This window comes from Lytechinus pictus, chromosome 14 (genome assembly GCF_037042905.1).
Source record: "Lytechinus pictus isolate F3 Inbred chromosome 14, Lp3.0, whole genome shotgun sequence".
Taxonomy (NCBI): Eukaryota; Metazoa; Echinodermata; class Echinoidea; order Temnopleuroida; family Toxopneustidae; genus Lytechinus; species Lytechinus pictus.
This window is the reverse complement of record NC_087258.1, coordinates 2811952-2956130: the sequence shown is the minus strand read 5'-3', so window position 1 is coordinate 2956130 and position 144179 is coordinate 2811952. Positions and strand designations below refer to the sequence as shown.

General features: G+C 37.3%; 7 protein-coding genes across 10 annotated transcripts in view; 3 read left to right on the top strand and 4 right to left on the bottom strand.

The window, feature by feature from the left end:
- Positions 1–14247: 14247 nt before the first annotated feature.
- Positions 14248–19848, bottom strand: LOC129282918 (uncharacterized). The gene has a single exon (XM_054918773.2). It carries the CDS (start codon positions 19846–19848, stop codon positions 14248–14250), a length of 5601 nt encoding a protein of 1866 aa, XP_054774748.2.
- An 8891-nt stretch (positions 19849–28739) lies between these two features.
- On the top strand, positions 28740–45056 carry LOC129276778 (arylsulfatase B-like). 2 transcript variants are annotated; one of them, XM_054913184.2, is made up of 7 exons: positions 28740–29082; positions 32442–32628; positions 34474–34658; positions 35807–36014; positions 36756–37005; positions 38439–38662; positions 41414–45056. In XM_054913184.2, the coding sequence occupies exons 1-7, from the start codon at positions 28828–28830 to the stop codon at positions 41677–41679; spliced, it is 1575 nt and encodes a 524-aa protein (XP_054769159.2). In that variant the 5' UTR covers positions 28740–28827; the 3' UTR covers positions 41680–45056. The 2 variants fall into 2 exon arrangements, with proteins under 2 accessions (XP_054769159.2, XP_063965198.1); XM_064109128.1 differs by lacking the exon at positions 38439–38662 and adding an exon at positions 40180–40337 and having other exon boundaries at positions 28764–29082.
- Positions 45057–46412: 1356 nt separating this feature from the next.
- On the top strand, positions 46413–59674 carry LOC129276353 (C4b-binding protein alpha chain-like). Its single transcript, XM_054912734.2, has 8 exons — positions 46413–47044; positions 47753–47932; positions 50470–50646; positions 52921–53088; positions 53550–53729; positions 55313–55519; positions 56244–56405; positions 58873–59674. Exons 1-8 carry the CDS (start codon positions 46927–46929, stop codon positions 58887–58889), a joined length of 1209 nt encoding a protein of 402 aa, XP_054768709.2. The 5' UTR covers positions 46413–46926; the 3' UTR covers positions 58890–59674.
- On the bottom strand, positions 59082–67602 carry LOC129276352 (toll-like receptor Tollo). The gene is made up of 2 exons (XM_054912733.2): positions 67336–67602; positions 59082–63233 (listed from the first exon to the last, which is right to left on the bottom strand). Exon 2 carries the CDS (start codon positions 63190–63192, stop codon positions 60328–60330), a length of 2865 nt encoding a protein of 954 aa, XP_054768708.2. The 5' UTR covers positions 63193–63233; positions 67336–67602; the 3' UTR covers positions 59082–60327.
- A 4758-nt stretch (positions 67603–72360) lies between these two features.
- Positions 72361–90846, bottom strand: LOC129276350 (COP9 signalosome complex subunit 7b-like). The gene is made up of 8 exons (XM_054912732.2): positions 90562–90846; positions 84368–84580; positions 83020–83095; positions 81467–81615; positions 80711–80853; positions 79780–79885; positions 77593–77726; positions 72361–76270 (listed from the first exon to the last, which is right to left on the bottom strand). Exons 1-8 carry the CDS (start codon positions 90625–90627, stop codon positions 76231–76233), a joined length of 927 nt encoding a protein of 308 aa, XP_054768707.2. The 5' UTR covers positions 90628–90846; the 3' UTR covers positions 72361–76230.
- An 816-nt stretch (positions 90847–91662) lies between these two features.
- On the bottom strand, positions 91663–112202 carry LOC129276772 (uncharacterized). 3 transcript variants are annotated; one of them, XR_010295699.1, is made up of 12 exons: positions 112160–112202; positions 111836–111992; positions 108599–108968; positions 107429–107579; positions 105952–106073; positions 105144–105323; positions 104182–104270; positions 103344–103560; positions 102342–102464; positions 100414–100576; positions 94016–95342; positions 91663–92933 (listed from the first exon to the last, which is right to left on the bottom strand). XR_010295699.1 is itself a non-coding variant. In XM_064109492.1 (10 exons), exons 1-10 carry the CDS (start codon positions 111950–111952, stop codon positions 95129–95131), a joined length of 1746 nt encoding a protein of 581 aa, XP_063965562.1. In that variant the 5' UTR covers positions 111953–112052; the 3' UTR covers positions 91663–95128. The 3 variants fall into 3 exon arrangements, 1 of the variants encoding a protein (XP_063965562.1); XR_010295698.1 differs by lacking the exon at positions 112160–112202 and having other exon boundaries at positions 111836–112052; XM_064109492.1 differs by lacking the exon at positions 112160–112202 and having other exon boundaries at positions 91663–95342; positions 111836–112052.
- Positions 112203–120101: 7899 nt separating this feature from the next.
- Positions 120102–144179, top strand: part of LOC129276773 (uncharacterized) — a 25840-nt gene continuing 1762 nt past the window's right edge. Inside the window, exons 1-13 of the mRNA XM_064109267.1 lie at positions 120102–120459; positions 123134–123243; positions 131863–132051; positions 132608–132670; positions 133404–133603; positions 133928–134231; positions 134825–134956; positions 136967–137040; positions 138060–138143; positions 139424–139556; positions 140075–140197; positions 142270–142400; positions 143404–144179. The exon at positions 143404–144179 is cut by the window's right edge and continues 1762 nt beyond it. Of these exons, the coding sequence (XP_063965337.1) occupies positions 123150–123243; positions 131863–132051; positions 132608–132670; positions 133404–133603; positions 133928–134231; positions 134825–134956; positions 136967–137040; positions 138060–138143; positions 139424–139556; positions 140075–140197; positions 142270–142400; positions 143404–143535 (1659 nt within the window). The 5' untranslated portion in view covers positions 120102–120459; positions 123134–123149 and the 3' untranslated portion in view covers positions 143536–144179. The remainder of the gene's footprint in view (positions 120460–123133; positions 123244–131862; positions 132052–132607; positions 132671–133403; positions 133604–133927; positions 134232–134824; positions 134957–136966; positions 137041–138059; positions 138144–139423; positions 139557–140074; positions 140198–142269; positions 142401–143403) is intronic.

Genomic DNA, 144179 nt, shown 5'->3' with positions numbered 1-144179 from the left:
GGGTTTATTCTCACTTTGTAGCTCACCCATCCCACACCTCCCGGTCCGAATAGGCTCCTAGAAAGGGTTTTGCCTTTGCATGGTAAATTGCAGATTGGTCTACACCCACTTATACTTTTCGTGAGGTCTCATGGTCAAGTACTTCGTCTATACAAGATGCGCTAGTGTCCTTTGGTAAGACATTTATCCTAATTACCATGTCCCTCGGAGAGGACTTTAAGCCGTCGGTCCTCTGGTTGTTTGCTTACAAGCATTCGTGCTTTCTTAGCAATCAGGTAAAACAAAAATCACCACCATTAATTCGTCTAGGCCTACTCATCGTTCGGTCTTCATCTGATTTCCATGAAGCCGAATATGGATATTTTTTCTAATTTGCAGGCATTACATATTTGTCTTATATATACATGTTGTGCCAAAAGCGGGTCCTTTTTACACGTTTTCCGGTCGTGGGTGGTACTGGTAGCAGGACACGTGGAGAGCAACCCCCGGGGAGAGGCGGAGGGGGGGTTGAAAGAAACATTTTAAACGTCATAATCTGCTTAGTGCACAACCGATCTTGATGAAACATTTTATTGTTATGCTGTGAACTTTTTCGTGTTTATTCAAAGAATCTGAATTCGAGCACATTTTGGCGAAATCTATAGATGCGAAGAGAGTTACTCTTGAATTCTTCTTCCTGCAATATACGCCGGTAAAAGCCCGGGGTTACACCATCCGTCTCGTTTCGAGGTAAAGGTGTTTCTTCATCAGGTCCCTGCATGGGAACGATTTATTTCAGTAGGGGTGCTGACTTGGGCTGAAATCTCTCCTAAAAGGTGGTGGGGGACACAATTGAGTTTTCCATTGTTCTTTTAAACACAGACACATGCAAGGACACCCACATATATATATATACAGTCACTTCTTATCTTTATTCTTATAAAAGAACATCGATATTAAATAGTGCGAGCGCGAATTTTTGGAAATTTCATCTATTTTGTCCTGAAATTGAACATTTTGAGCAACGTTTGAGATCCTGAACAAGATGCGTATGTAACAAATAATTACTGCTATATAGCAAGATCAGCGCGGGCAGATATTTTTAACGTTCTGGCCCGATCGAAAAGGGGTCTGTTATAAGGAATGTTTGCAGTGACCCATGAAGACTACACATATTAAAAATCAAATCAAATAATACGAGCGCAAAGCGCGAGCTGAAAATTTTGACATTTCTTCCTAAAAATTTGACATTCTAAGCTGCACTTAAGTTCATAAGTTCATTTTATTTGTCTTCCAACTTTAAGTTTGATACATGAAACAGAGTATGCAGAAAACATTGTTTTTAAATACATTATACAGCTTAAGACAAAAAAGAAATAATTTTAAAGGAAGACGAGGAGACCTAAGTGAAGCAATGCTTGTAAATTAAGGTTCCTCATCACGAATTCAAAGAACATTGGATAAACAACAAAGAAATGGCAATATAATGTAATATGATAACTAAAGAGAGAGGCGGGGAGAGAAGAGTGACACATTTATGTACAAAAGGGACAAAAAAAGGGGACATGAGGACAGAGACCAGCCAGGCCCGGGAAAGGGGGGATGAAACGTATTGATAATTTAGCATTAACTGATAAATAACACACGAAAATAGGCTTTACGAATCACTTCCATAGTTACTCAGTAAATAAGATTTCAATTATCGTTTAAACACTGTAGAACTGACAGCATGTGTAATGTCAGGGTCAAGTGCATTCCAAAACCTGGGTCCAGTGCAAACTAGAGTGCCCAAAGTGAACTTTGTTCTTCCACGAGATATATGGAGAGTGGAAGATTGTCTAGTATTGTAATTGTGTACTTTTCGTAATCATGAACAGGATAGGTATTATACAATTAATGCGAGCGCAAATTATATTCCGATCAGAACAAAGTGTGAATTTAAGCACTGTGTAGGAACATTCTGAAGGGGGGGTCCTACAAAACTTCGTCCATTTTCATTACATTTCTGTCTTTCGTTTTCTACCAGATTTCCAGGGGGTGCTGCCTATGGGAAATAACACACGCAGCACCCACAAGGACCAGGGCCATGTTCTTCAGTGAGCTTGACCTATTAAATTTGATTCTCTGTTCAAAATTGGGGGAGGGGGTCACGCTCATGCGCTAGCAGATTCGAGAGTGTCCTTTGTAAACATACTCCAAATATTAAAATGAATTTGTTTTGGAAGAGTTGACTTGTGCTGTGGTATATTGATGACAGGTATATTGCTTGGAAAGGGCGATCATTTCCTACACACCGAGGCGGGCAGTGGTACACCCTACCCTTCAACCTGGAAATGGGAGGGGCTCGATTTCAGGGACGGTCTACAATCAACAAATGCCTATTCAGGGATCTACTCAACACATGTAATCTCGAAACGGGTAGAACATATCATCGAAAACCACGAAAAGGACAAGGTAAAAGAAAATATATAAATAAACCGGTAGAGTTAATAGGAATCGTTATCCGAAGGTGGACTAGCAAGTTTAATTGCAATATATACTTTCATTCATTATCGCGATTACTCTTCCCTGCATGTAGCACGTTCTCCACTCCCCGACAAACTGCCCAATCTCTTGGATACATAATGATTGGAAACAACCCCCACACCTCCTCTCCTTTCTATTTCAATTGTAATTGCAATTATTAGTCCTTTTATTTGATTGCCTTGATTACCAGTCAAATCTATTGACACTCTCCACCCCCTGGGGAAATTTCACAGATCCTGTAGAAGATGGAGTTGGCTGTGACGACTCCCCATCCAACCACTTCTCCCTCCCATTGCTTTCAGTGATAATAGCATAAACCTTGGGGGCGTTTTATCAACATTTTCATCCGACAAGTTGTCGGATCTGACAACTTTCCTTGATTCTGATTGGCTTAGAAGCACTGTTACTATGATAACTGCTGGATAAAACATGACTTGTCTGATAAAACGTCCGACAAGTCCTTTCATGAAACACTCCACTGGTCATTGATTTTGATTCACTCAGTATTTCACTGCGTATGCATGCACATTCTCCGCTCCCCGAGGAAAACAACATGATTGTTAAAGCTCCCGTTACTTAATCCAATCACATCCGACATGCCTGACCCCTTTGACCCCAAGGGGGAGGGGGGCTCCAAATACATTTACACACTACTATAATTATTGTCTTTCGTTTTCCAATTTCTAATTTCGGGGGACAGGGTTTAAATCCAACCCCATGGACCTTTGATACCTTTATTGATTGGCCTGAATTACCCTTTCCAGCCCCCCCCCCCCCCACCCCCCTCCTTAAAGGGATGGTCCGGGCTGAAAATAATTATGCCGAAAATTTCATCAAAATCGGATAACAAATAATAAAGTTATTGAAGTTTAAAGTTAAGCAATATTTTGTGAAAACAGTCGTCATGAATATTCATGAGGTGGGCTGATGATGTCACATGCCCACTTTCCGTTTTCTTATGTTATTACATAAAATCATAACTTTTTCATTATTTCATACTTGTGTGAATAATATGTCTCCCTTATAATGAAATAAGTTGCAGCACTAAATATCTAATGCACTAAATGAGTTGTCAATCCAATTTTTCTAGTTCTTGGAGGAAAAAATTTAATAATAATTTCATATAATAAAATACAAAAGAACAAGTAGGGATGTGACACCATCAGCCCACCTAATGAATATTCATGACGACTGTTTTCACAAAATTTTGCTGAAGTTTAAAATTCAATAACTTTGTTATTTGTTATCCGATTTTGATGAAACTTTCGGCATTTTGCTTAGTGAATTCTACTCTATTTATTAAGTTATAAATACTTTCAGCCCGGACCATCCCTATAAGGTTGGGTGGGGGGGGGGGGCTGGGTTTCGCAAATCATCTCAGTTCTTCTTACGATTAGAGAAATTACAATGTATTTTTTCTCTATTGTAAAGCGCATAGAGAAACATTCTGTTTATTATGTATTATAAAAGTGATGTATTATTATTTATTATAATAATTATATTAAAGACCTACACCTGATTTTTTTCAAATAATTGATGTACACTCAATGTTCTGACTATGCACTTCCCGAATGTTTACAAATAATTATATTGTGATTTGATTGCCTCTCTCTCTCTCTCTATTTATACAGCCATTGTTCTTGTACGTGTCGTTTCAAGCAGTGCACACCCCTCTTCAGGTTCCCGAAAGCTACCTCAAACCATTTGAGTCATCAATCGAGAATGAAGAAAGACGAATTTACGCTGGAATGACGTACTGCATGGATGAAGCCGTTGGGAATATCACAGAGGCGCTGAAGAACCATGGATTGTGGGATGATACCGTATTAGTATTTTCATCTGGTAAGCCATGCCTTACTTTCCTAGAATAAATATGGAATAGATGGCACCTTAAAGTTTCAGTATTTTTCAAACTCTTTATGTTTTATTTTCTTCAGATAATGGGGGACGGATTGATAAAGGAGCCAGCAACTGGCCACTCCGGGGTTCCAAGACCACGCTATGGGAAGGAGGTGTCCGTGCCGTAGGCTTTGTCACCAGTCCACTTCTCTCCGACAAAATGAAAGGGACAATCAGTCGAGAACTGATCGATATAAGCGACTGGTACCCTACTCTAATAGAAGGTGTAGCTGGAGAGACGCTCAATGGATCAGAATTGGATGGATTCAACATTTGGGAAACCTTGAGGTAAACAGCCCTTTAAATAAATTACGGATGAATTCTCGAATTTCCAATATAAGTATTTGCACAGAGACCACCACCCAGTTCCTCTATCCCCTTTTGAAATAATGAAGCCATCAAATATTAAGCCAAAGAAGGAGAGATCTTCCAGACTTCTGATATATCAATGTATTTGCCCTAGTAAGAACCTATCCCTCAATTTACATAAAGAACCATACCAGGGTATCTGCGTGTTGCTTTCCTGAAATTCTTTTCTGATTAGTTACATCATTGTCATCAAAATACTTTCATTCTTCTTTCAACAGCAATGGAAAACCGTCCCCCAGAGTTGAACTATTACATAACATCGACCCCCTCATCATGCCACCTTCAACTTGGCCCAAGGAAACTATCGCTGATCCTGAGAACACATTCTCTACCAGAACATATGCTGCACTGCGATACAAAGATTGGAAGATTATCACTGGATATCAAAGTAAACTCATATCATAATTGTTCCATTTAAACACCTATCCCGACTTGATTTAAAAATGAAAACTGAAGTTCGTTTCTCACGAAAGGACATGACGTCTCTATTGCCGCAGATAAGTCACCAATTACGTCCCCCCCCCCCTACAATAATAAAGAAGTCGTTGAGACGTCTCCCATATTGGAAGCGGTGTCTGGAGAAGCATATCCAAATTTTGAAAATCCACTTACAGGTCCATTAGTTTTTACCATAGATTCTGACAAGTTTTATTTAGCGATTGTAGCTATTCCTGTTTGGGGTTTCACTTAAATTTGTTTAAGTTCAAATTTTGAATCGATCGATTTGTTCTGTAAGTATTTTTCTTATTATTATAGTATTTGGGTTTTTTTTATTACAGAAGTCAACAACGGATGGTACTCACCGGCCGAATCGAGCGAGCCATACATCGCTTCTGAGATCAAACCAGGAAAATCAGTCTGGTTGTTCAACATCACCAACGATCCTAGAGAGATCCATGACCTGTCGGACCAAGAACCAAAGACAGTGAACTTTCTTGTAGAGAGGTTAAAGTCATATCAATCTGGAGCAAGCCCGGTGCGGTATCCGGATATTGATATGAAGGCGAACCCTGCCCGACATGGCGGCGTCTGGGACAGTTGGGAATGAAACCACATCAGGCCAGGGTCCTACAAAAAATAGATGTAATCAATATGTACAATCAGTGGCTGCAATTTCATAAAAACTGTTTCAAAATAATGAAATGAATATCTTGATATTCTTAAGATATTTAAAGTAGGTTTTTTATTATTTGTATTTTGCAAAGTTTATATTTTGTTTTGGTATGTGGAGCTTTATGATCTATTTGTTCTGAATATTCTCTTTGAAAGAGAGGGTTGTGGGTTCGACTCCCAGGTGACGTAAATGGGTACCCGGTAGCCTACATCAAGCATCTTTTAGCAGCTGGAGCTAAAGCGGTGATTATTAATAATTATCGGTGCCTCATAATGTTAACATTATTCCCTGCATAAAATTTTCAACATACAAATTCATGATTTTAGCAAAATGCACAAAAATACATTATACGTCATATGCCTTAAGTCGGCCTGACGGCCTATGTTTGATTTTGTCTTTTTTTTGGGGGGGGGGTGGTTGGCAGGGGTGCATATTCAAAGTAAAGTGTTGCTTCTTCTTTGTGCATATACAATATATTTTGTTAATCCGTATACCTGGAATATTATGTGACTGAATATGGCTCTGTATTAAAAGCCAATAAATCTTGAAAACCTTGCCTTTCACTCAATATGATCAAACTGTGCAATAAATAACTGAATAAACAATTGTTATCATAAAAATATACAATGGAGAAATTGTTTTCACATTTATTTCATAATTGTGACTTCAAAGTAGTGTTGGCACATCGGGTATACAGGCCTGTATAACATAATCTTGTCATGGAATTACAAAAAGATGTTCCTTCAGTTTGCTTGAATCGGCCTTTCTATTCACATAATGAGAGAGAATGAACTAGAGAAGTAAGTAGGTGATGATAGAGAGAAAGGTTGGGGAAGAGAGAGGAGGGGCATTGGCGGCGCCAAGGGGAATGGGGGCATTTGCCCCCCCCCCCCGTCCGTTCCCCTATCAATTTTTGAAACGTGAAGAAAAATGAATAGTAAATTGTCGATAGAAGGTAAATGCGGAGTACAGCATATTCCAACCTATATTCTATCATGTCTATATCCGACTGATTAGTATGAGCCTAATAGCGACCAGGGCCTGCTGGGAGAACAGTTTTCGGATCTGAAGTGGCTACCCTGGGTAAATATACCGTTATTATAATTATTATCATTATTATTATCATCATTATTATTATCATTATAACCGTGAGGTGCTCTTATATGATTATAATTATAATCCTCCCAAGCTGAATATTTCCTCACTAGTAGGTTGTTATCAACTCCTCACATTGGCCTATATACTACCTATATCAATATATACTGTATATCACAAAATGTGCATTCCCATTCTTTAAAGGTCAAGTCCACCCTAGAAAAACTGCTTTGAATAAACAGAGAAAAATCAAACAACATAACGCTGAAAATTTCATCAAAATCGGATGTAAAATAAGAAAGTTATGGTAATTTAAATTTTCGCTTATTTTTTTTCAAAAAACAGTGATATGCACAACTCAGTGACATGCAAATGAGTCAGTCGATGATGTGCATCACTCACTATTTCTTTTGTTTTTTTTATTATTTGAATTGTACAATATTTCATGTTTTACAGATTTTACAATATGCACCAACTTGATTGAAACATGTAGTATCAAACAATGCTAATTCCACATGTTCAGGGAGGAATTGATTATTATTTCACTTGACAATGAGGAGAAATTTAGAATATTTCGTATTTCAAAAGAAATAGTGAGTAGATGATGTCATCAGTCTCCTCATTTGCATATATACCGACCCCCAGGATGTGCATATAACTGTTTTGTGAAATTAAGCGAAGCTTTAAAATGTCATAACTTAATTTACATCCGATTTTGATGAAATTTTCACTGTTATGTTTGTTGGAGTTTTCTCTTTTTATTCAAATAAACTTTTTGTTGGGGTGGACTTGTCCTTTAATGTAATGTTGACTTCCGGTATCTAGCTTGGATGTAGAGAATCTAAATTCCTCATGGGCCTATTCATGCTCTAATGGAGGTGTGTGCCCATGACGGATACAAAAAGCTTTCTTCGAATGTCTAAAGTTGGTTTATATTCATACCCCGTCGTAAAAAAGACGTTATATTGAGAGATGAAATTATAATGATGAGATGACGTATAGGGGCAGTTCCATAAAATTGTCATCCTCTTTGTACATCCAAGCCCCATTTTTCTCAAGTCTTACTTCACTTCTTAAACTGACCAAGTCATGGTCCTTTGAGAACATTATAGACTGTCAAAAGAACAAGAAATCAGAGACAGAAAATTTTATGAAGGTCACACATATAGGGGGTCGGACGTACATATTTTATGGAATTTTCCATAGGGGTCCATCCGCTATATAGTCATAGGGACCACTAGTCATAATACCCGCTAGTCATAAGGACAACTAGTCAATATAGTCATAATGTCTATGTTCATAGAGGTCGCTAGTCATAATCAAAGAAGTGGTTTGCTAGTCATAATCAAGCAAGAGGGTCGCTAGTCTTAAAGTATACATCCGAAGAATCAAAAGTATTTTATAATGACTTTATGTGGTCATCATTGTAAAGGGGAAGTATTACTAATCAGATATATAACTTCACTTTTCAAAATAGTGATCAGAGTTTGCAGAAATCAGCTCTCAAAAATGATTTATTTTCATGCCATATTTCTGCCTTCCACCGGTCCTCTTGCGAGCTCCAGCTGAGTGACGTCACACAATGAGCAGTGAGCAGCTGATCTGACAGCAGCCCATTGGAGACGATCTTTCCAATCAGCGTTTTTTGCTCTTGAAATTGTTTATTGCTCTTAATATTGGTCTTGTTATATAGATAAAAGTTTGAATTTACTGAACAGTGAAAAAAAGTGCACATTTAACGTATTTTGGTAACCGATATTTAGCTTGGATTTTTTTTTTCAAAAAATATATGTGAATAAACAAAGCATATTTTCACGTAGAAATCACACTTGCGTCACATTAATATTATAATCAATATAAAGCATAGACATTCTTCTTTATGACTGAACAAAAATTATGAAATTTCATTAAGTAGCAAAGTCAGGAACCACAAAAAAAAAACACGGCAATATCCATCGAGAAATGAGAAAAGGGGTTCATTAATCGTAAGGTTCGCCATGTGAGTAAAAAAAATAATTGACACCTCACAAATCATCATTTTAATGAAAAATATGTCATGAACTCAAATCATTATATATGACTGGAAAGAGTATATCTTCTCCAAATCAATTTGATACCATATTTATATGTGTTATGTGTTAACGCTTGGATGATCAGGAGGTATTCTTTGCAGTGATGTAAATTTTGACTTGTGCCAAATGTCAGAGTCCTAAATGAGCCTTAGCAAACATATGTTTGCAAATCAATTTCAATGAAGTTAACTTCAGAATTGATACTCAAGAGTATTTATTAAACAATTATAATGTAAATTATTGAAAAAGGTAACGGTGTTTTGAAATGGATGTTAATGTAACCGTTGTAGGATTATGACATCATTGATATCTGGCAGGGGCGGATCCAGGATTTTCCAAAGGGGGGCACATTTTCCACGAGGAAAAATTTGACAAGCAAAAACAAAAAGGTATTCACTTTCAAAAGGGGAAGGGGGCACACTTCTGTTTTAATGGGATTTTTATATTATATTTTGCCTCTCAAAGGGGGGGGGGGCACGGGCCGCCTTTGCCCCCCCCCCCCTTCTGGATCCGCCGATGACATCTGGATTCATTCACTGCAGTCATGCCTTACTTTGGCGCAAATCAAAATTTACATCACTGCACAGGGGCGGATCCAGCTTTCGCCAATAGGGGGGGCCGAAAAATATTTTCATCAACATTTTTCTCGATTGGCTGCTATAATCTGATTTTTTTTGTTGGTTTTTCAGGGGGTAGTCCTAACAAAAACTGAAGTTTTAAGTATATGTTAGTTTTTATTGTTATAAACAAATAAGGTATCTCATGTGGTCTTAATATATAATGCGAGCGCGAGCTAAAATTCTTTGAGATTTTATGTCCTTAGAACTGCAGATTCTGAGCGTTTTTTATAATCATAAACAAAGATAAGTATCCAACTAAACAATGCGAGCGCGAAGCGCGAGCCGAAATTTTATTATAGTAACGTGAAAAGGGACTCAACTAGGACTGTTTTTAGTGATTAATGAAGAGGATACAAGTTTCACCAATTAAATAATGAGAGTGCGAAGTGCGAGCTCAAATTTTTTGATATTCCGACCTGAAAACTGGACAGTCTAAGCGCGTTTTTTTTTAAATAAAGAACAAGCTGTGTGTCTCAAACAATTTTATGCGAGCGCGAAGCACGAGCTTAATTTTCTGATATACTGACATGATAAAGGAGCATTTTGACAAATTTTGGAAAGAATTTCCAAAGAGGATATCTCACAAATCAAACAATGCGAGCGCGCAGGGCGAGCTGAAAATTTGTATATAACAATTTGTGCAAATCAAACAAAATGATAATGAATTAAAGCTTGATGTGCGAGCTAAAATATTGTGTGCAAATTGATTTCAGAACTGGATATATTAAGTGTCATTATTTTAATCCTCTTGAGTGGGATTCATTACACAGGCAATGCGAGCGCGAAGCGCGAGCGAAAATTTTTATATAAAGTCTAGCTATTTTCCAATTCTTAATTCCCCTTACCTTTTTCTTGTTTCCTTTCGGGGTCGGGCCGGCCGTTACGAGGCTATAAATTACACATCATGGGTATAATAACTCTCTCTTACTTTTCATTCTGTTTTTCGTAGTTTCTATCAAGTTAAAGAGTACACTTTTTTCTGCAGGTTGTCAAAAAATAGGGGGGGCGGGGCCGGCTCGGCCCCCTCCTGGATCCGCACCTGCTGCAGATAAGAGAAAAACCTGATCATCCAAGCGTTAGCACCTCCCACATAAATATAGTATCAAACTATTTCAGAGAACATACAGTAGTAGAAAAGGGTCGCCAGTCATAATAGTAGAAGAGGACAACAGTCCGCGTCTCACAAGAGTGTTTTCTTCTAAATCCATGTTGGCGGGAGACTAAATGGAGTGAGAGTCAAGGTGCTTCATCACTGACGACACAACTATGTGCTCAAGTGTCTTGGAGATCATACTGGTATGGTATGGACGGTAGGCCTAATTTTCAGCTAACGTCTAATTGTCGCCCTTCTTGAAGACTATATAAATTTATATATGCGCTAAGTTGGAAGAACTCCAGATTTCAATGATTGGTTAGATGAAGGTGAGAATATGACTTCTTTAAGTATCACTGATCACATGGGGCCCCATGGTTAGTCAATCTTGTTATCATGTTGTTTTTTTAAACATTACACAATTTTCTTGAATTTTAAACTATTTTTTTCAAATATCGAACTATTATAGTGCCCAGTGAGCGTAAACAATAGTTATCACCTGACGTACAGAGATCGACGCACGTGATCAGAATTTAACTTTAGATAAAGGCGCATCCCCAACCTAAATCCATTTTTCAAGGTTAAAAAGTTAACAATTTTCAATAAATTGCCAAAAAAGTACAGAATTAAATTAAAAATTAAATAAAACTTCCTTTTAATAAAAAAATAGTAAAAATTATCTCATTCTTACTCATAAGATTCAAATATATTAATTACTTTGCTTAAAAGAAGTCTAACACTTACCGATCATGTGATCATGTGACGGGGGCTCGCTGACGGTAGGCACTTATGAACCAAGTTTGAAAGGAGACTCGTAAAATGACGTCACTCTCGCCGATGAATATTCATTAGATCGTGGTCGTGCGTGTTCAATACACACTGCGTGCAGGCATGCAGATACAGGATAGTTATATGCGAGGAACTTTGGCTCCAGAGACAAGTTGTCAAATAACGTGTGTGTGTGTGTGTACCATCGGCTGGTAGTATTCCATGCTGTCTACGACTTTAAACCGCTTCGGAGAGAGTGCAATTCGGTAAAACGAAGTTTCCGATATAAAGAGATAATAACACTATAATGTCAGATCAGGGGAGGCAGGAGTACAATCAGGTTTTTTTTTTAAGGGAAGAATAGTGTAGAATAAAAGGTATTATATATAGCCAATTGATCTAGTAGAGTGAAGTGAACAATTATGTTTTTTTTTAAAGAATGAATATACCTTACTTGAATATTATGGTGAAGCCAATTTAAAAGGAGGTGAGACAAGTTTCAATGGAGGTTTTTAAAAAGAATAAACTGCATTATGGTGAAGCCAATTTAAAAGGAGGTGAGGCAAGTTTCAATGGAGGTTTTTAAAAGAATAAACTGCATTATGGTGAAGCCAATTTAAAAGGAGGTGAGACAAGTTTCAATGGAGGTTTTTTTTAAAGAATAAACTGTACTACAAATTTAAATGGAGGTGAGGCATTAAGTTTCAATGGAGGTTTTTAAAAAGAATAAACTGTACTACAAATTATGGTGAAGCGAATTTAAAAGGAGGTGAGGCAAGTTTCAATGGAGGGTTTTTTTTTAAGAATAAACTGTACTACAAATTATGGTGAAGCGAATTTAAAAGGAGGTGAGGCAAGTTTCAATGGAGGGTTTTTTTTTAAGAATAAACTGTACTACAAATTAAAAAAGAGGTGAGACAAGTTTCAATGGAGGTTTTTAAAAAGAATAGACTGCATTATGGTGAAGCCAATACAACAAATTTAAATGGAGCGAGGTGAGGCAAGTTTCAATGGAGGTTTATTCTAAAAAGAATAAACTGTACTACAAATTATGGTGAAGCGAATTTAAAAGGAGGTGAGGCAAGTTTCAATGGAGGTTTTTTTTTTAAAGAATAAACTGTACTACAAATTTAAAAGGAGGTGAGGCAAGTTTCAATGGAGGTTTTTTAAAAGAATAAACAGTCTTTGTAAATGTTTGTGCAAAACTTGATAAGAATGCATGCCGTTATCACACAGTACTTGCCAACTTTTAGTATCTTTTATCATGATCCTAGGCCTGCCAGTACTGAAAATAAACGTATTTTAAGCTGTATTATAGCGTCTATTTTTATTTACTCAAACTGCAGTTGCTTTCCATGATCATGTCCTGGTTTTATAATACTTGCTATATGTGTCCAGCCACCCCAATACCAACAATAAATACTGTGGCTGCCTCTATACAAGAGGAGTTTCCAATAATATACGACGAATGACAGGACGAGTTTCATATACGATTTACAAAAAACTCTTTAATAATAGATGATTGTCGATTTTGATCAGAAGAATTATTTTGTAGATTAAGCGTTGCAGATAACATTCTGAAAATTATAGAACAGATATACAAGAATCATAAATACACAGACATATTATCTTCTCGTTTACACATTAGATTCATATTTACATAATTTAGTTAATCATCATCATTCACATTAAAACAACATCGATTCATCATTATTCTCATAATAAATATTTGGTAATAACAGAGTGCAATTAATAATCCAATAAAAGTAATCGAACTTACCAAATATGGCTTTCTGTTTCTTTCTGTATACTTGACACAGCCTTTTTCCTTTTAACGTTAATACTGAAACCATGACAAATATTAATAACACGCGCGCAACTATTATGATTATTATTATTATTATGCGCAAATATACATGGCAACCATGACGCAGCAATCAAGATTAAAATGACACTGATTACGTAACAATTAATGCGCGCATTGCGTCGCAGCAACATGGCTCCTTTAACTGATTATCCAAAACAGTTACTTATATATATATATATACTTATAAACTTCAATTAGAAATATCTATAGCGCTTGCATAAAAATAACAATACTATAAACCACTTTTAAAAATATCAATAAACAATAAAGTATTCATGCTTTAGTATTATGCTTGCATGCTCTCATCACACTTTGATAAGTGAATAATTCTAATAGTTCGAAGTTTCAAACGTTCGAAAGCACATTCAGGTCAAAACTATACGATAAAATCATAAAATGATAAATAAAAGAATGCATAATACAATATTTTGAACGATATCTCAAAATATAGCAAGCCTTTTTTTTCTTTTCAAATGCATTTCCTTGATCCAATTTGATTCTTGAAACATCAAGAATATAATATATTAAATGTGTATATGTATCATGCCAAATAATGCACGTTGCAATATAAGCAATGTTTCGCTTATTTGGTTGAACAAACCAAAATGAAATATCACATATTCAAAAAGCACAGAAACAATTTTCCAAGCTATCAATAACTTTGCATATCAATCTGCTAATTGCCTATTGATATAAAAATAAACGATAATAATATAACAGTATAATTGTTCTTGTGTTTGGCTCCTTGCGGGGGAATCCCTAAATGTCTTTCGCGTAGATTATACTAGCCCATGTAAAAAGCAGTCTCTTTCTGTTATAGTGTCAGTATCACATTAAGAACAAATCTAGTCATCTGCCAGGATCAAAACGAGCTTATGTATGGGTCTTTCCAAAAATCTAGGCTCATGCTTACGTTTACCGTCTTTTCGAAGATCGCGATCAGCCATGATCAGTTTCACTTTACGAACTCGACCGTCATCACATTTGTAGGCTTCTGTCACTCTTCCTAGTGGCCACTGACTTCGAGTATCGCTGCAGTCTTTTACAATGACGATGTCGCCTATCGCGAGGTCACGCTTTGGATGGACCCACTTCTGTCTTGTTTGGATGTCTTGGAGATATTCACGCTTCCATCTACTCCAGAATTCGTTCGCTAGATACTGCACACGACGCCACCACTTCCGAGCATATACGTCTTCTCGCTGAAACTTGCCTGGGGGAGGCATCACAACTTTTGCCTTCATGGTTAGCAGATGGTTCGGGGTCAACGGTTCAGGGGCATCTCCTGCACATAGATAAGCTGTAGACAGTGGTCTGGAATTGACAACTGACTCTACTTCAGTAAGGAACGTCTGGAAGGATTCATCATCTAGTTGTGACCCTGAACTAATGAGGAGGGGTTCAAGGACTCTGCGTACTGTACCAATCTGGCGCTCCCAAACTCCTCCCATGTGAGATGCACTCGGCGTGTTCATCTGGAAGGGTATCCAATCAACTCCATTCTCAAGTAGATACGTCTGGATAGATTCCTGGTCCAACTCTCTCATTGCTTCCCGCAACTCGTTTCTAGCGCCAACGAAAGCCGTCCCTCTATCAGATCTGATCTGTCTGACTGGTCCACGACGAGTGAGGAACCGCCGGAGGCAGTTGATGAAGCTACTGCTTGTGAGACTATTTGCTGCTTCTAGATGAATGGCTCTTGATGCCATACAAGTGAAAAGTACTCCATATCTTTTCACAATACTTCTTTTTTCTTTGATGTTGAAAGGTCCAAAGTAGTCCACAGCACAGTATGTGAATGGGGGTGCCGGTTCTAGGCGATCTTTTGGCAGATCTGCCATCTTCTGTTGCTGCAATGGTCCTCTCATTTTTCTGCACAAGACACACTTTGATATGATACTGGAAACTGCAGAAGAACCACCAATCACCCAGTATCCATTTTGTCTCAGTTGATTATGTGTGATTCCTCTTCCCATGTGGTTAACCTGCTCATGCTTGTGTCTTATGAGCAATGTTGTCATATGAGAATTTCTCGGCATGATGACGGGATGCTTGATTTCGTCAGGTACGGCAGCTTTGTCGATTCGTCCACCAACTCGCATGATACCATCACTGCCAATATATGGATCTAGACGATATAGAGAACTGATTGGCTTGATTTCACTGTTTCTCTTCCTTGCTGTCTGTCTGTCCTTTTGCTCACCAGAGCCTAAGTTGCGAAGTACCATCAATTCGTCACGAAAATGTTCTATCTGCAAGTTTTGGATTATTTCAGTTTCTGCTGCATCGACTTCTGCAACCGTCATGATTACACGTTTGAGTGGACGGTTCAATTTAGGGCTTGTCTTCCTCTTCACTTCTCTCTTTCGTAGTTTACTTTTGAACATCATACATAGTGCTACCACTCTCTTGGCACGTTGCCAGCTTGAGATATGCTGGAGGCGACTAATCTCGAAGTGGTTGGCTCTAGCAGTCAATGTAGACAAAGTCGACACATGTCTAACTTCTGGGTCATCTTTCTCACAGCTGGCTTTATACTGCTCTATAGGAATCTTGAATTCTCCTTTCTCATGAAGAAACTTCGGTCCAACCAGCCAGCGGCTACTTTCAACGAGCTCCTTTGCTGTCATCCCTCGAGACGCCTCATCAGCAGGGTTGTCTTCTGTGTTCACATAGAACCATCTTTTGGGGTTTGATTCGTCATGTATCTGTTGCACCCTATTTGCCACGAAGACATGGAATCTCCTTGCTTCGTTACGAATGTAACCCAAGACCACTTGACTATCTGTCCAGAAGAATTCTTGAGGTTTAGCCACTGTCAATTCTTTCCTTATAAATGTACTCATCTTTGCTGATACAGTGGCAGCCGTCAGTTCGAGTCTAGGAATAGTCATTTGTCTGAGTGGGGTTACTCTTGATTTGGCTGTCACAAGAGAGCAACACACTTTGTCCTCTTCATTCACCAGGCGAAGATAAGAGCACTGTCCGTAACCATCAAAACTTGCATCTGAAAAGTGATGTAACTCTGTACACTTTACCTTGCCGAAGTTTGGAGGCTTGTAACATCTTGGGACGTTAAGTTTCTCGAGTTCACTTATTTCAGATCTCCATTTCTCCCACTGTGGTCTGACGTCATCGGGTAAGGGGCTGTCCCAATCAAGTTTCCTTCTGCAGAGGTCCTGGAGAATCTGCTTTCCTCTCAGAGTCACTGGACTTGCAAGGCCGATAGGGTCATAAATTGAGCCAACAGTAGATAGAACTCCCCGTCTAGTAAGAGGGCGATCTTTAAGCTCAATTCGGAACTGCAATGTATCACTTTCCACGCACCAGAATACACCTAATGCTCTCTCTATTGGTAGTGGATCAACTTCTAGGTCCAAGTCAGCAATACCCTTAGCTCTGTCTTCGATGGGAAAACTCTGCAGAACCTCCTTATTGTTAGACATTATCTTGTGTAATCTCAGTCCAGCTTTACTGCAGATTGCTTGGCTTGCTTTCATGACACTCACGGCTTCATCTGGCGTTGCAACTGACTTAAGTCCGTCGTCGACATAGAAGTCATCTCGAATATATGAAGCTGCATCAGACCCAAACTCAGCTTCGCCATCATCTGCTGCTTTCTTGAAACCATAGTTAGCACATCCAGGTGAGCTAGTAGCGCCGAATAGGTGAACCTTCATCCTGTATTCGATCACGTCTTTGTTTGGGTCACCATCTTCCCACCACAAGAAACGGAGAAGGTCCCGATCTTCCTCCGATACGAAGAATTGGTGAAACATTCCTTTGATGTCTCCAACGACAGCAACTTCTTCTTGGCGGAACCTGCACAGTACTCCAAGTAAGCCATTGGTCAAGTCTGGTCCTTGTAGGAGGTTGTCATTGAGTGAGATTCCTTCACACTTTGCTGAGCAATCAAAGACCACACGTATTTTCCCTGGCTTTTTGGGGTGATAGACACCAGTATGTGGTACATAGTTTACCTTTCCTTGTTTGTAGTTAGAGGGAGCCCTTTCAGCACATGTTTCAAGCACATCTTTCATGAATTCTATGTAGTCTTCCATAAACTTTGGGTTCCTTCTAAACCTGGCATTTAGTTGTTTCCATCGGTTCTCTGCTACTTTGCGATTGTATGGTAGCGATGTGTTAGGCGTCTTGAGAGGGAGGGGCATCTCATAATGTCCGTCTGGTCGTTTCCTTATTCCTTTCTCCATGATTCGCAGGAACTTCTTGTCCTCCATTGAGATAGACTGCCCTCCCATGTTTTCATCAGCAAAGTCCTTCTCAAGAATCGCAATGACTTTCTGCGGGCAGAGGATTTCTTTCGCTGTTGACGGGACTGCAAACTTCACGCTCTCACAACTTGTAGCTTTGTTGCAAACAACAGCACCTGAACTTTCAGATGTCAGGCAGACTTTTCCAATAATTCCCCAACCTAGGAGAGATTTTTGAGCATAGGGATCATCCTCCCCTCCAGTGATTACTTGTCGAGGCCGGATAGCTCTTGGGCAATCGTTTCCGATCAAGAGTGACACATCAATGTTTCTATCATAGGGTATCATTTCATCCGCAACTTGACGAAGATGAGGCCAGTGATTTACCACCTCCTTCTTGGGTATTTGTGACCTGCTGGCTGGTATTTCCTGTCTTGCAAAGGCCACTGGTAGTTGAATTACATGCTCCTTATTATAGTCTTGTATCTCCAGACCCTTGATTTTCTTACTTTCGATGTTAGAACTTCCATGCATTGTTGTCAGCTGCAGATTTGTTGAAGCTCCCTTTACGCCGAGTTTGTCACGCAGTTTCTCTGACATGAAGCTTACATTTGACTGATCATCAAGCACTGCATACACAAGACACTCTTTACTTGGATTTTCTTGATGTCTCACCCAGACTGGTACAATCATACTATGATCTCTGCCGTTTTGATCCTGGATTGAGCATACTGTAGTACAGTTGGCAAACCCTGCATGCTCAGTCTTCTTGGTAGCATAGTGTAGACAGGACAGATGGCTACCCCCACATTCCTTGCACGATCGTCGATCTTGGCACTCCTTGATACGATGACTATCTGTCATCCCACATCCCATGCACAGTCTCCGCTTGAAGAAAAATGCCTTCCGGTCATACATAGGCTTGGTGACGAAATCATCACATTCATCTAGGGTATGGTCTTCCTTACACCAAGGACATTTTGCATAGCTTCCATTTTTCGACCATTCCGATTTTACCCTCCTTCCATCTGTAGCGAAGGTTCTTGCTTTAGGACCCAATGCTCCAAGACTTCTCGAGGTTTCTCTGAGGCCTGCAAGTTCAGGGATGTTGGCCTTGTTAGCTGCCCTTCTCACAAACTCTTCAAACTTTGAGAATGATGGATATTCTTGTTGGTCGATGTTTTCTCTCTGACGGTCAATCTCATCTCTCCATCTTCCTTCGAGATATACAGGCAATTTCTCTAGAAGTTTGGCATTCTCCTGTGGATAATCTAAGATTCCAAGAGATTTTACTGATTGCTTTGCTGCCTTTACTTTTCCTAGGAAATCTGCGAACTCCATCAAACCGTTGCAATCCTTCGGTCCTATCTTTGGCCAGGCGGCAAGTTTATTCATGTAGGCTGTGCTAACGATGCTTGGATTTCCATATCTCTCACTTATGAGACTCATCGCTCTTTCATAGCCATCTTCACTTCCTATCAGCATGAAATGCTGGACGACATCCTTTGGTTTTCCTGTTACATAATTATTCAGGTACATCAACTTGGTGGTAGATCCCATTGGCTTGCTATCTATCATACTTATGAATGCATGCTTCCACATTGGGTAGGTCATGGGGTCTCCATTAAAGATGGGAATGTCTATCTTAGGTAGCTGAAGAGATGCCGACATTTCCTGATTAGCGGCACATTGTTGGAGACTTACGTTGCCGAGCTGAGTAACACATCTTTCCAGTGATTTGGCAATCTGCTCCCATCCTGACTGTTGGGTAGAAGGTACTTGGAAATTCTGCGGCGACTGCCCCGCTACAAGAATTGGAGGAGGCGTTACATCTGCCTCGGATGACTTCAGAAATCTCTCCATATCAGCTTCTTTATTGACACCAAGTCCTTCCAATAGGGATGATTTCTCCAATCCATTCTCCTTTCCAAATTCTTCCAGCACTTCTAACTTAGCTTCGTTTTCTGCGAGTTCTATCTCGCAGACTAATGCATCTTGCATCTCTTCGTATGCTTCTTGTGCCATCTTGGCTTTTCTTTCCATTTCCTTTACTTTCTTTTCCTTTTCTTTGAAAGACAATTTTGCTTGCATGGCGGCGGCCTTCTTTTTTAACTCCAACATTTCCAGCTCTACAGAGACCGCTAGACTTACTCCGGTCCTCGTGGAACTGCACTTTGACTTGAGAGATCCGCATTCTTCCTTATCATGCTTATCTTTTCTCTCCATCATGTCCATTGTCAGCTTTTTGAATGTTATTCAGCTTGATGCTTAATTTGAATGTTATTGTGGCTGCCTCTATACAAGAGGAGTTTCCAATAATATACGACGAATGACAGGACGAGTTTCATATACGATTTACAAAAAACTCTTTAATAATAGATGATTGTCGATTTTGATCAGAAGAATTATTTTGTAGATTAAGCGTTGCAGATAACATTCTGAAAATTATAGAACAGATATACAAGAATCATAAATACACAGACATATTATCTTCTCGTTTACACATTAGATTCATATTTACATAATTTAGTTAATCATCATCATTCACATTAAAACAACATCGATTCATCATTATTCTCATAATAAATATTTGGTAATAACAGAGTGCAATTAATAATCCAATAAAAGTAATCGAACTTACCAAATATGGCTTTCTGTTTCTTTCTGTATACTTGACACAGCCTTTTTCCTTTTAACGTTAATACTGAAACCATGACAAATATTAATAACACGCGCGCAACTATTATGATTATTATTATTATTATGCGCAAATATACATGGCAACCATGACGCAGCAATCAAGATTAAAATGACACTGATTACGTAACAATTAATGCGCGCATTGCGTCGCAGCAACAAATACATTGATTTAAAGATTCTCATTGATCTTGAACAATCACATCCTAAGCTGTAAAATGATTTATCTTGTTAATATTGATTAATAATATCCCTCGCTAGTACTTGATTGAATGCGAATAAGTTTGGTGAGAGCTTCAACAAATAAGAGAACAAGATTTGGGGTTCACTTACGCATGCGATGTGTAATATGTAGTTCAACTACTTAGCAGTGAGCAAAACACGGATATCAAAGTCTTGTATTTTGTCTTCAACTTTTACAACCTCACATTTTGACAATATGAAGAATTTTTTTTCTTCGGATAAACCAATATTTAAATATGCGTTTGGAAAACTGAATTACTATTTTGGTTATTTTCTACGAACCTTCCCTGGCAACTTATTGTTGATATTTGGGTGGCTGGCCACATTTTGTTTTGTTGAGAAAAAATATCAAAGAGTATATGAAAAAAATATTTATGTAAAAAAGCTTGCCTAGCTGTTGGTATTTTCTTCTGTTGTACTTTGTCATGTAACTCTGATAGATTTAATTTCGTTACACAAAATGGGGTTCAGTATTCAGAAAAACCATTAACCTTGCCTCAACCACAACAGTACTTGCCAAACTGGATAAATCAACATTATATTAAGCTGTGTAGAAGAACTTAATGATCATGTAGATACCATTAAGTGCATACATATATAATGTATTTCAAGCTGTATGACATAGATATTCTTTTCCATCCAACATCAGCTTCTACTATTTTTAAGGTTAGTATTTATTGTCATGTTGGCAAATTGTGAAATAGTTCATGTTGAAATATGTTGTATATTACCTGTAATGCATTTCTAATGTTATTTGTTTAGAATATAATCTGTCATCATTTTCAGTACATAAAAGTTTATTCAATGTATGCCTTTACCAAAGTTGGCCATAAGCACAGTGGGTACCAACTATCACTGAAGACCATGGGTGTCGATCACGGGGGGGATGGGGGGGATATATCCCCCCCAATATTTCAAGTGGGGGGGATGGCCTGTATTATCATCCCCCCCAATAATTTAGGGTAGAAAAATTATAATAATGATGATGAAAAAATTAAAAGTTTGATCATGATAATTATAGTGATGATTATGTCATCAATCAGTTTGTTTCCTTCGCAATTTGTGTATATTGTTATTAATTAAAAACATTCTTTTTCAGGACTATTAAACAGATGGGTGGAGGTTCAGGATGAAAAAAAGTGAAATGTTTTTGTATATGATATTTTTAACACATGACATAAAAGGACCCCAACGAAAAACAACTTTTGTTGATAGGGTGTTCCATCCCACCAGTGGTGAAAAAAATAATGTTAATACATCAATTAATTCAAAAGGGTGGACAATAAACGGGAGTAAAAGGGTGGCAAGATAAATCGTCTAAGGAATGAACATATAGCTATTACATACAGTAATAGCTCTATGGAATGACGGTAAGCCCGATGGCGCACGACAAGCCACATAGTTTGTAATTTGTGCTAGTCTTAATTGGTCCGAATCTGCATGTTATCATCATGCATTAAGAAAAAAGATATTGCCAGTCGGGTTAGATTTAAGAGAGACATTGTATACACAGAGGCGTCGATTCGGGGGGGGGGGGCGATCACCCCACCAATGAAAATATTTGGGGGGAACATATCGTTTTGCCACCTCCCAATAATTCCGCATGTGCAACTAAAAAATAAGATTGTATTGCTACACTGAAACCAGCAAGCGAGATTGAGATACCAACTCGATTTTGATTTAAAATCGTGCTCAAAATGTATGCTTTTCAGATTGGAATATAAAAATTTTCAGCTCGCGCTTCGCGCTTGCATCATTTCTGTACCAAAACCCCATACTTTTCATGATTAAATAGGTGAATAGAATGTCCCGCTTTTAGTTCTATACCTCAAAAGAATTCCCGCTTCGATTTGCAATAATCTTTTGATGGATATATATATCTTGTTCTTTATTAAAAGCGTCCATTAAACTCTTTTTTTTTCCAGATCGAAATATCAAAATTTTCAGCTGGCGCTTTGCGCTCGCATCTATTGTTCTTTTAGATACCCATCTTAATCATTGGTACCAAAAATGCTTAGAATATCAAGCTTTCACGTCAGAATATAAAGAAATTTTTAGCTCGCTCTCTAGTGAGATTCATGTATTTATGCTCCTCATGAGTTACTACAAACAAACCTAAACAGGTACATTTTTCCTGTTTTCGTGTCATACTAAAAAAATTCAGCTCGCGCTTCGCGCTCGCATTGTTGGTGAGGGTAAGATATGTGTGTATTTCTCATGAGTCATATATATATGTATGCATATATATATATAATATAGGCCTAGTGTGTGGGTGAGTTTGTTCGTTTTGTATGATCGAGCGCCTTTGGAACGTTGATTCATGATTCCCCCCCCCCCCCAATCTGAAAAATGGATCGACGCCCCTGTGTATACATCATGCTCAGTAAACAGATCACTATGCACATGGTCCAGACAATTTTTGTCATTTTTTTCTTTCGTATGAGTTTAGAATAGGCTTACTTGTAACACGAATTGAATTTTCAAAAAAAATTATATAAGTACAGTTCACTACAACAATGAAGGAGTTTCCAAGAACACCATGCATATCAATTACTCCAAAATGTCCTAACTTGTGATTTTAGTGGGGGTAATGTTGAAAGATCCCCATCCACAAGAACTTTTGTGTGAATCATCCCCCCCAACCAAGAATACCGATCGACACCCATGCTGAAGACAACACGACAATTACTCAAAATATATGTATAGCCTTATAAATGTACAAGTCAATAAAATCTACTATGACTACATAGCTGTTCTTTGTGCAACACAGTCATATTTCATTTGGATCAATTCAAAATTGAGTGGTGTTTTGGGGGTAATGCTATGGTAACTGCAGTTATGTTGTCCTCAGACAGTTGGTGTTGTAATGATGTGATTGGCAGTGTGTGGACGTCATGTTATAAGAGAAAAAAAGAAAGTTAAAGTGAGAGTGTTGGCTTTGAAATGGACTCAACCTATGAAAGTTAATGCTGCAGAAACTGGTGTGGTAGTGGGATGATAATGATGATAAGGAACAGGGCCGGTATTCAATGCTACTCTTAAAGCCACAATTTTAAGTATATTTTACTCAGTATTTTGCAAAAGTAAAATACTTATCCATCTTTGGTATTCAATTGCTTTTTTTTTTTGCTAAATATTTTGCTTAAATGTAAGTCAGCCATTTACTAGACTTAAGTCTACATATACAAAATTGAAGGCACAGAAATACATTCACACATTTGGCACTATTTGGCTCAAAATTTATAACATCACAATGGGTATTAGTATTTACTTCAATTTGGATAAGGTAAATTCTGAGATCTGATCTGCATCAAGTTTAAGCATTTTGTTAAGCCAGCCAAATTGCTAAGTAAAATACTTACAAAATGAAAACTTAGAATTTAATAGGCGGCCGAGTTTTTTTTTTTTCCAGAGGACATGTTCAGATTTCTTGTTGACAAAGGATGACGTGATGATTATTTTGCATAACCTGGCTTATCAAAAAATATATTATGTATATTCCATTTCAGTGATAATTGCATTTTTGGGGAGGGGATATTACATATTTGGGGAATGGAAAAGTTCAAAATCAATGCATACTTAACCTAATTACGCAGGGGGGGGGGGGGGGGGCTCTGAGCTCCGTGATTAAAAAAAAAGTCTTTTGCATGTTTTGAGACCAGTTTTGCGAAGCCCGGGTACTGGGTACTGAAAATTACCAAACAATTTGAATGTGCATATCAGACAAAAATGGCTCAAAATTGTGATATTTGTGTACCACGTCAATGGAATATGCGTTTTCAACCAAAATTCATAAATGCCTAATTGTTTTTAGTTTTATTGAACTAAACTGATTTATTTTATGCTGTTACGAGAGTCCCAGCAAAGTTCGTTGAAAAAAAAAAGCAATACAAAGGTAGAACACCACAAAGAGTTTCTAAACCAAAAATTAGAACATTTGGAGCTTTATTTGGGGAGTTAGAGGAATAGGTATAGTATACTAATTATGCACAAATTAGCATAATCAATTAATAGCAATTTGCATGAAATAAATAACTACACAATTTTGTGGATTATTACAAGCAATTGCAATCTATTTCTTCACTATTCATTGTTTTTAGAAACCTCATTGTAGACTTGCCTCATGCACCTCCTCTCAAGTTGGCTTCATCATTTGAATTATATTCTACACTTATCATTCTTTAAAAAAAATAATTGTAGACTTGCCTCACCTCCTCTCAAGTTGGCTTCACCATAATATTAATTCTTTGTTAAAACATCATTTTACACTTGCCTCACCTCCCCTCAAGTTGGCTTCACAATACCTTTTTCGTTAAAACATCATTGTACGTTTGCCTCACCTCCTTTCAAGTTTGCTTCTACATATATAATATCCATTCTTTGTTAAAACATCATTTTCATTTTACACTTGCCTCACCTCTCAAGTTGGCTTCACCATAATTTGTACTACAGTTTATTCTTTTTAAAAACCTCCATTGAGCCTCCTTTTAAATTTGTAGTACAGTTTATTCTTTAAAAAAACCTCCATTGAAACTTGCCTCACCTCCTTTTAAATTCGCTTCACCGTAATTTGTAGTACAGTTTATTATTTTTAAAAACCTCCATTGAAACTTGCCTCACCTCCATTTAAATTTGTAGTACAGTTTATTCTTTTTAAAAACCTCCATTGAAACTTGCCTCACCTCCTTTTAAATTCGCTTCACCGTAATTTGTAGTACAGTTTATTCTTTTAAAAAACCTCAATTGAAACTTGCCTCACCTCCTTTTAAATTGGCTTCACCATAATGCAGTCTATTCTTTTTAAAAAACCTCCATTGAAACTTGTTTCACCTCCTTTTAAATTTGTAGTACAGTTTATTCTTTTTAAAAACATCCATTGAAACTTGCCTCACCTCCTTTTAAATTCGCTTCACCATAATTTGTAGTACAGTTTATTCTTTTTAAAAACCTCCATTGAAACTTGCCTCACCTCCTTTTAAATTTGTAGTACAGTTTATTCTTTTAAAAAACCTCCATTGAAACTTGCCTCACCCCCTTTTAAATTGGCTTCACCATAATGCAGTCTATATTCTTTTTAAAAACCTCCATTGAAACTTGTCTCACCTCCTTTTAAATTTGTAGTACAGTTTATTCTTTAAAAAAACCTCAATTGAAACTTGCCTCACCTCCTTTTAAATTCGCTTCACCATAATTTGTAGTACAGTTTATTCTTTTTAAAAACCTCCATTGAAACTTGCCTCACCTCCTTTTAAATTGGCTTCACCATAATGCAGTCTATTCTTTTTAAAAACCTCCATTGAAACTTGTCTCACCTCCTTTTAAATTTGTAGTACAGTTTATTCTCTTTAAAAACCTCCATTGAAACTTGCCTCACCTCCTTTTAAATTCGCTTCACCATAATTTGTAGTACAGTTTATTCTTTTTAAAAACCTCCATTGAAACTTGTTTCACCTCCTTTTAAATTTGTAGTACAGTTTATTCTTTTAAAAAACCTCCATGGAAACTTGCCTCACCTCCTTTTAATTTGGTTCACCATAGTGCAGTATATTCTTTTCAAAAACCTCCATTGAAACTTGCCTCACCTCCTTTTGAATTGGCTTCACCATAATTTGTAGTACAGTTTATTCTTTTTTTAAAACCTCCATTGAAACTAATTGCCTCACCTCCTTTTGAATTGGCTTCACCATAATTTGTAGTACAGTTTATTCTTTTTTAAAAACCTCCATTGAAACTTGCCTCACCTCCTTTTAAAATGGCTTCACCATAATTTGTAGTACAGTTTATTCTTTTTAAAAACCTCCATTGAAACTTGCCTCACCTCCTTTTAAATGGGCTTCACCATAATACAGTTTATTCTTTTTTAAAACCTCCATTGAAACTTGTCTCACCCCTCCTTTTAAATTGGCTTCACCATAATATTCAGGTAACCCAGGACCAAAATCCAATTGAAACCAGTTGGATTTCCAACTGGTTTCAATTGGTTTCAATTGGTTTCAACTGGTTTCAATTGGTTTTAACTGGAATTTAACAATTTCCAGTTGAAACCAATTGAAACCAGTTGGGCAACTGGAAATCCTAACTGGAACCAGTTGGGTAACTGGAAATGACTTCCAATTGGGAATGATTTCTAACTGGAACCAGTTGAGTAACTGGAAATCCCAACTGGAACCAGTTGGGCAACTGGAAATCCTAACTGGAACCAGTTGGGTAACTGCATGGAAATGACTTCCAATTGGAAATGATTTCTTACTGCTGGAACCAGTTGAGTAACTGGAAATCCCAACTGGAACCAGTTGGGCAACTGGAAATCCTAACTGGAACCAGTTGGGTAACTGGAAATGACTTCCAATTGGAAATGATTTCTAACTGGAACCAGTTGGGCAACTGGAAATCATAACTGGAACCAGTTGGGTAACTGGAAATGACTTCCAACTGGAAATGATTTCTAACTGGAACCAGTTGAGTAACTGGAAATCCCAACTGGAACCAGTTGGGCAACTGGAAATCCTAACTGGAACCAGTTGGGTAACTGGAAATGACTTCCAATTGGAAATGATTTCTTACTGGAACCAGTTGAGTAACTGGAAATCCCAACTGGAACCAGTTGGGCAACTAGAAATCCTAACTGGAACCAGTTGGGTAACTGGAAATGACTTCCAATTGGAAATGATTTCTAACTGGAACCAGTTGGGCAACTGGAAATCCTAACTGAAACCAGTTGGGTAACTGGAAATGACTTCCAACTGGAAATGATTTCTAACTGGAACCAGTTGGGTAACTGGAAATCCTAACTTGAACCATGCATTCAGTTGTGTAACTGGAAATCCTAACTGGTACCAATTGGGTAACTGAGATGACTTCTAACTGGAAAGATGGGTAACTGGAAATGAATTCTAATTGGAACCAGTTGGGTAACTGGAAATTATTTCCAATTGGTTTCCAATTGGAAATTTTCCAGTTACCCAACTGGATCCAATTGAAACCAGTTAATTTGCATATTATTTGCCAGTGTGCACAGATTAATGTTTTATGAGATTAATCATCATTAACAATGTATCTATTTAATTCTTTACAATTTCAAGTACCACACTTTTTAAAGATTAGTATTTAGAATACTTAGCAGTGAAAACCATGTTCATAAATGTTATAGATTATAATTAAAACAGATTAAAGGATAATTAGTACACCACTAACTGTTACCAAATTACATCAAATAAAAGTACATATATTTGAAGATCTTCCATATAAATATATATACATGGAAGTCTGTATTTTATCAATGCCCTTTACATTGGTATTAATAGACATATAACACTGCTTCTGTGTTGGCATGATAAATAGTTACTGCAAATGCTAATTAATTTGTAACTAATTAAGTTCGTTCCAACTGGAAGTTCCAATTGGATCCAGTTGGAAACCAATTGGTTTCAACTGGTTCCAGTTGAAACCAGTTGCCTCCAATTGGTTTCAACTGGAACCAATTGAAACCAGTTGCCTCCAATTGGATTCAATTGGTTTTAATAGGGAAATTGGAACAACTGGAACCAATTGACAACAATTGCCAACTGGTTCCAGTTGCCCAATTGGTTTTAACTGGAACCAATTGGCAACTGGTTTTCAATTGGTTTTTAACTGGAACCAATTGGCAACTGGTTTTCAATTGGAACCAGTTGTTCCAATTTCCCTATTGAAACCAGTTGGCCAACTGGTTTCAATTGGTTTTGCCCTAATTGGTTTTAACTGGATTTTGGTCCTGGGAAGGTATATTCATTCTTTTTTTACAAACATCATTGTTCACTTCCCTCACCTAGATCATTTGGCTATATATAATACCTTTTATTCTACACTATTCTTCCCTTTAAAAACCTGATTGTACTCCTGCCTCCCCTGATCTGACATTTGCCTCTCAACGTACTGTACATAGTGTTATTTTATTATCTCTTTATATCGGAAACTTCGTTTTACCGAATTGCCTGCACTCTCTCCGACGCGTTTGAAGTCTTAGACAGCATGGAATACTACCAGCCGATGGTGCACACACGCACACACACACACACGTTATTTGACAACCTGTCTCTGAAGCCAAAGTTCCTCGCATATAACTTTCTGCATGCCAGCTGTACTCAGTGTGTATTGAACACGCACGACCACGATCTAATGAATATTCATCGGTGAGAGTGACGTCATTTTACGAGTCTCCTTTCAAACTTGGTTCATAAGTGCCTACCCTCGCTGACGGGAATTGCTACTTGTCGTTTGCCTTGTTGATGAAGAATGGATTCTCTTCTGTTTATCGCGATTTTTCTTCTTATATTTTCAAACTTTTCCATATTGAATGCATTGCCTCCAAATATTGTATTTATATTGGCGGATGACTACGGATATCATGACGTAGGCTATCACAACAACAACGTAATAAAAACGCCAAATTTGGACGCGCTCGCAAGTGCTGGCGTCAAGCTTGAAAATTATTATGTTCAACCGATATGCACGCCAACAAGAAGCCAACTTCTGAGTGGTAAATATCAGGTAAGACTGAAGAAAACTTACCAATACAATCCTCCTTTTCACTTTCCTTCTTTTTTACTTTCCTTTCCTTTCCATCATTTCCACGGCCATGGGCAAATCCAGAAGCCACACCACCACCAGTTCTGATTAGATTACATTGACATGTGACTCGTGCAGCTGTCGTGGTTATATAAACTTAAATTTAATATCAGGTGTGGTCTGTGGACAAGAAATGTTTAAAAATTGAAATCAAGTAGACCTCTAAAGATCTAATATAACGTTAGGACAGGCCTTATTTTTAAACAATCAAGAAAAAGACATTATTATTGAAGCATTATCCTGGTTTAAGACAAGTCTCCAGTCCATTCTCTGCCGTTTAATTTTGTCAGACGGCAGCGCTGGTGACTTCTTTCCACTCCCATAGACTTTGTACACAACGAGTGCATGGATACACTAACCCAGGGAGCTCCGGCCTGCTTTGCGGGCCAGAGCCCAGGACTTGTCCATGTAAATTTAGGCAGAGGGTACTCTCCAAAATAGGGTAGAATGGGGTCACAATAGCACCCCAAATAAAAGGGGATTAAAATAAATAATGCACTTTACCTGGATTTTTTTTTTATTGATGAAGGTCTATCGTGACACAGAATCCTGACATCGAGGCACAAAGTGGACCCTCAGAAAAATAAAAAGTTTTGTCACATTCGTTCACCTTCTTTCAAAATTGAAAACACAATGGCCGATCGATACCAAGAACGAATGCGACATGGCCTGGAGGTCTACATGTAACTTTTCCCTTTTTTGAGGGTCCAGTTGGTGCCTCAATGTCAGGTTTCTGTGTAGACCAAAAGCTTCAGTCTCTGTATTTTGGTTGTTCCGCTGAACTACGTTGGCTCCACTCACCATACATAGACTGAAGGGGATGGGGCCCCGTACCTACAGCCAACGTATAGTGAACTAGCGTTTTATAGATCGCGATTTAAAACTGTTTTTTAAGCAAAATTGAAAGTTTCATGGTTTCCATTATCAGGGAAATATAAATAACTTAAGTAATTGCATACCTTGGGCCGGAGTTATTGAAAAAAATCCTCTGGATGATTGAGAAATCTGTCATCTAAGACATTTTCACCTGACCTGACGGTTTTTCTTGCAAGTTGCCATCTTGAATGACGTCATTATCGTTATTATCTCGAATCGATATATCGCGATTACAACTAGTACTAGTACTAGTATAACTAGTATCGTTTATCTTCGGTTTCGTTCGCATATGGAGCAGATCGTATAATATCGAAAGCAATATCGATATCACATTCGTGATTGTTGACGTTCGTTTGTAAATATTTTATAGTTTGGCTGCCATTTTGACCATTTTTATCGTGTTCAACCCAATTAAACATCGGTAAAGTATATTTTTCATGCCTTTTTCATCTATATCGTTTAAAGTATTTAAATATTGGAATATCAATTTTTAAAAGTTTGTTGTTTATACATCCTTAGATTGTAAATTCGATGTGTAAAATTACATCAAACTTTGGACTGTGAATTGACAAAAGGGAGGGAATGAGAACACATGCGAGCCCACACGTACACCCTACCGTCGGTAAATGGGATTACAGTAAAATGTCAGAAATTGTTGAATAAATCCCCAGAAACGACGGTTATTCCTGTCTAGTTTCTGTGTCACCATAGACCTTCATCAATATAAAAATTATAATCGAGGTACGGTAAGTGTATAATTTATTTTTTCCCCTTTTATTTGGAGTGCTATTGCGACCCCATTCTACCCTATTTTGGAGAGTACCCATGTCTGCCTAGTATTACACGGACAAGTCCTGGGCTCAGGCTCGCTTTGCGGGCCGGAGCTCCCAGGGTTAGCACACACGCGAGAAGAGAGGTGACTAATTTCACAATAAGGCAATTATTGATTATGAGTGTAAATTGTGCAGACACTCAGATACACATACTGTATAGACTCTACATCAGTACATGTCTCCTAGCAACGTTTTTAAAGGAGAATGAAACCATTGAAACCAGCTGAATCCATATCAAAGAGAAAAATCAAAGAAACATATTGTTGAAAGTTTGAGGAATATTGAATGAATAATAAGAAAGTTATGAGCATTTGAATATTGAGATCACTAATGTCATGTAGATCCTCCCATTGGCAATGCGACCAAGATCTGTGATGTCACACACGTACAACTCCCTCATTACTTTAGTACTTATTTCACTTATATTCTCACTTTTATAGAGTCTATCACAAGGTGAGGTGTTCTCTTTATGAGAGGACAAGTATAGAGGTTTCACAACATTATATCATTGATGAATCGTTTGTCATATGATTAGAATGAGCAAAAAGAGATGTTTTGGGGTATACATGTATTTTCAGTGTCCAAAAGGGGAGAGTTGTTCATCTGTGACATCATAGATCTTGGTCGCATTGCCAATGGGAGGATCTCCATAGCATTAGTGATCTCGACATTCAAATGCTCATAACTCTTCTATTGCTAGTCCTATTTTACTCAAACTTTTGTTGATCTTATTCTTTGATTTTTCTGCTTTCACAAAAGCTAACTTGCTCCAAGAGTTTCATTCTCCTTTAATATTTGCATCCTTTGATTTAGGTCGTCAACTTGCACTTCTACTAACAATGCTATATGCTTTTCCATAATTGCTTCTTAATGATTTAGTGACAAGACTATGGGCCTTGGTGCTATCCACTCAGGTGCTAAATGGATATTCTGCGTTAGGATTCAAAAGAATCTACATTCATGTACATGTATGTGCCTTGCAATTGAGTGTGAAAACTCTTGTCAAGTGTTGGAATGCTCCCAAGGGAGCAGAGAAAGTGCATACACTTGAATCATGTGCTTGCATCTGATGACTGGGGTGATGATTCAGTTCATATCAATTTAATTATCTGCATAAAGATGTAGTCAAGATGTTATACAGTTGAGGCAGATTATAAAGGTGAGAGGAGATAGTGTATGCATTGTGTGCAGACAAGTCAGGATCTGATATCACTGACAGAGGTGATATCAGGAACATACATTTATTTTAAAGATACATTTTCTGATGTATTAAACTCTATCTATATAGAGGATTCTTATTACAGGGCGTGACATTAGCGCTGGCCCGGGGCAACCTAAATTGGGAGTCGGGCCACCAAAATTCTGAAAAAGCTCACACTTGGTGGCCTGGATTGGCTACCAAAGTTTTGCTACATGTAAGTTTTAATGTTTTCTATTGTTTAAGGGCCACCACAGTTGCTTTGGGGGCCACCAAATATATGATATGATTTTGGTGGACCAATTGGGCCAACAAGAAAAAAGTAATTGTTTGGAGCCTTGATTATTATTATTATTTCTTTACCTCTCTTGCAGATTCACACCGGTCTCCAACACGGCATCATCTGGCCTGATCAACCTAACTGCCTTCCTCTCGATGACCCAACCGTGGCCGACAAACTCACCGAGGCAGGCTACGAATCTCACATCACTGGGAAATGGCATCTTGGTTTCTATAAGAAAGCTTGCTGGCCGACAAACAGAGGTTTCAAATCCTTCTTAGGTCTGTCAATTCATCTGGCTCCCGTCTTACAAAGAGTTACGATTGATATGATCCATCTCAACTTCATGTGGAAATCTATTTTTGTCATAATATTTTCTACAAGAAATTGGCACATGTCCTTTGTAAACAAAGAGAAGCACACTGAATTTTCAAGAAAACAATAAGGGAGGTGTTCCTCTTGCGACAGCCACCCAAAATGGAAAATAAAAATATGGAGAAGGTGCAAAATAATATATTTCGCCCTAATATAGAACATATATGATGAGAGAGTGGAAATACGTACCAAAATATGGCTTTATTCCGTCAAATTTTCGAGCAGAATCGAGTGCGTGTAATTGTCCATAGACATTGGTATATTTAGTCAGTAAATGGTCTGAAAGCCTAGTCAAAGTATCGGCTTATGATCGCTATAAAACCCTTTTCGGTATCAGCGCTTCTCGCTAGCATAGCGCGGGAAGAATCTTGACTGCAGTTACAACTACGTGAGTTCGAGTCCCAGCTATTGTAAGAAATACTAAAAAAATATATATATATATCTAGAGAAACAGGAAGTGAATGAATCAGAAGTTCCAACAACCTTTTGTTATTTTGGGTGGCTGTCGCAAGAGGAATTCTTTCCAACAATAAATGTATGAATATACATCACAGCTAGAAAATGTTTTAAACAAAAGTGCATAATATAGATGTTGACGTTGCTGGCTTTCCAAAGTTGTGGTTGATTGGAACAATCGCAACTCTTTGTAAGACGGGGCCCTGAAGTAAGATCAGGGCTCCGTAACAAAAAGATTAGCGATCAATCGCTAAATGAACTGACCAATCAAGATCAATATTACATGCGCATTTGGCGCAAAATACCGACCAGGAACCAATCAGAAGTGTTCTTTCATATTTGCTATTCATCGCTAAGCTTTGTGTTACACAAAGCTCGGCAATCGATCAGAGGACTCAATTTTGACAATGGATCAAATTTATTATTATTTGCAATTGATTGTCCTTGTGTGATCGATTGCTAAGATTTGTGTCACAGAAAATTTCAACTTGTACTCATTATCACGGTGTTAATTAGAACTTTTTACATTCCCCTTATATGATTATTAAGTTGTTACATATCTTAAAAGATGTGTATTGTAATAAGTCCACTCTGAGACACAGCCTTGGCAATTTCAATGTTCACTTCACTTAGAATGTTAAGTCAGTGACCTTCTTTATGTTTGTATTGTATTTTTTGGGGGTCTTTAATTATGGACAGTGCTGTGGTCAGTCGCATTATACTTTGTTTTATGTGTCACTTTGTATTACTTTGAGGTGTCAGATTACCGTATACTGGGTCTTTAATTTGACAACCAAAGCTGTAATTTAATTTGTTGGGAAAGGTTTTAGGACATCATAATAATCGGTCAATGGAAAAAATATCAACTGATTACTTTTTTTAAGGGTTCCTAAAATGCTGGTCAGTCGCATTTTTTTAACCTTCCTGCAAAAGTGCAATTCTTATTAGTATATTTGCATATTTACTTTTGATTATAACATGATGGCCTTTGTATTATCCAATTCAAAACTTGACAAATCAAACAGTAGTTGTCAAATTGGAAGAAAGTGGGGAAAATATATGAGTTCCCATTTTAAGTACATGTACATTGCTGATTTTCCTATACAGAGATGCTTGAGGCAGATTATGTGGGACTGATTCCCATGAATAGATTAATAGATTTCCATTATAAATCAAATCAGGTTTTGACAAATTTTCAGCGTTTTGCTTGTTGGATTTTACTCTATTTATTCAGATATGTTTATTTTAAGCCTAGAGTACCCCTTTAATAACCCACCCTTAATCCGACTGTACAGGTTACCTGACGGGATCAGAGGATTACTATAATCACACCCGTGGATATCCGTTCTCGGGTCAGCATTGGTTTGGTCTTGACTTTAGAGATAATCTTGATCCTGCTTCCAACTATACCGCTACCTATTCAACTCATGTCTTCGCTCAGCGAGCCCAGCAGATCATACAGCAGCATGATAAACAGAAGGTATGTTCTTCTAAAACCTTCCACGTAATGAACACACCACCCCCCCCCCCCCCCCCGACCCAAATTTGTACACTTTTCATCACACTTATTGTATGTGAGCGATCTCCCGTTCACTCCTTCCTTCCTTTGTAACCCCAATTTGTACATTTTTTTATCCCCTTATGTGATATGCACCCCTTTTTGAAGAGGGAAATGCAGATGAATTTGCTCTTCTGGGAATGGGGATTCTTTTTTTTTTACATGCTTGTCAGATTTTTGTAAATTTTCTTTTCTGATTTAGCAGGGGCCGCGGAAGCGGAGGGGCTGGGGGGCTTCAGCCCCCCCCCACTTTTTTCCAAAACCATGTACAAAAATGTAAAAATTACCATATGATTGTGATTTTTTGTATGGTCAGCCCCCCCCCCCCCCATTGAAAACCGTTCCGCGGCCCCTGTTTCAATCAATTTATCCATGATCCAGCTCTCCAAATTTTTAACTTGGATGTTAACTATTAAGATGATTTTTTTTCTTCAAAATCTAAATACATACATGTAAATGTTTACTACTGATTTTACAATACTTCTCGGAGTGGTTTATCATGCTTAACATCCAGCTTAAAATAATTGTGAATAAGTCGGCAATCAGCATCTTCTCTTCAATTTTGCAATTTCTATTTCAATTTCCTGATATTTGTACCTATTTCAAGAAAAAAGAGTCATACAGATGTTGATTGAAGCTGTGCATTTCATGACAGTGAAATTGCATGAGACCAGTTATGATGACTTCATAACACAGACATTTGAAGGAGTGTAGCTAATCCTTTGCAAATAGATATTCACCTTGATCTACAGAACCCTTGAAATAGCAAAGTAGCATCTATGCAGTAATGACCAATGCCAAAAGTGCAATGAGGAAAGCCAGATCTAAAGAAAAGGGGCCTGCTGCATAAAACTTTTTACTTGAGAAAACTCAGGTATTTTTTTACCTGAGTTTTTGCCCTGTGTTAAAGTCAATAGCAAAAATCAGACTAACCTTAGATTTCAGTTTTTACTGGAGTTTTCTCAGGTAAAAGTTTTATGCAACAGGTTGAAGGTGTCTTTGTTATCCCCTCAAAGTTAATGAAAATTAATGAATTGGACAAAGAGTTAAAGGTAACCATTTTATTTCAGCCTCTGTTCCTATACATACCCTTCCAAGCGGTTCATGGTCCTCTTCAAGTCCCGGACAGCTACGTGGAGCCATACAAATTCATCAAAAATGGAAATCGTCGGAATTATGCTGGAATGACGACGTGCATGGATGAAGCGGTAGGAAATATCACCGCCACTTTGAAGACAGAAGGCCTGTGGAATAACACGATCCTCATTTTTTCCACTGGTAATTAAAGTTTGTCTAACGTCACCCTTCATACAAAATTGATTACAAAAAAGCAGAATCTGTTTTTAATAGAATTATTTTAATATAATTCTAAACCAATGGAAAATCCCCATAACATACCTACATATTTAGGGCTCAGCTAATTATTGTGCTTCACAGAATCAATCTCAAACATTCTTTTGGTTAGTTTTGCTAGTTTAGAAACTCTAGGGCCTAAGATGGGATGATAGTGACTTTACTAGACAAGATGGCCATGAAAACAATGTACTCAGTTATGAAATTCTGAATGTGGATCTTATCTGAATGATTGACTAACATCTATCAATAATGACCATTTCTTGGGCTAAGCCAGATTCTCAATGGATTATATCCCATTTTTTTTAGCTGAAATTTATCCTTTGGTTTTATTTTCTTTGTTAACATTAAAATAATAAGCACCATTCCAATGCAAAGTTTGTTATTTTTTAAGATTCGATTTGAAATTATTATGTTAAAGCTTGGGGAATTGGGGTATCTCATTTAGAACAAGAAAGAGTCACCAGCCATGGGTGAAACCCACCGGTCTGAATGCTCACCCATATTAAAGAAAAATGGTACTGAATGTAAAATTGTCTATCATTTAATTAGAATGATAAATCACCTAATCTAATTCATTCTTGGGAAACCCAACAGTAACACTGGTAAGTGAAAATATTTGTTTCGATGGTTTCTGTCTAATTTTTCTTCCTCTTCTCCATTCAGATAACGGTGGTCAGGTTTATGCCGGTGGTAACAACTGGCCCCTGCGTGGATGGAAGGCATCACTGTGGGAAGGAGGTATGCATGGTGTAGGCTTTGTATCCAGTCCTTTGTTGCCTGAAGAAGTTAAAGGCACTGTCAATAGGGAGCTCATTCATGTGAGTGACTGGTACCCAACTCTAGTCGAAGGAATTGCTGGCTGGAACCTTGAAGGAACTAAGCTGGACGGATTCAATGTGTGGAAAACCATCAGGTAATAATTATGATAATAGGTATTTACATAGCATCCTCTATCCGAAGTACACACGAAAAATACAAAGAATAAGAGAGTTTATATATATATGTATATATATATAAACTAGTTATTAACTAGTTATTACGTAACTTACGTCATTAATGATCTATTACCCAAAAGCGCGCACTATACATTCATAACAGCATTTTGCGCACCTAGCAGTGGTTACCCTAGTCTTTAATAAAAACAACTGTCATTCAAACTTGTCACAATTCACGAATCTTCCCTGAAGAAGGTAGATGTCTACCGAAAATTTGGAGAGTGAATAAAAGAACTTAATTGTTGGCACTGCAAAAACTGCATTCCTCGTGAATTTGTTTCTGATGTCTTATTATCATTGCCAATATGTGGAAAACCAAGATGTTTGTATATATATATATATAAAATATAACTCCTCAAATAAAGTTTGGATATTTGAGTTTGGCCATTAAGCTCCCTCAACTCCCAATTTGTGCAATGCATGTTTGATATCATTCAAAAGACCATTTAATTGTCTTTATAATGATACCCTACATGATATGATTATGGTTCATATGGTGCAGGGCCTTGAAATGTGGGGCAAGGTAAAAATTCAAAAGTTGCAAAATGACACAATATTGAAAGTCACTGTTCTTTGTTTTTTGTGGTGATGAGTGAGTTTCTCAGCAGTTTCTTTTGTTTTCATGCCCGTTAACATCGACACACCTCTGCACAAGCAAACACATAACAAACAAACATGCATGGGTATTTCCATGGATCCTACTAGAACTAGTATCCATGGTATTTCAAACCACGACTCAAATCATGTTATCACACAGATCTCCATGTTAATGTTGTTGGTTTAGCAATCAAGAGACCTGCTATTCTAGGAATCGGGATTGTTGGAAACTGGAACTGCGATGATCCTAAGTAAATAACCATCATGAATTAGGTAAAATTCGTGTTGTCTGAACTTTTATCGCATTAGTCCGACGGGCGCTCATGACGGACGGATTATATTATGCAAGTCAATTGGCCTTTTGCAAATTTTGTATTGATTCAATTTCCCCATGATTTGTCAGTGGCTGGGCCCTTTAACTTGGAGTTGCTGAAAATCATTCACACCCTTGGTGATTTATTTAGTTTCTTGATCTGTTGATATACATGTAATCTAGAACTTAAATATTGACTTAGAACTTGTTGGCCAGAGACTTGTTGGCCTAGGACTTGTTGGACTAGGAGTTGTTGGTTTTAGGCTTGTACATGTAAGTAACGTTTGTAACACATTACCTACATTGTCTCATCTGGCTTGTTGAGACCAAGACAAGTCATGAGACATACAATCAATGTCTCAAGCTGTCTCAAGAAACCCAACACTGCATAATTTGTTTCATTACAAGAAAGATAATCCCTCCCTTTGAATTTTCAAACAGTGAGTTAGACAGCCCTTCACCAAGAGTTGAGCTCCTCCACAACATTGACCCTATGGGACCAGGCGATATCCCTCCCATTATGGATAATCCTTATCCTCCCATGCTGGATAATCCTAACCCCAAACCTATCCCTGACTGTAACTTCACATTCCCAACGCAGTTCAATGTTTCCATACGGGCAGCCATACGATATAAGGATTGGAAACTTATCACCGGCAATCCTGGTAAGTATTATTCTGTATGTTAGTATTTTATTTACTGATTGGCATGATTTGAGTGGGGCATTAGCTTTTACTATTGCCCTGCCAAAAAAGCAGCAATTCAGTATATAATTATAAAACAAATATTGACTGCAATTTTATTTAGGCAATAGTAAAAACCATTACCCCAAAATAATAATCTTGAGACAATGGACCTACTATTTTTCCCCAACCTTCAGTCTCAGGAACAATAGTATGCCTATAGTCAAAAGATTAATTCAGGGCAATAGTTTTTTATATTGTCCTCATGAGCAATCAATAATTGTATATGCCTTAGCAACAAAATATTTTGTGTGATTATTTTTAGTTTCCAATTCTTATATCATATGCTTCCAATATGAAAATATTGAGCTGTCCATCAAAGCTTCAAAAGATCGATGTTGTGGGGATATCCATGGGTAGCCCATCTCACTCTTTGAAGATTAAGGGGAGAAGATTAACTTTTATTTGTAAAAATAAGAATTATGCAGAATGATGGATGAAAGATGAGGTAAGTTTGTATCTATAGATATCAAAATGAAATAGTAAAGAAAGCTGGACTTATATACTGCTCTCAAGGAATCAGTCGTACCAGGTAATCATTCACCTCAAAATGGTCCACCGCAGCACAATGTGGAATAATTTTGTTTTGAAGGAATTCATGCCATGGTTGGGATTTGAACCCACGGCCCTCTGTTGGAAAGATGAAAGTCAGAACCTCTCTATCACCATGCACCCATATCTGCCAAATGATTCTTGTAGAAATATTATGGTAGGCCTAAATTAGCAAAATAAGCATCATTGCTTTCCTCTTGGTTGGCAGGTATTTTTCCAAGCAAAGCTGGTGCACAGTCCCACACATAGGGGGTCTTCAGTGTCCTCAAGTATCAGCTAAGATTCCATGATTCATGGGATTTCAAAGTTAGGTTTGAACGTGAGCATCCTACATCTGGATATACTTTGATATGGTGACAGTTGACCATGATTTTTAAGAGTTTCCCATGAAATTATTGTTGCAACTATCATGTGTAATTGTAGATTTGCAGGGGATTAATAACGAAAAGTCTACTAGATTCCAAGTACATCAATGAAAATTGTGTATCTTCATGGGCATGTCGTGGTCTAGTGGTTCCCACTCATGTTTTTGAAACAGAGGGTCATGGGTTCAAATCCCATCCATGGTGTGTTTTCCTTCAGCAAGAACCTTATCCATGTTATGCTACACTTGACACAGGTGAAGTGAATGGGTACCTGGTACGATTGATTCCTTGAATGCTCTGAGCACTGCTGAGAAAGTGGTAGCTCGAGCTAAAGCGAGGGTGATAATAGTTGCACTTCGTATCTACTCACAAAAGTCGCAATATAAATCCAGCTACTGTTTTTATTCCCATGAAGCAAAAAAAAGGGACAAAGTTAACTCATCTTTCATCCAGAAAAATCTGCATGATTTTCATTTTGACAAATACAAGAGAACCCCTCCCTCCCCTCTCATCTCCAAACAGTGAGATTGGGTCCCCTTCACCACGATTCGAGCTTCTCCACAACATAGACCCTATGAGACAGATCCCTGACTGTAACTTCACATTCCAAACACAGTTCAATGTGTCAATACGGGCGGCCATACGATATAAGGATTGGAAACTTATCACCGGCAATCCTGGTAAGTGTCATTCTATTTGTTATTGGGATTTCTGACCCACCACCCCAAAAGTAACAATCGGTCACATCAATTAGACCCCTGTTACACCGGATTTCCTACATAGTCTTGGGGCGCCCCAAGACCAGTTTCGGGCAGGTTTCTAATCCGGTGTCAACGCGCAAACCTACCCGAGACCCCTTCTGAGCTATCTCAGACCACCTCGAGATGTGTTCCGAGATCGCTCTCGGGGCGCCGCGAGACTGCTTTCAGTGTAAACGCAAACCTTCCCAAGACTGGTCCGAGACAGCTTCGCTTGATGCGCTACACGTGGAATGATTATCCAAACAACAAACACAGCTCACGCTTGGCGCCCTGCCAAACCTACCTCGGACAGCTTTGGTAATCCGGTGTAAATGCACAGCAAGCTGTCTCGGGGCGCCCCGAGTCTTGTTACGATTCCGGTGTAATAGCTAGGGGGTCAAAAATTTAGGTCAACTTTTCGGGGAACCCCAAGACTGGTCTCAGGAAGGAAATCATGTGTAACGGGGAAGGGTTTTATTTTAAATAGCCAAAATATTACCCTTAGCTTCAAAGAGTAAAAATGAAAATCAGCATATTGCAAGAATAATTCTTCTTCATACTGTCAAAATTTGAAGTAATAAAAGAGCCTGCTCTAAATAAAAGAGGGGATACAATATATTCCCTGATGCCGCTTTTTTCTGTACTGCTTAGAAATTTTTTTATCAGAATCCCAAGGATTGCTGCACAAAAAGTTTTCCATTCAAAGACAGTCAAATATTAATTTCATAAATAAATCTGCTTAATTAATAAGAAATAAGTTTATTATTAGTATTATTGTTATTATTGTTACTTTTCATTTATTATTTTTTTTGTTTATTATCATTATAATTTTTATGAGTATTGTTATTATTGTTGTTATTATTTTTGTTGTTGATATTATTGTTGTCATCATCATTCATATTATTGTCATATTTATTGCTATTATTGTTATTATTATTATTATCATCATCATAATCATTATTAACATCGTAATTATTTCTATTATATTTTTGTTATAATAATACTAATACTTATAGGACCTGGTAACTGGATACCCCCTCCCGAGTCAGGATTATCCCCCGTTGTACCGATTGTACCCGAAGGCAAGTGCGTTTGGCTCTTTAACATCAAAGATGACCCTAACGAGGTGCAAGACCGCTCCGACGAGGAAGGCGTTGTCCTCCAATTCCTTCTGAACCGACTGTACGAACTACAGCAAGGTGCGCTTCCGGTGAACTACCCCAAGCCAGATGCCCGCTCCAACCCGGCTCTTCACAACAACACGTGGGACAGTTGGGAGTAGCGGGTCAAGTCGACTTTCAGTTGACTCAATAAGCGCGAGTGAGTCATCAAGGGATAAATTCCTCTAGAGTACTATGTCAAGGTTAGAGCAGCGTCTTTTGTGTGGGAATCCCGCAGGTGGTCTTTCTTTACCAACTATCACACTTTATCATTGACAAAACAATGGGAAAATGCAGGAAGGGCGCTTTGAAAAGAAACACAGTCCCTTCATAACAGAATTCCTTCTCAAAGGCTTGGCACAGACTTATCACAATGTACATTAACAATCTCCAATTTCTATCATTGTGCTATGACCTTCCCCATGTACCTCTTATATTTTTCTCTGATGAACAGTATAAAAACTAGTGGTAGTTATGGACTATTGGGGCTTTGAAGGGGAGGGGGTGGTTCCAAAATTCAGATTATTTATCGTCCTTTGCTTGGTTGGAACTATAAGTACATTTCAAACTTTTTAGAAAGGTTTGATATTGTGTGCCTTGCCATGTTTCTCTTTAAGAGCATTATTATGCATTTTAGGCTGAAAATAAAGCACAAAAGATGTACATTTATATGTTTGAAGTTTGAAGTAGAATCAATCATGATATAAATATATATTTTCTAGAACATTGTATTTATGAATAAGAAAGATTTTGAGAAAATTGGATTATGAATGTGCAATTCTTGGATATGCCAGTTATTGGCATATCCCATACTGCATGTTTGCTATGTTTAGTTCATGTAAGGTGTAAATTGATTTAATGGTTATGAACAACTTTACAAGCAAAAATTAGAAAGAAACGTGGGTTTTTTCAGTCATATTTTAATGACATACATGTACATGTAGTCATGCTGCAACTGTCCCCACTGGCGTACAGATTGGGGAGGGGGGCTTGGGGGTCTCTTGCCCCCTCAAATTTTTCACGACCAAGGAAAAAAAAAGAGAAATAGAAAGAAATGGAAAGGGATAAGGGTGAAATATGATATTATTTTCTGCATATTATGTCAAATTCTATCACAAACTTGGATTTTGTAATAAATGTGTCAAAATTTTTGCTCGCTCACTCTGTTCGCTGACAACCTTTTTATTAATTTTACGAGATACACCACTTTGAGCCCCCTAAAAATCTTTGACTCACTATTCCACTGAATGCCCCTATGGGCTATTCCACGGTTACCCACGTTACATTTGGAGACACCTTGACTCATACTTGGAGCTGTAACTCCATTATTATTGATAGGAACTAAACATCTCTTTATCACAACATAGTACGCAGTCTGACTATCCTTTGTATATAACAAAACTTGGGAAATTTCATTATGCTCCTGGCAAATCTTTGAAATGTGTCGGTTACTCATCTTACATGATTTGGACATGCATAAAATGAAAAGTGGACATAAGTGAAAAGTGTCCTCATATAAGGCTTTTATGAAAGTTGATTATATCCATTTCAAAGAAGTATATTAGGGAGACAAATTTGTATATAAATAAAGAACACATGGTTTTTACTAGGGGTGCGGATAAAGTGGTTACTCACGTTACGGATCAGATGGGCTATATGTACAAAGACACATTGAGCTCATGTCCACCAACCTATGGAATTGCCCCTATGATTTTTCTACAAGAGTAGAGGAGTTATAAGGAGAAAGAAGAGAGAAGTGTAATGGCATGTGAGGATTAGGGTTGTACATCAGAATTTGCCAATTTATTTTTTAAAACGTGTCATGAACACAAAACAATTTTGAATTTCATGAAAGAGTATCGTCTCCAAAATGATTTGATACCAATTTTATTTGGTGTATGTTTATGTGTGCATAATCAGGTGGTATCGTTTGTCATGTAAAATTTGATTTTTGCCAAAATAATACATGACTGTGGTCATTGATAAAGTCATGATCCTTCATGAGTTAGTACACGTAAATCACATTGCAAAATGCCTTCATATTTGAATGTACCTGAATATGACAATATATTGTTTTTATCAAACAATTGTAATGTTATTTTTAAGGGTGCATGTATCTTACTACTAATTTTACGGTAACTCCTGTCAGGGTTGGGCTCAATTACTTTCTTCAATTAAAATTACAATAACATAATTGAAGAAATTTTCAATTACAGTTACTTTTCAATTAAATTAAATTTTTTCAATTACAATTACTAATTACTTTTGTCAATTACAATTACTTTCTAGAAAAGTCATAGATGAAATCAATTTGTATTCCGTACACAGTACCGGCCACCTATTTCAACATAATTCTAAGTTCCACAGATACTGAGAAGAAGAAGGTTTAGGTTAAAAAGCATGGATTCTGCCTGTTACTCTCTTTGATGCTGAAGCATTTGAAATGAAAAAGGTTCAATGAATTAAATCATACATTCAGTAAGTTTATTGTAATGTAATTGAATTTAATAAAAAAAAGTAAAATTGAGAGTAATTGAAGTCACTTATTTTTTTTTCAATTACAATTCCTTTCCCTTTCAAAACTTCAATTACAATTACAATTATATTTACTCAAAACAATGTTATTTAAATACTTAATTGATCAATTACCTTGTAATTGAGCCCAAGCCTGACAATTAAATACAAATTAATATAAAACATACAGAAAGAGTAAACAACAAATAACAACATTGAGATACAAAGCAAAACCCAATAATATAGAGGAAATAAACAAACAAGAAATAATAATTATTAATTCATAGTGACCTACAGTGTGCTATTGGCAAGATTGTCATACTAAGAGAAAATTTCGCCTTTAAAAATTGTTTAAATTTATTTAGAGTTTTACTTTGTTTAATATCATTATTCAAATCATTCAATAGGTTGATTCCTCTACAGTGTAAAGAATTTGGGTAATTTTGGTGTTTAGAAGATATTGGTGAAGATCTGACGCGTGAAGTATGAATGGTAAGAGGCATTAGTGTTGAAAAGATTATTAAAAATATTTGTCAAAAGATTTGAATGGTAATTGTACATAAATATATAAGTATACATAAGAACCGAACCACAGATTTTCAAATTTTACGATCGAGAAATAACTTGCTTGCGTGACTCATAAAATGTGCATTGCAAATTGTTCTTATTAGCCGTTATTTAATCAGAAATATTCATGTCTTTCAATTGTATTAAATGAAGATTTCATTAATGAATCTCATTATTAAAAAACCCAGATCTGAAATCATACTTGTATCTCTTTTTTACTGTTAGTGGATGTCCAAAGTAGGTAACATTAGCAACTACAAATAAATTGATAATGTATTTTGTTTGTTTAAGGCAAGTGATCGATTTTGCCTAGTGTTTAATTATGTAGTAGTGGTTATGTGTTTATACAATTGTGACTTGTACTTTATTCTATTATTTTTGTATCATTATCAGAAAAATAAAATATTCCACAATTCTATTATAACTTAAACTTCCGTCTTTTGTCATTGTTTGATTGTGATTTTTGTTGCTAGTGGAAAATAATGTTAGCCATATGCACAGTGAGTATAAAGTTTTAGAAACTTTTTGTTTTATTGCGCCTTGGTGTAAGAGGTATGAAAGGTTCTAAGTAGTAAATATAATATATGTAATATAACAAGCAGCTAAAAAATAATGAAATAACATTATTGTTAACTTTTAAATTTTCTATTATAATTTTCTATTTCTTTTGTGAGACATTTGTATGCATGTCCTTGAGAATGCATTGGGGTGTGCTGATGATTGTCATTTCCTCATTTTCTTGTCTTTATTTTTATTTTTCTTTATTGTAACATCTCCAAAATTATATTTGTACAGTGCGTCAAAAAATATAAAGGGGATTATGAATGTTTTGTATTAGTATAACCCTAAAATACATGTTTTGATTTTTTTTAATGATGCATATTTGTAACGCTTATGTCATCCCCTTTCATTCAGAATCACATATTAATAATTCAAGAATGAGGAAATGGAATCAAAAGGTACCAAAAGGCCGTTTGGCGGGCGATATTTAAACTTCAATGGCAAAACTGAATTTATAGAAAGTTCATTTGCCAACTGAATGCATTTCCACATTCATTTTCACTGTCTGCCTGCTGTAGCATCGACATCAGGGGCCTGAGAACGATTTATAAGACGGGGTGCTGATGTTTTGTTAACCCCCCCCCCCCCCCCCCCCGAAAAAAAAAATATCTCGCTCCAAATGTAGGGAATTTTGGTCAGAAAAAAAGGACAAGCAAAAAAGACAAAAAAAAGTTTCACCTAATTTCCAGCAACCCCGATTCCCAGGGCCATGATCGACATTAAGTTGACCAAAGGCTTGATGCATGGATCGTCAACAGATTGGTGATGCTGATGGTGGTGCATGGTGGTGGTGGTGATGGTAGTTTTGGAGGTGGTGGTGGTGGTGGAGGTGGTGATGATAGTGATGTTGACTGATGATCGTAATGGAGAACATGATCATGATGATAATGAAAATGATTATCATTATGGGACACAAAGAAAATGTTGACTTAACGCATTTTTCTTTTAGAAAATCCATCATTAAGATTATGATGACACCTACCTAAAAAATGAAATTCCCAAGTGGTGATTAAGCAAATATGAAATAACTATGAAGGGTAACTAGATATTATGTGAGAGTCGAATATCGGCACGGTCGCGCAGATGGCGGCCGAGACAAGAAGAGGATCCGGCATGGCACCCAGTTTCTGCAAATTAGCCCAATCCTTTTAGGATTTATACATATAGCCCCCCACCCCCCGCGCCCTTCCCGAAGCCCACCTATGTTACGTGTAACATGTGTAATGCAAAAGGAAGAAGTGGCACGGCATAATCTGTTTGGATTTACAAGCTAATAATTGACCAATCTTTATACACATCACCATCATTGTGGTAGGCCTATACACAATGAAACAAATCGTGATTTAAGAAGTGATAAAGATCTTGCAATATAAATACGGACATTCCCGTTTAGGCAAACAAGAATCTTCGCTCTGCATCTCACAAATGGTTCAATTCACTATAACAGAATGTGCCTTTTAAATGATACGATAATTATAGGTTAGACGGATTAAAATCGGTCTTATTTTTCATTGTGCCACAGGAAATTTAAAAAAACGATCGTCTGCAATTCCAGGATCCACAATGAACTAAGGAGAATTGTATTAATTCGTCAATATTCAGAATGGTCTTGAATATTAATTCTGCATGGAATGTTTGAAAATGAGAGACATGTCCTCTGGATGCATATAATTACTGAGGAATATTAATGAGAAGTACATGTTTTTTCCGGATGTTTTAGTATTTAAATGAATGGAGGCTTGAATAGGAAGTCAACTTTCAAAAATCGTTTCCGAATCAAGATGAGGGAAAGCTTGGCTTTCACCTTTTTGCTGGCACTGACATCATTGCCAGGAACTTTTCAAGGTAAGTTTTAAAAATATATATTTTTCCAATTTATAATCATGTTACCGATATAATTATGATTTGGCTGGATAGGCCTATGGTTTATCAAATGTGTATAACTTCTTCATTTCTTCTTCATCTTCTCCTTCTTCTTCTGTCAGTTTTTTAATATCATTGTTTTTCAAAATACTAATCAACCTCGTACAGTACCACCAATCAAATGTTTCCCTTTTCCTCTAGTTATATCTTTGCAAGGTTGGATGGAGTTCGCCTTTTTTTTTGTTGTTTATATTAATTAATCCTATATATATATATATATATATTCTATTTTGTATATTTTCTATACTGTTCTCTCAAATTCATATGTGAATCTTTTCTTACCGTGTACAAACATTTGTAATTCAGCCATTGGCTGCCAAGAATGTTTTGATGCTTAATAAAGACCATCATTATTATTGTGATTTTATGCAAGTTCGGCGCCCCTCTCCTTTCGAAATTGTTCCTATGCCCCCTGTCTGGGCAGTCGCAGCCCCTTTTCCCTCTAGCACTGCCCTTTTGAATAGTATTTTAACTGCAATTTTTTTTGTTCTCCTTTCAATTTAAATTCTTCTTTGAATATTTTTAATCACTTTTCATCTAGCTATACATTCAATATAATCATATAATAACTTCACGAGATTATGGGCCTAAATTCGTCTATAATTTTTTTCTTTTTCTTAATATAACCAGCTTGCACGAGGCCAACAACAGGCGATAATGTGGTATTAAGCGCCGAGTTGAGCAGTTACTATGATTACTATTACCTTCAGATATCATGTGAAGATGGTTACACGCAATCAGGGACCACGTATAGTTACTGCTACCCCGGAACCGGATGGGATCCTGACCCGAGTAATGTCGAATGTCAACGTAAGACCGTGAAACCTTTAGTTACATCTGGGTCCCGTAACACAGAAATTAGCGATTGAAAATACGCTTGATTTTCACGATTGATTGTACATTGTAGTCAATGGAATCAATCGTAGAAAAATGTTCTACGATCATTGCCAAGTTTTGTGTTACGGGCCCCAGATAAGATACACTGAAGTACAGGGGCGGGGTGGGTCTTGGGAGCCATGGACCACCCCCTCTCCCGAAATGTCATAACTGGTTGATTGATTGGTTGATTGATTGATTGATTGGTTGATTGATTGATTGATTGATTGATTGATTGATTGATTGATTGATTGATTGATTGATTGATTGATTGATTGATTGATTGATTGATTGATTGATTGATTGATTGATTGATTCGATTTATTGGTTAATAGATGGAAGTTCGATGTTAGGCAATAATTATAATGCCAACTATAATATATATCTAATGATAAACATTAATGTTAGTTAGACCAGAGCAGATACACTGAAGTACAGGGGGTGGGTCTTGGGAGCCATGGACCACCCCCTCCCCCGAAATTTCATAACTGGTTGATTGATTGATTGGTTGGTTGGTTGGTTGATTGATTCGATTTATTGGTTAATAGATGGAAGTTCGATGTTAGACAATATAATGCCAACTAATATATTTTTAATGATAATCATCAATGTTAATTAGACCAGATCAGATACACTGAAGCAGTGGCGTACCGTGGGTCACAGCATTTGGGGGGGCACCAGCAAAAATTTTAAGTCACTTAGTGAGCGCGCGAAGCGCGCTCAGATGTCAGGTATACTGATAGAGACATTTTAAGGAAGCACTTGTAGTCATTTGTAATCATGAATAAAAAAAAAAATACGCATCTCATCAATCAAATAATGCGAGCGCGAGCTGAAAATTTTTGATATTCAGACCTAAAAAGGGACATTATAATCGACTTTGTAATAACGATACGTACCTGTCTCGCTAAACAATGCGAGCGCGAAGCGCGAGCCGAAATTTTTGTATACATTGACCCCAAACAGGGAGATCTTAAGGACTATATTATAGGAATAATCCCTTAATAGTATACATATCTCACCGTGGTCATCTAATACCAATACCAAGTGCTTGCTGAATTTGATAGAATTACATTTAAACACTTATGAAGCACTTGTACTCATTGTAATCATGAATAACATACGCATCTCACTAATCAAATATTGCGAGCGCGAGCTGAAAATTTAGGAAATTTAGACCTGAAGAGGGGCATTCTATAGCTTGTTTGTAGGAATTCACTAAGACCATACGTATTTAACTAACCAAATGATGCGAGCGCGAAGCGCGAGCTGAAAAATTTTGATATTCAGATCAGAAAAAGGGACATTTTAAGGACTGATTTTAGGAATTCACGGAGAGCAGACATATCTCACCAATCCACTGATGCGAACGTAATCACGGACAGGAAATATTTTATATTAAGACCTTAACATGGGGCAATCACTTTAAGTAGTCATGAAAAAGAAGCATATGTCACTGCATAAAACAATAATATATTTGGTTTATATTGACTTGAAACGGGAGTTTTTCGTACAACAGGTTTATATATCTCTTTAAACAGACAATGCGAGCACCAGGAACAATGACATCATAGGCCCTGAGCAAATAAAGTTTCATAAAGTTAGGATAATTTTTTTTTCTATGTAACATAACATGATTATAATATCATATACCATTATAATGAATAATAATTTCTTCTTTCCCACTACGTTCCTCTTCCTTTCTCCCTCTGTTTCTCCTTTTCCCCGTTTTTTTTTTTTTTTTTTTTTTTTTTTTTTTGTCAGCCGATTGGGGGGGCACGTGCCCCCATGCCCCCCCCCCAGTAGCGTACCGTGACTCGGAGGAGACAAAGCACTGGGGGGGCAAAGCATTGTTCACAGACAATGCACTGCCCCCCCCCCCCAGTGCTTTGTCTCTTGCGGTTCACGGTACGCTACTGCCCCCCCCCCCCCCCGTAGTTACGCCACTGCACTGAAGTACAGGGGGTGGGTCTTGGGAGCCATGGACCACCCCCTTCCCCGAAATTTCATAACTGGTTGATTGATTGGATGGTTGGTTGGTTGGTTGATTGATTCGATTTATTGGTTAATAGATGGAAGTTCGATGTTAGACAATATGATGCCAACTAATATATTTTTAATGATAATCATCAATGTTAGTTAGACCAGATCAGATACACTGAAGTACAGGGGGTGGGTCTTGGGAGCCATGGACCACCCCCTCCCCCGAAATTTCATGACTAGTTGATTGATTGATTGATTGATTGTTTGATTGATTCGATTTATTGCTTAATAGAAGAAACATCGATGTTAGACAATGTAATGCCAACTAATAACTATCTATCATTAATGTTCCGTAAAGGGTTTTATATATCCTAGGTTTATTTCTCAATATCTTTCCAAAAGTGATTATCGATCTAATAAATAAAGAGATCAATCACGAAAAAAAATTGACAAAAATCATTATTATGACTAAATCACTGGACCCACAGAACCCTGCTCGTTGCCTAACATCGACTCTGATGTCACAGTGGAACCGGAACAAACAACCTACACGATCGGTGAGAAGGTGACTTTCTCGTGTACCTCCGGAACCTTGGTCGGTTCAGAAGACGGGACCTGCGGCAGCAATGCAACATGGAGTATTGGAACCAAACCATCGTGTCTAGGTGAGGTTGGGTCGGTGGAGGTGAGGGTGAATGGGGGGGGGGGATTCACAGTAGAGGCTCCCCGTTCCTAGATGCTAGCTCTTGTAGGTCTATACGCTCATAGGCCTCTTCATATAAAATTGGCCCCTGTCCTCCATATTTTCACTTCATTACTTGCACCCTTCTCTCTAGATATCTCCACGCGCGTAACGGGGGGGGGTTACCACCCCCCCCCCCCTCCGCCTTGGTATGCTAAGCAGCAGCAGCAAGCGGATGGAAAGAGAGAAAATGGGAAAGGAGTGAAACGGAAAAAAGGGAAAAGTAAGAAAAAGGTAATACAAAGGGATGGATGAAAAACGTAAATATACAGATAAGATAGAGTATGGAAGAAAATGGTGGCATAGGGACGCCAAGCTTATTTCAAATTATAGGGAGCTCAAGATGTTTAGTGTGCAACTAAGGGGGTTCCAAAAGTGTACATGGGGGCGCCAAATTTTAGACTAAGGGGCGTCACATGCCATGTTGGCCAAAGAGTAAGAGGGCCCCCAAATAGGTGTTTTCGTTGACTGTTTTATGATTGCAAACAAGTCTAAGTTCCGTTTTCAAGTATAAACGCATATTTTCAAACTTATTTTTCTTTTTAATCGGAAATGAAATTTAATGTAAATTCTTAATCTTATTATTTTATCAGGAGTGGGGTATTACTACTTAATTCAATTCAATTCAATTCATTTATTTTCTCTTTCAATCTTTTTACATTTACAATGATAGTTCAATATACATATTTACAAAATATAACATTTAAATAATTTTTTATAATACAATAATACCATGAAATCGAAAGGGAAGGAGACCAACTAAAAAGCAGAGCTTGTAGGGTGAAGGCCCTTTTATAAGTAAAATTTTATGAATAAAAAAATAAGATAAAATAAAGAAATAAACAATATTTATATATATATATATATATATATATATATATATATATATATATATATATATATATATATAGTATAGTAATAGGGTGGAGCGAGTTGCTTAGATTTCAGTTGTACAGACTGTTTCCCCCTGAGGGTTCATCAGCAACTAAATCAAATTTAATGTTGAACTAAAGTACAGTTAAAGAGAACAATAACTCTAGTGCAGTCAAGCAAACAAACAAAAGACACAATGTAAGGGGGATAAATGACTACAGTGAACAGGTAATAGCTATTCTTTAAACTGAGTAAGGAAAATTGGGGTAATGTTGGGGTGGAGTGGGTTTGACACATAAGGGGGGGGGGGTGTTCTATGGTTAACCATAACCTGAAAGTAAAAATTTCTTCTTGTGTTTACAAGTTGAAATGAGTTCTGTTCTTGAGTTTATCATTGCTGCTTTCTTGGCCGTGATTATGTGGTACTTCTCCCACAGACACAGGTTGCATCTCTTTGTTTTGGGTGAGTAGGGCTGCGCATGTCTCACGATTCTCCATTTGACTGAGTAGGGCGTTCCTTCATCCTTCAGTCTCCATATGTACTCGCTGAGCTTAGTTTGGTGCCGTTTCCCCCGATTGGTGATGCTTGCTTTGTGGTTAGCGTACCTTGTCTTGAATGGAGTTGATGTGAGCCCGATGTACACTTTCCTGTCCCTAGATGTCACTACCTCGGCTTCATAGATGACATTGGTGGCCATGCATTTTCCAGGGATCGGACAGTCTTCTTTCTTTCTGCAGATTCGTATAGTCATTATATATATATATATATATATAATGAATAAAAAATAAACAAATAAAAATAAATAAATAATAATAAAAATAAATGATTCAGTATACACTGTTTACAGAAATCATAAAACGATTAGACATATATACAAAGAGAAATTAATAAACACATTTACATATTAAGTTCTGAATTACATTACTTTGGGAAAAAACGATAATCTAATATGAATTCAGAAGATATTTTTTAAGTTTTCCTTTGAAATTTTGTATTGAATTACATTGTATAATATCCTTTGAAAAAGAATTCCATAATTTTGGACCAGTAAAAACAAATGTCTTCTGTGCAAACGATGTTCTATTCAGAGGTAAATGAAAGGAACTCGCCTGGCGAGTTAAGTGCTTATGAATTGTATCATTTTTTTACAAACATATTATTGAAAGGTAACGGTAATTGTTTATTGATAAACTTGTACATTAACTGTCCGAGTTGAAAATAATATAAATCTTTATTTAATGAATAAAAAAGAATTGGAACATAAAATATTAAGCTCTCAACAGAGTAATTACATCAAGATATCCATTTTATCCTTATTTTCAGATGGTTGCACGGCTCCTCAGAATTCAAACGGAACGGGTTCATATGAACACACAAGCACAGAAACTTTCATGTGTGATACGGGATATCAGCTTTCCATCGGTGACGTCACAATAGAAACAACCTGTGACGATGGTTCGTGGAGCCCAAATGTCGAATGCTCAAGCAGTGGTATGAATAAAATACCATTTGATTTAATTGATTTTTATAAAATACACCTGCATCATGGCAAATATATGTCTAGAAATACAAAAGTGACGTTCTTCACTCTTTGGTTCATGAATTTTAATCAGCCTTATAATAAAAATATCATTACTATTAGAATGTTAGTCTCACTGTAACAGGTTCTACATTATTTTAATTATTGGTCATAGCAATACATTTATCTTTAGATATACGTACTTTAACAATCAATAAGTTCTCGGCCAGTTTGGATTGATCATATACAACATTATAAAGACCAAGTCCTTTCTAATCGCATTTGATGCCATTAGGACTTTTGTTCTCTCTTATATCCTTTTCCATGATTTTTTTTACATACATTTGGGCTTTTACCCCTGTTTTCAATTTTTCCAGTAAATTATGTTTATTTCTTAGACGTTGATGCGAATTTCTCCTCCTGTTCCCCTTAGGATGTATATCTCCCACCGTGCCCACCAATGTGACGTATTCACCGGATGAAACGACATATGACGTAAACTCCAGAATTTCATTGTCATGTGATGGGGAGACCACGCCCTTCGGACCCGAGTTCTCTTACTGTAATTCGTCAATTGAATGGGAGCCCAGCCCCCTGTTACTACGTTGCTATGGTAAGTCTAAAGCATAGTTTTGTTTTATCATTAGATAATAGTACGCATGTACAGTTGTTGTAAACATGTTCGCTTCATGATTTTTCTGTAAATTGAATTGCTTTCGTGTTTGATTTTGAATAAAATCTTTCTTTGAAAGAAGAAGAAAAAGGCTAAAGCAAAGGTGTTTTGACTCCTTTTAAGAAGTGAGGTGTGGCAATAGAATAGCTGACAAAAAGTTGCCGTTAATTAGCCCTCATGGTGATGAATGTGCCCCTTAGCTTGTATGAAATTAAAGATGAAAAAAATGAGTTAATTTGATCGTGACAATAACACCATTTATAATGCTTATTTCTTGCCCCCCCCCCCCCTCTCTTTTCCCCTCTCCCGTCCTCTCTCTCTCTCTTCCTCCCTCCCTCTGGGTCCCCCTCCCCATCCCGTCTCATGATCATGATCACAGTGGCGTAGCTAGGATTTTTTTCCTGGGGGGGCACTGGGGGGTCCTTGCTTTTTCAGGGGGGGCAGCATTTTTTCCGGTGTGTGTGTATGTGTCACAAGGGCGGATCCCACTTTCGCCAATAGGGGACGGGGCCCGAAATTATCTTCACCTATATTTTCCCCGATCAGTCACTTCTTAGTTTTATTCTTATAAAACAACATAAACATGAAATAATCTCATAAGCCTTATAAAAAGTGCGAGCGCGAAGCGCGAGCGATTTTTTTTTTATACTTTCATTTTTTTTGTCCTGAAAATGTAATATTCTGGGCAATGTTATGTGTGATCCTGAACAAGATTCGTATGTAACTAGATGGTAACTGCGAACGCCAAGCGCGAGCAGAAATTTTTATTAACTGTTCTAGCATTATCAAAAAGGGACCTGTTAAGGACTGCTTACAGTTACCCACGAAGACGGTATATATTTCAATAATGCGAGCGCGAAGCGCGAGCAATTTTTTTTGACATTCCGACCTAAAAAATTGTCATTCTAAGCACCTTTTGTATCAATAAATGGGATAGGTATGTAACTAAACAATTGATGCAAGCGCGAAGCGCGAGGGGAAGAAAATTGAGATTTTAGACCTAAAAGCGGGACACTCTATTCATATTTTGTAAATCATAAATAGGACATAGTTAATTGGGTATCATTAATAATGCGATCGTGAAGCGTGAGCAGACAATTATTGATATTATGATGTGAAACTGGATAATCTAATTACATTTTAAATAAAGAACATGCAGGCTATCGCGCATGTTTTAGATTTAGACCTGGGCATTCTGAATACATTTGTTTAATGGAACATTATGGAATACACGTAGACAATATGAACTTGGCAAATCAAACAATGTGACCAAGCAGCGTGAGCTTAAAATGCTGATAATATGTAGACCATAAAACGGACATTTGTAAATGAAAAAAAAATAATGAAAGCTCGATGTCCGAACGAAAATATGTTTGTATATTGACTTCAAAACTAGCTCCATATCAGCCTATTGGGCAAGATATGAATCTCATCGAACGTGCCCCCCCATGCCCCCCCCCCCCCCGTAGCTACGCCGATCACTCACTCTCTCTTTCTCTTTCTCTCTCTCCCCCTCTCTGAAGATAAATGCAAGGTGCCGACGTTCTCCGACTCGAACTTGATCGTGACCTCTGACCTCTCCGGTTTATCTGGCGAGTCCTACTACGACCACGCGGACACTGTAAGCTTTTCTTGTACAGGAGGTCTCTACGTGGATGGTCCGTGGAAGACCAGCTGTAACAAAGGGGCGTGGTCCATCAGCATAGGAGGGGATTCCCCAACGTGCAGGGGTGAGGACGTCGATGTATATTTCTTTTGTTTTGTTCATTCGTTTTTCTCTGTTTCATGATTTTCTTTGTTTGTTTGTTTTACCTTTACGTTTATTTGTTTCCTTGTTGGTTCAGACATCGTCCATTTCAAAGATTGGCTATCCTCTTTCGTTCTCTTTCTCCTTATTTTTCCAAATTTTTAGACAAAAAACCCTCAATATCTAATTATATAAATTGTTGAATGACCCGAAGCGCCTTTCCCCTTCGTCTGTGTCAGTTTCATCTTATCACAAAGGGCTCATGAAACTTCAGGGGATTTTTCATTATTTAGAAGCTGTCATCAGGGTTTCATTATTTTGGGGCACAAAAAAATACAAAAACGATTATCATTCATAATAAGTAATACTTGCTCTTCTATTTCTCTCTCTAAAATAAAGGTCTTAACCCCAAGGGACACGAGACGGGGCACTAAATCGCATAGATTTCTTTTTGTTGTTTGTGTATATCTTAGGAACAACCGCCCGAGGATCCGTGCCTGATTTCCATATAAAAAGAGAGAAATAACGACATAAACCATGATATGGACCTATTACAAATAGGTCCATGCTTAAACTTAATCTTATACTAGAAATTGAACTGAACGCCACAAACCGCTTCCGTTGTCTTTGATAGATGATGACAATTGCTTAACATATGAATAGTTTATGTTAGTATAATGCAAAGTTATTTTTGTATAATATTTCAGCTAACTGCACAGCCCCGTCGAATACGTTGATTGAGGGTCAAACGTTTAACCATGGCCATTCTGAAATGATCGCATGCGTTGATGAACCGGGTATGGTCAGGCTCGGTGGACCGAAGACTTTCTGCAATGACGGGTCGTGGAAACCAAATGTACTCTGTAAATGTAAGTAGTCTTATATGGTCATGTTTAAAATAATAATTTGGATATTAAAATTACTTATTTTCAAAGTTTTGTCAGATGAGATTAATTAGTGTATCACCATTCATATGCTGTGCTTTATGAGAGATTTATAAAAGTCAGCTTTCAGTTAGAAAGTATATATTTCAATATTTTTGGCTGTAATATTTTCATGCATTTGCTAAATTACAGTTTTCCTTCAGCATAATGTGAATTCATTTTCAGTTTGGTACTTTAAAATCTGTTCAGATTAGTCATAGCTTACTTGTTAAGCAAATACCGTCGAAAGTATTGTTACGGTATTATTTTTTTTATTATGCTACGGAAATTATTGCCAGCTACTATGAACGCACAAGAAAAATATACATCGAAGCAAATCAATTTTTAAAAGTTGAGAGCCCGATTTTTTTTTCAATGTGTATTATTTATTTATTTTTTTCATCGGAAATAATAAAGTGCAAAATTTAGTATGCAATCGTCGCACATATCTTTCCGATATTCCAGGGGCGGCGGAACCGGGGAACAGGGGGCACTTGCCCCCAAAAATTACAGTAGGAAAATGTGTATTTTTTTCAAAATGGAAAATGCCCTATTTTTCCAAGTGAAATGTGCCCTTTTTCAAAATATAATGCACTTTTTAAAGTAAAACATAATACAATTTAGTTTAAAAAATCACAAAATTTTTGGCTCACGCACGCACCAATCGTTTAGTAAGGTACTCATTCTGTTTTTTGTTACAAAAAGTGCTTAGAATGTCTAGTTTTCTGGTTTGAATATTACAAATTTACAGCTCGCACTTCGCACCCTTATTATTTGATTGGTGAGATAATTATGTTTCCTATTCATCAGTTACTAAATGCAGTCCTTATGAGATTCCTTTTCTGGTCAGTATATTAAAAATTTCAGCTCAGGCCTCGAGCTCGCGTCAATTGTTTAGTTAGATACACGTTTACATGATAACAAAACCTGCTCGGGATGTTTAATTTTCAGGTCTTATTACATGAAATGTCCAGACGTTTGAGCTCGCGATTTGTGCTCGCAACATCTCTCGAGGATGCGCTTTTAACAGTAATTTGCGCCATAATTGACAAAAAAGCGAATTTCACAACTTCAGATTTGAATTTTTTTCAAAGCGCTCGCTCGCTACGCCTCCTCGCGGAAAAATAAAGCCTAAATGTATATTTTATCAATCAGAAATCACTTAAAAAAGGTTTTGTTCTACTTAATTACTACAAAACACACAACTACTTTACGCAGACGATTTTCCCGTGGTGAAAATATCCGTTTGCACCAAATGCCCCCATTTGACATAATAAGTGCCCTTTTTGGCTTTGCCCCCCAAAACGAAGTACGTTCCGCCGCCCCTGCGATATGCAATGACAAATTTTAAATTACTATTAGAAGTGCCTTTCTTTAGCAAAAGCACAAAACAAAAACAAACTGCCGGCTTTGAACGTTTCATTTCTCTGAAAAAAAAAATATTTTGTCAAAATGTACCACTGAATATTTTTTTTCAAAATCATCTATCTAACGTACCAGTATATGTTATTTTGATAAATGAATTATACTTGCTTTCTCCTCCTTCTCTTTTTATATTTTTTTCCGACCCCTAACCCCCCCCCCCCCCCTCGGCATTTCCAAATTTTTATCTATTAGGTACTATTATTCTTCCTTTCAAATTTGTATGCATGTCTCGACTTTGCTCTCTTTCTCTTTCCCATGCACTCACACACACCTCCCCCTCTCTTACTCCCATTCACTCCCTCAAGCTCACACACACGAACCCACCTCTCTCCCTCAATTACTCAACGCGCGCGCGCACACACACCTCTCCCCCCGCCGGGCTAGCTGCATGCACCTTCCATAGGGATGCATACGCACTCACACGCAGGCGACCCGTTCCAAGGACCCCCGTTTTCACAAACATTTGTAGTTCCAAAGCCCGTTCCGAGGACCCTCCTTTTTACAATAAGCCCGCTCCAAGGCCCCCGTTTTTTTGTCTCGCCCGCGGCACATACCTACTACTTTTTTGGTCGAGTACCCCCCCCCCCGGGACCTCTCCCTCCCATTCACGCATCTCCCCTCTCTCACCTCCACACGTATACACATGCACACACACAAACTCCCCTTCTCTCTCTCACACACACGCACCAACAAACACCTCCCTGTTATCGCATGCACCCCACACACACCTCATCTCTCTCTCTATCCCGGCCCACTCACACACACGCACGCTCCCACACACACACCTCCCCTCTGATCTCCCCACTCACTCACATGCATACCCCACACACACACCTCTCCCCTCTCTCCCCACTCACTCGCATGCATACCCCACACGCACACCTCCCCTCTCTCTCCCACTCACACGCACACCCCCTCTTTCTCTTTATTTCACCCCTCCCCATATATCACTTTATTTTATTATTTTGTTTCATTTTTTTGCCAACAGATAAAACTGAACTCTAATGGCGATGATAAGAAGATTTCCTGCCAATCAAGGTGAACTTCTAATCAGGAACTCTACCATGCGAAAAAGGAAGGACATACAATTTAATCATAAAGCATTATTCGCAAGGTGATCGACGATACGCAGGGCCTATTGAAGCCGGTGCCACGTTCTGTGACAAAATTATATGACGCCATGAGTGTCAAGTATTATAAAACTGTATTATTTGTATGACTTTGTGTAAACAAATGTATTTAATGGTGAAAAGCAATTGCAGTTATCATTTCAAAAGAATTCTCATTTCGAAACAATTATCAATAAATGCCAATTAATTGCGTTGATACATTTGATTTGACCTCTGCTCTCAGATACAAATGCCAAATTCAGTTTTTCATAGTTAACCAAAACTTATTTCACAGTTTAAGACAAGAGTCTTAAATTTGGGATAAGAATACAGCTCCTCTGAAACCTAATTCTGAATTCTTCTTTAGAGATTCGAAATGCGGGCCATGGAAACTATTTATTCATTATTCGCAGACAGCTAATCATGTTAATTGAAGTTTCAACTTTGCTGACCAAACCTCTTCTGGTAATTATTGTGTCTTATTTTATATTTACTATTGAAAGTTATACCATATCTTTAACATATATCTTAATTGAACCTTACTTTAGATTACGTGCTACTGGAAGAAGAGAATCATAAAATATTCTTGGGTGCCCAAATATGGGAAATGTACATGTGACTTTGAACGCCTAAAACTGATCCACTACAATGTGAAATAAAGAATCTAATGTCTTCTGTAAATTTTGTCTCGGTCTTATAGTTTCGTTATTATTGTCTTCTCTATCTATGTATTATAGACAATGACCTTTGTTTGCCAAGACCAACATGAGTACAACCTTAACAATCTCCTGCAAATTAGAAAAAAACGAAGAAAATTAAAAACACTTCTGTTTTTCATTTTCAGTTGAAAATGCATCGATAGGTTTAAAGGCATAAGAGCAAGAATTGGTATTACTCTATATTCATCATTACTTAAAATCCTGAAATGCATATTGCTGTCCCAACAACGAAACCGACTCTACTGACCGATGGATGGTCATGGGTCGGCTTCTTTGTTATGACCACAACATTGTTTTCTATTAACAAAAGTTTTTTTTTATTGCTGTTGTGATTAAGCAGTGTTGCACTCTTTAAAAATGATAAGTTAGCATAACACATTTGTTGATAGATATGTGTCTGTAGACAAATACTGGTAAATTATTACAGATTGGATGGTCATTAACACGTATCGCAATTTTGAACATTTGAGAGTCAGTCGAACACATCCACCAAAACATTGACTTAATCCTTATCATTTTAGAGTGTACATATTATAATATACACCAGATATATAAGTAATACAAGTAGTAGTGGCAATCATCAATGATCTGCTATACGCTGACATTGGTCAAGTTCTACCTCTGGTGATCTCCATCACAATGAATTTCGGCCAGAGGATGTCTTGGCATCTCGTACAGGAGGTTTTCACGAAACAAACGATTCGTGGTCGACAAATACGCATTGGCTGTGACGTAATACCTCATGTCTTCGTCCATCTCATCCCTGTCCAAGTCTTCGAGGAATACGAGGATGAGGTTCTTGTTTCGCTTATCCTGAAGGACACGCTGGTGAGCCGTCTTGAACTCGAGGAGACGCCATTCATCCTGCAGGAAACTTCTGCTTATGACGATGATGCTACGTCGGCTGGCCTCAAGACTTGTAACAATGGTCGTGGCGATGCATCCGCCGGGCGGGAAGTCCCGATGGCGTATGCACAGCTTGTAAGGCAGGTTGACATCTTCTTCCAAGATTGGTATGATGTTCTTGAGCACATACTCGATGTTTTCATCGCTGTAAGCAATATAAGCATCGTACTCCCACCTGACGTTGTCCAAGACGACATCATCGTCGTCGTCATCGTGCAGGACGTGGAATCCGTATCTGGTGTAGAGGATGACGCGTATGGCTCTTCTATGCCGAAACGTCACTGCCATAACCATCAGGAACACCAAGGTTAATGTTGATGTAGCAATGACGGCGTTGTACTCCTGGATGGTCAAGACATCTGGAGATGAGCATCCGAAGTCCTGGTCAGCCACCTGAATGATCGGGTACATTGTATTGTCCGAGGAATTGACATAACACTCGACATCATAGAGCCGAGGAACAACGTCAATGTGTGACTGGAGCCACTGCTTTAACCAAAAGAGAGAACAGTTGCAAATGAAAGGGTTGTCGTGTAAGGTCAGATCCTTCAGATGCGACGTAGAGTTGAAGATGCCGTCTTCGAGGGACTGGAGATCGTTGCTATGGATGTAAATAGTCGTGAGATTGGGATTTCTGTCGAATGTACGGGAACTGAGAGAATTTACTCCGTTCCTAGACAGGTCTATTTCTCGCAGGTCGGTTAGATCGGTAAGAATATTATCGTCGAACCTGTTTAAAACATTATTTGACAGATTCAGCTGTTGTAGATTGGGAAATCCTAGCAAAGCATCTGATAAAATTGTTTCGAGACCAATATCACGCAGAGCAAGAACAGCAAGTTTAGCACTTGTTTGAAAATCTTCTGCACGCAATGTATTGTGGTCGTCAATCAGACATCCATTGCAGTCGAAGATGAGTGTTTCTGCAGGGATGTTTGGCAAGGAGTGTAGCGAGTTATTTGGACAGAAGAATATATTTGCTCGATCAATGTCACGCCTGTAGCATTCGCACGACCCCTGCTTACATGTGTTGTTTTCGTATGGACACCAAAAATCCTCAAGGGGTAATGTCATCATAGACTTGGCAGCTACGGGTGATGGAGCATTACAAGTCCAACTCGAGTTGTCAGGAAGATGGAAAAACGGATAGGTATACTCAAAATCACCTCTACGTATGAACAACATCACTGGACACCCACAAGTAAAGCTATTACCTCGAAGGAGTGTATCTATCGGTATATGTGGCGGTTGGATATCGAAAGGCCAAACCAAATTGTCGGGAAAGAGGACAAAGTCGTTGTATCTGAGGTCAATCATAGTCAGGCTATCAAGGTTGACTATTCCAAAGACTTCTATGGTCTGAAGCCGATTGAATGAAAGATCTATCGTCTGGAGAGAAGGGAGGCTGCTGAATGTCCCCATCCTAATGACACGAAGATGATTGTGAGAGATATTGATTAATCTTATATTTGGGGTTGACTTGAAAGCAAAGGCTGGGAACTCTCGGAGATCATTACCGCTCATGTTAATATATTTTAACTCATTTAGTCCATGAAACGCGTTGGGGTGGACATATTGTAAAGCATTGTTTGACAAGTCAATGAAAGTTACATTTGGCATGTAAACGAAAACATAACCATCAAGTGTTGGCAAATTATTATCATGGATAATCAACCTTCTTACATGTAGAAGAGGAGCACAGTTGAATTGACTTGCATTAGTTAGGCCGGTGGAAGATAGATCGACAGTGATCAGGGACGCAGTATTCTGAAACAAGCAGCGGCTATCATCTTTAAATAGGTTGTTGTTGGATCTGATGTTGAGTTCTGTAAGCCTTTGCAGTCCACGGAACGCATCTCCAATGACGAAGCTGATGCTGTTGTTTCCCAGGATTAGCTTTTTAAGTGAGGGGAACATCATAAATGTATCAATCCCGATCTCCTCTATGTTGTTGAAGGACAGATCCAGTGTCGATATATTGCTTAATTGAAAACCAAATGAATGTACGTCTAGCGAATGGAGGGGATTAAAGGAAAGTTTGACGGAGGCATTTGTTTTTATTCCTCCTATCGCCTCCAAGCGATCACCGTCTACATCTGCAGACACCAGAAGCAGCTTTTGGAGAAGGGCCATGTCTGCGAAAATTTCGCTTGGAAAACTACCAATCTTACACCCAATCATTGTGAGTTCCTGCAAAACCCCTGAGAGGTTGTCAAACAGATCCACCTTCAGGTCTGCTGGATCGTTCGTCCGATTACCATGGGAGTGGCAGTTCAGAGTGAGTGACCGAGTGCGGGGAATCCTTTGCAAGGTCACGTTCCAATTGCTGGAGAGGAAACACGAAATGCTGGTGAACTCGATGAGAGGTCCTGTCCCTTGAGTAGGTCCGTTGCAGAGGCAGGGTAGATCCGCCACATTGCAAGATATGGGGTAGCTTCTTGCCATACGGGCTGATCCATGGTCTCTTCTGTTGACATTCTTCGTCTTGGATGGCAAGTTATCAGCTACAATTGAGGAGAGTGACAACAGGACACCCAGGAACATTAAACAATCTTGTACCCTGACTATGTCCATCCTTTGATCGTGGTTAGAAATAGGCCCTCGTCTACAAGTCTCTGAAAATAATAATTACAAAGAAAACATGTCAAAACTAAGCAAAACTTGCATTTATTTTTCCATAAGTATATACGAAATTAATCAATTGGTGCGGAGGTATCTTAGCAAAGTGGTCTTATTTATAGAAGCCTGACCTGACATATGAAAATTCGGGGTTCGATTCCTGCTCATAACACCTTGGGTTAGGCATTTATATGCACTGCTTTTAAATCACTGAAAAAATAAAATACAAAAGAGTTAAGGCCTTATGAGTCCCAATGTGTACACTTATGAGAAAAAAAATAATCAATTAATTTTAAAGTGCTCAAATGGTAATTTTTCTTTTAAAAAAATACCGTAAAATGTTGCTAGATACTTTTTTAAAACCATTTCCAAAAAAAGTAATCGTTAAATGATTGAAAGGCAATTACACTTTTGCAAGATTGGAATACTTCTCAAGTATAATTCACATCAATGATCTTTACATGGGTTTAAGTTTCACTGGTGAAATGAAACGATCAGGCTTTCATATTCCGTCTCTATACCCTTGTGGCGCGGCCCTAGCTACAGGGGGAAGAGATCGATCCCATATAATTTTTCTAGTAATGGGGGAAAAAAGAGAGGAGATGTAAGAAGAAAAATCAAGAAAAGGGAATAGAGGATAAATAAATGAGAGCATTGAAAATAGATATGGGATAGTCTAACAATTTAAGTTCCCTGATATGCCACCCCTTGCTATCAAACTATCGTCATTGCCTCTGTACCCTTATAACCTTAAAAATAACGCAACGTCTGGGGTGTTATTTTTTTCTATATAGGTGCACGCTTCCATATCATTTTTTTGGGGGGTTGCATGGGGTCCTGTGAAGGCGGGAGGAGTATACTGTAAAGAATATCATCAACTCGAATTCAAATGTCTTATTAGGAGCCAAAAAAATGTTGACTATGAATATTACTCGACTCCCGGATGTAAACAGGTCGTGCGTCATGCAGTTTCATCGGTGAAGATGATCAATCAAATATCACCAGCGTAGCTAGATCCGTGGGGGCAGGGGGAAATGCCCCATTGCCCTCAAATTTGATTTGATGATGGTATTTTTTTCTCCGTAATTACATGCCCAGTCCCGATGAATTGTAAATCTCTTCTTAATGGGGGGGGGGGTGTTTCACAAATATTCTTAACATACTACTATAAGAGATCGACTTTCGAGTAACAACGATTTTTAGTTTCCTGTAGGCTACGTGCCCACCAACCCATTCCCATCTTTATTTTAGACCTGGGTTCACCCCTTACCATAACCATTGTAGTTGATCGTCTTCACCTCGTAAAGTTATAGAATTACAAATATCGTGCTTATACAGGCATACCAGTAAATGATTGTATGGTCATTCTCATACAATAATTAATAAAGTAAACGTGTAGGTTAACTCCACAAAAAAAAAGAAAACATAACGCTATACCCTTTATTTCGAATGATAAACTTTGAAGAAACTCTTGACGATTAAAAAGATTGTCCGGGCTGAAAATAATATGATATAAACAGATAAAAAAAGATCAGACAAACGAAACACTGAAAATTTGATCAAAATCGGACAAGGAATGACAAAGTTATGCCATTTTAAACACTCGTATTTGCATTATTCCGGTGAAACAGTTCTAGGCATGTCTTCATGAATATTCATCAAATTGATGATGTCAAATCCCCACTTGTTCTTTTGTATTTTATTATAGGAAATTAAGTTTATTCAATTTTTTTTTCTTCCAAGAACTGGAAAAATTGATTGACAACTGATTTAAGGCATTAGATATTCATTGCTGCAACTTATTTTATTATAAAGGAGACACAAAATTCACACATGTATGAAAAAAAAGACACAAAAATGATTTCATGTATAATAACATAAGAAAAGGGAAAGTGGGGATTTGACATCATCAGCCCTACTAATGAATATTCATGATGATGGGCATATAATGATAATAACAAAAATAGCTGGATTGATTAAGCGCTTTTTGCCTGAGGATACAAAGCGCTGCTATTATTACCCCGGCTTTACCTCGAGCTACCATCACCGGCGCTCAGTGCATGCAAGGAATTACTCCTGCCGGGTACCCATTCACCTCACCTGGGTCGAGTGCAGCTCAGTGTGGATACATTTCTTGCTGAAGGAAAACACGCCATGGCTAGGATTTGAATCAACTAGGGTAGGACCACGACCCTTTGTTTCAAAGGAGAGAGTCAGAACCACTAGACCACGACGCACCCACATATAACCCATATAATATATACACACACCCATATAACTATTTTCACCTGGGATTCTCACAGAATATTGCTAAATTTTAAAATTCAATAACTTCGTTAATTATTATCCGATTTCGATTAAATTTTCAGCATTTTGCTCTGTGAATTTTACTATATTTATATAGATATAAATACTTTCAGCCCGGAGTACCCCTTTAAGGTTGAGAGTTGCCAAACTTGGCACAATGCAATGGATAAATTTCAGTATATAACATGGATAAAGAATCGGGAAGTTGAGGGGAACAGGAAGCGTGTGGTTGGGTTTCCTTACCAACAAAAATGTAGGAGATGAAGGAGAGAATGAGAGAGATTGAATAGGGAAATATATATTATTTATATATATAGTGTGATGATAAGTTTACTTCTACCAATCGCTGTTGAGTTGTGAATATTAAACATAATGAGATGAGGCGAGGCCAACTCAACAGATTTATATATATATATATATATATATATATATATTGTAAAGAAATGGATGAAGAGAACAATGGTAGGCGTAGCTTAAATCAAGGTTCCCCAGAGCTATCTACCTTTTGGAAAAGTTGGTGATGCCGAAAAAATGTCCCTGCCGGGAAACGAACCCGGGCCCCCAGCTTTGAACGCCGGTGCCTTAACCACTAGACCACAGAGACGGGTTAGTGGCTAGGGCGACCCCGATCCGATTGACCGTCAGATAGACAGATTTTCGACACTATACCAATTATAATTTCCTTTGTCGGGTGAAGGTGGGTTTCGAACAATGACAAGCCGCCATGCTTCAGCTGGATCAAAGCTATTGCTTTGGATCGGGGTCGCCCTAGCCACTAACCCGTCTCTGTGGTCTAGTGGTTAAGGCACCGGCGTTCAAAGCTGGGGGCCCGGGTTCGATTCCCGGCAGGGACATTTTTTCGGCATCACCAACTTTTCCAAAAGGTAGATAGCTCTGGGGAACCTTGATTTAAGCTACGCCTACCATTGTTCTCTTCATCCATTTCTTTACAATATTTAAATAAAAGAGTTGCCAAAGCTGTTGTACATGTATAACTTTACACATTTATATATATATATATATATATATATGAATATATATATATGAACTTGAGAAAGAAAGTACGAAAACTAAAAAAGAAATATGAAAAAAAGAAAGAAAGAAAAAAAAATGATCCAGTACATTTTTTGAAAAAGAAATAGTCTTGCATAAAACAATTATCCATTATGATATCAGTTTGTGTTTGTGCATATTGCAATGTACTATCTTATGCTTTAAAAATAAACGACGAACGGTGCATGTCAAAGATGCAGGGATACATTGGTCCAACAGGGGCCGCAGAACCGGGGGGGCTGGATGGGCTTCAGCCCCCCCCCCCCCCCCAGGCCTCCCCCCACCTTTTTTCCAAAACCGTGTTCAAAAACGTACCATCTGATTATGATTTTTTTGGTATGGTTAGCCCCCTCCCCCACTTTTGGCTCACCCCTCCCCCCCCCCCCCCCCCCCCTCTTTCAAAACCATTCTAGGGCCGTGGTCGATATCATGGTATGAAAGTATTTTGGATCCCCTTATTAAGCTTATATCACTAGATAAACTCACTATATCATTCTGAGAATATGGAATATTAGAAATCGTACTCGGACCAGTATGTAGAATTGTTTTAAAGAAATTGATCGTCCCGGGTGTATCTTGCCATATACTTCAATGAACTTCAAGGACAAGGGGTCAATAAAAAGCAATAATACACCGCAACATTTGTCACCTTGCTTGCTTTTTTTTCCTTGGATCCCTACATATCAATAATTTCTCACGTTTATTTTCTGTAACTATACCTCCCTACCCTTAACTTACCTTCTCTAGCTGATAAATTACTAATGGGATCCTGAACTAATTCCAATTGTTATTCAGCGATCTTAATCCAAAATGAAGAGTGAATGAATAAACATCCACAGAAATCCAATTTCTCAAGAATCCAGCAGATTGCGACAATAGGAAATTATGAAATGAAGCGGGTCGTGCGGCAATGACGCAGTCTTGTTTACTTTTGTAACTCATTTCACTGACTCCAAGACCGCAGTCATCATATCGTGCACCAACGTAAGATACTGTTGAAGAAATGCAAGAGCATTTTTGCCATCCAGACTGACAAAAGGAAGCAGCTCCGAGAAATTAGATTCTGAGTAAATGAGGGAAATATGTCATAATGATTGTTTAATGTGGAAGTGTATAAACTTCCATTATTTCATAGTCGGATCCAGGGGGGCCCGAGGGGCCCGCCCCCCCCCCCCCTATTGGCGGACCAAAAAAAAGAAAAGAAAGGGGGGAATAAAAAAAAAAGAAGGGGAAAGAAAGGAGGACAAAAGAAGAGGGAAAATAAGAGGAGGGAGACGAGTGAATAAAATAAGGTCAGGGGAAGACTTGGAAAATGATTTGAAAATATATATTTCATGTCACTTTATAAAATTTTCGCTCGCGCTTCGCGCTCGCATAGCCTGTTCGATGAGATACATATCTTGCTTAATAGGCTAATATGTAGCTAAAATATCAAATTTTGAAGTCAATACATTATATTTCAGCTCGGACCTCGAGTTTGCTCTTATTTTGTTTGATTTACAAATTCATTTTTTAAGTGCTCTGTAAAATGTCCGTTTTATGGTGTAATTATCATTTGCAGCTTTTTGCGCTATGCGCTCGCATTATTTGCTTTGCCAAGTAGGCATACATACTGTCTTTGTTTATTCCATAAGATTCTTTATATATTATATTAATTCTAAAACAAACTACTTAAAATACCCTTTTACGACAGTTTAAAAAAAAATCGTCTCGCGCATTGCGCTCGCATTAATAGTTATATATCATAGATATATATAATAGATTTATCAACTCATAAATCCTATTCATGATTACAAAAGTGCTTAAAATATCCAGTCTTTAGGCCTCAAATATCAACAAATTTTTACTCACTAATTAAGCTTTTTACATTAATAAATATGATAATAAAATTTTAATCAATTCCTAATAACTAAAATATATCGTCCCTTTTTTTCAGAAAGGAATTTCGACAAGTTTCATATCGCGCTTAGGAAGAGGAATAGGTAGATAGTCATCATTTTTCATATGATGACAAAATGTCCTTAGGCCTAGAATGTTCAGGTCCTAGGTCAGAATAATAATAAAAATATGTTATCCACATACACTTCACAATTTCCCTACACAGTGCTTCAGATAGACAAAGTGCTTAAATTCACCCTTTTTATACCGGAGTACCAATTTTTCACGACCAAGAAAATGGGGAGAAAAGGAAAAAGTGAAATATATGCCTGTAATTTGTCAAATGTTATGTCAAAATCTATCTCAAACTTTGATATTTGTAATCAATATGTAAAAAATGTTGCTCACTCGCTTCGATCGCTCGCAACTTCTAATTAATTGTACGCAATATGCCGTATCAAGCCCCCTCAAAATATTTTGGCTCATTACGCCACTGAGACAACCCCTTCAAAGAAACAACCAAAAATCAACTTTGAGCGGCCGATCAGGGAAAATATGGGTGAAAAAAAATGTCGCCCCCCCCCCCTATTGGCGGGAGCTGGATCCGCCCCTGTATTTATAAATTTGTGTTAATATGCGACCTCATTATGAAGCATCATGTAGAGCATACAGAAAATATTCCAAATCAATAAAAAAATAAATTTTGAAGAAGAAAAAAAATCAGAGTTGCTACCTTTTATCAGTGGACGGCATATTTGATTAGAAACGATAAAAAGAGATCGATTCCAATAAAGCTAAAAGCTACCAGCTTCCTTTAGGCTTTCGTCTGGCTTAGATTTATAATGATCATTATTATCATTGCCATTACTATCATTATCGTTATTATTATTCTTATAACTATTGTTAAATTAAATTCATTTAAATTCAAATTTATTTCCACAGTTGGAAATATACATATATACAAATCATTGACATTAAGAGATATATTATATGTGGAGGGGTCAAAGAAAGCACAACTGCTTGTATAAATTGGCCCCAATATAAGAATTAATCATATTAATACATGTAAAATGAACAATAACAATATAATCATAATCATAACATAATTACAAATAAGTCTAAGAGAGAGGAGGGGGTGAAAAAAATCATTACAATAAATGGAAAGCCGTGTTTAGAATTGTTATCGTCATGATCAACATCATAATTATCATCATCATCATCACCACCACCACCTCCACCATCATCATAATAATCATCAGCGTAATCCGAGCGTATTAGGGTATGGAGGTGGGCTGGCAAGGTGTTGAATTTTATCCATGTACTTCTACCAAACGATTCACATGAGTTAATTCAAGTACGAGTTGATCGCATTAGCGTAAATCTGTGACGTCATACTATTCAAGCGGGGGATGAAGCAATTAATATCACCCCCCCCCTCCTCTCTCTCTTGATTAATAGGTTCGCCCCTTGGAGTTACGCCAGTGGTTAATTGTCACACATTTCTCCTTTCTTAAAATTCTAGAATGACCAGAGTCACCAGACACATCATCCATCACATCTTCATCAATTAAAAACGTCCATGTTATTGATTTCGGAAGGAAGGTGCATCCATCGAACACTGCGTGTTTCCCGTTCCTAAATCGAATCGGATCTTCCATTATTAGTAATGAGTAGAACGTTAACAAAGATAGCATAAGAAATGGGTTCCACAACTACACTGAGGGAGGGTGGGGTGCTTCTAGAATGTCCTTTTTATATTGGTATATAACATCTATAATAGAGGTGTGATATATTTGTAGCTGTACAGTGGCGTAACAGGCGGGGGGGCAGGGGGGCAAGCTGCCCCCCCCCCCTGGCGGAGCTCACCGGGAAAATAAAAAAAACGGGAAAAAGAAAAAAAAGGGGGGGAAGAAAGGGAAAGGGAAAAAAAAAGGGAAAGGGGAAAGGAAAAAAGAACAAGTGAGAAAAAACAATTCGCCCCGATATACAAACACATTAGCATGATTAGTAAGACAGGGAAATAAATTAAAGATGACAAAAAGGCAAACAAAAGCGGGAAATAAAGGCAGAATGGAATTAGCCAAAATCTAAATTGGAAAATAAAGAATAGGGACAAGATAACGTACACTACCGGGCTGCCGAGGATTGAGATAACGAGCGGGAAGAAAAATGGATGGTATATAGCATAATGTCGTATGAAAGTCTATCATAAACTTGCTAAATCTCCAAAGGCTCTGTCCAAGAGTCAAGACCCCTTGCAGTGGGGGCTCTTCATCTGTAACCTTTAATGAGTTCTATAACGGGCCCCTATATGAACCCTTCCTGCATTAAGCTTTACGTTGAAGCACTGGCGTACCGGGGGTGGTTCCACAGCCAAGGGGAAATAAAAGAAAATAAAGGAGGCAGCGAAATGAGATGAATGAAAAAAAATATATGACATGATATTTGCTATAATGATGTAAAAATCTATCACATAATTAGAATTTCATTTTAACAGGCCATTTTTTTTCTAGCTCGCTTCGCTCGCTGGCGACTTTTTACAAATTTCCCCACATTTGCTATGGTGTGCCCCTCACAATATTTGGATGATTACGATACACAACTGTATTGAATTTATGTGTAGTGTTAAAGCTATATAAATATACACGCAATTTGATTAAAATAAGTGGCCATGCATCTGTAAGGTTTAAAATGGCTTTGATATCAAGAGGTTCCGGGGCTCTGCCCTGGACCCCATCCATAAAGCACTGTTATATGGATGAGTTTGGACCATGGCCCCCACAAGTTCTACAACCAAACAAAAAAAATGAGGAAAGAAAGGAAAGTGTATTATATTTTTCTGAATATCTTCATGTTATAGATTCTCATGAAAAGGTAATTTTTTTTATCTCGCTCGCTTCGCTCGCTCGGGACCTATATTAAGCTACTTCTTGCCAGAAGCGCCATACTCGGCCCCCTCGAGCATATAGAGCTTCGCCCTGCGGATGCTCATAATCATAACAAAAATCCTGTTCACCGTGGCGTACAAAAAAAGAGAGAAAAAAGGAAAGAGAGGGTGAAATATGATCTTTTTAACATTATGTCAAAATCTATCACAAAATTTAATTTTTGCAATAAAAATGTCACTTTTTTTTGCTCGCTCGCTTATATATATATATATATTTGCCCGTTACGCCATATCGCCCCCTCAAAATTTTTGCCTTATGACGCCATTGCCTGTTCCATGATATGACCGGGAAATTTTTGGCTCTTGCCCCCCCTGGCCACCGACCCCTGTTACGCCGCTGTAGCTGTAATTCCCCCCCCCCCCCCCCGATAAAACAACAAACAAAAAATAAAAACCAAAAAAATCACTACAAGAAGTAGTGAAAGTAGCCACTACCTTCTTTTCTAATGAGTTTTTTATTCCAATATCTCTTCTAAAAAACACCCCGATATAACCGTTTCTCCTATGGCAAGGTGTGCTATTCTCTTACCCCCCCCCCCCCTCTCTCTCTCCCTTTACCTTTCTCTAACCCGTCCTTTGATGACAGATTGTGCTGAACCCATGTACCAACCACAAACACACGCGAATACTCGTTCACTCCCCGCCTCCCTTTTCATTGCTTTTAATTGGTTGCTTTTATTGAATTTGTTTCATTATTTTTCAAATGTCCCCCTCATTTGATCCCTTCATCCCCCCCCCCCCTCTCTTGATTCCTTCTTCCCTTTCCATCTCCTCCATCACTCGATCCCTTCCTCTTCTTTCTCCACCTCCCTCCATCATTTCACAAAAATCTTTACACGATTCAATTTTAAAAAAAAACCTGACACAGATCGCAAAGTAAAGTCCATCCATTCATGCACCTATAATGCAAAAATGATACAACTATTTGAGATCTAATATTTACTTATGATTATTATTTCCAGTTTTTATTTGAAAAATTATCTGCAGGCCACTAACCGATTCATGGCTCAAGCTCACCCAAATCCCCCAAATAACCTGACTTTCGTTAAAGGGTTCTAGATAAATTAAAAAAAAAAAAAGTGATATACAGAAGAGAGGTTTGATGACACAAAATCACAATTTTTTGTTTGTATTTCATTATATGAAATAAGAAATAATTCAATTTTTTTAGGTTTAAAGTTCGTGTTCTAACTATAACAAGTTACAATAAAGATTCCACATTTTGCTGTTTCAGTCAGATCCTATTTAACATTATACATGTATCAGAGGAATCTTTTCATATTTTTCACAGTGAAACAACTGGAATTTTTTTAATAAGGTACTCTAAAATACCACAGTTTACTTCTTGTACATATATGATTAAGAGGAAATTTTCCATTCAGAATTAAGATTTTTTTTCTTCTTTTTTTTAGATTGTTCTTTAGGCCAGATGTTGCCATCATAGAATGATGAAAAGTGCAATATTTCAGCCCAAGTGATGAAGCAAGTATTAGCTAGTGAATCTACTACGAGCTAGAAAAGAAATATAAAATCTCATCAGGGGCACTTTTGCAGAAAGAGCTGCATTTAATTGCAACTCAATAAATTAATTGCAAGTACCTCATACACGAATTTCATTGGTTGAAAGTCAAGTTGCATTTGATGTTTATAGTTGCGCTTGATGAAATATTTTTTTCTGAAACAGGCCCCAGGGTTTACAATAGAGAATAGTCATTTAACCCAAAATCTCCCGGGGTATTTTTATTCTTGTCATTCCCGGGGGGGGGGGGGGGGGCATTATGGCCCCCCTTAAGATCTCAGCCGCGGATTGCGCGATCACAACGAAAATTTGCATGATGGTAGAGAATGACGTAATCTACGCAGTTGCATTGGTAAATTTCACAGAATTCATATATCTTTATTTTATATGAATTACATGTACATGTAATTATGCTAATTTATTCATGAAATCATACTTCTTGCTCTGATTCACTAAATAAAGCTCCTAGAATGCTATTTTTTGGTGAAAATATTCTTTATAGCAATCCTAACAATTGTGAATGAAAAAAAATTCTGGTACCAAGACCGATTTCTTATATATTTTATTGTTTTTTTTATTTTCTTATGTATTTCCTTGTTTTTTTTACTTTTTGTTTTTTATTGTTTTTTCGATGGAAATCGTTCCAGACTTAATTCTGATCATAAACAAGGCAAAATTAATTAGAAATAATGATACATTTATGAATTTTGGCTAAATACACAATTTGCATTGGATTTGTACATGAAATCACGTTTATGAGCAATTTTGGGTCTGACATGCACTTACATAATGTTGCGTAATGTCGTAGCCGCGTACCCGGGCGTCACAAATTTGGTCTCAAAATTTGCGGGAGACTTGAAAGTAAAAAGTCAGTGAGCGGCGAGGTCAATTTTGCGGAGCACATATATCGCGAAAATTGTCGAGGGGAAGGCCATTATGGCCCCCCCCCCCCCCCGGGAGAATTAGGGTTAAAGGAATTCACTAAATAAAAATTGTCAGAATATGTGTAGAATTTGCCACTCTTTTTCTCATGTATTTGCATGATTTTATAGGGCTATGCATCATAAGTCAATAAACAAACCCCAAAATGTAGCAATTTTGTCCAAAACTGGTATATATGTAAAAGGCCCTGTCACATCATTCCGTGCAAGACTTCCGGGTGAGTGCAGTTGATTGCCTGCAATTCACCTGTTTTGAGCATGTTTAAAACTTTTCTGCATGCAAATCAGACTTAAGTGCGCTTATGCGGGCAACTGGTGTGTAAGATACGTGCGAGATACTGTCACTGCGGGTGACCTGTGGATAGCAAAGTTACCCACAAGTCACATGCAAGGCTTGCACTGAACGATGTGACAGAGCCTTAATATTGAAGGGGAGTGATACAATAAAAATGAAATCAGTCACAAGTCAAAAGTAAATTCAAATATTGATTGTAAGTGCTGCAATTAATTTCAAATGTGTAACCGATTGCTGGTCTCTTGTTTTCAAAAGAAAAAAAAAATGTGCTGCAGTTTAACATGATCAGTCAAGAGAATAATTGCAATCTGTTTGTTTGTAATTGTAAAATCAATTGTACTTCACATTTGCAATCGAGTGCAAATTTGTAACTGATATTTGCTATCAATTGCAAACTTTCATTGTCTCATGGAATTAAACTTCTGTATCACAAGTGAGTGCATGGAGGGGACTATAAAATTGATATTTCTGTTTCCCTACACATGTATACAGCAAATAGTTATCTTTTTATTATCATAAGCAGTCAAATCTGCTTAAGAATAACTGCCTGATTATAAAGACCACAAATCTTATTTCCTATTGAAACATGTATTAAAGGAAGCTGTCCATAAAGCTTCTTTATGTACAGATAAGACTGAACATTGCTATATAAAGACTCTAGGCTTCTGACTGGCCATTGTGCGATTATGGAAACAAGTACTGACTACCGGGAATTGCAGTATACAAATATACCAGGCTTCTAGGAAGTACAGTGGGAATTATTTGTTTGAGGTTGGACTGGCAATTACTTTTTTTCCAGAGGAGGAAGCCCAGAGGGAAAACAGTAATGCTGCTAGTACAACAGAGGATGAATAATACCATCTATACTTGCTCAATGCCTGATTTATTTGTTTTATATCCTAATTTTAATAAGTTATAATAATAGACCTTGATTATCTAGTCCTCGTAGTTCATCACTAATCTGAACCAAAATATAGATACCGGTAATGCACTGCGGTTGTGTTGCTTGCGCTGGCTGACCTGTTTTTTCCTGAAGCCACTGTGCCCAATGGGACCTGATTATTGCCTCAGCTGTTCCTTCATGGGACTTGCCCGGTAGAGACACTTCGCTGATCAATGTGTTTGAGAGGATGCATGATCTGCGACGTCAATGATGGAATAGTGCACTATTCAATCATTTACAACACGAAATAGCAAATATCCTTCAGTGGGCATTTTGTGTCAACAGCATAGCTAGAATATGTTTGGTATTAACATGATGGTATTTGAACCAATCACTATACAGGATTTAATCTATGTAGGATATTATGAAAACTATTGACTGGGTATACAGGCCTAGTTGTACCTGCATCCACAATAAATGTAATGAATACTATAAAGACAACAGCTGCATGTAGATATTAGTAACAGTCAAGCAAGCAAGTTAGCTAGTGGCCCGCAACAAGATATATGGGCATGCATTCATCTTGCATGTGTACAGCTAGACTTGCTCATTGTTCAATCATTACCATTTTGAAAAAAAAGAGGGAATTATTCAAACAAATTCTACTTTCAGTGCCATAAAATAGCATTAATTCTTAATTAAAGGGGGCCAGGACATACAACACAACTAATGACTGCTATTTTGGGGGAGATCATAGTTAACACATTTGCCATCGGTGACATTCTCTCGGGGCATAGCACCGAAACCGCCTCGAAGTAAATAATTTTTACCATGCCCCTAAAAGCAGTCAATATTGGTAGATTATCAAACATGTGTAGTGTGAAGAGATGATCCCCCATTATGGAGTCAGTAGAAGTCCAAACGGACTCCAATCCTTGCTAAGGAGTTTCCATGATGACCAGCTACACTGTATCCATGATACAACGATCTTGGGTCACACCCATATTAACTTCACAGAGTGAATATCCTTTAGTATATACATCTCCTCCAGCACAATAAGCATGGAAAGTCAAGTCTCTGAGATCAATGTCTCTCAAAAAAGTCTTTTTCTGGAAGATGATTGCTGTTACCATGGTGATGACAGCATGCTCCCAAATTCCGGGCAGTTCTTCAGTTTGACTTTGTCCAGAATTTGCCGCTCCCTCTCAAGCTGCAAACAGACAGAAAGAAAGTTGGGGAAGAGTGATGAGAGGGATTGACATGTAATAAATAAAATATTTTACATGTAGATTTAAATTAAAAACTTCAAAAATCTATATCTCTGTTATTCTTTGATGTTTATTGGGTTTTTTCAGCAAACTTTCACCACTATTTTCCTCCAATTTATCTGCTTTTATCGAAACCAAGTTATTGTCAGTGTGAACTTCCTCTTTAATGTTGAAGCATAATAATATGTATTTGCAAAGTTGACATCCCAAGCTAATCTAATGTATATTCGCTTGCCCTTGTTACCAAGTTCCAAGCTACATGTAATTTGTCTAGGAAGTGGTTCACAACGCTATCCTTCAAAGTCAATAGCAGAAGGAAATAAACCCTGAAATCTGAGCTCAGACCATTAGCCCCCCCCCCCCCTCCCCCAATCTAGCATAAATCCTAGGATGAGTCACCCAACATTCAATTGGGGTTTCTAAGATACATGTAGCTGATCTTTGACATCTAATCATGACTTCCATGAAATCCTTAATTCTGATCGGTTACTACCATTTTAGTACCCGTCGGATTTTAAGTTAGATAACTTCTTTGCAACTGGGGAACATATAATAAAACAAATAGTCAGAGATCATCACTGACAACTGTTAAAAGCTACTGAAATCCTAGCATCTGATTGGCTCAAAACAAATTAGTCTGTGGAATTCAGGGGAGCATTTCATGAAAGGACTTGTTGAACGTCTTATCTGACAATTACCATAGTAACAGTACTTGTCAGCCAATCAAAATCAAGGAAAGCTGTCAGATCTGACAACTTGTCGGACAAGAAGTGTTGATGAGATGCTGCCCTGGCTGCATGTATTTGCTCCATGAAACACCTTCAAGAGCTCTCATATTTCTTGTGATGGGAGGGTATGAAAACCATTGATTGAACCCATGGTTTATGCAGATTTCCTGTTTAAATTACGCTTATCTACTGCATATATTTTTTTAAATGTCCAATGCTGATGCACATTTTAGTCACAGTGTGCCAAATTGATGCCTGTTGCCATGGTTAAAAGTATGCTATTTCATTCATGAGTCCACTATTTTGAATTTATGAGTCCAGTTTTCAAACAGAGGACTCGTGAATAAAATTGCATACTTAACCATGGCAACAGAAGTCATTTTAGCACACTGTGACAAAAGCGCACATCAGCATTGGACACTTAATAACGAAAGCGGTAAATAAGCATAATTTATACAAGAAATCTGCATAAACATGGGTTCAATCGATGGTTTTAAAAACCACCTTTGTGAATTCAGGCCCTTGTGTTTTCTTACTTCTTCATCTTGGATGGTTTCTTGGAAGGTTTCATAGATTGAGCCTCCATCTCTCTGGTATCCACGCCCATGTCTGCTTCATCCCCTTCCTGGACCACCGACGATGCTTTGATGGCTTTCTTGATGTTCACCACCTACGGATAGCAATAAATTGAGTTTATATCCACTTGGTCCACAACCAGTTGGTCCAATGTTCAGATCGTCTCGTACCACAAGGGTTAGCCAATTTGGTCAACAATTGATTCAGTTTACATGTATATAATAATAATATGCAACATTTATATAGCGCTTAATACAATGTTTCTAAGCACTGCATATTATACAACTCCCAAGAATGTTCTGTAATCTGATTGGTCCAAATCGGATCACATGATATTCAGCGAATTGCACTATTGCATCCAAAATGCACTATCCTACACTCTGACGTCATACCAAATGCACTACCCTGCACTCTGACGTCAGAGTGCAGGATAGTATGAGTTCTGGAATTATCTAGAATGATCTAGAATTTAGATCAAATATATCATTTGGAGCAACTCAGTAACATGGGTGAGAGGGGAGGGGTTGTATAAAACAAAGAATACATGCATTCTTGTGCATAGAGGACCTAAAATATGAACTCTGTGCTCGACTTGCAAAATGGATATACCGCACTCAGTCCTGCGGACCTCGGTGCGGTATATCCATTGGCTCTTCTCGCACATCGTTCATTATTTGGCCCTGCATGCACGCGCTTACGTGCATTATTTGTATACTATTACCCCAGCCTTAGCATGGCTACTCAAGGAATTTCTTCCTACCCAGTACCCAAACACCTGGGTAGAGAGTGGCAAACATAAACGCCTTGCCAAAGGACGTGAGTACTGCGGTGGGATATATACTGGGTCTACTGTTATGAAGTACGTTTATAACTTCCTGTTATCCTTTCAGTTATTCACCTGTCACTTGTCACCAGTCAGTCACTTGTTTACCAACTCCCCATGACATCTAAGATTCCCAGATCCCCTATTACCATGATCATGAAAGACTAACCCCTCGAGTGAGTCAGCTATCTTCAAGGAAGAAGTTTTCTAAGAATTGTGACTCATAACACCAACCCCAGTCACTTGCACTGAACATTACCACAACCCTTATACCAGAGAAAGTTTGATAGATTGTTAAATGTAGACCGATCAGACCATGTTTAGATCACTCATACCCAAATTGTTACACCCCAATACTAATGATATAAATGAGATCTATTGATGATTAGAGACAGAATTAATACTTCATTGTTACCTGTCCATTTGAATCTTCACTGATATCTACTACTGTGTTAATATAATAATAATATGTCCATTTATATAGCGCAGTTACTATGTGCATATGCATGTACTCAACTGCGCTTTGATACTTGGTATCATATTATTACCCCGGCTGTAGCTCAGCCGCCATATTAATAGGCGCTAAAGCGTTCAAGGAATAAATCCTACCGGGTACCCATTCACCTCACCTGGGTCGAGTGCAGCACAATGTGGATAAATTTCTTGCCGAAGGAAATTACGCCATGGCTGGGATTTGAACCCACGACCCTCTGTTTCAAAGTAAGGAGATTAATCGACTGGGCCACAACGCTCCATGAGAACCATTGCTGTTAGTAACTTTGAATAAATACTTTTGAAGTGCAAATAACGCTAAATTGCCAATTCGTCTACTGCCAACTCATCCATTCACCACATGGTCTAATTTCATTTAGTCTAATGCCATTCCGTCCATCAACATTTTGTCTTATAACCATTTTGTCCAATCATCACTTTGTCTAATCACCATTTCGTCTAGGACCAATTCCTCTCATAACCAGTTGGTCTCATATCCATTTCATTTTCATTCAATTTGCACAATTAACACTTAGTCCAATTAGACTAAATGGCATATGGACAAAAGGGCTATTGGACCAACTGAATATTAGACGAAATGGTGAGTGGGCAAATTGGTAATTAGACCATGTGGATAGTGGACGAATTGATGGAAGACCAAATGATAGAAGACAAGTTGGCAATTGGACGAATTGGCATTAGATGAGTTGGAAATAAGCCCAAATAACTTCCCACAATATTACAGTAATGAGAAATAACCTAAATTAACACATAAGTGTAACTTGATCCAGACATTTACGTAAGATCCAACAAAAGGAATCTAATGACATACCTCTGTTTCTATCTGTGACTTCACTTTGAAGCAGTTTTCTTTATGTTTGTTTGCTCTATGGATCTGTTCTTCAACGTTGTTCAGCATTGTATCACAACCATCACACCTACATCAAGGACAAGAGTGAATGGTTGATTCCATCAGGGTTAGGTAAAAAAAAAATTACATAGATGTCCATGTAACGTACTTGTAGGTGTGAACTGTTCTATTTCACAGTGAAGATCACTTCAGATGTGGCTCACATTTCATGTACCAACGTGAAGAAGGTCTCCTACCATAGTAAATCATGTTTGATCTTTAAACCCTCTCTGGATTTGTTCTAGTTCAAATCAACTTGATTACCAACGTTACATGGACATCATATATCATTGGTAATAAACTGTCAAGTCTGAAATTGCAATACAACATGATGCTTGATTAGTAAACACTAGTAGGATACCAATTTTTGGCATTTGCTGAAATGATAATTAGAAGATATTGGCCTAGTTTAAAGGAGACATAGATTTTCAGTTGTGGTATGGACTTGAGACTACAGTGAAGATCACTGTTTAGTCAGGAATTATGAGCAGTAGCGGACCGTGACCCGAAGGAGACAAATGATTGGAGGGGCACTGTATTCTTTGTGAACAATGCTGTGCCCCTCCAATGCTTTGTCTCCTCCGAGTCACGGTCCGCCACTGATTATGAGTAAGAAAGTATTTTTAAGAGGAGTACACCTGTATACCACCTCAAAAATTAAGACCTGTTTCAACCTCATCCCAATTGGGACTCTGACCCCAATTTCTACTGAAAATGGTAGGTCCATGCACAAGTTGACTGGTTAAGAGCTGATGGGTGGAGGGGGTTATTGAAAATATTTATAGGTGCATAAAGGTCCACTCAGAGACAATACTGCATTCAATCTTTTAACAGAAAACTGATTGCATCTTACCATTCTTGTAAAACAGTTACAATGTCAGCAATGGCTTCTTGTCTGATGTCTCGTCCGATAGTACACTCGACTTCTAAGAGTTGATTTTTCTGATCCAGTTTGCCCTGTATGATCTCTGAGTATATTGTCTCGATTATCAGATCCTATTGGTGAAATGAGATTGATAATCCAGTCGATTTTAACTTCTGAAATTTGGCAAGGCGCATAAGACCCCATATCTCAAACCCAAACCTCAATTTTTATGCAACAAAACCAACACTGAAAAACCTGGCATGTATATTTTATGAAAATTAAAGTATGAAATATAATACCTTTCCTGTTATTGAATTGAATTGAATTAATTTATTTTCCATTAAAAACATGCAAAATCAAGAATATACAAACATTACAGAGTATAGAAATAAGACATTATACAAATGACTTATCATAATTTAAAATAAAAGCAAAATACTTCGTTTTATATATACATATTAGGAAAATTGGATGCCCATGGAAGCAGTATGCCTGTAGGGTTGGATCACTCAGTTATTCCTGTTATTTATAAGACCATTTAATAAATTGTAATAATAATTCTCTATGGGCCTTGAGCACTCTACAGAGTGGATTTGGCACTTTGTACATCAAATTATAATTTACTGTTTCTGATCAAATCTGACATTTGATGCCTCTGGTATTGCCCACATTACATTATTTATTACTCCAGCAATTTTAAAATCATCATGCTTATTCCTTCAAATAAAATGAAAAAAATATTACCTCTAACTCCCTGAGGTTCTTCATGTCAAGCTCTTGGAGTAGTACAGAATAAGGTATCCTCTTTACCTTGGCAGCTAATGACACAATTGTCAGATACCTTAACTTGCAAACCATTGGGACTGTCAATTCTGGGAATTTATTAACATTAGCTGAAATAAAAGAAATATAAAAATAAGTTATAATTCAATGAGAAATGATACACTGACGAGGTTAGCACAATAAAGAAATCTCATCCACTTTAATAAATCATTCTTTTCCCTTTCATTTATTTGATCATCTCATTAATTTAGGTAATTTTCCTCATTTTAATTGTTTTATTCATTTTTTTTTTCATTCATTTATTTGAAGGTTTCTATAATTCTAATTATACATTTCTACACATGCCACAATTTAAAAGATGAAATGTAAGGTATGTATTTTCAGCAATTTAAAGGAATTACATATTATATGTACCGACAGCATAATCACAATGTTCAAGTAATGAATATTAAATTTTTTGTCGATAAAAAGCATTAAAAAAGTTTATTCATTGTCATAATTTGAAGGATTTCATGGTTTTTTGTTATATGTAGTTTAAACATCACCAAAGACAACCAACATATTTGTTTTTAAGTGAATTGAGGGGATTTAATTGCTTAAAATTAATTCAATACATATTTTCATGGTCCATTTCAAAGGATAAAATTGTACTTAAAGGTCAAGTCCACCCCAGAAAAATGTTGATTTGAATAGAGAAAAATCAAACGAGCATAACGCTGAAAATTTCATAAAAATCGGATGTAAAATAAGGAAGTTATGGCATTAAAGTATCGCTTATTTTTCATGAAACAGTGATATGTACAACTCAGTGTCATGCAAATGAGTCAGTCGATGATGTCCATCACTCACTACTTCTTTTGTTTTTTATTGTTTCAATTATACAATATTTCATTTTTTTACAGATTTGACAATAAGGACCAAGTTGACTGAAACATATAGTATCAACCAATGCTAATTCCACATGTTCAAGGAGGAATTAATCGTTGTTTCACTTGAAAATGAGAAGAAAATTAGAATATTTCGTATTTAATGTAATAAACTACAAAAGAAATAGTGAGTGGATGACGTCATCAGTCTCCTCATTTGCATACCGCCCAGGATGTGCATATAACTGTTTTGTGAAATTAAGCGAAACTTTAAAATGTCATAACTTTCTTATTTTACATTCGATTTTGATGAAATATTCAGTGTTATACTTGTTGGACTTTTCTCTTTTTATTTAAATCAACTTTTTGTTGGGGTGGACTTGTCCTTTAAGCTACAGCTAAAAGCTAAAATGTATGATACTGTGTGCTTTGAACTTCGATCTAAAAAAAAAATATTCATGATGTTCAGGAAATTAAACAACATTTGGTCTGTTAAATGAAGATGGGAGGTTGACCACCAGATATTTATACTGTATAGAATCTGCACAATTTTGAATGTTAATTCTATTGCAAACTAATATGTTGATAGTCCTTTCCTTTTGTTGATTAATACACATTTCAGGAAAATAGTTCACATTTTCTACTTACCTAAATAATCACTGTAAGTTCCAAAGGCAAAAAGGTTTAACAGTTCTACATAATTCACATTAGGTCCATTGGCGAGCTAAACATAAAAAGAGAGGAAAATTATCAAAGAAGAAAAACAAGGTGCTTGGGATAACAATACCAGAACAAAGTAAATTGGTCCAAAAAACTCTCTCTTGTTTTGGTTCTTTTATTAATAGAAGACTTATAAAATAATCTGCATGAAATGATACAAGTTTTTCATTGGATCAAAATCTTTTCTCAGTTCCTACAACAATTTAGAGTGTATGTTGTTCTGGGGGGGGGGGGGAATTACCCACAGTGTATTGGCATGTACAGGGATGTGCTACTCTAATATGCTTTTCACACTGCATTTCCTTAACCCCATACTATCCTTAACCCCGGACTATCCTTCACCCCATACTATCTTTTTTTCGATTCACACTGTCTTTCTTAACCCCATACTATCTGCTCAACCGTGGTTAATGCCTTAACCCCGGACTATCCCTCAGCTCATGAATATTGATGATTTTACCATACAGAGCGTGATTAACGTGCAATTCAACTTCTGTGATTGGCTAATGCTTAGCCCCACTTTCCTTAGCCCTGTTTCGTTTTCACACTGCATCTCTTAGCACCACAATAAGCCGACTAACCCTGCTTTTTTGCAGGGCCAGATAGTACCATACTATTTACCATGCTAGCCCACTTTGCTAAAACGTAGTGTGAAAACGAAGTGGGCTAAGCTTAACCCCGGGAAATTGGTGGGGCTAAGACCCCCTTAGCCCCACCAATTTCCCGGGGTTAAGAAAAAAAAGTGCAGTGTGAAAAGCATATAATAGGTTACATTTCTTTTTTACATCCTTAAATATACCCGTAAATATCAGAAGTCCTTCCATTGTGTTCAGAGATTCTATTGCACTGTGAATATTATTGGGGGGCTAATAGACCGTAGCCTCTTATATTTTTTTTTTCAGATAGGTATGCTTCATTTCACCTTTACGCACTTGGATGATCCAATGATTCCTGATAAATAATATTTGTGTTTTTAGCGTACCTATGCCACAACATTTTAATATTCCATGGTCTTAATTCAAACAACCTGTGAGAGTTCAATCCTATGGGTTTATGTGAGAACGTGGTTGTCTATATTCTAATTTTACATTGCACAGGATGTACACTGGTCACTGACACTGTCATACATGTTAAACTTGTGGAGGAAGATTGAGCTTGGATGAAAGCTAGACCTGGAAACTTGGCTGCAGATCTCTGCATTTGTCTAGTACATCTGGTAATAAGAAGGTGAAAAGGATCATACAGTCAGAGATGGGCATTGGAATTATTCTTTTACCTCAGTAACGTTTGGCATCTCTAGGAGTTCTCCGAAGACATAGACCCCTGGGGCCTCAACACACTGCTTGATAAGGGCCACCATGGCTGCTCCCTTGGCTGTCTTGGCTAGAAGGAGATACTGCTCCAAGGAACAAGGACTGTTTAGAGTTGTCTTGTTGTTCATGTCTGAGCAAGCTTGTAGAATCACGACCAGAAATCTTACTTCAATTGCCTATAAAGTGAATGAAGTAAGTTCATGTAATAGGTTTAGTAATGTAACTTAAATTGGATTATTGCTATTCTATTCTAAATTCCACTATTTTTTTTCTTTTTATACAGAGCAACTGACATTCTGGACAATAGTTATAATTGAATTTGGCTATTAATGAGATTTAAAACATGATCTACTTCACAAATCTGATCCATTACACAGTTTTGCAGTAACAATAGCTGAAAAATCAAAACACTCATGGTTTTAATTTGCTTTGATCGGCCAAAAGATAGCACCCCGCGGGGGGTCACTTTTTCACATGGCCTGTTACGCACCCGCGTCCAGAAAAAACGTTGAAAAGGGTCCCATTTCAGGCACTCGGGCAGCGTCAACGTTACGGACGCGAGCATCGCGTAACGTTGGGGAACTACAATAAGAAACAAGATGGCGGCGTAAACATCGGGCAAGTCTCTTCCGTCTTTTCACAATATTTTTTCATTTTTTTGATGAATTCTTGTTTAAAAATAACAACGAGAGCATAGAAATGTCGGAAATGAAGTTTTATCCCATGTACATGATTTAGAGCTAGATCTTTTAGAAGGAAAGTAGAAATCTCGGGGGTGAAAGTTTCAGGTTTTGGGGTCCTTCGTGTAGGTGAATAGGAAGGACTCCCTGGCTTCATTGAGTAAGCCTACGTTAGTAAATGATTTTTACTCTCAAGAAGCCGCCTGGCTAGGCTACACAAGACCAGAAGATGACCCGGCTTTGGCCTTTGCACTATTGCAGCTGCACACTCGGCTCACGGTTCGTACCAGGGGCCGCGGAAGCGGGGGGGGCTGGGGGGGCTTCAGCCCCGCCACTTTTTTCCAAAACCGTGTACAAAAACGTAAAAATGACCATATGATTGTGATTTTTAGCATGGTCAGCCCCCCCACTTTTACTTGAGTTTGAAAACCGTTCCGCGGCCCCACTCCTAGTACCAATGAGGTCCAACATTACATGTATGGACCTCATAGGCGACATCAGTAGTATTTTTGGTTAGAAATCTCTGAGAACAGGATATTTATACATTATATCACAAGTACAAGCTATATTCCTTTCTCTTATTTAAATTATAATTTTATAGTGTAAATGCATCGTTAGCAACAACAAAAAATGAAAGAAATGAAGGGGAACTTACATTTTCACGGCTTTTTCCTGATTTTCTGGGCAGCTGCTCTTCTCTTCTGACTCGCGATCGAAGCTGATATGAAGATCACGTGATTTGCGTTCTCGTCAGCTGATCGGTTGGTTATTCTTTTCGTCAGACGTTAATAATATATATTTTATAATGCTAGCATTCATCGCTAATTTAGGTGAAAGAGATTGAAGTTAAACAGCGCCAGGTCGGAATCATAATTATTTTGGAAGAGTGTATTTATACACTCGATCTCATACCTGACGTAGACGGCGCTATTCAACAAATGCACAATCTTCAATATAAAAAATAAAACAGAAAGAACGCCTTGAACACAGGCCAAAATGCCTAACGATTTCTCCGCGGCATTAACAACTATCGTAAAGGGCGCTCCATTTATCAATAAAGATGGATGCTAAGCTGTCTATGGTGACAAAATTTGCCGCAAATATTTACGAAGAATTGTGAGAAATGGTCTGAAAATGCAACAAAAGAACCGGTGAGTACCGATTAAACATTATTAAAGTTGTAAATAGATTATACATACCTTGTAGATTTAGTTTTTAAGGTGATATTAGTGCTTAGTTCTAAGCTAGGGAGGCCCAAACGCGCGTGAGTGGAGTCCCAGTTTATTAGCACGGGTAAGTATTGGGGTGTCGCCTAGAGTGCCGCGGCCCCACTCCTAGTACCAATGAGGTCCAAACATTACATGTATGGACCTCATAGGCGACATCTGTAGTATTTTGTGTCAGAAATCTTTGTGAAGATGATTATTTGTGTATTATAACACAAGTACGAGCTATCGTACTGTCTATTCATTAAATTTTTGTTTAAGAAAGTTAAAGCATTGTTAGCAATAAAAAAAAATTGAAAGAAATGAAGGGGAACTTACATTTTGACGACTTTTTCCAGATTTTATTGCCAGTTACTCTTCACTTCTGACTCGCGATCGAAGCTGATATGCAGATCACGTGATACGCGTTCTCGTCAGCTGATCGGTTGGTTATTCTTTTCGCCAGACGTTGATAATTATATATTTCATAATACTAGCATTCATCGCAAATTTAGGTGAAAGAGATTGAATTTAAACAGCGCAAGCTTTAATTTTCTCAAAAATAACATTTAATTGATTGCACAAGTTTCGCCTTGGAACAAGTAGGATCATTTGGTCCCATGTTTGTGTAACTACGGGGGGGGGGGTGGGGGTGGGGTGTCCCTACCACTATACACCCACTAGCCAGCAATTATCGTTTTTTTCTCTTTTTTTTTTACCAAAATACCTCCCCAAAAAAAAAAAAAAAAAAAAAAAAAAAAAAAAAATAGGGTTAAAGAGAAAGAGAATTGAGGAACACAATATGCTTTATTTTTTCCTCTTTTACTGTTTAACGAGACTTGTAATCAAATATTAAATGGGGCTTAATTAGAACAGCCTTTTTTAAGTCAATTAATAAAAAATATTCCTCCTCGGGATTTGAGCTTTCATGAAATATGAATCTTTTTCATGACTACCGAAAGCGCTAAAAATGTCCAAATTTTTAATTGGTATATAAAGCTTTAGCTCATGCGTTGCGCCCGTCTTATTTTAATGTTATACAATTTTATGCTTTTAATGAATTTCTAATTCTCAGATCTTGTCGCAATCCGATTGGTAACTATAATGAATGATTATTATGTTTCATGAATTGTTCAAAATGTGTCTCTCTATCAGTTTTGAATATTAAAAAAAATGTCAGCTCATGCTTTTTGCTCACAATATTTTGATTAGTAAGAATTTCTTCTCTTGTATATGCGAGTTTGAGTAAATAACTAGAGAGAGAGGGGGGGGGGGTCCCTCACCTACTTGTCCTCGCTTATTCCCAATTTTTTTATATATCATACTCGTGTTCAGAGTGTTTCAAAGTCTTTTCTGATTTTTTAAACACTTTTTATTGTCTCGGAGCTTCCCTCTATTTCTTTTAACTATGATGTAGCCCTTTTTACTTGTTTCAATTCTTTTATGTCTCATTTCATTGAAAACATAATTATTAAACAGACTGACTTTATTACAAAATTTTGATATTATTTTGTCTTGTTTGTTTGGCTTTCTTTTTTTCTTCTTATCCTTCTTCTTACTTTTTCCATTTCCTTATTTTCTCTTTTATTTCATTTCATGAGGCATCCGCCAACTTATATACAACAACAACAAACATATTTATTTGGTGGTGTGCCCCTCTAAAAAGGGAGGAAAATAGGAAGGAAAAAAAGAAGAAGGGAAGGGGAAAAAAAAAGAAAAAAAAAGAAAGATGATGATGATGAAAATTATCTTGGTGATGATGATGGTGGTGGTGATGGTGGCGGTGATGATGATGATGATGATGATGATGATGATGATGATAATGATGGTGGTAGTGGTGATTATGATGAGAATGAAGTTGGTGATGATGGTGATGATGAAGACTAGATGTAATTTTGTTATTTTGTCTTTGAAAAAATTAAGTAGTGCATAGGTGAATTTATTTAAAGTTAATTATGAAAATAGCAGAAAAAATAATTTGAAAAATTGGTATGCGTTCAGGAAAAATCCATCCCCCACCAAAAAATAATTAAAGGTGAGATTTTTTAAATAATTATTTGTGACGGCGTAGGCCTTTGCGAGCAGCTATATCGGATATAATTATGGTAAAAAGTAAATGAAATGTCAAGAAATACGTGATAATGACTTTTATTGTACATTCAGTATGTCAATAGATAACTTCATACTCTCTCCAAAAAGAAAAAAGTGGGTCATTACGGTCCATTAAAAATGGGAAATTTTTGCATTTTGTATTACATAGAATATTGAGCAACTGTTCGTTTATGACGTCACAAATCAAGCATTCGAAATTCTACTAACTCCATTTTTTTTTAATAACACCTTCACCTATGTTTTGAAATTATTTTTCTTTGGCCTATATTTTCACAATCTTTTTATCAAGGTGAAATTCCCCTTTACAAAACAGTATCCGCATGATCAGTGTGTAGCGGTAAATTATTCACCTGATAACTATAGACCTATCTATAATTCATGCGGCTATGTTTAATAATATATTGCTGTGAATAGAATGAATGTCATTAAAAACATAATCTCACTGATCACTAATGCCAGCTCGACGCGCGAACTGAAAAAATATATTTTCTGCCCCGATAATTTGATAACCCTAACCTAACCCAATTTCTAAGTATTTTTATCATAAACAGGATAACTATAGACAATTAATTGAAAACTTGATATTCTTTTGCGAAAATGGATATGAAGGACAACTTTTTAATAAAGAACACAGTTTTAGAGCGTGATTTATATATACAACCGCTTAATCCTGTCACTGTCGGTATGACATGAAGCAGTTGGAACTTTCTGATTCCATCAGCTTAATAATTTTTGCAACAGGCGCCAGTCCAACAAACAGACAGACATTTGCCCAAACAGACAACATCTCAACCTCTGCTCATTTCTTTTTGCACGGACACATAAAATCTCGACCTACCCATCACTTTTCTCACTATTTTCTCCTCCCTTTTATTTTCCATTAATTTTTCTTTCGTTCACTTTTTTTTCTGTCCTCTTTTTCCTTCTATTTTTTTTTCTCGTCTCACCGCTTTTCCTCATCCCCCAGCCCCCGACGCCCACGCAGATTCGCAAACAATATCAAGTGTACTGTTAGGCAAGGGCGGAAATCTCTCCCTAAAGGTAGCCGGGACCAGGGGCTGGAAAATTTGACAAGAAAAAAACAAACAAACAAAAACAAAAAAGAAGGTTTATCACCCCAAAAAGAAGGTCATCTTGACCAAAAGAAATTTGATAAGCAAACAAGCAAAAAAAAAGGGCACCCCAAAAGTAAGATCGTCTCTTCCAAAATACATATTTTATTTCGATTTTGAATGAAAAGACCCAAAATAGTAGGGGGATGACATTTCATAATGTGTCCCCCTACTATTCTAGGTGAGGGGGACATGTCCCCCTGGAATTTGCGCCCCTGTGGGTGGGGGGTGTTGCGCCTCCCTTTCGGAATCATTATGGAAGAGTGTAAATACTCGCTGTGATTTCGATCTCATACCTATAAAAAAAAATAGAACAGCTACGCCTTGAACACAGGCCAAAATGCCTAACGATTTCTCCGCGGCATTAACAACTATCGTAAAGGGCGCTCCATTTATCAATAAAGATGGATGTTAAGCTGTCTATGGCGACAAAATTTGCCGCAGATATTTACGAAGAATTGTGAGAAATGGTCTGAAAATGCAACAAAAGAACCGGTGAGTACCGATTAAACATTATCAATTTATTTAATAGAACATATTTCATGACTACAATGTAACAATTTCTAGATAATATTGCTTAGTTCTAAGCTAGGGCGGCCCAAATGCGCGTGAGTGGAGTCCCAGTTTATTAGCACGGGTAAGTATTGGGGTGTCGCCTAGAGTGCCGCGGCCCCAGCGTACGGTCCGAATTAAGAGGCGATTTCGCTCAGACAAAGATTTGAGATATACCCCACGTCCCAATCAGCTGTGCGGAGAAGAGCAGGACGTCGGTCGGACTTGCTTCGTAATTGGTGGGCCTAGTAAGTAATGGCCCCCCAAAAAAAATTCTTTAAAAAAACTGGCCGAATTTACCACAAAAATATACGCGTATGGGACTGTACTAAACGATAGGTTTATGTCGTTCGTGTTTTACAAGCAAAACATGACTCTAGAGTATGAGAATTACATTTAAAATAATAAATCGATCTTTATTCACCTTAAAGAATTAAGAATGTTTTTTTTTATTTATTTACTTTGGAAACTAAAACGCAAACAATGACCAACTTACAGTGACAGAATCCGCTACACTAGGCACAGCTGCACTTCTTATCTTAATGGATGCACGCATGCGCATCTGAACCGTGCATATATTTTGCTTGGTGATCTATCACTAGTATCATCGGATGGCCAGATTTGGCTACATCTCGTATACCACTTGAAAGTTCGTCCAACTTCACATAAGTACGGTACTAGTAGTCAGTAATTAAACCAAAACATGTGGCCTCCTCTAGCTCCGCGCTTCTCATCATCCTAGCCTAATATTTTTTCCCCTCAATTTGTCCACACTCTTCCTGATCCCGCCCCTAATTCCTGCCCCCCCCCTTCTCTTCTTCCTCCTTCCCAGGCCTATGGGGCTCCTTGCCTGATCCTCCTCCATTATCTACGGCCTCCACCCCCCCCCCCTTGTTACCCCCTCTCCTCCATCGTTTCCTCCTTTAATTACCTCTCTCGCTTCCTATGCCCTCCACCCTCTCGATAGCTTTACTTTCTGAGCTTCCTACATCAGCTAGTCTACTACTAGAAATCCAACCCAAATAAAAACTTGCTGTAAGAGGAAAAAGAAAAAACAGACAAGTTGATATAGGTGAAGCAAATGGATCCTGTTACTCTATAAGATCACATACCCATTCAAGTCATTGAAATCTTTCTCAAAGTAGGATATACCCCAGCCCTTGATCGATTAAAACAATAGTATTTTCCTCTGTTTTTGCTTGTCCTCCTTTTCTTCCTTTTCTTTATTCATATCCTCTTTTTCTTCTATTTCTCCTTTCCTCAATTTCATTCTCCTTTCTTCACCTCTCTTCATTTCTTCCATTTCATTCCACTCCTCATCATGCACTCTCCATTTCATTCTCTTCTACTTCTCCACTTTCATATCTTTTCATTCCTTTCCTCCTCTCCATTCTCGACTTCTCACATTTCTTTACTTCTTCCCTTTTCTCGATCCTTTCTACTAATCTTCTTCTAAGCTTCTCCTACTATTTCCTTTCCTCCCACATCCTTTTTCTTCCATTTCTCTTTTTCCACCCCTCCCCTCTTTCCTCAGTCACCCCCCCCCCCCTTCTCTACGATAATTAAAAGTCAGTCTAGTAACAAGTTCAAACACAAATTGCACATTCGATATTTAATATATTTCATAATTTACAATGATTATAAATGATGGCACATTTCACGGCACATTTTCAGCGCAAATAAGACAGAATGCTAATTTGGTCTACAAAACACCAATATAATATATCCATATAAAGACAATTGAATACACAATGACATTTTAAAATGCCTTATTCAAAGTACTGTAATTAGAGGGGGCATTTTCAAAAAAAAAATTCTGAATTTAATAATTCTCGGAGGGAATTACAGAATAGAATTCATATGGAAAATAAAGTCTTCATGTAGTTCAACCTCCTATGAATCACAAAATCATAGGGTTATCGTGACAGGTCGGTAATCGCATAACTCGACCATTCGAGAAAGGGACCGCCTAAATTCCCACCACATGGGGTCCAGTTTACCCGCCCATTTGAGAAAAGGCCCCCCCCCCTAAATTCCTGACAGGTCGGGACCAATTTACCCGATGTTTTGTGAAAATTATAGCCAAATTCTCAAATGGTCAGGTAAACTGGACCCAACGTTTTTGGAATTAAGGTCAGGATTCGCTCGACCCAACGCGATAACCCATTGTGATGTCACAAGCTGAAAATGATCAAGTCAAAGCAATTTTTCTGGCCACATTTATACACACAGCATGTGTGTTATTCACTTCTTCAAAGTGAAATGTTGCCCTTATTCAAACAGGTTAATTTGGTCACAAGAGATAAGATTTGGGAAGACGTACTTGTAATTCCAAAGGAACACAAAGGGGAAAAATACGACAGATAATGAAACTTATTACTTTTATTATTTCAAATGTAGGGAGATCTGAAAATGATGACCTATTAAAGAAAGAAACAATGGTATTTATATATTTCCATATCCATATTTTTCTCATTCGATATATAAATCTGATATAGAAACGCTCTAAAAATTCGTTTTGGCCAATTGATCATGGGCCCAGCAGCCACTGCGCAGCGCTAGATGAACATAGCCGAAAGAGTAAATGCCCCTCAAATCAAAATTGTGTAGTCTGTCAAACAATGTATTTTGAATGAAGATTCTTGGTCAGTGTTCATACACTTATAGACTAAGTTCTGTGTAAATGTCTGGAAAAATGTCAAACTTCAGCTGAAATTCGGAAATACAAACACATCCAGGGGGGCAGGGGCCTAATTCATATAGTTACAACTTTTACCATTATTTTTTCAATGAAGGAATGGTAACATGGCTCAGAAGCCAATCACATTCAAGGTTTCCATGGTAGTTACAATGACAATGTTACAGTCAGTCCGCAAGCCCTGAAAAAGTAGCTTCTTTTATCCAAGTGATATTCATGACAAGAGGGTTTTTGCATAGTTAATGAGCTTGGTGCGAACCAAAACACCTCTTTTTATTCGGCCATTGCTGCTCTAAATATTGACAAAATTTCATGTTTTTGGTATCTTTGTAAAGAAGAAGAATCTTTCTTTTAGGTCATGTGTTTGGATTTTTAAAAGAATGTTGTAATATAGGGGAAACTTTTGATCTAAAACATGAAATAATGGTTTTCATGCAACAAAAGTTGTTGTTTTCACACTTAATTTCTGTTTAGGCACAAATGATTTTTAAATCATGATAAAGCTGAAGATCTAAGCTTTAATATGATATAATTTTTATAAGAAGATGTATGTTAGATGGGTCAGCAGCCAGCTTTTCATAGGCCAAGTACATTTTGCAGCTCAAAAACAAGAATACTGCGCTCTGATTGGTCATAGACCACACACCCACGCAAATTCCAATGTTCCCCACACTGGGCCTCTGCAAGGTCACACTCACCATGTGGTAATCTCTTCAAATTACTCGCGCCTGTTTGTTTTGAAAACAATATTCAGCCAATCAGAACTCTGGATTTTATGTTACTCAGAAATTTCAGAAATCTCGTCTTGCATCTTGATGGAAATAACTGGCTGCTGACCCATCTAAAAGATGCCACATATCACGAGTGACATTGTAAGAAAGTACAGAGTTTGAGCTTTCTGATGATATAAATAATGTTGGTGCCTAAAACACAAAATGTTGCACAATTTGCAAGTGAAAACAGATGAAGAAAATTCTGTTTGATGCATCTTTTCAGGTGAAAAATTCACTTATTTATCAAAATATTTCATTCAAAAGAAATGACCAATATAAAAGGGTAACATTTACTCTTGCCCATGGTACAAAAATAATCAATATTACTCAAGGAGAAAGTGGTTAAATTCTTTGAGAAAGAAAGTCTCACAATTCACGAGATTTTGCAGGGACATGAATTCAGCCACGAGAGGACTTGGATAAATCTTGCTCATTTGCTCATTAACACAGGGGCTTGCGGACTGACTGTTACCAGAGATGTAAGTAATATGAATTTGGCCCCAGATCACTGGAAATAAGAAATGATAAATATATTTAATGATGATGGTTTCTTGTATAGCGCCGGTATCCACCTCAGCTGGGCGCTCATGGCGCTTGCTCAAAAATAGGAAATATCTCACAAATTTAGCTAAAGAATATTGAACATCAAAAGATGCACCTCAATATTGATAGACATCAAAGCTTTACACTCCTTTCTTGCTCTCAAGCCAATAATATAATTTCATAATTGATAAACTTTGCAGCTATTTACATCCATATTTACATAAAGTCTATAAAGAAATACTTGCACAATACATTCCAATTTTTCATCTTACTTCTCAAAACAGCAATCAGGATAAGATTACATTTATATTGGACATAATACTGGTATTGCTATGTGTATCAAACAGATTAATCATCTGTGACCTATCTACACATTGGCTGGAAGTTTACTTAGTAAATGTAATATTAATGCATCATTCTAAAGCAGCTCGCTCATGTTAATACACCTATATGTTCCTATTTCATTTAAACTGCATCTAGCTCGTTATTAAACTAAAAATGACACCGAGGTTGTCAATACCACTCCCTATCATGAATGCATTATATGAGATCTCTTTATATATGAAAATAGCATATGGCCATCCATAATTCTGAAGTACACACATTTATGACCAATGTCAACAAAACAGTGTGTTATCAACCCCCTCTCCCCCCCCCCCACACACACACACACGAGGGTAGGAAATAATTCCGGGGGGGGGGGGGGGGGGCTACGTTTATATTCACATTGGGGCGAATACTGGATTCCGGGGGTGCCATTTCATTCATTTTAAGGGCTGTATATTTTGCACAAGTTATTATGCCGTGAATGCAACTATCATAATTCTGCTGTATTGTTAGAACAATACTGTCTGTGGCAGATCTTGGGGCGACTCAAGAAAAGACGGTTGAACCCAAATGAAAGCATTCCATTTGGGAGTTTTGGGGATTAAATAGGCTGGGATGAGGGTGAAATCGCCTGTCATCCTTCCTACGCTACCCCACCCCAATAATGCCATTTCCAATATGAGTATTTGAGACAAGGAAGAGATGACCAAACCACAATGATTTTATATTAATGAACACCATGAGAGCCATGAGGAAGAATCTTGATGTTCCGAATCAATGCTCCCTCTTCTCCTCGATCTCCTGTTCGATCCTCTGTTTGAACCTCGACTGAACACGTCATCTCCGCTCAGCTCGGACTCACTCGACTCGTCATCAGAATCGTCCGCCGGTATCGTGAGGGCAGGGTCAAAGGTCGCAGAGATGGCACCTGCTGAACTGTAAGATAAACACAGTAGGAAAGAAATTTAATGAAATTTGATAGCAATTATTCAATGAATTAGGTTTTTGTAAGCATTCAAAATGATAACCATTGAGAATCTAAATATACACAGTATGTCAGCTACATGAACATATAATATCACAGGCTTTTTAGTATGTACAGCGTAAATTATTGGTGGACTGGCAGTACTATTTTTCCAGTACAACCGAGGATTAATAATTCCCTCTATTCTTTCGAAATAAAGGCCTGGTATATTTATTTTATATCCTACATTTAATAAGTTAGAACAGATCTTGATAATCTTGTTCTTGTACACGTAGTTTCATCTTTTTTAAATTCTGAACCAAAATATGGATAACGCGCTGCGCTGACTGACCTACTTTTCATGAAGCTACGCACTCAGCGGAACACGCATTTGTGCCTGTGCCCGAGAGATTGCGCGATCTGTGACGTAAATCAAGGAAGAGTGCACTTTTCCCAAATTGAAAATGAAACGCCCACTGAAGAGAATTTACGAAATAGTAAATTCTCTTCAGTGGGCATTTCATATTCAACATCATCGCAAAATAGTGAGAATATGTTTGGTCACATGATGCTATTTACACCAATCAGCATACAGGAATTAATTTATGTAGGATATAATGTGTGTTATACCGAGTTTCATTGAGCCTTGGTGCCCTGCGGGAACCAGGTGCATGTCTCACATTAAAAAGTATATTTTACTATTGAGGCCTTTCTTATTGGCATCGGATGCCCCCTCAAGTGAGCTCTGCCTTTCCTTTTAGGTGCCTTTTTTTTCAAAAATAACCTAGCCCCTTTGAATTCTTCATTCGAGTCCTTAAAGAGGAATGAAACCTTTGGAACAATTAGGCTTGTGTCGAAACAGAAAAATCATAGAATAAGAACAAAGAAAGTTTGAGAAAAATCGGACAAATAATGAGAAAGTTATGAGCATTTGAATATTGCAATCATTAATGCTATGGAGATCCTCCCATTGGCAATGCGACAAGGATGTGTGATGTCACATGTAAACAACTTTCCCTTTGATGGACTATAAAATACCCCCAAAATGTGTCTTTTTGCTTTTTCTTATGGTGATACAAACTATTTATCCATGATGTATTCTTTAAAAATCTGTATCACATGCCCTCCTATAGAAAGAACACATGATCTACTGATAGATGTGATAAAAGAGGCAGTTTAAGTGAAATATAAACTTAAGTAATGGGGAGAGTTTTTCACAAGTGACATCACACATCTTTGTCGCATTGCCAATATGAGGATCTCCATAGCATTAGTGATCACAATATTCAAATGCTCATAACTTTTTCATTATTTGTCCGATTTTTCAAAAACTTTTGTTGGTCTGTTTCTTTGATTTTTCTGTTTTCACACAAGCTATCTTGTTCCAAAGGTTTCATTCTCCTTTAACTGTTCAGAGTATGTAGTGGAGCGGTTATGGGACAAAAAATGGCCAAGATGCTCGGATCTGGCAGAAAGTGTGAAATTTGGCATACAGGGGTATTTTTGGGCGCTGATTTCAAAAATTGCCGGCCCCAAGCGATTTGACCATCGGGTCGGCCGCCATTTTGAAATTCAAAATGGCCGCCATGAAAAATCATTAAATGTCATTTTCTTGAGTTTTACATGGCATGTGACACTGAAATTTGGCATATATGGGTATTTTGAGGCACTGATTTCAAATATTGCCGGCCCCCAGCAATTTGACCATTTGGCCGGCGGCAAAATGTCCGCCATCTTGAAATCCAAGATGGCCGCCATGATATAATATTGCAATAATTTTCTCGAGTTTTATATGAACTGCGGTACTGAAATTTGGCATACAGGGGTATTTTTGGGCGCTGATTTCAAAAATTGCCGGCCCCAAGCGATTTGACCATCGGGTCGGCCGCCATTTTGAAATCCAAAATGGCCGCCATGAAAAATCATTAAATGTCATTTTCTTGAGTTTTACATGGCATGTGACACTGAAATTTGGCATATATGGGTATTTTGAGGCACTGATTTCAAATATTGCCGGCCCCCAGCAATTCGACCATTTGGCCGGCGGCAAAATGTCCGCCATCTTGAAATCCAAGATGGCCGCCATGATATAATATTGCAATCATTTTATCGAGTTTTATATGAACTGCGGTACTGAAATTTGGCATATAGGCTTAATTTGGGGTGCTGATTTCAAAAATTGCCGGCCCCAAGCGATTTGACCATTGGGTCGGCCGATATTTTGAAATTCAAGATGGCCGCCATGAAAAATCATTGAATGTTATTTTCTTGAGTTTTTCATGTCATGTGACACTGAAATTTGGCATAAAGGGGTATTTTGAGGCACTGATTTCAAATATTGCCAGCCCCCAGCAATTCGACCATTTGGTCAGAGGCAAAATGGCAGCCATCTTGAAATCCAAGATGGCTGCCATAAGAAAATTCATTAAAAAAATAAGTATCATAATTATAACGTAGTTATCATTTTGAAATTTTGCATTTTTGGATAACCATCGTGTGTTCGACAATCTGACAATGGGAGCATGTTCGCCTCTCGATCGGGAGATCGGGAGTTCAAGCTCCGACAGCATCAGACCAAAAGATGTTAAAAGAGGGGAGTTCCTTCTAACCTGTTTGGCGGTCAACGAATTAAAGGGAAGTTCAACCTGACAAAAAGTTTATTGAAACGATAACATAATAAATAATTAAAAAATATTGAAGGTTTGAGGAAATTCCATCAAATATTTAAAAAACTATTGGAATTTCATTTGGTCTATTTGTGACGTCAGATGCAAGCAGTTCCCCCATGTTTCTTATAGTACAAAATCAATGAAATGTAGCCTCCTAAAAAAATGAAAATGTTTTTATTGAAGCCTTGGTATATCAACAAACAAATGATTTCACACCTGCTCCAGAAAGATAAAAAATACCCATGATGAACCATTTATGCATTTTATATCACACAACATAATGGGGCAGCTGCTCGTACAGTAGCCTATATGACGTCACAAATCAAAAACTTAAAATTCTAATATCTTTGATGGATCCACCAATATCATTTTTATATCATATTTTCTTTTGTTTTTACAACAAACTTTTTTCCGGGGTGAACTCCCCTTTTTAAGGGATAGAGCAACGTCTGATGTGGCGCTGCTAAATTGCTGCCGGGCTCACGATCTACAGGGTATGGGCAAAATAAATTTTCGGAGCATTTCTGTTACTGAATTCTATTTTGAACAATAAAATATGTATTATTATCATCCATCATTAATATTAGTTTCATCATCATCATAATACCACTATAACCATAGTACTTCAAGTCTGGAGCAGTTTTCTTCATGTTGATTTGTAATAAAATATTGCAATTATTGGAGCAATATTTTCAAACCAGCAGGCAAAAAACTTGCCTGTATGTCTAAAATGCAGTGCCTCAAATTAATTAAAACAAAGAAAATGATTTTGATGAATTTTCATGACAGTAGATCCTCTCTAGATTTCAAGATGGTGGCCATTTTGCAGCATATCTATTGGACAGATTACTGGGGGCATTTTCAATATCCCTAGATGCCAAACTTTAAAATAATACGTTATGTGATACTAGATAAAGTGATTTTTTCAATGATCTTTTTCATGGCAGCCATCTTGGATTTCAAGATGGCTGACATTTTGCTTCTGACTCGGGATCAGATCACTGAGGGCCAGCAATATTTTAAATAAGCACCCCACACTCTGTCGATATATCAAAGTGCAATACTGCAGATCATATGAAGAAATAATTTACAGCCTCTCAACAGAAAATGATTGTTCCGGATGGTTATTATTCAACCAAAGCCACTTCAAATGTGTAACTGCAGAAGAAGCTAGCTGGTTTGTGTATGTATGGTGCTTCATACTTAAGTAACATCTATATCAGCAATTAAGGGTGCCAAAGTATTGTAATCCTTGCAACGGACAAAGATGTGCTTGTGTTGGATTTGTTTTTAGTGCCTATACAATGGGTTTTACTCACCATTATAATGTTCTACATCATTCAAACTTGGTAATCATATTGGAATTCAAAATAGCATCTATTTATTATGTTCTTTTCATTGATGAAGGATGCAAAGATCAAGTTTTTCTCCAAATCTAAAGTGTTACAGGCCATACGTAAGACTTGAGCAAATTATCTTTCATGGCGGCCATCTTGGATTTTAAGATGGCGGCCGTTTTGTCACTGACCTGGAGGTCAAATTGCTGGGGGCCGGCAATATTTGACATCAGTGCCTCAAAATACCCCTGTATGCCAAATTTCAGTGTCACATATCATGTAAAACTCAAGAAAATGTCATTTAATGAGTTTTCATGGTGGCCATCTTGGATTTCAAAATGGCGGCCATTTTGCCGCCGACCAAAGTGTCAAATTGCTGGGAGCCGGCAAATATTTGAAATCAGTGCCTAAAAATACCCCTATATGCCAAATTTCAGTGTCACACGTCATGTAAAACTCAAGAAAATGACATTAATGATTTCTCATGGCGGCCATCTTGGATTTCAAAATGGCGGCCGACCCGATGGTCAAATCACTTGGGGCCAGCAATATTTGAAATCAGCACCCCAAATTAAGCCTATATGCCAAATTTCAATACCGCAGTTCACATAAAACTCGAAAAAATGATTGCAATAATATATCATGGCGGCCATCTTGGATTTCAAGATGGAGGCCATTTTGCCGCCGGCCAAATGGTCAAATTGCTGGGGGCCGGCAATATTTGAAATCAGTGCCTCAAAATACCCCTATATGCCAAATTTCAGTGTCACATGACATGAAAAACTCAAGAAAATGACATTTAATGATTTTTAATGGCGGCCATTTTGGATTTCAAAATGGCGGCCGACCCGATGGTCAAATCGCTTGGGGCCGGCAATTTTTGAAATCAGCGCCCCAAAATACCCCTGTATGCCAAATTTCACACTTTCTGCCAGATTCGAGCATCTTTTTCACATATCTACTGGACTAATGCAGTCAATGTTAGAAATATTACCACACATGAGAAAGCAATCTCTTATGATCCAAGCCATTCTTACCTGCGCTGGTTGATAGGCAATGCACGCCATATCCTCAGCTCCTGCCCTGCTGTTACGAAGCACATCGATGGATTTGATTGGTCGAGGCAAGATATGGACTCAATCTGGCTTGTCTCTGGGTCACAGAGTGTGGCAAGGTAATGATTGTCAGGTGCTGAGAAGACTGTCAAATAGAAGAGGTAAATTGATTGCTAATCAATTACACCATCTATCAGTTGATTGCAATTTTTTATTTGATTGCAATATCAGTGGAAAGACTGTGGAATGAACTAATTGATTGCAAGACCCCCCCCCCCTTGTTTTACATGATATAAACATACTTGCTTTCATTGAAACATCTCTCCTATGATTGGATTGATTACATGTTGCCTTTGATTGAAACATCAGTGGTTTGATTGTACCATAATCCATTTGATTGCAACGTGTTTTTTTTTCTAAAATTGGATTCACAGTACAGATCCCTATCCTTCATTTCAGTGAAAATGACACATCTCCTTTGATTAAAATGTCAAAGGTTTGATTGAAATATGATCCATTTGATTACAACCCTTTTTAAAATCAAACTGCATAACATCCTCTACATTATTATAAAAAAAAACATTGTTTGAACACATCTCTCCTTTGACTGAAATATCAGAGGCTTGCTTACAATATGAATTACTTGATTGCATCATAAATGATTTTCTTTTAATTTTATTGTAATAGGCCTACCTTCATATTACATCTACAGAAACATCAGATGCATGACTGGTACATGATCCATTGATTGCAACATTTTTCCCCCTATTTTTAACTTCATATCAACATACTTCGTTTTATTAAAACATCATTTGATTGCATCTCTGCTTTGATTGAAATATCAGTGGTTTGGTTGTATATGATCCATTCAACTGCAATTTGCTTTGATTAATATCAACATCAAATGAAACATCATTTGTCTCTTCTTTGAACTGAGAAGTTAGTCATTTGATTGTAACATGATTCACTTGATTGCAACTTCACTTGATTGCAACCTTGTTTTAAATTGATAGGAGCATCCATTATTTTACTGAAACATCATTTGACGATCATCTCTCTGTAAACTGAAACGTCAGTAGCATGATTGTAACATGATCCATTAATCATGATTGTAAATTGTTTAATACTTCATATCAAAATTCTTTAATTTATCAAATCATTATTGTGATTACATCTCTGCTTTGACTGAAACATACAAGTGGCTTGCTTTTGATACAGTATTATTCATTCAATTGCAATATATCTTATTTGATATCAACATCCTTCATTATATTGAGAAAAAAACTTAATAATAATTTGATTGCATTTCTTCTTTGGTTCCAGTAGGCAAGGGGGTTACAAAGATCTTCATACAGTAAAACCTAAAGGCTATCCAAGGGAGACAGGAAAATGGCCAATGGCAACAGGTGGCCTTTATAGACAAGTTCAATGAAATATTCCTTTCGCATGGAAGAAAATATTGGTGGCATCCCATAGAGATCTTTTATGCAACAAGTGATCTTTCAGAATAATTTCCATGGACTTTTCCTGGTCTTTCTATGATTGTTTAATGATCTCTCACAAGTCTTTAGTGATCTCTGTAAAAATCTTGAGAGACTGTCAAAAGATCATGGAAAGACTAATAAGAACTTTGAAAGTTTATCATGAGACCGCTGAAAGACTGCTGGAGACCTGTCCATCAAAAAGACAATTTTCCTGAAAGACTGTTTTGAACCGTTTCAAAAAGTTTTAGAGATTTATGGAGACCAGGAAGATCACTGAATGATCAATCAAGAATTATGAAAGACCTCTGAGATCTTTGAAAGTTTTAGTTGACTGAAAGATCTCTGAAAGATCAAACAATTTTCATGGTCTTACACTGGTCTTTCAGAGGTCTTGCTCTCTCAGGTTTGACTGTATCTCTTTCTTACCATTGATAGCCCCAACTCCATTGTCAAGGTCATAAGATGAGAACATGGTGATATCATCGGTGAGAAGCATGGAGTAGGTGCTGCCAAACTCACCAACGTGATTCCTCAGCTTCCTCACGCTGCCTGCAAAGGTCAAAGGTCATTAACGTAAAGTAACTGTTGGTGTCACTGCAATGCTGCAAGACATTTACTCTGCTATTCTTGCTCTATCCAAGAACAAACCTCCAGGACCCGATGGCTTTGTTGGGATCGATTGTCACTATAGCTTATTACCTCCATTGTGTTTTATACTTTTCATCACATTGGACTGGCCCAAAATGGACCCATAATCCCCATTCTTTTTCCCATCAGATAATATGAAATAGGGTATTTAGCACTTAATGTTGGTTAAAAATTATTCTCAAAGTTTTAAATATTGAAGTTTTTCTTTTAATGCTATTTTGTGGTCATCTACCAACCTATCTCTTTGTCTGTCTTCCTTTCACTTTCCTCTTTTGATTTATTTTCAAATTTTAAGCTGCTTTCTGTTCACTGCATATATTTAATATTCTGATATACTGTGTTTTGTGACAAGCACAATCATGTTTAAGTTTCAATTTTAATCATATTCCATTATGGACATCCAGCAACACTGTGAATCACCCATTTTTTTTTAACCCTACAGTATGTGCATAATAGGCCACTCTTAAACTTCATCCATTACACAGTTCTTTTGTAAATACCCCCTTCCCGATCCATATACGAATGGCCTTCCATAGCTGATTGTGTAAATTTTCAGTCGCACATTTTTTTTTCAATCACAACTGCCACTACCGACTCACGATCTCATATATGATACATACAATTACTATAATTGCTCCACTATTTAGACAATGGTTTCAATTGTGGCATGAATCATGAATGTGGGAACTCGGTATTATCACATGAACAAAAACAGGACAGAAAGACGACATGAAAACACAATGCCTCCGGCATTAAAATCTATCACTTTATACCCCTCACCTCTTTTCCAATCCAAAATTTTAACGTTTGTTCCTTCGTCACCATAGTAGATGTCAGTGTCGGACAATCCCAAGGACATGATTGGTCGTTGAACCAGAGTTCCTGATTGGCTGTGGATATTCTCTGACTCAAAGATGACATGTAGCGACGTGTCCCTCAACTCCCATAGTTTGATGACCCCATCACTGGATGCAGTGACCACCTGCTGACCTCTGACCTTTTAATAAAACCAATGAAATTAGATGACTGAAAGCTATACATGGGGGCAATCTTTTTCTTCATTATTCATTTGTTTATCATTATTTCTTCATTCCCCCCAAAAAAAAATATAAATAAATAAATAAATAAATGAATAAAAATAAATAATTAAACTAATAAAAATAACCACATAAAAACTAAACACATGAATAAATTAATGAATGAATGAGTCGATCAATCAGTGAGTAAATAAATAAATCAATATATCAATAAATAAACAAAGAAATAAATGAATAAATAAATATCAAAATAAAAAATAAATAAATACATAAATAAACTAACTGACTGACTGACTGTCTGACTGACTGACTGACTGAATGAATGAATGAATGAATAAAATGAATAAATAAATAAATAAATAAATAAATATATGAATAAATAAATAAATATTTAAATAAATGAATAAATAAATAAAGTTGACATACGTGTATATTTTCAGTTCTTCTTGATAATTAAGAGAAAATTTATTATTATGACTCTCCTATATTTGTTCAATTAAAACTGCACTACTGCCCAAAACTGGCAACAGTTTTTGGAAATGCAGATAAGGCAAATAACCAGAAATTATAGCTATAACTACCTTGATACACGTCACATGGTCTTCATGCGCTAAAGAAGAGAAGAGGTTATCACCATTGGTAACGTCCCACATCTCAACCTTTCCTCCATCTGAAAAACACATTTATTGAAAAAAATCATTTGATTAGCTTTTAATCCTCAAATTGGCAATACCATTGATGATTTTTTTTTTTTTTAAGATTCATGCATCTGAAATAAATGGAGTTTGATAACTATATTCAGAAGTTGGAAAAAATGGCATGGAAACAAAATAATTTTTAACATTTCCATCATGTTGCAACTTGCTGAGGTGAGGGTAAATAGTGATTTCTAAGTTGTATATTTATATTACTATAAAAGAAAATATATTGATGTACAGAGTCATTTACCACACTAGTGCATTCCTGTTTGCTAAAGCTGTGTAAATATTGACTCTCATCAAGCAGTCTGTGCTATAATATACTGCATGAATTTCTAACTCACTACAGGCTATTTTTTTATGTAATTCTACTTGTTTGTGAAATATGAAAACTGAACACACCTTTGCTAAGGGCATTTAAATCTACATGTATATCTCTAAAATTAATAACTGTTGCGTTATATGGCTCATCAAAAGATATAATAAAGGACATTATGCATACAGCCAAATTAATATTGTCCACTATTTTTCAGAAGAATACAGGCCTTAAAAGCACTTTATTGAATCAATTCATCCAATTTCACATTTGCACTCAGGGAATAATTTTCCTGGTATCGCATCGCAATTTGCTCCATATTTTTTAAAGACTGCTATGCATAGTCTTTTGTAGAGCATATTTTTACAAAGGACTGTACATTACTTAGTTGAGAGCTTTTCTCTTATGACCAAAAATACTATTCAAATTCGTAGAGCAAAATTATTCTCTGGCACTTCTAAATATTTAATGCAAGTAGTTCATAGTACAATATGGTAGTGCTATAATTACACTCGGGTGATAGACTTACCAGATCCAGTCACTACACAAGATATGTCACTAAGAAATACCATTGCTGTCACAGGATTGAATGTGTAAATGGATCGAAGCTCCTTGGAGGAGTCTAAGTCCCAGAGCCTCACAGTGCAGTCTTTAGATGAGCTGAGAGCAAGATGGCAGGTTGTATTGGCTTCAAAATTATAATGACTTGCTGGAAGAATAGAGAATAAAATTAAGAGTATCTATTTTGTATTAAATCAGCAAGATAATATCACATAATAAGATGATATATCATCCCTATCTGGCCAAACTAAGGGGACGGAGATAAGAGAATTTGTGCCTCTTTCATTCTTTCACAGTGCTTTCTTTTGGCTGTGTAAATTAAACTGTCATCCCTCCCCAAAATTCGTCTTCATTGCTTGAGGCACAACCCCCCCCCCTCTTCTTTGCCCCTCCAAGATACGCCACTGATATTGGTCCTCCCTCCCTCCCTACTGTACCTCCCCCTCTCTCTCTGTCTCTCAACCAGGGCCCTGTAATATAAAGCTTAGTTATTGATAATGTGAGGTTGATGTCTACGATTGATTGCAGTGACTATTGTGTATAATTCATCATAAAATTAAGCCCTACAATTAATTGTTACTGGGGCCCAGGGTGGTTGATCCAGCCGGGTTGGATACAATTCCATTTCACAGGCCATATTTTTCATAAACAATGAAGGGCCTGAGAAAAGGCAAAGAATTGTTTTAAATTCAACTAGATCCCTCCCTGTGTCCAACTGACCAACAACACATTTTGGCAAATTAAGATATTAATATAGGAAAAATTCTGACACGAACCTAATGCTTGGTTTTGCTCCCTGGTAAGCAGATAGACAGATGTAACAGCACCGCTATGACCTCCAAGACTACACCTCTCATCACCCGTCCTACCGTTCCAGGCTTTCACTGTGGTGTCTCGACTGAAATGGTATAAAATCATAATCAAACCAACAGAATTTAGTTAGTATCACTACAGGAAAGATGTGTCCATTCACCTAGGGGTACTTTCATATGTTTGAACCCAATTCTTCCAATTTCTACTCCAAACAGTTGGCTTGCGCCATGATTTAGGAGCGTTAAAAGTTTTTAAAATGAACAAGAAAACACAGACAAATTACTTTAAAGGAGCATCGTCTTCTGCTATCATGGAGAATTTGACACCACTCAGATATAAATTACATAGTAGAACCAAGGTAGATCAGGATTTATGAGAAGCACACGTTATATAATGCCACTGGAAAGTCATTATCTCACTTTACCTTGCCGTCATCAGGCATGGCCGAGGAATTTCTCGCTGGTACACCAGATGCCTCTGTTACAGGTATTTCCAATGCTTTTCATAAAGTCTCGGGTCAGCAAATAATAATCCACTCCTCATGAAATATGATGCCCAACTGACTTTAAGAAGATGTCACAAAATACTTTCAATACATTGCAATTGATAATAAAGTAGTAATTCTCCCCCCCCCCCCCCCTGCACACACGTTCATGCTCCTCTAGATATGTGCCGGGCCCCATTGCATAAATTTTATTATATCCCTTACTTAAGATTGTTGTATTGAGAGTGTACACAAGGAGAAAAAGAATAGTTTTACTACGAAAAATGTTTGCCATGAAATAGTTCATTTTCCTTGCTCACGTCACGCATAGTCCATTTTTTCCCTAGGGAAAAAGTGAACTATACGTTTTTTGACCCCGCCCCCCTACTCGATTCGCGAGCTGTGCGGCGCGATGCGAGCAAAGCGCTGCTCAGCCCAACGGTACTCTCTACTGCATACCACGGGAAACTTTCGGCGAGCTGCACTAACCAGGTGCGCTCGCTGAAGAGACGATCAATACGGCAAGGCATATTGTTTTCTCAACTTCTAAACGATTGTTCCATCATCGACTTATTAAAAATCGTTTTACTGTAAAAGTCGGGTATCAACAAAGAATATCGTATGAAGAATATATATGAGTGGAAGGGATATAAAACAAATATACAATGACCCATTCTCGGAACTGGCTAAAACTATTTGCACTCAGGAACATCACATAGTACTATTCTCCCTCGGGCCGATGGCCCTCGGGAGAATAGTATTATATGAAGTTCCTTCGATGCGAATAGTTTTAGCCAGATCCTCGAGTGTCATTGTATATTTGTATACTATTATAGTAACTTTGCTATCCAATGGTAACTACCATGCTAACATGACCTAACAGCCAATCAAAATCAAGGATTTCAAGGTAGTAACCATAAAAGTATATTTTATGCAACAGGGCCCTGGTACTGTACCTTCCAGAAAGAATAACATTGTCCTTGCAATCTACACTGGTGATCAGATCATTATGGCCATCTATATCTTGGACACTGAATACCATCCTTGACCATTTCTCTCTCTTCTTCTCCAGCGCAGACTGACCTTTTGCTGGTGATTTCTGAGATGCTGAAATAAAATAGAACAGAATAGCAAATTAAACATTTTAAAATCTCATTTGAAAATACATCCAGAGATACCCTCACATGAAGATTATTAATGTTGGATATTTCAAATGTCACAGTACAGAATACAATGACAAAATGAAGATAAAATAAATGAATTTTCTAGTTTGATTTACATAACAAAATTTTGAATGCAATACATTTTTAGTGACAGATTATTGTGGCTAACAGTATATAGGTATGAGTGGCTGCATATTTCTAGTTTGATTAACTGAACTAAATTTTTAAAGCTTACAAATACAATTTTGGAATTAAATAGTCGTCATGGACTGTGCAGGTAGCAGTGAATCACACACATGAAAGCAGAGAGGCCTTGTGGCAAATTTGCCCCCAAAATGCTAAATAGAGCCTTGAAAGAAATAGATTGCTGGCTAATCCCAAATTCATTGCAGTGATAAAGCTTTATAAAAGTTTCTGATTTTTAGGCAGTAGGCCTGAACAAAAGTGGCCCCCGGAAATGGACCTGGCCTGGGCCACATCTAATTCACTTCACGGGCTATTAAAGCGACCTTCCATTGACAAATCATGGAGAAATCAAGGCCAATCTCAGAACAGAGAAGTGATTCAAGTCTTTCACTCGGTTGCATGCCTGGGGGTGTTATGTAATAGAAGCCGGCAGGTCTGGAATGTCTAATCTCGGAGAGCGATTGTTAGTAGACTAACCAACCAGAAGTAAACTGCGTGTTTTCACTTTAAAACATGTAACTTTATTTTGGTTTAGCAATCAAGATACCTGCTTTGAGTCTAGGAATTGGGATTGTTGGAAACTAGAACTGCGAAAACCTGAGGTGAATAACGATCACGAGTTCGGCCAAATTTGTGCTGTCCGAACTTTTATCTCATAAGTCCGACGGGCTCTCATGACGGACGGATTATAATTTGCAAGTCAATTGGCCTTTTGCAAATTTTGTATTGATTCAATTTCCCCATGATTTGTCAATGGCAGGTCGATTTAATGCTTACCTTTTTTAGATTGTCCTGCTCCTAAACCCTGTATTGTGGTTGTCTTGGTATCTCCTCCACCCTTACTTGTCACAACCTTCCCATCATCCATAACTCTCTTCATCTTCTCAGGGCTTGTGCTCTCATCTCGTCTTTTATCGACTGCCTCACTATCAGCACTCTCCAAATGATCACGACTTCTCTTCATCTTGGTCTCCCAACCACCCTCAGAGTCTTCCTCTGGAGTTGGGTCAGGGGAGTTCTTAGGGACTGGGGGATTGGTTTCAGAGTCTGGCGTGCTGGTTGAAGTCTCAGGGGTGGTGGAGATGACTTCTTGAACAAATTTTACCTTCTCTTGGAGGAGGGAGCGGACAGCACCCTTCTTGGCAACCTGAAAGACAAATCAAAGAAGATGATATGCCTGCGTTTTTTTTGTTTGTTTTTACAGATGAGACGGATTGATATCCTATTTTTCTTTTGAGGTAACCTCCTTTAGGTATTAAAATAGCTGTAACTATTCTCTTTCAGGTATTAAGGAATTAAGATGAATTCATTAAGCGCACCTACATCTATAGTAGATATAAAATGTCTATACACTTTACAGATCAAGAAATATGGAGTATAAAACAATTCACAAAACTAATATTGATGGTTGAAATTACTGATAAAACATAAAAATATTTAACACATAGGATGCGGTAATTGAAATTACGTTTGGCATATGTCTATCAATAAAATGTAAATATTTAATATTATTTAGATGTAGGGTTTTAGAGGCCCAGATATTTTTTGACGTCTTGCGAGGTTGTTTCAAAGAGACAAAATATTAAAACTGATTTTTAACGTGCATGCCTATGAAAACCATCCAATATTGAAAATATTAGACGAAATGAATATTTTGCCCTGCCCACAAGATTATCATTGGTCAAAAAATTATTGTGGGCATGAAGCTATTGTTACGTCACAATGAAATTGCATTGCGTAGTTGCCAGGTGTGGTAAAGGAGCGTCAATTTATTGAATTCAAATGCGCTTGCACTATACGCTAGCGCATCTTTACTACAGAGATTTCTTTTTTTTTAATGACAATACTCGGGCGCCATGCTCATGATTTACAGGATTGCCATTAATGATGGTTACTAAAAACAATTTTTTTTTGCTTCATTACTTTATGTTTAGCTTTGTAAGGGTATCTAAATAATAATAATATTGGAAGACCAATTTTCGTGGGATGCGTAGAAATATTGTTACTTGCTGAAGAACAATATTGGATTAATCTCTGACTTCTTCAGCTCGTACAATATTTCTTCGCATCCCACTCAAGGCCATCCAATATTCCCTAAATATTAGTAAAATCACAATGAACTAGCAATGAGAACTACATGTAGAATGATTTGATATATTCAATTTCTACAAATTTGTTACATTTAGTGTAATTGATAATAGGATTCAAGAACTAAACAGGAACAAGTTTTAAGAAGTGTTTTAAGGTAAATGTCAAGAGGAATCCAGGTAGATGTAGGATGGGGGGTCGGGTGTCCGGACACTTTATATTTTTGAAGCCTTCTTTTTTGTCTTTGGATTGCACTAAGAATATGAATTCAATAGTTGCAATCATCTTCTATTTTGTTCTCTAATATTTCCTTACATTTTGTACTAAAAAATTATGAAACTTCGCTTGCAAATTTTTCCAAATGACTTTCTAAAATTGATTGTCTGGACACACAACCTGTCCGGACACACAACAACTGGGTATACAGAGGGAGTAAATTTAAGATCTGCTACTTGAAAGACTGAAGGATTGAATGAGTGAAACAGAACTTGCATATATCTAAAAATTAAAACTATTTCATAACAGAAGTCATATGATTATGACTATAAAGACTACATGTAGGGTGTCTGAAGCCACACTGAAAAGTGTCAGCATAAGAGAGGCTGATTTAGGGGAAAATGTGGCACATTTTTTTCGGGAAGTTCAGGCTACTAGAAAAATGTGATCTGAATTGATTATTAACTTGTGTTTGGCATGTATGGAAAGAGAAAATTCAGGGGCTTCTTTTGACAGTAAGGACAAGTTTATATGATCATTTTAAATAAGGATTTAGAGATAAATTGCAAACCCTTATTTTTGTGTGTGTTGAGATTGCCATTTCCCCATGCGTTTTCTATGGGAAAATGAAATTTCTGTTTTGCACAATTTTTTTCACTTTGTCACAATTTTTCATTGTGATCTGGTTTCCAAATCTTTATAAAAATCATACCATCAGAAAGAGCATAAAAAATCATATTGGGCTCTTTATGGACAAGTTTTTGGCATTAATAATAAATTTATAACAGCTCTCGGAAGCTAAAAATTTGGATTTGTGTGTGTCCATTTCTTAACTACACAGTCTATGGCAGAGAAATGCTGAAAATTGACCCAATTTCATTCTTCTTTTTTGCAGCCAATAATCAGATTTTTTTCAAAAATGTTACATTTCTGTCAGTCTGAAGGTCATTTCTCTTCAAATTCACAAAGAAAATGTGATGTTTTCTTGAAATAAGAAAAAAAATATTTTTCTCCAGACACCCTACTACATGTAGCCTGTAACTGTGTAAGTTCTATTAGTAATAATTTGCTATGCCCATGACATGGAACCTGTCAAGAAAGAACACATATATGCCCCCTACTTCATTTCAATTTTCAAGTTTGTTTGGTGTTCATTTGGCATTGTCGATCTCAACTCAAGCTCATGAAAAGAAAAAACGCATTGACTTTGGTGTAGAGATCTAGTAACATTAACAAACTTTTGCAAATCATGACAGCCATGATGACAACACTTAACAGCTCTAGAATAGATTCCTATAATATGGGAGTAAAAGTAATCCTAGATCTACTGGCCACGGACGGTTCGTTCCATTTCAAAATCAAACTTCAATCAAACTTCAAAGACCAAGTCAAAAAAGACAAATTGTTCTCTGTCACGATTATAATTTCTGGCACACTTATTCATAAGATTTTACAAGAAACAATACTGACTGAAAATTTTGTGGGAATTCATGTTGCTCAGACATGCCCCCCCCCCCCCCCCCTCCTACAAGTAAAAAAAACACAGCTCTCAGATCTGCGGGCGACACCATTTGAATGCGGTACCCGACATAAACTTAATTGATATGGACTTCATTCTGTTCACACACGATGTGAGTACGTGTCGTTGACGTTGTCGTTGCCAAGAGTTGATCCGCGACAAAATCATGAGGATTCTCCTCAGTTTCTAACCTTTAGATTTTCTTCGTGATTTAATGGTCTGTCCAAACGTTCCAAATTTTCAATCTGACGTAGCTTTTTCCTTAGCTTGCGAATTTCGGCAACAATATTAGTGTTTTCTTCGTCCATCGTGAGGAGAATCCTGTGTTAGTTTGAACGTCATCAAAATCTAAAGTAAAGAGCGATTAAAGATTCCAAATTACAGAGAGTGCTCACTACGAACAGTTGCGTTGAAAACACTGTAGTACGGTGTATACTAGCAGAGTGTGTTCCGATCACTGTGATAAAATTCCAAGATAAATAAATGAAATAATAATAAAAAAATAGATACATTACAATTTTTTGGCTTGTTTCGGGTTACTTCCAAAAGTAGTACCGTATGCGATCTTATCAGAGACCTTGAGCATCTAATCAAGATGGAAAGTGCGCTACACAGGCCCGGTACACAGGTCTCATGAATTATTAGGGCCTATTTATCCCGCTATTTATTAAGGGAAACGAAAAGAAAAGAAGATAAAAAATCTTGCAATGGAAAGGGGAACTTTGTCATTTCACCTTAGGAAATGGGAACAATTTGAAGAATCAGCCTCACAGCCCTCTACCCCAGTAGCAGTCCTCCCTATAGGTGAGGTCCGTATTATATTTTGTTTATTTTTATTTTTGTTTGTTTTTGTTCTTATTTTCCTCTCTATGTCCCCCCCCCCCTTTTTTTTTTCTTTCTTCTATGCTTTGTTTATTGGGGGAGGGGGCAAGATGGATACCCGGAAGGATAAAGCGTGTGTGTGTGTTTTCTTTTGTGTGCTTGCGTCGTGTGTGTGTGTGTTTTTTTACATATCTTCCTCAATTTCATATTCAACTTGAGATTTATCTATAGATTATTAGTATGTTAGTGTTTTCCCTTTGTGATTGTAAATTGTTACAGAAATGCATGTGTATAGAATGATTTTTAGTTTTACTTATAATCATTTTAAATTGTTTTTTATATAATTTCTGATTCAATTATGTTAATGAATATGTTATTTCGTTTTTCAATATTTTCACATCATGTTATGATGAGGTAGAAATAAAATATGATTTTAAAACAGAAAGTGGTTTAGAAACTTGTGGCAACCTCAACTGACCTTGACTTTTTTCTTGCTCGTGAGAGACATTATTTTGTCCCCCTCAATGTTTGCAATATAGGACTACAAATAATAAACAATAGAGGCCTATTCACAAGCTGCAATCGATTCACAAGCAACAAAAAATATCTTACATATTTAGATCCAGAGGGGCCAATTAGTCGCGCACCCCCCCCCCCCCCCCCCCCCCCCCATTGGCGGTGGGAAAAGGGGGGAAAAGATGGCAGCTTGTTCTTAATTCAAAACGTGCTTAAATATTTATTATCCAGTTTCAGATCAGAATGTCAAAATCCTTTTGATCGTGCTTCGCGCCGAATTATTCATGTATAGGAAGATGATCATGATCATTACAAAAGATGAATAGAGCCCGTCTTAATGAAGAACTTTTGCAAAACTAAATAAAAGAAAGACAGAACATTTTGAACGATGAATTTGCAGAATTTCAAATTTTGAGAGATTCTTTACTGTTGCTCAATTGAATAAGCAAGCAAGCTTTTATATTGCATTTTCTTTTTTTATGGCAACAAAATACTTATCAAATAAGCCTAGGAAGATCTACACTGTTAGAAAATTTATCCTTAAAATAAAAGAAGTTCCTGCAGCTGCAGCAGAGTCTCGAGAACGTGTTATCTTACCAGATTGCGTAAAATTACAGGAAATTGGTATTTGGTGTAGGCTACGTAACCTTCCAAATTTCCTTAAATAAAACCCCCTTTCCCCTTTTTTAAACAGACCTGTTCTGTTAAATTTCAGAAAAATTCCTGTTTTATGAATTTACAGAATGAATCTGTTATTGCATTATGCAAATTCTCATTTTTTCTGTAAAAGCAGGGTTTTTAAACAGTGTAGGAGGGCCGGCTCCTAGTTGTCATTCCTTGAGTTGAGCTCATGTGTGTAAGAAGTTACTTTTTTCAATTTTATTTCATTTTATTTTCAACAGAACAAAGTGGTCGAAAATAAATTTAATACTGTCATGAAAAATTAAATACTGTCATAAATTAACTTTTTGTAACTCTATTTTTACTCTCATTCTCATGCCTGCAAGAGATGCTCTCGTTACACTGGCGTGCCGATGGGAGGGGGGTGGCTCCTCAAGACCCCCCCCCCCATCAAAAGGGTTTCTTGACCAAGTAAAAATGAGAAAGGCCCGGGAAAGAAAAGGAAATGGGTGATTATAATATCTTTCTCTTGGTGTTATGTCAAATTCTATTCCAAATTGGTTATTTTAATAAAATCAAAAAGAAAAAAATACCTGCTCGGTTCGCTTTCTCGCAACTTTTCAATGATGATTCAAGATTCACGTGTGAAAGGGCCCAATGTCTATGGGCCTTTCACACGTGAATCTTGAATCATCATTGGGCCTTTTCACACGTGAATCTTGAATCATCATTGTAATGATGATTGCTATTCTGTGATTAGCGTTCGTGATTCTCATCATGTTCTAGTTTGGTTTCACACGTGCTAAACAGGGGCCGCGGAACGGTTTTCAAAGCGGGGGGCTGAGCCAAAAGTGGGGGGGCTGACCATGCAAAAAATCACAATCCTATGGTCATTTTTACGTTTTTGTACACGGTTTTGGGGAAAAGTGGGGGGGGGGGGCTGAAGCCCCCCAGCCCTCCCGCTTCCGCGGCCCCTGCTAAATATTTGTCATTTTTCACTGGAATCATCATTCAAATTACGATTATTTTACCGCGTGAAAGGGCGGTATGTCTGCCCAGATCCCTGCTGCAGTCAGGTGAAGGTGTGTACGTAATTTAGGCATCGCAAGCATTTAACCCGCTGCGCTACGGAAAAGATAATGCTTGCTGCTCGGGAAGAGTTTCATGAAAGTACTGGTCGGACGTTTTATCCGACAGTATATAGTAACAGTGCCTTTCACATCAGCCAATCAGAATCAAGGAAAGATGTCAGATCTGACAACTTGTCGGACAAAAATGATGAAACGGTCCCCTAGTATCATCTCGACTAGATTTTGGCAATTTTCTTTTGTTTAAGCTTCCACAATTCCAACTCTCATGCTATACAAAAATTACAGAATTTTGCAGCCCGTATTGTTACACTTATCAGACGCTCTATTCGCAGAACTCCAGGGGAGCGTTTCATCAACATTTTTGTCCGACAAGTTGTCAGATCTGACAACTTTCCTTGATTTTGATTGGCTGAGAAGCACTGTTACTATAGTAACTGTCGGATAAAGTAGGACTTGTCTGATAAAACGTCTGACAAGTCCTTTCATGAAATGCTCCCCAGTTCTGTCCTTACTGCATTAGTGCTTGGAGTATGCGCGTATTCTGGGGGGGGGGGGCTCGGGGCCCGGGTCCAACGGGTATGCGAAAACGGGGCGCTAAAAAGAGGAAAAGAAAAGGGGAGAAAAAGGAGGGAAAGAAGAAGAGAAAGAGAAAAAATCCACAATTCAACCATGCTATGATTATGCATGTTCTGTATGGGGTACTTGCCAAGAAGTTTACAAAAAGAAATTGTTGAGAACACAAAAAAGAACAACAAGAATAGTCACGAAAAACTTTGATTACGAGAAATACTAAGTAAATGACGGACTTGTCGTGGCCAAAAATTGAACAAAGACGCAACTACTTTCTTGCAACACTTATGGTACTGCTCCTGGACGAATATGCATTGGCGGCGGAGGCCAAAAATTTTAGGGGGGACCAAAAAAAATTTTGACAAGCAAAAAAAAAAGTTATCAACCAAAAATTTTAGGGGGGACGCAGAAAAAAAAATTGACAAGCAAAAAAAAAAATAAAAAAATTTAAAAAAAATAAATAAAAAAAAAGGTAATCATAACAAAACTAAGGGGGGGTTCGTCCCCCCACCTAAAATTTAGGGGGGGACACGTCCCCCCCCCCCGCTTCCGCCGCCTATGCGAATATGTAATGAAATTGAGATGTATTGTAACCGCCACAATGCAACATCACTCGATGATTTTAAATTTAAATACAAGAAATCAATTCTAAGACCCTGATGTGCAGTTCATATGTACATTACCTGATAGTTTTAAATGTTTAAGAAAAATATAATATCCCAATTCCCAAACCCTGTTTTGCAGTCTCATGTACATAGATTTGTATATACCATTTTGTTCAAATACACGTAGATCCACACATTGTTTTTATAGTACCTATATATTTGTATAGATACTGTAAATCGTAAATTCGTTAATATTTATTATGTCTCCCTTTTTTATATTTATAATTCAGTTTGGTTTATAAATACATGAAACACAATTTTGTATGTACTCTCTCACTTTTATGCATTACATAAAAGTGAGAGAGTGCCACTTTTTTTATTTTCTATTTTACATTAGTGTTCAACTTATTTATATGTTTTATTATCCTGATTTTTATCGATTTTTATATAGTTCTGCATGTAACCATTAATTCATATGCCATTACTTCATTTCGTTATATATATACAATATTGTTAATTTTCTTGTATTGCGTTGTATCACTTTAAGCACAAATTTTCAGATATTACTTTGATTTTTAACTCATTTTAAAAAGATTATATTGATTTACATGTAATTGTATTTTTTAATGTCAGGACCATGATGTAAAACAGCATTTTAACTGATTTTGCCATCCTGATTAAAAATATTTGAATAAATAAATAAAGGGGGGCGCTGAATTAATGTTCGACCTAGGGGGCGCCGAATTGATGGTCGACAAAGGGGGGGGGGGCGCCGAATGGAAGTTCGATATATGGGCGGCGAATTGATGTCCGACCTAGGGGGCGCCGAATTGATGTTCGACCTAGGGGTGCGCCGAATTGATTTCAACAAAGGGGCGCCAATTTGATGTTTGTCCTCAGTGGGGCGCCAAATATGTTCAACCTAGGGAGGGGGCGCCAAATTCATATCCGACCTTTGGGGCGCTAATTTGATGTTTGTCTTCGGACGCAAAAATTCATGTTTCATGCGGGCAGGGGGCGCCAAATTGATGTTTGACCGGGGCGTTAAATTGACCTGAAAAGGGGGCGCCAAATTGACCGTAATCTCGTATGGGGAGTGGGTGCCAAATTTATGTTTGACTTGGGGCGCCAAATTCATATTTCACATCATGACTTTGGCGCTCGCATCAAATGCATAGTTAGATGTCCATTCTGTTCATGATTACCAAAAGAGCTTAGTAAATCCAAGGTCAGAATATCAAAAACTTACATCTCGCTCTTCGCGCTCGCATCAATATTGTTTAAATAGTAAGGTGACGATCCTGCTCAGTCATGGTTAGATAAGTGCTTAGAATGTCCAACTTTGGGTCGAAATATCTTTTTTTTTAGCTCGCGCTTCGCGCTCGCATAAAAATGATTTGTTAGATGCCCTGTTCATGATTACATATAGTACTTAGAAAGTCAAAATTTTAGGTCAGAATAAAAAAATAATCTCGCGCTTCGCTCTCATCAATTATTTAGGAAGACACCCATCCTGCTCATGGTTAGATAAGTGCTTAGAATGTCCAACTTTGGGTCGAAATATCTTTTTTTTTAGCTCGCGCTTCGCGCTCGCATAAAAATGATTTGTTAGATGCCCTGTTCATGATTACATATAGTACTTAGAAAGTCAAAATTTTAGGTCAGAATAAAAAAAATAATCTCGCGCTTCGCTCTCATCAATTATTTAGGAAGACACCCATCCTGTTCATGGTTACAAATAGAATGTACAGTTTTGGGTCTGAAATTCAAAAATTTTCAGCTCGCGCTTTGCGCTTCCACAAAATGTTCAGATAGATACCCATCCTGTTCTCGATTACCAAAAGTATTTATAGACTTTCCAAATTTTAGGTCAAAATATCGAAATTTTCTGCTCGCGTTTCCCTCTCGCATCAGTTGTTTAGAAATACATATACCCATCATGTTCACGCTTACAAAAAGTGATTAGATTATCCGATCGGGGAAACAGATGAAAATATTCACCCCCCCCCCTCTCCCTATTAGCGAAAGCTGGATCCGCCCCTGATAAATTTCAGCTCCCGCTCACATAATTTTAGTAGGGCCTACTCGGATGAGAACTTAAACGAAATTAAAACCCCAAATTGCTTAAATTAAGTCGTCTTCGATTGCCTTTTCACGTGATTATGAAACTAGATAATTCAACATGCATGAAGCTATAGGCACCTGTAATATTTCATATATCGATTATTTCAAAATTGCTCTAAAAACTCGTTCGTTTTAATTTGCCTTCAAGTATAGTAGTTTCCTCTCATTGTCGTGATCAATGGCGTAACTACGGGGGGCATGGGGGTCACGTGCCCCCCCCCCCCCCCCCATCGGCTGGTCAAGAAAAAAAAATGGGAAAAGGAGAAAAGAGGGAGAAAGGAAGAGAAACGTAGCGGGAAAGAAGAAATTATTGTTCATTATAATTATGATTATAATTATGTTATGTTATATAAACATTTTTTCATAACTTTATGAAACATAATTTGCTCAGGGCCCACGTCTTCATTGTTCCATGTACTTGCATTGTCTGTTTAACGAGATATATAATCCTGTTATACTAAAACCTCTCGTTTTCAAGTCAATATACACCAAATATATTTCCTCGTTATTATTGGTTTATGTAGTGTAATAATATTATGCTTCTTCTTCATGACTACTTAAAGTGATTGCCCCATTTGAAGGTCTTAAAACATTTCCTGCCCGTGCTTAGTGGATTGGTGATACATATCTGCTCTTCATGAATTCTTAGAATCAGTCCTTAAAATGTCCCTTTTTCTAACCTGAATATAAAAAACTTTCAGCTCGCGCTTCGCGCTCGCATTATTCGGTTGATTACAATGACTACAAGTGCTCCATGTGTTTAGATATAATTCTAACAAGATCAGCAAGCGCTTTGGCACTCGCATTAGATGACTATGGTGAGATATGTATACTTTTAATGGATTCCTTAAAAAATAGTTCTTAAAACATGTAAAATATCCCTGTTTGGGGTCAATATATGAAAAAATTTCAGCTTGCGCTTCACGCTCGCATCATTTGGTTAGTGAAATACGTATGGTCTTCGTGAATTCTTACAACAAGCCTTAAAAAGCCCCTCTTTAGGTCTGAATTTCCTCAATTTACAGCTCACGCTTCGCGTCCGCAATTTTGAATAGTGAGATGCCGCATGATTACAATGACTACAAGTGCTTCATGTGTTTAGATGTAATTCGAACAAAGTCAGCAAGCGCTTGGCACTTGCATTAGATGACTATATGGTGATATATGTATATACTCTTAATGAATTCCTTAAAATCCCTGTTTGGGGTCAATATATAAGAAAATTTCGGCTTGCGCTCGCATTGTTTGTTTAGCGAGAAAGGTAGGTGTCATGATTACAAAAATTTGCTTATAATGTCCTTTTTTAGGTCTGAAGATTTTCAGCTCGCGCTTCGCGCTTGCATTTAGTGACCGCGGACACAGTTAGGTCAGTATACTGAGCGCGCTTGGCCCGCTCAAAATTGACTCAAAATTATTGCTGGAATGAATTCCTTAAAATCCCTGTTTGGGGTCAATATATAAGAAATTTTTTTGGTCTGAAAATTTTCAGCTCGCGCTTCGCGCTTGCATTTAGTGACCCCGGACACTAGTTAGGTCAGTATACTGAGCGCGCTTGGCCCGCTCAAAATTGACTCAAAATTATTGCTGGAATGAATTCCTTAAAATCCCTGTTTGGGGTCAATATATAAGAAAATTTCAGCTTGCACTCGCATTGTTTGTTTAGCGAGAAAGGTAGGTGTCATGATTACAAAAATTTGCTTATAATGTCCTTTTTTAGGTCTGAAAATTTTCAGCTCGCGCTTCGCGCTTGCATTTAGTGACCCCGGACACTAGTTAGGTCAGTATACTGAGCGCGCTTGGCCCGCTCAAAATTGACTCAAAATTATTGCTGGTGCCCCCCCCCCCCTCCCCCCCCCCCATGCCATGACCCACGGTACGTACGCCCCTGGTCATGATTGTGTTTCTTTAATCCTTTCCTCCTCCATATGTACCGTACATTTGCTTATTTTCTTTTCTCAGCGCACATCAATGTGAATGAATTTACGGAATCACGCCAGGGTGAGATGTCTTGTGATCTATGGTCTTTAGCTAGCTTTTAATTCGGTGGACTTCTCGACTCCATCCACTGCATGGATATGCACGAGATTCGATATTACGAGGGGGCACTCATTCACAATCAGCGCTACAGTCAGTCACACTTCCGGTATCATTCGGTACCTTATACCGTATGTACCGGAGGGTACGGAGACGGAGATAATTAATTGTAATTTTTTGTATAAACCATTTAGATCTAGGCTAGGCCTATCTGGTATGTGCGTAAACTACTTTGCTTCTCGCCTACTTGCTCATCATCGAGCCTCAGTTTGTGCTGAAGGACACGGACATAAAATCTGACTCAAAATCAGGACAGAGAAGTCATGTTGAGCTGAACGACTGGATTGGGTCGGATACTGGAACACCTGCCGAACCGTCAGCGCATCCTCTCGACTCAGTCAGGATCAGGCACACGCCACACGCGATTGAGAGGTTTGTAATCCAGGGGGCGTTTGAATCTTTGTATACCAAAAGCTTCAGTCTCTGTAAACTTTTTGTTCCGCTGAACTGAACTATGTTGGCTCCACTCACGTAAATGTCAGAAATTGTTCAAGGTCAAGTCCACCCCTGATTTATGGCTAACTAACTTTTGCTACTTAAAATAAACAAGTTAGGCATGAAAAAAAATCAACCAGTAGTAGAGCCTAGAGGCGCACGGCCAATATTGGAGACTGTCTCTAATGTGGGAGATTATCTCCAATATCAGAGACTTTTGTAAAGAATTTGGGTATCCAATAATCAGAGACAGTCTCCAGTTTTGGAAACCAATTTCCTTTGTTTACATTTGCTGCAAAAGGATTACCTTGGCGGCAAATAAAAATGTGATAAGGAGATTCCTCATGAAAAATAACCCCTTTTCACCGTCTACTTAAAAAATTCACTGTCTACTTTTGTTTTGATAAGGAATTTTGTTGTCAATCACACACAAAACAAATGGGCTTCTGACCTCAGTGAGACAAAATTTTGGGTGGAAAAAATCATGCTTTTGTTGGTGTTGTTTCTTTTGTCCTTTTGCAAAGCAAGTCTCCAATGTGGGAGATTGTCTCCCCTATTGGAGAGAGTCTCCCATATTGGCCGTGCGCCTCTACTGTCAACCATGTTTCAAATTCTGACTGAGAATGTTTTTTGTGATAATTTGTCTCCGAAACGACCCAGTCTAATTTTTTTCAAAATAAATATGCACTATACTACCAGTTTTCTAGGTAGGTCTAAGTTTAAATACTAAAAATAGTAAAATAGATCTCGGGTCTATGTTTTCTGTAGTGGACTAATGGTATGCAGTATACATTGTAAATGAACCACTGCATTGGCATGCATTGACCAGGTGACGTGATTTGTACTATTATAGTATTATTAGATTACAGTGAACATGTACCGGTATACTTTACACAGCGCGCGACACTGGCATCGGTCCAACAGTCCCATACCAGTAAAAATTGCTGTTGGGCCAGTTATTTTTCAGAAATAGCCAGATTTACTGGTCCGACATGACCAGTAGAAAATATATCAAACTGATACAAATGATATTTGTATCTCTTTTGTAAATCATATTAATGGCTGTGGTATCTTAAAAAATGGCTCACAAATTATGTTTTGTGTGTGTTTGTGTACTGTTTGTTTTTATGATTTTTTTTTTTTTTTTGGGGGGGGGGGGCAATAAAACAAAGCAAAAAAATCTAAATTAAAAAAAAAATGTTTTTTCGTTATTTTTTGGGGGCGCCAGTAAATTTTAGGTTCGGACCAGTAAAAAATTGAAAAACTGGGTATCTAATGGTCCGAGATGGACAGGATGGATCAGTAGAAAAAAATGATCCTGCTTTACAAATGGCCAATCGGAAAGTTTCTAATAATAATATAATGTAGTTCTTGTAATTTACAGCGCATGCATGTATATCACATTGTAACAGGATATACAATGCGCTTAAATAAAGGACTTGGATATTATTACACTGGCATTAGCCCTGCAGCCTTTTACAGCACGAAGGCATATCAAGGAATAAATTCCTGCCAGGTACCCATTCACCTCACCTGGGTAGAGTGCAGCACAATGTGGATGAATTTATTTCTTGCTCACGGAAATTACGCCATGGCTGGGATTTGAACTCATGACCCTCTGTTTCAAAGTCAAAAGACTAATCCACTGGGCCACAATGCTCCATCTTTTTCTTGACTTGACCTAGATCTATAACACTTTGTTATTCTGTACTTGTAGATAAGATAGCAGGCATAATTTTAAATGATGTGAATAATCATGTTCATCTCAGTGATATAAAAACCACTATTCGTTATGTTCACTGACGTTAATCTGAGTGCTCTTGCACAAAATCGTAATTTAAAGATGGCTTATGATAATTACCGGTAACGTTTATGTTAACAAGATACAGTTGAGGCCAGAAGTTTACATACACCCAGGATATTCAAAGAAAAGCTGACACTTGCCAAACATCATAAAATTTACTGTATCTTATGAAATATTGTGCTATCATGATGAACTTGATATCAAACAAATGAGTATGTCATGCCCCTTTATCACATTGCTTTGTCATCAGGAGCTGAAAAATATTTAGGTGTCATTTTTTTTCCCTACGAATCTTCATATTTTAGACAAATTAAAAATAAAAACTTGACAATAACTTTTCATATTTGTGCTAGTTACTTCTCAACACAAACATTTCAGATAACAATTTTTTGTTCAGTGGTGACATGTAATGATAGAAAATGTAATATAAATCATAGATTTGAAGTTTTATATTTATATGAAACGATGTTTGAAAATATGATAACAAACAATAGAATACGTTTGGCATGGATATCAATTTTTTTCCATTAAAGAAAATTTCACCTGAAATATACTTTAATCCCAACAGCATCCCAATCATGTGAAAGAGCCTAATATGCTCTTTCATTTGATACCAAATTCGTCATGGTAGCATTTATATTTCTGTAGATGTAGTAAATTTTACGATGTTTGGCAAGCAAACAAACTTCACTGAATTCAATGGGTGTATGTAAACTTTTGGCCTCAACTGTATATATGTATAAACTTGGGTCAGAGTCTAATGAATGTTACCAAAATCTAAATGTGTTCAATGTGTTACAATTGCAGAAAGTGAACTGGCAACATGAAGTGGCAGCTCAATATTAGTTTGAAGAGGAAGAAGATAATATCTCAGGTCTGCACAAGCATATTCTTCCTCTTTGCTGGTATCGAATATGGTAAGTGAAAAGCCTCTCAAGAGGTGATGTCTTCAGTTCCAGTAGTGTAGACTATGAGAGCCAATTCATTTTGAATACACAATAGTCATTAACCCAACCAATGATCAAATAGAATTGTTCATTTTGCAATCGATCACAAGCAGTGAAAGGATTTTTTGCTTTATACAAAAAGCCCAAAGAGGATTACCCAAAGTCCAAGTAGTCTGGAATAGGACTAATGCTTTTGACTTGAATCAGGTTGAATCAAGGAGCTTCAACCTACTCATTCGGGGCCGTCTGCACCATCCCGAGTTTTCAAATTAGCGCGCTATTTCTGATCCGACAAATTATCCCGATCTGAACAATCTCGAGATTATTTGCAATGGAGACGCAATTATCGCGCTAGTTCGTAGGATTAATCTCGAGATTGCAATCCCAAGTCAACTTGGGATTATTTGCAAAATAGCGCGCTATTTTACAAATTATCGCGCTAATTCGTAGGTGCAGACGCACTCGGGATTATTTATTCACGGCGTCAGACCATTATGCATCGATGCCTCACTTGAGCAGGAATCGCTCTTCTTGCGATGGTGGAGAAGGGGTTTCTTGAATCTCGAGATTAATCGCGAAGACGGCCGATCGGGCTAAAATCTCGAGATTGAGCAAACTCGGGATGGTGCAGCACCGCCTAATGAAGCTCCTTGATTGATTGCACCCCAAAAGAATGCACCTTTTGTGTTCTTTCTATGGGTGTTCTTTTTCACTAGATTTGAATCTCACACTGGTTTTCAACTTTATCCCGGTGCTGTCGCGGGACGGTGACACGTGTAGGCTTGTGACCCTGTGAGTGACCTGACTCTGACACACCGAAAATACTTGAGGGCGGGGAATCAAACCCACGATCTTCAGATTGAGAGACGAGAGTCATAATCACTAGACCACAACGCCCCCACATTATCACAAGTGGTTTATCCTGGTGTTGAAGTGGTGTGCTTGAAGGAACACCGCGACAGTCGTGGGGCTGTCCTGCTGCTACTACCATGGCTTGCCTAGCGATAGTTTGTTGTGGAGTTATAGCGAGGCGAGGTTATCCCGGGGTAGTTTATTGCGGGTCAGAGAATTCACATTGAAAGCAACACAGCTACAGGGTTGGGACAGTCCCGGTACTGTGTTTGTGGCCAGTGTGAAGATGGTATCATAAAGCTTCACCTATTTAAATGTCGAATCACAAACATGGAACACAAATGAAAATGTGGGCACAGTTCTTTGAAAGAGTGTTTGATTGCACTGTTTCCATTTTCAAGCCCCCCCCCCCCCAACTGCACATCACAGATAAGTTTTAAGTTTGACCCAGGTTGTAAAGTTACCAAAAACTTGCTTAGAAGCAACTTGGGTTCAACTGTATTTGAAAACCATATCCCTTGCCTAAGAAAGTGTTCATTGAACACAGCATGACAGAAGATTACAGAGGATTTAACATGGAAAAAATAATCAGATTAAACTATAACAAGGATCTGGTATCAAAATCTACACTAAAAGAAGCTTAGTTTTGGGATTTCATGAGGTATACTGTACCTGTAAAATGTGCCTAGAGCATTTTTTTCCTTCAATATCTTGGTTTGATAGTGATATCCCATGGAACATGAACAAAGTCTTAGTAATTTACTGTGATGTTGTGGGGATTGTTTTGATCTTCAAATTAAAGCTAAATGCCAGTGAAATCTACCCGGGGGGGCCACTTCCATTGACGAGTGGATACCATGCGCGACCATGGGGTCTCGAAAAGCACCCTAAACACGTATTTTCTATATTCTGAAAATGCACCCCTTAACACGTATTGGCGTGTGAAACCCTACCCTTAACAAGTATTGGAAACAAAACGATACTCTTGGCAAGTATTCCCTGAAATGAACCCCTAAACAAGTACATGAATATTTTGTCACGGGTCCTTCTGTCGTTGGTTTTACCTTTTAATACACATCATTTGGTTTAGTACGACCCCACCTTTCACACCTCGTGCAAATTGGACTCTAAACACGTAGTGTTGGGGAAAAAAGGACATCCTTTATAAAACATTTTAATTTTGTTTTATCATCCCCGCAAATTTGACCCTAAACACGTAATTTTCCTAGCGAAATAAATACCCTTTTTTTCATTATTTTTGTGTTTGTGACACCCTTATCACGTTACGTACGTAACGTGCCCTATCTTGAAAAAGACATCCTTTTTACGTGTTTTTTTGGTCGCGCATGGTATCCACTCGTCAATGTAAGTGGCCCCCCCCGGGGAAATCTATTCATCCTTACAGATAAAAAATGGCTTTTACAGTCAGTACATGATGTAGAACTCGTCTAGACTCTAGTACCGGTAATTCTATAATTAAGAAGACATCATTGCCCACTGTGTACCTTTGTACAGTGTATGTTACGAAAAAGCTAGTGAATGTAAGAACTGAAAGCAGGAAATAAATAAGTTTGGTTACATACAAATAAATTAAATAGATGTACTTGTATGTACATGTACACTGTAGTTCTGAATTTGAATAGGAAATTAATTCCTGGAAGATATCTGAAAAGAATATATTAAAACTTAGAATCGCTTTTTTGTAGCTTTATACTCAAAATCTAAACCATTGAACACAACTGATAATCAGGAAGCATGTACCCATCTATGCGAGCAATATGTATGTAACTAGTGTTTTACTTCAAAATTGATTATTTTGAAATTATGTACTAGTCTTGAGTCTCTAGACGTTGCACTCATAAGAAGAGCCTGCTTTCAATTTGGGCTTGTTTCTTTTCTTTTCATCTATTTCTTGCTTTCTGTTACTGGTACAATCACAGTGGAGTTAGTTAAATGTTACTGTTAAGTATAAGTAAACTGTTACTTAAATCAGCAAAGAAATGTTACGTTGCTGTCCAGTTACCAGTAGTTATTAGCAGATTTGATGTGTTTCAAACACATTTTGTAAGTTTATTCTCTAGAGGCTGCCACTTTTGTCCAGCACAAAGAAAGTTTTTTAATTTTTTTATTTTTTAAATTCAATACATGTACAGGTGTATTGTGGGTTTTATTAGGTCATACAATTACATCATGCAGACCCCCATTACATGTCCATACCACATGTAATTGCATGCATGTAAATCATGCCATCATTTGTGAGGTGGACTTTGATATGATATAACTACTGATTTATAACTTTTAATCTCCTACAAAGTAGGCCTACTTGTATAGTGGCTACTAGCTTTCTTATCTCTCTATTAAGATTACTTCGGTTTGGTGATTGTGATAACATGCAGAGCTAATTAATGAATCACTTCAAATCTTTGACCTTTCTTGTGACAGAGTAAGTCAATCGTCATTAGTCCATGTTTGTTCAATCTTAAAAAAAAATATATATTCGGGGGGGGGGGGGCTACCTTTGACACCCTACTGCCTAAATTTGTAACATTGGATTTAGCTTTAACATTGCAGTGAATGGGAATTATCTAGGGCTCTGTTTTTATTTCTCGGGCTCTTTTGAGCGTTACAGGGGCAAAATTGCCCTGAGCCTCCTTGGAACTTTTTCACTTTCAATTGTTGAACGTAATATCAGATTTTGTGAATTTGGACTGATATAGACCATGTGAGCTATGGTACATGCATGTGAAAAGTGTTCATTGTTATTGTCTGATGATATGAATGGACTATCCTGAAACAAACTGGGTTGCATCTCCCATGCGAGTGGGCTAGGTTATTTACCACTAGTGTGCTATTCAACCAAAGGGTGTCCCAAACGTGTAATCCCAAAATGAAACCCATGACCAGAGTGCTACATAACTTTTTAGAAGCACTTGCCCGGTTGGGCAAGTGAATTTCTAAATAGTTGGAAAATACTTGCCCGAAAATACATTTCACTTGCCCGAAAAAAATCCTTCAAAATAATGTTTTACCGCTTCAAAAGAAAGTACTACTGTTTTATATACCATTGCCCCTTTCCTCTCTTTTTAACGTGAACTATTGCACTTTGTAATATATTTTTTGTAAGTTATTTTACCTCCTATGACCGAAATTGGTGTCAATACGCCATTTGATTAATTTTCTCTCTCATATATTTTGATGTGCTTTGTATATGACCATGACACAAAATAAAAAGGAAGGTAAGGAAGGAAGAGAGAAAGAAATAAAGAAGGAAAGAAAGAAAGATAAAGGGAAGGTGGACGAAAATGAAGGAAAGAATGAAGGAGAGAAAGAAAAAAAGGAAAGAAAAGAGATGAATGGAGAAGAAAGAAAGAATAAAGGAAAGAAAAAAGGTCTCCTTCATTCTTTGAAATTAATAAAGAAAAAGGGAAAGAAAATAACAGGAAAAGAAGGGAAAATGAATTAATGGGTGAAAGAAAGAATGGAAAGAAATACAAAAAAGGGGGGAAAGAAAGTAAGAGAAAGGGATGAAAGAGAATGAAGGAAAAAAGATTTCCTTCATTTTTTGAAAGAAAGAAAAGAAAGGAAAGAAGGGAGGGAGGGAGAAAGAAAGAACGAAAGAAAGAAAGAAAGAAAGAAAGAAAGAAAGAAAGAAAGAAAGAAAGAAAGAAAGAAAGAAAGAAAGAAAGAAAGAAAGAAAGAAAGAAAGAAAGGGGGAAAACAGGAAGGAAGGAAGAAAATAGCAAAAAAAAAGGAAAGAAAGTAGGAAAAAGAGAAGGAAAGAAGAAAATGAGGAATGAAAGAAAGGATGAAACTTTATTGGAAGGAAAGAATGAAGTGAAGAGAGAATTAAAAAAGAAGAAAATAATGGAAGAAGGAAGGAAAGAAAGAACAAAAAGTAACTATAAAGGGGAGGAAGGGAGAAGGAAGCAAAGGAAAATTAGAGGAAAGAAAAAATGAAGAAATTTAAAAAAGAAGGAAAGTACATGTAAGAAAATGAACAAAGAGAGAGAGAGAAAAAAAGATCAGGAAAGAAAGCTAGAAAAGATTGAAAAGAAAGATAGATGGAACAAAAAAAGGCAAGTGGGAAAGATAAAAGGATGAAAAAAGGATAGAAAAGAATGAAAGAAAGAAAGGAAGGTAGCAAGTAAGGATTAAGGAAAGAGGAAGAAAACTCAAATTTGAAACAAAACAAAAAATGCAATCATCTAACAAAAATCTTGCTGATATTTGTTTAAAATATATTTAGAAAATTGTTGGAAAAATAAACGTTGGAATTGAATAAAATTTCACAGAGAAACATTGACAAACTTAAAATCAAATCAATCGTCGCGGCATTCCCACTACACCGATCACAACAACACTCAAAACAACGGCTGAAACTACCGGTATTTATGAAAACTCAATAACTTGCTCCTCCGATCACATCACCAAATTAGTAATCTGAGAATCCATAGAAGTATAAAAAAATCCCGCCGATTTTGTGATTATTTTGTTGGAAAAACTATTTTTCATTTGAGCTTGTTCACTTCGATTCAGAGTTTGATCGGGGATAGTACATGTGTGCATGGAGATCCATGCATGCCTGCCACACAGGCTGGAGGCTGGGCACACCAGCCACATGTATGTATGCTGACTCTGTGTGTAGATCACAAAAAATGTTGCAAACTGGCTTGAGGAAGTTAACTTTGTTTTTTCTCTCTCTCTTCTGTATTTTTGCGTGTGAAGTATGGGGAAACTTTGTAAAATTTCATTTCACAGTGAGAATTTTGCTTGCCCGATTCGGGCAAGTAGTTTCTGTCTTTACTTCAAAACACTTGCCCGACTCTAACTTTTACTTGCCCCGGACAATCGGGCAAGCGCTTATGTCGCACCCTGCCCATGACATAGACCACTTAAAATTCATCTTCATATATTTCCCTAGCTTCTATGCAGGAAAGTTTGTCCAATCAGAAATAAAATTTCCGATGTACATTACATTATGTACATGTAGACTTTAGTTCATGATTCTCTGGGGTTTTCCTCAACAATTCCATGACAATTGCTCCAGCGAAAATTGCTCCGCTATAAATTCCGCCCACACTAATCAAATGACTAAAAGTAACTTCAATCATGGATTTAACACTATACCTTACCCTACCCTAACCCTAATAATGAAAATAAATCCCTGAGTAGTTGTTACAGGAGCAAATATCATGTCACCATGTCAACAGTTATTAGGCCATGAACCAGAAATAGGTGGTTTCAGACCGCCTCGAAGTTCGTCAGTTCCAGGTATTTTTAGATAGGGAAATTTACCCCGATCAGAAAATACCAGATAATTTGGCAATGTGAAAGCGAATTACGCGTAATCTCCCCAAAAGAAAATACCCACTAAATAGTAGGTACATGTACTTGTCAAAATTACGAGAACTTTCGCGGGGATTTTTCCAAGGTCGCAGGTATTTTGGCAATGTGAAAGCAATTTACGGGAAATCTTAGCCCAGTGAGTAGTTGTCGCGGGCGCCGTGGGTGGCTGCTGAGCTAGCGATTTTGAATCTCACGCCACCTTTTGTGTATTGTGTACCTGCATTCATGAGCTGGATGTATTTGTCTAGTCTCACCACACAGACACCTGTTACATACATGTAGTCCTAATGTACTTTATACAGTACCAAACTATTTAGCATCAATTACATACAAAAGTGTAAGTTTTTTCAAAACTTTCAATCAATTCATTCCATTGCCAGGATACATCAATTGGTTTTTATTTAATGCAGTCGACCCTATGAGTCATTAAGGTTGGTCTATATGATCACATGGTCTCTCTGTCAATTCAATTCCAAACTGAAACCAACATCCAACAATAGCTCTCCATTTATTTTGATAAGTTGTGAGTACTTGACATGTGATTAGAGATTTAACAGATGGTATTGAAACTTTTGTACAAATATTTTGCTCCTTATAAAGCCTGTTTACAGGGGAAGTTCACCCTGACAAAAAGTTTATTGTAAAAAAGATAGCAGAAAAAGTAATACAAAACTATTGCCAAAAGGTTTGAGAAAAATCCATCAAAGAATAAAAAAGTCATTAAAATTTTAATTATTTGATTTGTGACATCATACATGTATGTACATGTATACGAGCAGCTTTCCTACATACGGGCATGGTAATAAAAACTCAATGAAATGTCATTTTCTCAGAAAATTTAAAATGGTTTTTACTGTACCTTCAGTATTACAGATCATTTCACTCCTGTTCCTAAACAGAAAACAAAAATAAGTCATCACGAACCATTAAAAAGTTAAAATTTATGCATTTTATTACATAATATACCAGGGCATCTGCTCGTTTGTGACGTCACAAATCCAAAACTTGAAATTCTAATAACTTTCTTTAATAATCTTTAATTGGATTTTCCTCAAACCTTCATCAATATTTATTATTATTTTTCTGCTATTTTTTACAACAAACTTTTCTTCAAGGTAAACTTCCCCTTTAAGGCTGTGATCTGAAAGCTTTATACATTTAGCTGAATTTCATTGGATTTAAAATGAAAATTAAGAATTGTACATAAAATACCAGAACTGCACCTTGCTCTGACATGGTGAATATTTGTTTGATAAAGGCACTGTCACATAGTTCCGTGCAGGCCTTTGCAATTGAGTTGCAACTTGCAGGCAGTCACCTGCAAGTTCTCATAATTTCAGCAATTAGCTAATATTCATTTGGCCTTTTCTTTCAGGGAAATTACAATTATTTTGCTTTCAAACTGTCAAAATTTCCTGGTATTTTGTGATTGGGGCAAATTTCTTGATAAGAGAATCAAGGTGATCTAAATACACCCATAGTGACAAGATCTGTACTAATCTTATCCTATTTCCTAATCCTCTTCCAACATAAAGAAGCATCCTAATAATTATAGTCTCTTGTACTGTAATGCCTACATTATTATTTTATTATAGAGGGACTGTATGGAGTTACTTGAAAAACAAGTTTATAAAGATTCCACTTTTTATCTTTAATGTTCTAATGCCTGCTCATAATTAAATATTTTACCATCTGTGCCTGATACCATGTTAGCATGCATACATGTACTTTATAGAAAATGTGTCAAATTATATTCTTTTTATGAATATTCACAACAGATTTTATGAATATTATTTGTAAGTAGTTTTTACATTGTTTTAAACAATAATTGTGGGCCCAATCAATTGCATGTAGTTGATTGGCCAATGCCACTGCTGGATTCATTGAAACATTTTTTTATTGTGCATTTTATATGCATACATGTACATGTACAGTTGATTCATTTCAGACAGTACTGTTTGCAAAATGTCTGCAGATGTATTTGCCAACATTATTTTCAAGAGTGGTTTGTCTGATAACACTGTCGATTATTAACATATAGTAAAGCTCTATTTAATAAGCTTAATCTAATTTTTAATGACAGAAGAATAATTGATAAATAATAATAAATGAAAGTTACTTTTAGCATTCACAATTGTTGGTCTTTAAAATTGCTCTTTTGCAAAAGATTATTTTGAGATACAATGACTTTGTGAAGAATATATTTTATAAAAAGCAGTTCTTACTGCATGTTTCAATTGAATAAGTTACATTTTGTATAATGACTTCATTTGTTGCCCATCAAATGTTTACTTACAAAGCCAAAATATGTGTTTTGTACTATGTACATGTATATGACACACCTTGATACAATTCTTCCTATTTTTTCTTCATAAATATTCATACATGTAGCTGTGATTCTACCAACTCTCAACGACTACCTGAAGAATGAATTTCATACCAAGCAGTTCTTCTACGGCATTGTCCTGTCGGCCTTCTCCCTCTCTGGTGTATTGGTCGCACCGGTCTATGGTGTCTGGTATGACAGGACACACAAAACAAAAATGATGATTATCTTTGCCAACATGTGGGAAATTGCAGGTGAATATTGTTCATGAGCATGAAGAAACCATTTTGCACTCTAGAATAAAAAAATTTCATAGACTTTTAGTTAAGTAAAATGGTGACAGTTTTGTTGAAGTAGATTTTCATGTCGTGTTAAAAATGATAGATTTTAAAATATGACCATCAAATACTCAAAAGGTATCATTAATATAAAGTATTGTGCCGTTTTGTGCATTGCCAGTTTTATAGAGATTTTGATAGTTATTTTTGTTTTAGCAACTATAAATAGCATCAATTGAATGAGACATACATGTACTAAGCAGTAATAGTACATTAAGAACGGGCTCAGATCATGCAGATTTTTTTTTCTGTTCTTTTTTTTATATATATATATACATGTACTTTGGTGATGTTTTAGATTCTGCATCAAACATATATCAAAGTTTACACCACAAATGTGGTCAATTGACCAGATTTTGGTTTAAAAAAAAGGGAGGGATATGGAAACAAAGCAACTATTACCACCTGTAGATGAAGGCTAGTCCTGTGTTTATTACCATTTTCTTTTGATTCTTATCCATTTTACTCTCAGGAAACCTTCTGTACTTCATTGGAATTAATGAATACTTTGTTCTTGGTGGAAGACTTCTAGCTGGTAAGTAGATTTGATGTTGACATACATGTATTATGTTTGTCTTGTCTCATAGAAATATTTTCATGATAAAGATAATTTATATATTATTTATAAAGAGTAATACAGTTTTTTTGGATTGTAGGTGATAGAGTTTCTTACTTCTAGATGGAAAGCGTTGTAAAATATTGTTTTTCTTGGCTTGACTATTGTGACTATATATTTTCAAAATTATCTTCCAAATAAATTTGATTGAGTTGAAATACTCTACATATTCGATGAATTATTTTGTATCGTAAAATGGAAATAATGCCAAAGTTAGCCATATACATGTATATGTATGCATATTGGATTTAATTTTTTACTCCTTTGACCTCCTCTTAATTAATTAGTAATATATAGAAGAAAAAAAAAGATATTTTAAGAAATTCTGGTTTATCTAAAGCGGGTATTTTTTTGTTGGGGGGGGGGGTTTACCGTCTGCAACATTGGAAAAGCTTGAACATCGCAGTCAATGGGGATTTTGTAGGGCTGATTTTCTTTTTTCCAAGGATCTTTTGAGCATTTAGGTTTCAACATTGCCAAGCCCCCATCTAATTTTTTTTCCTGGTCTAGAGGGCACATGCATGTATATATATGAAAAAAACCTTTAAAACATACAGGGGAATTTATATTAATATCAATCATTTTTTTGTGGAAGTATGTCATTTTTTTGCATACTGTTGGTCGCTCTTAAATTTTCACTCTGATTTTGTAGGTGTTGGTGCTGGGGTAGGGTCGGCCATCTTTGCCCACATCGCCCAGACAACGACGGAAGCAGAGAGGGCAGCAGCCATTTCTATTTTAATGGCAACACGGCAGCTGGGATTGCTTTTCGGACCAGGACTCAACGTTGCTCTTCAGAAATGTGATTTCTACATTGGGTCATTCCATGTCAACAAGTACACCTCACCAGGGGTGAGTTCGGTTTAATAAATGGAGGACTCTCCTAAAAAGAGGTTACTTTCACATTTGGGTCATCCTAAAGCTGATTGTTTTTTTTTCTGTGGAATAGTCTTGATAATATGCCTTGGATAAAACGACGGAAATTTTTTAATTTTTCCTATTATAATGGTGTCAAGGGCTAAAGGCAGTATTTAATAAACAACTCACGAACGTAAAATATTAATTTTATATGCCTGTGTAGCTATGAAAAGAGGTTAAATTATGAATGATTTAGGAGTAATTGGCACATTTTGAAATGATTACTTTTAAAACTTCCTCACTGTTTATGTTCTTTAGCTGCTCATGGCCATTCTGTGGGGACTGCAGCAGCTGCTCTTCCTGATCGTATACTTTGACATCCCGACCCTGGAGCAACAGAAGAAGATGGCCAAAGCTGAAGCAATGCTCGGTTCCTCGGAGCATGAGGGGGAGCAGTTCAGGGATTATGCTGCCCTCCCCAATGGCAGCGTCCAGAATGCTAGCATTAATCAGACCGAGGAGGAGGAGGTCAAAGAAAGACTGCTTAATGGTAACGGTACTCTGGCTGTCAATCGATATGAGGAAGCAATGGGCCAACACAATGTAGTTGCAGATGCCATAGGTATGTACATCTACTTCATAGGCCCTCCCAAAACACAAGTGATCCAGGCTCTAAAAGTGTTGTAGTCAAGGTTCTTGCCCCCAAGGCCAAGGCCCTCTCAAGGCCAAAACTTCAAAGTCCAAGGGGCTTTTAAAGAGTAGGCGTTAAAGCACCTTAAGACCAAGGCGAGCATCAAGGCACTACAACACTGGGCTCTAGGTGTTCAGAGGAGTTGTCAATGGCTTTTTAAACCAAAGTAATCTATACTTTACTTCAAACCTTGGAGTTTCCAAGTCACCCGCAGTTGTGACATTGTAGTTTTAATTGCTCCACTTGTTCTCAGGACCTCTGTACCATAGCTTGAGCTGGTGAGGACCATAATAACATGGCTTCTATGTTAGCAGTCTGCTGCCATGCTAGCATCCAGTTAGTTCTGGCATTTTATTATTTGAAAAATATAGAATCTTGAAATACTTGAGACAATGACAGACAGTACTGCATCTGGTCACATGTTGGAGGTTTAGCCAATCATTGATAGGAATCGTAGTATGGGTTGTATGTCCAATTGATTATTGTATATGATTTTAATATGATCCATCTTGATTGCACTGCAGGTGGAGGGGGATCCGGTGAGTACATCTCGGCACTGCCCCAAGATGAAGCCTATATGCAACACGGTGGGGGCGGTGTCAAGGAAGAAGAGGAAGAGAAAGAAAAGCCTCCCGGTTTCTGCTGGTCACTTAATGGTGAGTTCATTTGTTGCCATCTGTCATGGAGATTTTATGATGTGTACCATTCATGGCCGTGTAACAGGAAGAGATGTAATCAATATTTAGGATCGATTGTAGCTTTTTGTAGATTGAGAAAATGTCCCAGGAGCATATGTTGTGTCACCGGATTCAACAACCATCTTTGTAGGGGGAGGGGGGGCATGATAAATAGTCAAGGAATATAAATGTTCAGAATATTTACAATGTAATGATCAAAATACCGGTGTTAGAGGTTAAATTTCCACTTTTATGCTTTTCACATTGCATTTCCTTAACCCCATACTATCCTTAACCCCATACTATCTGCTTAGCCGGGGTTAACGTCTTTACCCAGGACTATCCCACAGCTCATGAATATTGATGATATTACCATACAGAGCGTGATTAAGTGCAATTTCGACTTTTGTGATTGGCTATTGCTTAGCCCCACTTTTCCTTAGCCCAGTTTCGTTCCAGTTGGGCCATACCCATTTGGTCTACTATTCACTTGGTCAACTCAACACTACAACGCCTATTTGACAAAGTGCTAATAATGAATATATGAATTTGAAATTAGACCATCTAGGCATTAGCTTAAATGGAAATTGACCAAGTTGTTATTAGACCAAGTTTACTGTAGACCAAATGGCAATTAGACCAAACTGATAGTAGAAAATAAAAGAAAATAAAAACATGAAATTAAGCATGTCTTCGAGATGTATTTGACCAGCATGAGAGTGGTGGGAATATTACAGAAAACAGGACACTCACCAGTACTAAGCCTGACCACCCCATACTCCCTCCCCCTTTAGAAGATTTGAAAATCACCAGAGACCCAGAGTGTGTTGCAGTGTGAATGATTAAATGGTACTGTTCATATTAGGACCTTTCACAGTTGCTTGTGCGATCATTTGGTCACAATATATGGTCACACAATTGCGATGGTTGTAAAAAGTCGCACCACCAATTGTAAAAAGGGCTTTAGGTACAGTATGTATGTCCTTATACAGGGGTGTGGGCAATGTAGGATGTACATGTATGCCTTATATATACATGTATAAACACGGAGAAGCCTACATGTACCTTATCTTAAGGCAAATACATGAACTACCTCAGTTGCATAAGAGTTCCTTGGACTTTATTATGGGTATTGGGATTTGCCTGGGATTGTTGTTTGTTATCTTTTTCTGGAGGAAGAAATAGTCGAAATTCAAGGTTTGTCATTGCAAAAATCTTCTCTGTTCACACATGGTAATGGTAAAGGACACACAGATGAAAATTTTGGGAAGTGGGGGGGGGGGGGGGGGTGATGAGGATGACAGAACTTTATATTTTCAATGTTTTCCAGACAAAAATGTTACAATTTTCATGTCTTGGAGATATGAATATTTTTCTAAAGCTGTCTATAAACCATCCATCTCATTTCTGTCCTAGTCTAACACTCTCATTCAGTACAAAAATATATACAGATGTTATTAAATATAGTGTCTATGTACAGTAAATCAGTGGCGGACCGTGACCCGGAGGAGACGATGATTGGAGGGGCACTGTATTGTTTGTGAACAATGCTGTGCCCCTCCAACGCTTTGTATCCTCCGGGTCACGGTCCGCCACTGCAGTAAATGATACAATGTAGGACTGATTATGGTTTGATCATTGATGAGGGAAACTTAGCATTGTCAGCTTCCAAGCTTTTATCATATTACATAGATTATAAAATATATTCACTTCATATTCAAAATCCTTTTAAAATTGTTTCTTCCGTGATGCACTTGACCAGCACAAAAATGTTGTTAGCCTAACAGTAAGCTCATTCACATCTTCCGGATTGTGAAGTCAATACATTTATTTCAATGTGTAAGTAATGCATTGATGTAACATTAGGCATCGCTGCCACATTAATGGTTGTAAAAGGGCCTCTGTTAGCGCATTGTTAGCGCTAACAACATTTCTGTGCAGTCAGTACTGAACTATATAAACATGTAATCTTTTATTTTATTTCCACAGAATGCCTTACAGAGGAGATTGTTGTCCTTCTAGCTGTACAGTTTGTATTTTATTTCAATCAACCAGGATTAGAGGTACATAATGTATATTGATATTTCTTTTTTTACTTTCGTTGTTTGATTTTCTTCATCATTGGAGTTTATCTGCTCAATTGATATTGATGCAAAATCAGTTTTATGAGACAAGTTATAGACGTATTGTACTCTACTAAATGCATCCATTGATATTGATGTGAAATATATCTGCTGAAAAACAATCTAAAGCATAAAAGTTAATATTTGAGTGTACTGCAGATAGCATGTGGGCAATTCCAAGCAATAGTGGACATTTTCCAAAAAATTATATTGGCTCTATTTCAAATCTGGATCAAATTTTTCTATCAAAACTCATATGGGATTTCATAAATACAAAAGGGGAACATAATTAGCCACATTTTTTTTCTTACGCATCTCCTTATACATGTAGGAGAATCCAAACCATACAAAAAGTTCTATACATGGGACTACATATATTGTTTTTACTTAATTTCAATTTAACAGAAAACTATAGCTTGTTTTTGTTAAAAAAAAAATATATATAAGTTCATTTTATGTTGCCTGTGTGTGAATATTTCAGATGTCACTCCGTAACCGGGTATGGGTTTATGTTTTAAGTTGTAATTAATGAAAAAATACATCAATTTTTTAATGTAATGCAGCATATTAAAGCTAGAACAACATAGAATCCAATCAATAACTCAACAAAGTTCACAGAGTTTGAGCAATATGTTTTCTCCTCAAACACATGTATGCATGTCCATTTTACGTCACTTCGTAACCATGTTTATGAATATTCATATCTCATTAATTCAGTGGATCAAAATAACAAATGTTATTAATTTGAAAATTAGGTTTCAGCAACTACTGTCAGGTACCATTTCTTTGCAAATAACTATTTAAGTATGGGTGATATCTTTGTTTGAATGCTAAAAACTTGTTTCTGAATGTCACTCCTTGGAACTGTCCATGTGTGTTGAGCAAAGATTTTAAGTGCTCCAGCTAGTCAAATATGAAGAATAGTAAACCATTGTTTTCTTGTTCTTTTATTATTACAGACTGCTGTGGTTCCTCTAAATGAGATATATCTCAATTTCAATGAAATTGATAACAGTATATTTTACTGTGTGTGCGGAGTTGAGGTGAATCAGTCAAGTAGTTTACGACATCATTGCACTACAAAGCTCGGCGTTAATCTTGTTTGCACAATCAATTTAAGCATTTTACATCTGCCATACTGAATGTTCCTGATGTTAAAGAGTTTTTTATTTGATTTATTTTTAAATATTTATTAAGCATGTCACTTGTGCCTACCGAGAGTTATCCCACTGGTTAAAAAACATTTTATTGATTTTTACACACTAACTCCCAGTGCACACTACAAGAAACTTTGCGATGTGATTTTCAAAGAAATTGTAATATCATTTGATATGAACAATCCAACGTGTACAGTTTTACCAATCAAATTTTCAAATTAATGGTGTATTAAAATTGAAATTCTGGTCTGCTTCGAGCCTCCCTTTGGGAGTAAGAGCAAATTCAATTCCAATTCGTAATGACGTCGTTGTCAACATTGACCTGAAGCCGATTTGTACTTTACTGCGACCGCAAGGCTTGTAACAATGTAGAATGCTAATTGTCTTGCCTGCATAGGAGGACAAGAGTATAGGCGCCGCTTTTCTTGCAACGGCGGCGTCGTCAACATCAAATCTTAACCAAAGATCAAGTTTTTGAAATGTCATCATAACTTAGAAAGTATATGGGCCCAGTTCATGAAACTTGGACATAAGGGTACATGATCAAGCTCAAATGTCATTTTGGGTCAATGAACTTAGACCATGTTGGCAGAAACCAAAGGTTAAGTTTTTGAAATGTCATCATAACTTAGAATGTATATGGACCTAGTTCATAAAGCTTGGACATAGCGGTAATCAAGTAGTACTGAACATCACATGACCAAGGTCAATGAATTTTGGCCATGTTGGGCGGATTTGTTGAATTGCCATTATAACTTTGAAAGTTAATGGATCTTGTTCATGAAATGGGGACATACATGTATTAAGGGTAATCAAGTATCACCTATTGTCTTGCTTAAGTCTTCGGTCCCACGATCAAGGTCAAGTGTCATTTATGGTCAATGAACATAGTATTTGATCATCATATGAATTATTTTTTTTTTAATGATTATTCTTTAGTCGTTTTTAAAATCAGCACTGCTACTATATTGAATCGCGTAATGCAGGCGAAACTGCCAGAGGCGTTTCACTTGTTTTAGTATTCCCAGCATTATTGCAGAACTTCCAGAAAAATATAATATGGTGTAATACATGTAGATGATATAAATGAAATATATTATATCAGCCCTATGATCTATAACAATGCTCAGGATATGAAGTGATTTTTTTTCTTATCTTGCTTCCAGCTCCTAATTTTCTTCTTGGTGGTGAAAATAATGAGCAAGAAGGTTTCCGACAGAATGATTCTTCTCATCGGTCTTGTCATTGAAACCTTGTCATTAGGATTGCTTGCAATCTTTGTTCCGCGATCGATACCAGGTGAGAGACCCCGTTTCAAAGATATAGGATATCTCATTATATCCTCCCTTTTGATTGGTTGAGAGGAAATTTGTTCTTTGAAATCATTTAAAGGTGCGTCTTAAAACTTTTCGAAGAGATGACATTCAGAGGATTTTTTTTTTTCAAAATAATTTTCACTGACAACTGTCATATTAAAGCTTCTAAAATCCTGGCATCTGATTGGCTGCAAGCAAATTAGTTATTTGATATTAAAAAGATGCTTGCTGAATTTTACCCCAAGGTATTAGCCCGAGACAATCAGAGAAGTGTTTTATGAAACCGTATTTCAGTGATGTTGACTTACAGCTGTTATAAGCTACTAAAATCCTTGCAGCTGATTGGCTGAGAGGAAATTTGTCATTTGAAATAATTTTAAATATGCTTTAAGCTTCATGTTCTCAATGTTTACTTATATGATACTTGTATGTATGTTTATCCTACACGTATTATACAAACTATGAAACTGACTTTTTCCTGTTACCTTTTTCCTCATACAGGTGATGCATCCAAGAACTTACCAACGTTTATCATAAGCTGTGGAATTCAGGTGTCTGGTTTAGCATTCTTAGCCGTCTCCATCATCTCGCTGTTCTCTAAGGTTGTGCCACAAAAAATACAGGGTATGTATATGTTTTTAATGAATGGTGACCCGACATAAGCTCCTTGCTTCAGTCTTCAGGTTTTTTTAATGCAAGATTTCTTTCCTCGTTTCCAAAAACCTTAATTTTGAAAAAAAAAAAATTTTCTTTATTGTCATGAATATCTTTGAGGTGTTGTACAACACAGATAGAATATTCAATTTTTTTGCAATGTTGCGAACTCATGCATTTTGGTAAAGAAATACACACTTTGCAATTAAGAAAATTCGTCCGCAAGTGCAGACTTAAATTTGACACTTATAACAAATTATACCGTGTCTTGATTGAAACTAAATTCCAAACCCTCTGTCTGTGTCAAGCAGCCACTATACACGAGTGGATATAGTCTCATTACTTCAGACTCTGTATTGTGCACTCTGAAAACCAAAGGTCTGTGCCTGCAGAATACAGTCCGACCTCTCTTATCCGGCCTCCCCTTATCCAGATCTCTCTATTATCCGGACGCACATTTGCCGATTTTTTTTCTTTTTCAATTCAATCTAGTACGTGAGGAAATTAGATTTCAATCTAAACTCAATCCTATATGCAAACTCACTTTGATTACATTTATTTTCCAATATAGTCTACATACAACAACATTATTTTTCATGAAAATATCTCACCCTTATCACCCAGAGAACTTAGGCAGGATAATTTTCCAGTAAATCAGGGCGCAGTACAAAGAGAATCACGTTCTCTTTTTGTTTCCCAATAAAAACAACACATGTCTCGCAAGCTAACACTAGGCCTCAATTTGGACAGCGCCATCTTACGTTTGAGCCTACAGTCAGTATAACAATGGCTGACATTGCAAAGCTGCGATACCTCCCGCGACAATCTAATTGTAAAACTTTGTTTCATCGAGTCATTCTCTTTCTTTCGAGGTATGCTCGATGTATACCTCAACCATTTTAGCAGGTAAATTATCCAACAGTTTTGGCCATCGATCGATTTCATTTCCGTAAAAATACCACCTATAATTTGCACTGACACTGCAGTGAATCATGACGAAAAACCTCCATTTGAGAACACTATACCCCAGTTTTTCTCAATGAATTCTCTTCTCCAAGTACGACAAACCCTACTGCCCCAGGCATGCAATGTAAGTATCAAAACACCTGTTTCTTGACCTCTGTCCGAAGATAACACAACAGCCCGAGCGCGGTCCGGGAAAACATGCCGCCATTTTTTATTCACTTACTTTCCTTATTTCGAGGTTGATTTTCTTCGTTCCAAATTGAAAATGGGCTAGCATTGAATTTCTGAATACAATATGCCTTTGAAAACGTGATTAAATATCGAATACAATAATTTCATTCCGAAGTTCCTTCTACAGGCAGAGAAGTCTTACGTAATAGCACAGCTGTTGTTTATCATTTCGTCCTTGGCTCAACGCTCATAATCTGGCCTGTGGGGATTACCTGGCCAAGCGGGGTTGATCAGGCGGGTGTTTCATAAAGCTGTTCGTAAGTTAAGAGCGACTGGTGATCCTGTCTTGCGGTAAATGGTACAAACCATTGGCGATGATCACCAGTCGTTGTTAAAGTCGCTCTTAACTTACGAACAGCTTTATGAAATTACCCCCAGGGCTTGGAAATGATTTTTTAGATTTCAAATACAAATTGGGGTCTAATACCGCAGTTTGCAATCTGAACTGCGGTATTTCTGCAAATGGGGGTTTGACGTAATGTACTGTCTGTACGCGCGCCCACTACAATAGATAACGTGTAGCTACCGCCGTTGGGGAGCTGAGGCAGCAGCTGCGTATATTTAATATTGGGATTATTGGGTCTCCCAGATCTGGATAAATCCCTTATCCGGATTGGTGCTGGTTCCAACGTGTCCGGATAAGAGAGGTCGGACTGTACCTGAATAGCATGATGCTATGTATTGAACCTCTTTTGTAACTCGCTACTACTTGCACTCCTACTACATGCACTACTTGAATAGCATGACATCATGTAATTAGTCCTTGATGATGAAACCCTGAAGGTAATTTACTTAGATTTCTTGACTTAATAATGAAAAGAATCTTATTATCTTGTGTATCACAGGTTTTAGTCAAGGTATCCGCAGAGCTACAGGAGGCTTGGCTACCATCATGGGACCGTTGTGGAGTGGATCCACCGTCTTGCAGCCTTTCCTCATGCTCATTGTAATGGTGGTGCTCTTTGTGTTAGCATTGGTGAGTCAAGGGCCATGTCTTACCATATGTGGAAATCTGTCCCCAAAGGTAGGGGGACCAAGGGCTGGAAAATTTGAAAATTTGACAAGCAAAAAAAAAAGTTATCACCCAAAATGTAAGGTCATTCAGTCCAAAATACATGGGATTTCCGCCCATTTGTCTTACCGAGGAGTGCAATTAATCAAATTAATCTTATGGGATGTTACAACAAACTAGCAATTGATCGCAAATCAAATACAGGTTTCAAAGTAAATTGAAAGTCATGCATTTCATCGCAAATTTACTGTAAATTGATAATCTGCTTGCTGCATCAACAAGTATAAATTGATTTGCTTTGGTTAAAATTGATCTATCACTTGTAAATTTGCATCTGAAATTTGCAATTAGTTGCAAATACTTTCTCACCCCCCCCCCCCCCATTAGGTATGAAAAGCCAGCAACATCTTCATCTAGAATGCTTATCATTTTCCAATCATGTCCACTGAATATGATAGATACATGTATGTATGCATCATCATTGTCCTGATCTAAGAGCATGGTCCTCGATTACGAAAGTTTACATTTATGTGTATATACTTTTAGACAAATGATTGTGGCAGTACTGGCTTTCCATACATGAGATTGATCAGAACAATCATACTTCTTTGTAAAATAGCCCCTGTACAGTTGCAATTAAAAAGGGATTAAGGAGTTCCTAAAGTACCTGTAATAGAGCAAAAGTCTTGAAAAATACCTGTGTACCTTTCTGATGTAAATCATATGAAATTTTAAAATGGATTTATTAGTACTATGGCCTTATAATCTATTGGAAAATGAAAATGTTTACTGTAAAGGGTCATTCATACAAGGTTCAACAAAGGTTAACATCTAAGCTCAGCAACACTTTCCTGTACAAAGTCATTGAAACATGAGGTATCAAATAAGTTTCTTAAACTCAAATGACTTTTTGTTTGTAATGTAATCTATAATGTAAATATTGACAGAATATCCTTTGATATTTCAGGTTATGGTTCTGGCATCTTGGAAGCGTCTTACGGCCAAGTCTGAACGCATGGGGGTGGTTTCACCATCCAGTATGCTCAATGTAGAGAGTGAAACCGAACCCTTGCTTCCCTCTGATGACGTACAGGCATGAGAAAAGAATATGATCAATTCTTAATTCGATTGATGCCAAAACACCATCCAACACAACACCGTGAAACTGAGCCTTTTCTTTGCTCCGAGTATGTAGAGCAATTCTTCATTTGATCGGCACCTAAATATTTATGGTACCAACTCTTGACAGCATATTACTAATTGATCTGCATTCACTTCATACTCTCTCTACTGTGTAAGCTGTTATTTTCACGTACATAATTTTTGTTGAATCGCGGGACTCCCGACATTCGCGAGTTGAATTCGCGATCGAAAAATTTACCAAACACTTCCACAGCATTTCAGAGAAGCAAAATATGTGCAAAAAAATGCTCCTCAAATTCCCATGCTGACGTGTCTTTTGTACTTGTCCCTGTAAAAAACAGAAAGTGTGAAAAAAGTGGCTTATATTTCACCTTTTTTTTTTACCTTTAGATCTGAAAATTCACCATGCCACAGTTTGATCTGTAAAAGTAATCTTTGGAAGTTGTGTTCTGTTAGATTCATAAAAAAAAAGTTGTTTTATGTGCAAAAATGTTGAATTTTGTGAACAGAATCTTACGCCTCTAAAACTTCAGGTCATGTGACTTAGGAATATTGATGAGTATGCAAATAGCTGCCAATGTACCTGTGTCAATCAGATAG

Coding starts and splice junctions, on each gene's coding strand:
- LOC129282918 (XM_054918773.2), bottom strand. CDS start 19,848: ATGGACATGATGGAGAGAAAAGATAAGCATGATAAGGAAGAATGCGGA.
- LOC129276778 (XM_054913184.2), top strand. CDS start 28,828: ATGGATTCTCTTCTGTTTATCGCGATTTTTCTTCTTATATTTTCAAAC. Junction 34,659..35,806: donor AGCAGCATGATAAACAGAAG/GTATGTTCTTCT, acceptor ATTTTATTTCAG/CCTCTGTTCCTATACATACC. Junction 38,663..41,413: donor ACTTATCACCGGCAATCCTG/GTAAGTATTATT, acceptor TAATACTTATAG/GACCTGGTAACTGGATACCC.
- LOC129276353 (XM_054912734.2), top strand. CDS start 46,927: ATGAATGGAGGCTTGAATAGGAAGTCAACTTTCAAAAATCGTTTCCGA. Junction 53,730..55,312: donor CCTGTTACTACGTTGCTATG/GTAAGTCTAAAG, acceptor CCCTCTCTGAAG/ATAAATGCAAGGTGCCGACG. Junction 55,520..56,243: donor GGATTCCCCAACGTGCAGGG/GTGAGGACGTCG, acceptor ATAATATTTCAG/CTAACTGCACAGCCCCGTCG.
- LOC129276352 (XM_054912733.2), bottom strand. CDS start 63,192: ATGGACATAGTCAGGGTACAAGATTGTTTAATGTTCCTGGGTGTCCTG.
- LOC129276350 (XM_054912732.2), bottom strand. CDS start 90,627: ATGCGCATGCGTGCATCCATTAAGATAAGAAGTGCAGCTGTGCCTAGT. Junction 84,581..90,561: donor GTGTAGCGGATTCTGTCACT/GTAAGTTGGTCA, acceptor TTCACTTTATAG/GCAATTGAAGTAAGATTTCT. Junction 77,727..79,779: donor AGTCACAGATAGAAACAGAG/GTATGTCATTAG, acceptor TGCTATCCGTAG/GTGGTGAACATCAAGAAAGC.
- LOC129276772 (XM_064109492.1), bottom strand. CDS start 111,952: ATGGACGAAGAAAACACTAATATTGTTGCCGAAATTCGCAAGCTAAGG. Junction 106,074..107,428: donor AATGTTATTCTTTCTGGAAG/GTACAGTACCAG, acceptor ATACCATTTCAG/TCGAGACACCACAGTGAAAG. Junction 100,577..102,341: donor TGGAGTTGGGGCTATCAATG/GTAAGAAAGAGA, acceptor TCTATTTGACAG/TCTTCTCAGCACCTGACAAT.